The 137,820-nt window shown below is 39.6% G+C and overlaps 3 protein-coding genes across 5 annotated transcripts; 1 reads left to right on the top strand and 2 right to left on the bottom strand.

Annotated features, from left to right (window-relative positions):
* Positions 1–3,547: 3,547 nt before the first annotated feature.
* SNCG (synuclein gamma) lies at positions 3,548–18,052 on the bottom strand. The gene is made up of 5 exons (XM_082052714.1): positions 17,707–18,052; positions 12,571–12,612; positions 11,809–11,936; positions 4,475–4,561; positions 3,548–3,889 (listed from the first exon to the last, which is right to left on the bottom strand). Exons 1-5 carry the CDS (start codon positions 17,825–17,827, stop codon positions 3,869–3,871), a joined length of 399 nt encoding a protein of 132 aa, XP_081908840.1. The 5' UTR covers positions 17,828–18,052; the 3' UTR covers positions 3,548–3,868.
* A 7,166-nt stretch (positions 18,053–25,218) lies between these two features.
* MMRN2 (multimerin 2) lies at positions 25,219–48,403 on the top strand. 3 transcript variants are annotated; one of them, XM_082052709.1, is made up of 8 exons: positions 25,219–26,029; positions 37,064–37,186; positions 38,290–38,396; positions 38,758–38,883; positions 39,598–39,666; positions 40,870–41,043; positions 42,140–44,050; positions 44,906–48,403. In XM_082052709.1, exons 1-8 carry the CDS (start codon positions 25,752–25,754, stop codon positions 45,292–45,294), a joined length of 3,177 nt encoding a protein of 1,058 aa, XP_081908835.1. In that variant the 5' UTR covers positions 25,219–25,751; the 3' UTR covers positions 45,295–48,403. The 3 variants fall into 3 exon arrangements, with proteins under 3 accessions (XP_081908835.1, XP_081908836.1, XP_081908837.1); XM_082052710.1 differs by lacking the exon at positions 38,758–38,883 and having other exon boundaries at positions 25,221–26,029; XM_082052711.1 differs by lacking the exons at positions 38,758–38,883; positions 39,598–39,666; positions 40,870–41,043 and having other exon boundaries at positions 25,222–26,029.
* A 3,135-nt stretch (positions 48,404–51,538) lies between these two features.
* Positions 51,539–132,233, bottom strand: BMPR1A (bone morphogenetic protein receptor type 1A). The gene is made up of 13 exons (XM_082052712.1): positions 132,099–132,233; positions 96,418–96,539; positions 75,974–76,181; positions 65,676–65,841; positions 63,724–63,826; positions 62,147–62,246; positions 60,912–61,011; positions 59,862–60,006; positions 58,989–59,181; positions 58,295–58,592; positions 57,359–57,534; positions 56,475–56,605; positions 51,539–55,438 (listed from the first exon to the last, which is right to left on the bottom strand). The coding sequence occupies exons 3-13, from the start codon at positions 76,038–76,040 to the stop codon at positions 55,313–55,315; spliced, it is 1,605 nt and encodes a 534-aa protein (XP_081908838.1). The 5' UTR covers positions 76,041–76,181; positions 96,418–96,539; positions 132,099–132,233; the 3' UTR covers positions 51,539–55,312.
* Between the last annotated feature and the right edge of the window lie 5,587 nt (positions 132,234–137,820).

Genomic DNA, 137,820 nt, shown 5'->3' with positions numbered 1-137,820 from the left:
AGAACCCAGATGTGAAGAAGTGTCACCGCCTGCGCAGCTCCATCTACTCGCCTCCAGCGGGGAAATTCTCTCACCAACACACTCACCACCGAATCCTTGGGCTTTTTCTCCATGTTCTGCACATTCTCAGTCTGTTGTCTGTGATGAGCAGTCATTTGTGTTCGGGGGAAAAAACTCCCAAACTGATTCCTTAAGCGCTAGGAGGGCTCCAGGACCCATGGCCCTGGAACTAGTTGGCAACTCCAAACATGCAGCCCAAATAGCTGTGAGTTAAATCAAAGGCACTGCAGGGAAATTAGAAATTCTTCTGGTTTCCTTTCCTTTCACACCTCTTCTATGGCATCTCACATATCAGTAACATGAACCCTTCTGTTCTTATTACCTGATGAAGTTCAGAAGTAACTGATCAGAGCTAGAGCTCATGTTTTACACATGACAATGGGCAAACGAAGTTAATTAAATGGGAAGAGCTGAAATTTATGTCATTTTGTTCAATTATACTTTTACCAGGGTTGAGTTTTACAGATAGGTGTGGTTTCCATGAGCAAGGTAAATGCAGTGATGTGTCAAGGCTGAAAATTTTTACACAGACCATTCCTGAAGTTAATGAAGTGTGCATCTGCTAAAAAAAACAAAGACTGATATTGGTGTGAAAGTGATGTGATTTTTACATTAAGAAATAGAATTAGTCATTTAAAGGATCGAAGTAAAGCTGTTCTAATTAAGCTAGATTAGCCTTTCAGTTCAAATACAGAAATGTATTTCTGGAAGAAAAGTAGGTCTAACTGATTCTTCATTTACATGGGTGGCAACATTCTCCAGGGCTTGCTGGGAAAGGTGGAGAAGCAGAGCTAACCAAGCTTGCTTCCCTCCCGTGCTGGAATCCACCCAAAAAAGCAGTGCCAAAGCTTGACAGAGAAACTTTGCACTGCTAACAGGCCTGCGCGAGGTCATACAGACAGGGTTTTGTCTGATGTTTAGAAAGCTGAATGTTTTCTGATACACTATTAACAGTATAGAGTATCTTCTTGTGATTCGGTAGGGTTTCAATGTATTTATGAAACAGTTAAAATAAGCTATGTTTCAATATAGAAAAAAGTCTCAAAGTGGTGAGAATGTGTGATTTCATATATCTTATGAAGAACAGTATTAAAAATACCAGCCCTTCAGTTTTCGGTTGGGTGCTGTTTGAGCTCAGTTTTAGAGCATGCATGATGAAGACATGAAAATAAGACTTTCAGATGAAGTGGGATTTTAGGAAGTGTATCATTACTTGATTTGCATTTAAATTAGTGGAATGCACATTAAGATATTCTGGAGAGAGCCACTGCTTTCTCATCTGCAGACCAGATGAACACCTTTGAAAAATCCAGCCCCTGCACACCTTGGCTAAAAAGCAATTATGAGAGAGCTCTCAAACACTATAAACTGTATCAAAACAAGTCAGTTAATAAAGCATCACTGCAAATATACATGGCGGGTTTTGCTTTTACAAGGGGAAAAAAATGCTTTTCAGCATTTTGTTGGTCACTTGTATGGTAAAGTTGAGGCTACATTTGGCAGCAGCTGCTCCTGGCTCATTTAATCACCATGGAGGCCTGTGCGTGAGCACCTGGAGTCATGTCACTGGGGACGCACCTGTGGCTCTGCCGTGCTGGGTAACGAGTGCTGCCTCATCACACTGAAGTTAAATTAACAACTTCCACGAGAGAGGCAACGCACATACAAGGCCCACTTCAGTAATTCACAGGGTGAGATCTGTAAAAGAAACTTTTGACTGCCCAGACCATGACCTGTCAGCAAAAATTATTTTGCTAGTGTTTACCTCTGTCAGCTTCTACCTCGAGCAGGGGAGTCCCAGCATCCCCCTTGTGAAAGCACCTTCTGCTGCAGGATGTATTCTGACACATCTCTTCCATCCTTCCATTGTTCAGTTTCCTTCTATCGCTTCTCATTATGCTTGTCTGAACACTCATTAAAAGTACAGATTTCTTTTCCATGCAGTGAACCAAATAAACATACAACAAAATTTAATTGAATAATTAATAGACAATCTTTCGGCTCTTTTACGACAGACCCTTCTACTTCAGAAGAAACAAGTTTTCACCTTCCTTACCTTTGACAAAGGCAGCTCAGACCGGCACCTCTGTTCTCCCTGGCTGGGCAGTGCCTGGTGTGGGGCTGGCGAGGATGCTCAGCTCCTCTTCCCTCCATCTGGCAGAACATTTTTTTTGTACCCCCATAAAGCAAAGCTTTGGAGCAGAGAGGTTTCTCCCTCTCTCTCTCTCTCTAGCAAGCACTAAGAATAGGCTCCAGCCTCCTGCTGCTGGGCACGAGTATCACAGCCCCTTATGTCATCTTACCTTGGCCTCAATTTCAGCTACTCTCTAATTGGCAAGTTCCGCAGATGTTTTGCAGGTCATCAGAAAAGACTATGCACATATCGGATATACCTTCCTTTGAGGGGTCTTGTTATCTCTGTGATGGCTCTTTTGTTCCCTTCCCTTGTCGAGATCAAACATCCACTCTGGATGGAAATCCTGTGGTCTCTGCAAGGCAAAGCTTTATGTGTATTGTTATTGTGCCAGAGAGGTTGGTATCACACTTGCTAGATCCTTCCACGCTACAGCAAATCTCTCCTGTAATACCTTCCATAGCCATCATCATTATGCAGCTTATTGAAGATTAATGGTCTGATTCTGAAGCAGCTTAGATTTCTACAGCTTATACTGGCTTCTCACGGGTTCGTGGCTGTTCTGCCTGTAGGTGAATAAAAGACCCTGTTTTTAGAGCCATACTTACGTGCTTTAAACTAATTTTTCATTATTTACAGCAATGAGCTTGTAGCAACATCTTCCCATTCTCTATGTTTCTGAATGCAGACAGTCTCTGCTGTTGTACAGCTTACCTGCAGACTGACCAGCTGCTGTAACTGGTACCAGTTCTGGTGTTCGTGTCGCACCAGAAATTCTCCTTTGGCACCTGTTATTGGACTCACGCATTTCACGGGAATCCTGCCTGCTGCTGCCAGCAGTAATGCAGTTCTGATCTAACAGGTCAGTGCCCATCACGTTTCTTCAATTAACTTCTACCCATTCATTACACCCAGAAGATGTCAGGATGGAATTTTCAAGCTCTGGTGTAAGCAGAAAAAATACCAAAAAAGAAAAAAGCTAACTGAGGTCAACGTGACCTTCATGTTCTTTTATAAAGCCTCCTTTTTTTCCACCTTCCCCCATGCACTCTCAAACTTGTGGGAATATTTTAAAAGTGCAACCTCTATTTTTCAGTCCCGAGAGACAGAAAGATGACCTACCTACACTATTTATTCAGAAATACAATTTTTCATTGTTTCCCATCTTTTACATCATGATCTAAGGTCCTTACAGGCCTGAGATCCTTGTATTTTAATACCACACTTTTACAGGAACGGTTCATAGATTTGGAAGGATCAACATCTAAAATGTGCAAATAAAACTGAGAAAACAAATAACTTGTTCAAATACTTTTTTTTATTAGTTAAAAAAAAATATTTCCACAATGCCTAGAGATCCCAAGTGCCAGTGCAGATGGACACGAGACACAGATCAGTGAGCCCGACCAAAACACGCAAAGCGAGCGGGTCGGGAAGCCACGAGGGAAGTGGGGAGGGAGACACACAACACCCTGGTACACGGCTGCGCTTTACTTACAATCAGAGGAGTCTGGCTTACATATATTGTACAATTTGCTTATGAGGGAGGTGAAAGACTACAGAGCTGAATGTAGTTAGTCTATGGAGAGTGGGGTTTTCCTGTTGTAGTGTCAGCTAATGTTTCCATGTATGCTCTTGGAATGCTTTCTTTTGAGCTACAAGTCACTAAGTTAATTAATTGCCTTCATTTTCACCCTGTGAGAGAAGACAGACAGGAAAACAGTTAAATATTTCCAGTGAAAAACATATATAAATAAAATTAAGAGAAAAATCAATGTTGGTAGTCACCATATAAAAACCCACTCAGGGCTTTAAAAGGACATTGCAGGTCAAAAATTAAAAGAGCTAATTTAAGTATAGAAAAATCTACAGAAAAATCTAGCTTGTTATCTAAGCATCTATAGAAAAAGCTAACTTGTTTCCTGTAGCTCTTCTAAAGTATGGCTGCAACCAGGGAAAAGCTATTCCATATGATGACAAAAACACACGATAACATATACGTGCATTTACACACCCAAATCAAGCAGCAGTTTAATCTGTCACTCATGACAAATTCTTGGTCCGAAAAAAGGAAGAGGTAAAAGTGAGAACCCACAGCTTGGGTTTTGTCAAATAAGTCCTGAAAACGGGAATACCGATGGGCTCCACATGCAGTAGATGTATGATCACAGATAGCAAGGGGGAGATTGTCCTGGAGAAAACCAGTAACACAGATAAAGCCCACGCATGGTCTCGAGAGACCGGGGACACGGGGAAGCCACGGCCATGGCATCACCTCACCTGTCCGCCGCTGTCTGTGCTCGCCACGGGGGCCCCCTCTCCCGCCACCCCCGGCTGCTCGGGCGGCTCCGGCCCAGCCAGGTCCTCCTGCCAAGTCACAAGAGAGATGTTTGTCCTCACCCGCACACATGAAGTCCTGCCCGAATCTCAGACTATTTGAGCAGACTGCGCGGCATGGGTTTGAGCATTGCACACACTAATAAAATACCAGGTTTAATAGACGGCAAATATTGCTCAAAATCCATTTTAGTGTGGGTTGTTAGAGCAAATGTCTACAAAATAACAATTCAATTTCTTACAGCCTCATTTAGGGTCTTTTTCATACAGAAAATCAGTTATTTTTCTGAAGTTTTCCTTCGTGTCACCAAGACCAGAGTTTTGACTTCTTCTGTGTGAAGAAATTTGGTAGGAACAAATAAACTTACGTGGAGTGCTCTGAAGCACCTGCAGTTGCAGCTATTGTCACCAGTTTGCATTGTAGGTTTCTTTTCTTTCCACTTAACAGTCTAAAAAACTGCTTGTAAACCTTTAAAATACAATTTGAGGCAGGTGAAAGTGAAACAAAGGCAACAGCCTGGGGTGCTGAGCTGCCTCAGGAAAACTGGGGGACGGCCCATATGAACACCAGTGCAGTGCACCCCTTCTTTTTAAAGGGAATGAGCACCTATTGCTCTTGCAAGAGGGGAGTTCAGCTCTGGCAAATGTGGGAATAGTCATGGAAAAGGGGATCCCTTCCTCAGGATGCTGCATCTGAGAGCGATGGATAGGCTAAAGAATCCCTGCTCAGCTATTGTGCTGCTTATTATATCCCTTAAATGGTGCTCCCTGCCAGGAACCTGCTCCAGAAGGATAGCAGTGACGCATCCATCTGTTTTTAGAAAGGGAAACAACCATGTTTCTGGAGAGTGTTTCTAAACAGTGGTGGAGGAACCAGCACAATGGCAGGATGAAGAGGTGTCAGGCTGTGTTAGGCATGGCTTCTCACAGCCTTTTTCTCACGCACTTCCCAGCCTGCTCAGAGCAGCGAGCACGAGATGAGGAAGGGCTGCATTCCTCGGCTGGGCGTTAGCTGCCGGGGATCTCAGGGAGTGGTCAGCAAAACAATATACAGAGGAGGACAGTGTGGTGCAAGGGTCTTCACTTTGGGCCCCTCAGTTCAAGAAGGACAGGGAACTGCTGGAGAGGGTCCAGCGTAGGGCAACCAAGATGATTAAGGGAGTGGAGCACCTCCCTTATGAAGAAAGGCTGAGGGAGCTGGGTCTCTTTAGTTTGGAGAAGAGGAGACTAAGGGGGGACCTTATTAATGTTTATAAATATATAAAGGGTGAGTGCCATGGGGATGGAGCCAGGCTCTTCTCGGTGGCAAACAATGATAGAACAAGGGGTAATGGGATCAAGCTGGAACACAAGAGGTTCCACTTAAATTTGAGAAGAAACTTCTTCTCAGTAAGGGTGACAGAGCACTGGAACAGGCTGCCCAGGGAAGTGGTGGAGTCTCCTTCTCTGGAGACATTCAAAACCCGCCTGGACATGTTCCTGTGCGACCTCACCCAGGCGTTCCTGCTCCAGCAGGGGGATTGGACTAGATGATCTTTTGAGGTCCCTTCCAATCCCAAACATACTGTGATACTGTGATACTGTGAAGTTCCTGGGTACCAGCCGCAGCTCTAACACTGACTCATAGAGTGATGCTGGGCAAGAAAGCAAGAGTGAAAATCCAGCTTCTCTGGAGGACACCAAGAACTCTGCCACTGTTTGAGTGTGCATCTCCTCATTAAATGGGATAAAATATTCTGAGAGAGAGGCATGTTGCAACCCAAAGTAATTAGTAATGCTCCTCCTGCTCTTGAACAGCAAGCAGATTTTATTTTTTCTCTCAGAAATTATATATTGCCTTAGAAAAAGTGTTTTAAATGAAAAAAAAAAAAAAAAAAACCTGTTTTAGTTTGTTTCTTGAATTTTTTTCTTGGGGGGGTTTGAATCTTTTTGGCCAGAGAAGAAAGAAAACCAAAGTAGTTTAACATAGTAGCTAAGTGAAACACAAGACCATAGAATTCATTACAGGAATACTATACAAGTTTTTAAGTATTGATATATATAAAAATATATTTTACATCAAATATATATACTATAGAAGATTTATATGTATAAAATACCGTATTTCACCAAGTTTATGAAACAGTTACATGTTCAGATATCACTAATGAAAAACTGAACAAATTAGGACCTGCCATTTATAAAATCATTCCTGCACAAAGTTAAGAGGTCTTAAATAGAGCATACTATAGGCTTCTGGGTTCAGATATTTTAATATGTTTTCTTAAAAACAGATTTTAAAAGTCCACAGGTTTTGCAAAAAAAAAAAATTAAAAATTACAATTTGATTCTTCAGATTTCTGTATTTCACAGGTTCAATCAAATTCCCTCTTTCAGCTCAATGATTGTGTTTTACATTCTGCTGGCTGAGTCCATACATTAAATGAAATTTATATTTTTATCCATATTATGTTATAGGCCAGTGCTTTTCTTTTCACCATCTCCGAAAATTCTTGAGATCAACAACCTTATCAGGACTATCTTCCTTATCTAACAAAGAAAGCATGCAGAGTCTAAATGCTGGATGCTGGAACATTACACTCATCAAAAACCCAACGAATGCAGCTGCAAGAAAAATTTCTTTTATTATTATTATTACTATTATTATTTTAAGGCACTAAAACCAGAGAGGTTCACTGACAACCTAATCTGCTGCAAATTTAACAGCCTGCAATGGGACATCAATTGCATAAGGCGGAGAAAGGTTCAGCCTCACGTTGTGCTCCTGACCTTGGGCGCTGGAGCAAAAATGATGCTACTTGGCAGCGTCCCCAAACCGCTCCCTTGTACACCCTCAGGCAACCTGTCAGCTCCTATGGACGGGCCGTCCTGGATGTGTTTCAGGGTGCATTTGCTTGGAGTGATGCTGGCAGCTCTGACTAAGAGGTCAGCTCTTGATTAAAGTGAGTGGACCCACTGACAGGATGGACAGACGGGCGTGCAGAATTCCTGTCTTAGCCTTCAAATCCAGGTGGACCTCTTGGGGTAGCTTTGGATTGATCCAACTCACAGCCAGACTCTCAGAGTTTCCTGGGGCTGCTTAGACAAATAATACATATTTAATGATGTTTACATTTTATCCTATGGGATTACTGGGGCACAGCCTTTAGCCATGAAGCACACCACACAGTCTTGTAGACTTTAGGCCTTCACCAGTGCCACCTACTCAGCCATTCTGCAGGTGAAACATGTACGTGTGGATGCAATAATGAGACCAAGAGGGAAGCACAGAAAAAATGCCTGTAGGCAGAGTACCTGACTCCACTCCCTGCCCCATAGGACACTGAAGGACACCACCAGGATGCATCACTGCATCAGTGAAGTACCAGGAAGCTTGAATACAAAGGAAGAAGTTTGAATACAAAGGGGAAGAGTTTTGACTATTTATTCTACTTAATTGTAAGGTAATTTGGCTGTTGATTTCCCTGTTCCTCTTGCTCAGTAGCTCTGACTTCCGTGGCCTCTCAGTTGCCCTTGGTTGCTCTCCCATAAGTGGCACTCACCCTGCTCAAACTAACATAAACAGAGAGGTCACTTATCAGCTTCTGCTTCTAATTCCTTCGGTGCAACTGTCTTAGCATTGGTGGTGTCGCAGGGTTTAAGGGAACAGAATTGAGGCCATGAACATTAACCATTCGTATTCAAAATATGCAGTGGTTATGAAAGCGATAAGCTGGGGTACGGTACATGTGTGCTAGATCAAGCGCAGAGAGAAAAGATGAGATCCAATGAATGTGCCTGGCGGTTGCACATAACTGACAACTGCTCAAATAATTAATGGACTGAAATAAAAAATGATCAAACCTAATTCAAAATGACAGAGCCATGAACTGACAACTAAATCATATAAAAACTGTCAGGGCAGATAGATCTAAAGGGAAAATCTAGGTGGAGGGCGTGGAGAAGCATCAGCTACTGGGGAAATTCCTCCACTCCCTGAGGGACATTTTGTGAGTATGTGTGTGTGTACGTACGTGCGCTTGTTCCCAACCACGTGGTGTCTGCAATGCAGCAAACTTTGTGCTGTGTCATGCAGACGAAGAATTAATCCTCTTCTAAGACAGGGATATTTAGGAGGTGGTTATCTCACGAAAATCCCTTAATGTCCACCCCAGGGACTGGGATGTGTGCAGAGCCACAGGCAAAACAAATTATTCCTGCGTCTCACTCCTTGGTGCATCAGAAAAATAATGTTTTAACTTACATATTTTTTACTTAATTCTTAAAACCTCCTCCAAATCAGTCAATACCTTCTCGTACTCAGCAGTGACTAGGCCAGTGCCAAAGCCCTACTAGGCAGTGCCAACACTACTCGAGGTTGCTCTCGCCTGGCGACTGGCACCCCTCCGTAGGTGTAGCGTTACTTCAGCCCCATTCCTTCTGCCTGTCTCCGAGCGCTCGCACTGAGAACAGCGAGGAGCAGTGGGCTGCCAGCTGCCCCGTGTGTGTCCATGTCTCAGTGCCTGCCATGTTCCACAAAGGGCTGGATTCTTCCCCACGGCCAAAGTCGCCACCTGATACGCCTGCAGAGCTCAGCCACCTTGCAGCTGCAGCCCCAAGCAAAACTTAATCCCAAATCCTCAGACTGTCCCACTCCTTGCTAGTACATGCCTGTCACTGATTCAAGCTATCAAATGCACAGATTAAATGTCAACAAGCTCTCTGTAACTGATATTAATAATGAGAATGCTGAGCTGGGGACATGCATCCAGGACCACTCGGCTCTCCAGATTCAAGTCATCCTGTAGCATTGCTCAGTGTTCACCATTCACACAATCCCCGCGTGCTGTGAACAACCCGTCTACAAAGTCAGCAGTGAACAACACTGGAGATCATTGTTGAAAACAGAAACATGACATTAGCAACTGCTCTTTGCAGTTAAAAAGGAAGAGGATGGGATGGAGCATAAGCAAGTCTCAGGACTGGATGCAACAGCTCTCTCAAACTTCGGGGCTGGAATGCTTGTGTATAATTTCAGGATTGCAAGATTTTAACAGTGGTATTTGTTTTTTAAAGATCTAACTGCTATACCTTCTCACTCTTCTCAGTATACCTCCAGCGGGTCCCTCAAATGCATTACAGTGCCTGGTGCTGCTCTTGGCAGCTTCTGGTTCTATTTCCATTAGCAAATTGTGGAGCACAACAGAAGCAGATCCAGAGGGAAAACAGCGGGTGTGAGGGCCCAGCACAACCCCTCTGCTCCTTTCAGGGCCCTCCCTCTGCAGCAGCTCTGGCCCCATAGCCATGAACCATCAGCAGCCGGGATGCACTTGGAGCTCCTGTCATTGCTACCCAAAAGGTATCCAGCAGATGTACCTGAGGAACAGTGAGTGAGGATGACTAGAAGATCTGCACTCCTAATTTAAGCTGATGTAAAACACTAGAGGAGATAACCCTTCGCTTTCACAGAAACAAATACTTTTCTTGAATTCTTTCTCCTGTGACTTCTTTCACCTTGCATTTCTCCTCTTATTTCCATTCTGCTGCCCACCTCTGCTATTTAACATTACACCATGATGTCATATCCAAAGCAGTTTCCTGGCTCCCTCAGTCTGCCCTTTAGCATGGGACACATGCCACATTTTTATTTCTTGCTCAATCCTCATTTTAAGTCTCAGTCACAGTTCAGATACTCTAATTCTCTGGAAAACTCAGTTTTTGTATATTGTCTGCAGTCTGCATAACCCAGAACCATTACTAGGATGAAGGGGACTACTTGCACAAGGATGGAAACAGGTAACATCAACCATTTTGGGCTGTGAAATTACCACCTGTAATGCGTAGCTCATCAGACTTTGAGGGAAGGATCTCACTAGGACAAAAGGGAAGAGGATTGCTGCTGCTCTGCCCTTGCCAGAAAGGGAGACAGTTCAGTATCTGCAGGATGGACTCCTACCATCAGCAAATTCCTAGTTCTCCTGGGTCAACCACCCCGCACCCAGCCAGTCAAAGGGTAGTAGGAGAGGGCAGTCTGGGCCCACGGAATTAGGAATGAATGTTTGCACTCCTGCAGCCTAACTGCTGTTCCCTGTGGGAACAGAGATTAACCTTATCCCAAGGGCTTAGCAGAACTTCTGTATCTGCCCTTTTCACATGCTTTCAGGAGGACATTTTGCGTCACTCGTAGCTGCTGTTCTGCTCTTTTATTAGGCTATTCTCTCAGGATTTATATGGTGTGCAGAAGTTTTGTTGCACTTCACAATGTGTTTATATGCAGGCCAGGAAATTAATCAGCCAACTGTCTGAACAATTAAAACTATTTTGGCCAGCCTCTCTTTGCTTCAGTTCTGGGTTTGGGTGTGTTGTGACTCATCTAGCTTATGTTGCTATCAACTCTATTGACCACAGCTCTCTAAAGAGGGGAAACGCAGCCGGGCCTACCAAAGAGCTGCCAAATATCAGCCTCGTGCTGTACAAAAGGATGCTGTCTGTTGCCACCTAGTGAAAGCATCTTCTCTAGTGATCAACATTGCCTTCATCCAGGGAGCCGTTCTGCTCCTTCACATGCCTCTTAATCCCCTCACTTGAAGCAACCCAGTTTCTCAAATTAGGCTGGAGGACAGAAGACACCTTGTTTGCATCAGGTTTAATCGATGCATGGTTTGGGTCACGTGGCCTTTATCAACAAGTGTTTGGTTGTTGTCAAAATCAGCACAAAGCAAAGCAAGGGGGTCAGGCTCTCTGCTGGGACCAGATGCTTCTGTACAACAGGTATGAGGCTCTGGGTGCTCACTGCAGCCTGGTTGTGTTTCTACTCAAGTCCCTGGAAAAAATGCTTTTCTACATTCATAAGAAAACAGGGAGCCGTACTCTTGCCACCAGTGCCCACTAACGGGACAAGATGCAAATCGATTAACATGTCCATCTGAACACAAGAAAATACTTCTTTCTTTCCTGTGAGGGTGGTCAAATGCTGACACAGGTTGCCCAGGGATGTTGTGGAGTCTCCATCCATGGAGGTATTCAGAACTGAATTGGACACAGTCCTGGGCAACCTGCTCTCATTCACCTTAAAGGTCTTGGACTAGGTGATCTCAAGAGGTGCCTTCCAAATGAAATGATTCTCTGATTACAGATTAAGCATTATATAATAGTATTAAACATTATATAAAAGCAGATATTGCTGAAAAGCTCTCATTTAATAGGTAAAACCATCAGATGGAAATGTTTGCAGATATTCTAAGTGTAATGTAAAGACAACTCTTCTGTATTGCACATGACTGAAGAAACAAACATACCTTTCTTACAACTCCTGTAGTAGCCACGATGTTCTCTGCTCCTTCTACAGTCTTGTTTGCCACAGTGTTCACACTGGCTACTACAGCTTCTCCCACCACATTGGCCTGTTCTTTGGTCTTCTCAGCAACTAGGATTTCAAGAAAAGCAGAAAGTCAATGATCTAGACACTGCCAAAAGGTCAATAAAACAACTGCATTAAGAGAAGAAATTTCACCTGATACAGTCCTTATTTGAATTTTTTTATGTGAGGTCATGTCTGGATTTATATCATGTACATTTAGATTATGTACATTCGTCTAACTCAAAATGCTGCTCAGAGAGCAGCACTGCAGCCTATCAGTCTTTGTGGGCAACTGGAGAATGAAAAATTCACTGTCAGATGCTACAGGACATCTGTGCAAATTAGGTATTTGGCATTGCAGACTGCGTGTGACCTCTCTCTGGGTACCTTCTGTTTGATTTGATACACCTGGGTAGGGAGGAAAGAAAAAAGTAATTTAGTAATTAAATTCTCCAGGGAAAGGATCCATTCATCCATTCATCTCTCTTCCAGGCAGTTCAGAGGGCTGCCCAGCCTTGGAGCTTGGGATACCCAGAAAGATCCCTCAGGGTCCCTGACTCTGTGGCTTCCATCAAATGGAAGGTCACGCAGATTAGTGGTGTTGCCCAGAGACCTTCCATGTGGCAGTAATGATGGCCTTATCAAGATGTCCAGCCACACAGCACAGACTTCCACATCCTTTTCAGGGCTGTGCTCTTACCTGAGGTCACACTTTGCACCACGCCTTCCTTGGTTTTGGTACCTGTGAAAGGAAACACATGGTCCATCAGTGCTACCTGGCAAAGAACCTTCTGGACATGGATGGCCGCCTGTTCTTACTAAGTGCGGTGAGGAGCTGTGGTGCTGTCAGCACCTCCTGCTAGGACACAAGCCCTTTGTGGAGGTGGCAGAAGGGACCAGCTTTCTTCCCCAGTGAAGTCAGTGAGCACCTTTGTGTTGGGAGTTGGATAACTTCAACCACAAATTGTCTGGAGATTCCTAGACCGGAAAAATCTTGATTACAGCATGCTTAAGTAGGAAAAATTCTCCCTGAAATATTTCCAAAATGAACAGTTGAGTGGACATAAATCAATGTTAAGCTAATTGTAAAAATGAATGAGTATTAAGTGACCTGATGAAATCTCACCTACTTCAGTCTTTCAAGACATGGAATCCCACCTGTGACTCTCCCTGGCCTTTCAGCAGGATCCTTGGCTGCAGTGGTCATTAAAAGCTTCAGTCTACACTTCTAATAGAGACTCTAATAAAGACTTTAGCAAAACTTGAGGCTGAATTTACAGGACAACTACCATTCTACTACATACCTACTAACTAGATTTCCAGCTCAGGCTGTGCCTGCTTTCAGCAACACACAGAATGTAGATGTTTTTATCTCAAATTATGGAAGTCCACCAGATGTATGCTTACATTGCAATTTATCTCGCTGTTGTCAAGACAGAAAAGCTAACAGGTTAGAAGGACATTCAGTTTGCAAGATGAGTTGCCTTTAAGGAATAATTAATCTCTGTGGTTTTCCTCCAAGCTTGAAGCGATCTGCTATACATCCCTTCCATTCGTATACCGCAGCACATATGTTAAATCATGGTAGATGGACAAAAATAAAGGATTAAATTTATCTCTTGGAAGTTAAATAAGCATGTGCCAAAAAGTTTCACTGGTCCCACTTTGCTGTATTTTGTAAATCAGCTCTACCTATACAGGCTCTTTTCAAGTTTCCCATACTGACACAAAAAAAGGATTTTTATGGCCAACTGTCAAAACAATAGAAATATAAAGCTGGGCAGATCTTTAAGTCCAGAGGTTCTGGAGCATCCATGGGTGTGGTGGGAGAAATGAGCTACAAACCACATTTCGTTCTCATTAACAGCCTGAAAAGCAAAACAGGTGCAGTGCCCTGATAACAACAGATCCAGCCCAGCTCTGTTCTGCCTGGTACATATTATGTATTATTGAATGTAAGTCTCAATTGTTGATTTATTTTGGTGGTTGTAATGGTTGCCTGTGGCAAAACAAAGCTGTTCTACTACAATATGCCCTCAACATTTCGCTCCACCCTCCCAAACTGTGTTAAAACTGAAGAGATGAATCTTTGAACTTTTTTCTTGTTACTATAAGCTATAAGCTCCAGTTCCTAATGATGCATGTTACGTGTGCACTGCTGTAAACTGGGTTCAACAATGATGTCTGCGATACATAAATATGTACAGATGCACAGCAGTGAACAGAGCAGATGCAAGTCTGAAGCCATGAACAGCAACTCCTGAACTGGCCAAATGCACACAGTTCAACTCAGACGCCATCCTGCTTCAGTTTCCCTCCCAGTGCCATTCCGATAAAAGACTGCCACAATATTGATTTGACATACAAGATCTTCTCACACCAGACACAGATGTTCTAGTTTATCACTTCCTTGCTGGCTTTTGGTCAAAGAGCAGTTGTCAGGTAAGCGAAGTATATAATTTGCTGTACTAGCCTTGCATAAGTTCAGTTTTGCAATAAACATGCTTAGTGAGACAAGAGCTGTACTTCTGTATATTTTTTTTGCTAGGCTTTCGATTTAAGATGACTATCTGGGCTCAGTTCTTTTGCAAGGGGAGGATACTAGGTGGGTGCTGTATTTTCTGGTGAAAAATAATTCCAGAAAGGAGGGATGCAGGTAGAAGAAAAATACCTGAATCCATTTTGTGACAGAAGCAATGGCAGTGGGATGTGGCACCGCCAGGGCGAGCCTGCCTCATCTTCCCAGCCCAGTCTCCTGACCACACCCAATGACTCAGGCTCAGCTTCCATCCATGATGCACCACATGAAATCGGACCTTCTGGCAGATATCCCTCCCAGCAACCCGCAGTCTGTTGAATCAGAAAGTGATCACCTGATGCTCAATCTCATTTCACCCATTAGTCCTTGCCTGCAGCTTATGTACACAGAATTAAAAGTTCATGTATCCTGTCTCCTCTGAGTGCTGTGAGTCATCCTGAAGAGCTTTGGGATGGCAAGGGTGCAACTGAGGTGGTGAAGTGCTGCGCGGTGTGAAAAGAGTTGTAGCAGAAAAAGATATTATGAAGTGCTGTAACTCCTGCAGGAGTTCATGCTGGAGTCATTTTGTTTAAGTACAGCTTGGTGCATTGAGGCTTTCTGCAACATGCATGATTGAACACTGTTCTGGAAAAATGGAAGTGCATTCTTTGTCAAGACTTCCTGAATTATAGTATTAAACAGTACTAACAGCCTTACATTCAACACTCTGATGTAGCTTTGCATTAACTTAATTAATGAACTTCACCATCACATTTCTCCCTATTTAAACCAAACACAAAAGATAACCCACTGAATCAACTTCTGTACCCACAATAACCGTGCAAGAAGCCACAGCCAAATCAGCATACCCAGAGGCTGTTACAGTTTGGAGAGCAGACTGTGACTTTACTAAGTGCAAAGGTGGCCCATGCTACAGGATTTCTCTCTCTTTTCATGCACCCTCTTCCCTTTCCGTGGCAGGGCAGGAGCACCCCAGGCTCCTCGTGACCCCACAGCGATGGCAGCATCTTTACCCAGCCCTGCTGGGAACTGCAATGCGGTGCCAGCAAAGGAGGGAGGCACCTCGGGCTCTGCCACAGGTTCTAGCAACTGAACCTGCATGGCTTGGAGAGGAGGGACGAGGTGACCACAGAACCGCAATGACACTATCTGCTCCAGGAGGATGCTTCTGAATGAGCTTTTTTCCTTTTCTTGAGGCAGCAGCAAGTGACTCATCAGATGTGGTGGTTGTGTCCAGACATCTGGAATCTTCCTTGGAGGGTCAGTGATGAGTTAACACAAACCTGAATAAAAGTCAAGGCTCCACTTAATCCACCCCAGGCTCTGGGGTTCTCCCCTCCCTTTCCTAACTTTCTGAAAAGACCCTCAAGCTTCTATACAAGTATTATTTTCTCCTAGCATCCAAAGATTTAGGTTGCGTCATGTGACACTCCAGACCATGCTGCTAGGATGGGGCTCTGCAAGGGAAGGAGCAAGGAAGGAACAGTTCAGGTCTCTGATTAACCCTTCATGTGTCACAGACTGAGGAGATGTGGCACAGACAGCATACTAATCACTCCAACTTTAATCAATAATACCTGGCCTCCACCTTCTCTATTTAAAAAAATCAATTCTCTCAGCTAATCAGCGTCTGACCTTTACTTTTCCTGCTTGTGAAAGACTGAATATCCCCAAAGGGCTGAGCAGACCTGAGCATGCAACAGGAACTGAGTCAGCCCCAAGGCAAAGGACCAGCCAGTACATGACAGGGCAGGAATTGGAGGTATACCAAACCTCCCAACAAACCAAAACAAAAAAAGGAGAAAGCACTTCATCTTCACCTTGATCCATATTTGATCCTCATTCAGAGATTTAGGTTTTAGGAAGGCTTTTAGAAAATGTTTTTTGAAAAAGTTAGAATCTCATGAGCAGACTCTGTACCTCATGGCTGTGTGGGAATGAAAAACAGGTCACAGTGTGGAGAGATAGGACATGGCTGAACAGAGATGTGAGGAGTTATGTATAAAAATTTGGAAGAGTCCTTTCTGACATTCACTCAAATCAGGAAGCAGCCAGAGCAGCAGGGGTGCCACAATCTGACACCTAGATGTGACATTTCACAGGCTGGGGTTTCAGTTACTGTGTTTAGTTTAAATATTTACAAGGATGCTGTTTACCTTTTTTCTTGTGAGTCAGTTTCAAACTGAAATGTGAACTGTTACATACATTCATTCTCAGTATAACAATAGCTGAGTGTTTAAAATTTTGGGATGAAGACATTACCAGATCTGCTACACATACAGTTTGCAATTCCTTTGTAGCTTACAAACATAAGTTTTTGTAATTTTTGTAATTTACAAAATCAGTAGCTATTATCAATATAACTGTTTTAAATATAGTAGCTATGTACAGCTGCGGATGTTGCAGCGTGATAGCAGGAAGATCCTGCGTGTAAACTTCCTTACTAAAAAAAACCCAACTCACTCCTACATCTAGCAAACATAAAAAGCTGTGTCAGGTGCAGCAATCAGCACCGCGGCAATCAGTCTTGGGAACCTAAGACTTCACAGATTTTTATAGTATCTGGAATATCTGACCATCCAGCCATATAATTGCATGCGCTAGATAATGGAGATAGCAGGTTTCAAGGGTGACCTTGAAGAGGAGGTTTCCGAAACAGCACATTAATTGTGAGAGAGGTCTCCAGCAGGACACCAGGCATGCTGTTTTCCAGATTCTATCCTTCAGGCAAAATTAATTTGGGTGTCCCTTGTAAAGCAAGATTTCATTCCCCATGTGTGCATGGGGAATGAAACAGATCAGTGAACAAGAGAAGGATTTCAGGACAAAATGGTACGTTTGTGGGGAAACAGATGCATCCTGCAATCCCCACTTAATAATGCTGCAGGGTCCTCTCAGGGACCTCCTCAGCGTGTGTCTCACAGTGCAGAGGCGAGGTGGAGTTCAGCAGCGCTTGGGTGCCTGGAGAGTGAGTGACTCACCCTGCAAACAATCAGTGAACAGTCATAACAGAAACCTTCCACCTGGGCATATGCTCCTTAACATTGCATTAGTTCTGCCTCCCCTGAAGTAGTGGTCTTTTCTATTTCTAATTTGCAGCTGGGGAAACTGAGGCACAGGGAGGATGTGGCACCCCAGGCTTACACAGCCACTCCGTGACAGAGCTGGGGATGCTATCCAGACCTCCTGCCATTCCCTTCCAAGTTTTAGACACAATATGATTTCCCCAGACTTTCTCAAAGACAGTCTATGCAGCAGTTCATGCTCAAATGTAGACTGAAAATAGTTCTCTCTTACCTACATACATCACCCCTTCTTTAGTCTTCTCTGCAGCCTCTGTCACTCCCTGCTTGGTCTTTTCTGCAGCAGCCACCACACCTTCTTTAGCGATGGAGAAACCTTTCTTAAAGACATCCATTCTTGTTGCTTGCTTGGGTATTACCCAGACGATCTGAGGGACAGCAGCAAAAAGCACCTCCAGACAACGACTGCAATGTGCAGCCTTACCCTCAGTGGATACTTGGTTTCTCTGCTGGGCTCTGTCTTTGCTCTTACTCCTCGGCTGGATGAAGGCAGTGTGGCAAACCTCAGAGCCTCTGCCGGCTCTTATTGATGAAGTGCACTGCACTGTAGCCAATGTCTGTGAACAGCTGATACTGAAATATTAATGATATGGATCTGCTTGGGAAGATTTAAGGAGGGCGGGAGAGAAGAGAAGAAGGAGGACATCAGTAGGTAAGGGACTGCCTGGAAAATTTCCAGACAGATAAAGCTTTTAAAATATGCTGCAATGCTCTCCCTCAAGGATGCTCTCATGTGAAGAGGGAGACTTTTTATCTGAAGAGCTGAGTTCCTGAGAGGGCATCTCCCCAAGGCCGCAGCAGGAGGCAAACACAAGCTCTCCTGGGTTCCCAGAAGCTGGAGAGCATGTAAAGCTGGTAGCGTTTGTAGCAAACAAAACAAACAGAGTCAGGTTTCTTGGTCTGGCAGTTACCAGAATCCATCCTGCACAAAACAATAACAAGAACATGATTTCTAGTAAATACAGAGAGAAAAAGGGAACCAGCTAGAGCTTGGTGCCAAATGAAGGGAGCTGGGAGTCCCACTTGCCATGTTTGTCAAGTCTGAAGTTGGCCCCTCAAGGCATTTAGTATAAATTACAGTTCCTCCTCAGCTGCACGTCCCATTACAATGGTTCATTTCTGAAAAATCAGATGCCTGTTGGGGGAAATCCTGTTTCCTATTTGTTTCTCTGAGTCGCTGTATACAGAGCTCTGCCACTGCAGAGTGAGACGACATTTTCCACCAACGTCATTGCCTATGTCAGAGGCCTATGCCACAGAGCACGGCAGGGCAAGAAAGTCTTCCAGCCGAGAAGTGATTGGGGAAATCTTGCAGTTTGCATAGAGGATCCATCCAGCCTCAAGGCCCCCCTAAGAAAAAATTGCCAAAATGTAGGATCATTAATCACAGTTGGATATCCTGATGTGCTTAAAGTTAAACTCAAGCTAAATTGTTTACTGAAGTAGATTCAGAGTGGTCTAAATCAGCTATTGTCCCGCTAGCACAAACTGATACTCAGCACAGGGACCTGTGAAAGTGATTGCTGGTGCAACATGGTGATTATTTATGTTTATTATTATTTAATGGTGCCTTATCTGAAACTACAGAAGCCATGGAGCACTGGCCTCTGAGCACAAACCCTGACTGGCTTTGGTTGCTTTTCCTTATGAGGCAAACAGAACACGAAATGCAGAGGTTTAACTGTATGATGGGAGGGTAGCACGCTGTAACACCTTGGAGTGCAGTGGTCCACAAGCCACTGCCGCCACGAGTTATCAGCCTGGAAGGGTCAGATGGGGCATGACTACAGAGAAAAAACAAAAGTCTGAATAAAAAAAATGACACGTCTGTACATACACGGAAACACGTACACAAATATAGTTCTTACCATGGAAGTAAGCTCAATTCTTTAGTTTTGGGGAGTGTTTTTTTACTCCATACTGAAACAATTGAAAGACTGTTGATCTGGAAAATAACATACAGATTTCTTAATCTTTTTCTCACAAATGGGTCTACTTACTTAGAAATGAAGAACAAGAGTTCAATTTGAATGCAGAGGAGCCATATATCTGACAGATTAATGTATCAATTTATTAATTGTTAATTAAAAAGAGTGCAAGATTCAGAGGAATGCCATCACAACATACCAATTATTGTAAGAGCTCTCATTGTTCCAGATTGGCAGCAAGGAGTGAAAAAAGATTTTTCTTACCATCTTTCAAAATTTCCCTTAGGTGGCTGGTTGACCACTATCCAAGGTGTATGGCTGGTGCCCATTTTTGCTCCCAGTGTATTCTTAAATTGGAGATGCATGTCTCTTCTTGTATCACACAACCACTGGTTTAAGCTAGCTGCTCTCAGAGTCACTCACATGACTTCCATTGATTTCATTAGGCACAGGGCAAGAGTCTTGGTTCTACTACATTTGATAAAAAGTGAATTTACCATCTTTGGGAATTGCTACTGGCCCCACTTAGTTTTTCACTAGGCTTCTAAAAGCATTAAAGCAGAGCAGAGCACTTCCAGGGTTATGGGTTTTACTGGTATCTTCAAGAGAATAACCAGCCTGATAAGGGTGAAGGAGAAGTGTATTTTGATTTTGTTAAGCTCTTGCTCTGTCATTGCCATTTGTACAATCAAATTCTGTATATTTTGCATTGCTACTAAAGGTAACAAATACATGAAATATCAACCCATCCTGGGACGTAAAACATGGATCATCACCAGACTGGATTAGCCAATACTTGCGTGGGATACTCCTTTCCTGCCTTCTCCTCTCCCAGTGACCTTCAGAAATTGCTCACAGGAGGCATTTAAATGCCTTGGATCGTTCCCAAGGCAGCAGGCAGTTTGCACCGGCGTTGTTTTACCTTGAAACCCTCTTAGGAAAGCTCTGGACTCAGGACAATGCTGTAGGTGATCTATATAGGGCATCAATAATGGCTCCTGAACATTTGCCACCCCACGGCAACTGTGGTGCCTATTTCTGTTCTATGCAGGGGATCCAGTTCTGATTTGTTGCCAATCCTGCATCTGGTAGACCCAAAAATAGGAGTTAATGTAAGCAACCTTGGCTTTCAGATTTTGCAAAGATCTCAACTTTGTGACTGAAAAACAATTTTCCCCTTGTATGAGATAACATAAACAGCAGCTTAAGAGAAGCTCCTCCATTCGGAGAACCCCAATTCCCATCTCACCTGACAGCAACCTCTCTTTTTCTGTTACCTACCTTGGAACACTGAAGAGAGGTCTGTTATGCTAGGCATTAAGTTGCCAGTTTTTCCTATTGAGTTTCATTCATGTTACTTTCTAAACAAAGCTGTGTCTCACAAACACCTAGCTGATCTGCCTAATACCAAAAGAAAGTCTCCTCTTGATTTGTGCAGTGACCAACCAACTGTTGCTCATTTAAAGGCTGAATTCCATCTGCTCAGTCTCATTCATAGCGTCTCTTGCTGCAGAACTCCAAAGTTTCTGGAGAGTGTCTGAAAGTTGCAGTTCCCCACCTCCTACACGCTCAAACCTCTCTCTGGGTGTTGGTGGATAATCTCTGGAAGCCCAATGCAATGCCTGCCAGTAATTCTGGAATACGGGCAAGACAAGTCTAACGCAAGTCTACCTATTCCCAAAGCACAGATGCAAGGGAAAGAAAAAAATGCAAAGCAGAAATCAAGGTTCCTTGTCCTCTACCACCTGACGTTTCTCTGTGTCTGCAACAGATTAAACCAGGATTTTACTTAATTTGTGTTTCTTCCCTCTTCAATTTTCCCAATTGCAACAAAACCTTAAACACGTCCTTTAGTGATGAACTTATGCTGGAGTCTCTCAGTTGACAAAGGCATCTTGCTGGATGAAAGGAGTGGGATTTGGTCATATTCTATTGAAGTATTTAAATAGTGCATGATGTTTGACAGACAGGTAAGGAAAGGAAAGACAGACTGCTTTGGTGGCTGGTAAATATCCTTTGTTCAGGAAGTTTTTGTATGGAGAATAATATTAACATTAGCAGGATCAAGCCTTGCTCTATATAAACAGAAATCCTCCCTCCTTCTCTCTCCGTCCATTTATGAAAACTTCAAAATGCCGAAAGGAGAACTGTCTCCAATCATTCATTTTCATGCCATAACAAAAACAAGCAGTTCTGTCTGACATCCTCTTGGCAAACAGTTTAGGACTTGAATCCCCGCATGTACGTTTGCATAGCTAATGAGTAATTTCCTCTGCCAGGGAACAAGCAGTGTGAAGGCTGATGGACGAGCCATCTTTAAGGCACACACAGTGAGTAGAGCGCTGCCAGTACAGCACTCAGCAGTCTTCCCTGACTGATCTTTGCTGTTGAATTCCATTGATAGCTTTTGAACAAACTAAATAAAAATATAGTCAACAAGAATTCATCTTCGTCCTCGGAAGGACAGACCACTGAAAGGAATCCTCCCCAGCCCAGCAGCCCCTCCTGACCCCCCTGTCCCCTTGCTCCCCTTCCCCGGAGCTGCTGCACAGACACGTGTGTGCATCAGCAGCGGGCAGGGGATGAGACAGCGTTTTCCAGGTCTGAAAGGCAATGCCTAATGATAAGTTACTCCCTTGCTGTGCAGCTATGATCAAAACTGTCCTATTCATCTTCCCAGACATAAAATCCTTTCAGTTATTCAGTCTGCTTCAGAGATTTGGAGCTGGGATAATGAATCTAAAGTAACACATACTTAATAAAATAATTCCATCTTTTCAAACCTCTTTTTTTTTTTTCTTTTAATTACTCAAATTCTGAATTTAAGGCTATAATATAGATCTAAGAGCATTCTGGAGCAGGCAGTGGATCTGGGAAGATAGAAACCAACCAATCAAAAACCAGAATCTATTCACTGAAAATTCAATTCCTAAGGGCTCTTTCTCTGGAGAGAAGCCGTCCGGAATAGCCAGTTCACTTTCCAAGTACGTACAAGTCATTTATCAAGCATATGGCTTGGCCCTGCTTACTGTGTGGCCACCCATCTCCTCTTGAACTGTAGCTGCAGGGCTCTGACTCTAAACAAACAGAAAGGGGCCAAGATGAGATTTTTACATTTTATGCAGATTATCTAGAAGACAGTGGTGATATTTGACATCTTGATTATGGAATTGCAAATGAGACACTGAATTCTCAGGGTGGGCAACATCAGAGTGGGTTAATAACTGTGCTTAATGTAAGGGGTTATAATTACCAGACAAGGCGAAAGTAGTCCTGACAGTTGTCTGCAAGATCCCAGGGCACACTGAAGAGTCTGGTGTAACTGGCAATATCAACTCTTTAAAGAGTGAAAACAGTTTGAAGAAGCATTTCTTAGAAATACTTGGGGGAAAGGGATTTTCATGAATAAGGACACAGGAAAGAAAGCCACTAATGACTGGGGACCAAGAGTGGAGGAACAATATCTGTCACCTGTCAAATTTAGTTGCCGAAGTAGAGAACTAGTGGGTTGATTTTTTTTTTTTTTTGGCTAGATGTTCTGAGAACTGCTAGAAACTTCTGAGATGTATCAGGGCAGCTCCAAACACCTCCATGATGCTACTACCACCTCACTTACTGATAAGGTTTCAAGCATATGTTTGAAGTAACACCAATTTCCACATAATTTTCCAAACTGTGTTTTAAATTTGGTTTGTCTCAGCCATTTGTTCCATCCCAGCAGTAGTGCCCAGCTCCGTAAGGTACATCGGGGCTAAATTAGGCATCTGAACGGTGAATAGATAACTGTTTGTATTAGCTGGTGCACAGTTGCCTTTCTCATCCAGTAGGTACCTCCTAGAAGAGACTGACCTCAGACAGCAATGAGCAAATCATCACAGCAAATGAGCTCATGTCTGTTTTCCCTGGTTCCACACTGAGGCACCAGCTCAAAAAGAGAGGCAAAGTTGGGCTGCATCGTGTACCTTAATGGGTTCTCCTCATACCTGTTCCCCTACAGATGTTAAGCAAGAAAACTTACAGCTCAGTCTGCCAATATATCAAATATTATGAACCAACAGTACAACCTCAATATGTTATTCAGACACACCAAATCCAACCAGTTATTAGACAAGAAATCTTAATTAGTGTTGTTTAGTAAGGAGAGTCCTTTGAATAATTAATATCTTGCGTGTGTTCATGGCATCATCCTATGCTACGTCCACCATAAAGAAAGATACGTCAGTCCTTGAGACACTCAATATTTTAACATCTTTCGTAACTGCTGCCAAAAATTCATGCTGAATTATTAACTTGCAAACGGCTGAGCAATCTGTGCCTCCTGATTGCTGCACTCATAGGCAGCACCGTTACAAAGGCACACAGAATGGGTTCTTGCACCTGAAGGAACGGATGTTCTGAGACAGGAGGATGCATGAAAAACATTGCCCTGCAGTTTAGGAGGTATCATATCCATGAAGAAGAAAGATGTAATGGCTGAGTTAAGACTAAGTGGAAAGGTATCTATTGAAAGACAAGTCCAAAGGCTCACAAGTGGGGAAGCTTCAATATCTGTAGCACAAAAATAACTTTCCTGCAAACCACGATAACACAGCAGGTCAGGTTATAAGCCTGTTGTTTGTTTTGTCTCATGTTTGTTTCAGTTCCTTCCCAATAAAAGGTCTCATTAAGTAAATATATATAACACTTAGGTCACATCCAGTATGTGAAACGCAGCACACAAAATATTCACACATTACCATGCATTACAGCAGGATGTACACAATTCTGAAATAAAGGCAGCAGGAAGAAACAGAGGGAAGTTACTTATTACTTTCAGTCTTCAGTCCAGAACTTGTGATTTAACCTCCCTGGAGACGTGACTACAACAGCAAGAACAGATTTTGCCCTTAAAATGATCAAAATCTCTCTCTGCTTTACCCCATGTGCTACTGTCACTGCCCTAGGGCTTAATTCCTCTTACCCAGCAATGTCTGTCACAGGTCAGTAAGGGCCGTTCTGTGGTTTCCTAGGTTCTTACATTAAGCATTACAGAGAGGCATTCAGAAGGAGTTCAGATCTAACCAGCGATAAGGAGATGAAAATCCATAGCCTCTAATAACAAGGCCTTCCAAAATCCTAGAAAGATTTTATCCTCTATTTTTCAGCTGGCATTGGAACGACCCCAGAAAAGCTTTACGTTTAATGCTCTGCAGGACGTGCTGAACTTTGGGCTGCGTATCTCATCATTCAAACTGAGTCATGATCTAGCAGTCCTGCACCAGAATTCCCACCTGTTCTGTCAGTGAAGCATCATTCTCGCTCATTTTATTCTTAACAATGCCAGGGTGCATCACCCTGCAAGATAGTGAGAAAAGAAAAACAGCTTATGACAGCAACAAAACTAAAAGTAGCACCATCAAGTAAAGCAAAACCCATAAAAAAACTACCTCTAGCCTCCAATGCCTTTTGTTTTGTTTTTTCAGTTGTTAGGATGTGGTGATGAAGGAAGCTCTTTACAGCAGCTCTTGGCAAGTGCTTTTTTGTCACACTAATTAAAAATGCACAAAAACCCCCAGGTGTGAGATCCAAAGATAACAACCTGAATGGAAACTCTTAAAAATGTTCAGTAATTCTGACCTCTCTGAAAGACTACTTTATGAAAATCTTCACTTTGATAGGAACAAATCATGTTTCACAGAGCTACTTTGCAAAGGCCACACAAAAATGGATGTTTGTAAACTTTTTTTTCCTGTGCATTTACTTCTGAATCCATTAATGCCCATAATTTGTTGTACATACCTTAAATATTCTGCTGCTAACGCCAGGATACTTAAGACTTTAAATTGCAGTAAAAAAACACATGTGCAGACACTGGAGCAGGCAGGTCTGTGACATTTTCTGGCACTGTAAGGAGAGTCTGTTACACCACTCAGTATTTTCTTTCCTTTCTTTTCTCTTCCTTTCCTTTAAGCTAACATCCTTTTCCTGTGCTGAGGGAGAAGGCAGTTGATAAAAGCCGAGTTCCTGTTCACAGATAAGTTTAGAAGGCAGCCAAGCTCAGAAGTTCCTTGAATAAGCTATATTCCTACCACCTCTCTTTTCCCCCCTGTCAGAGACGTTTGAGCCCCACACAGGAACTAGACTCACATTGTTCAATAGCCACGGACATTTCCACAGTAGCTGGGAGGGTCGAGAGCTTTTTCCGCTCTTTGTTACACTTTTTTTTTTTTTCCCCTTCCTTCTTCCAACTTTCCAGTTAAAGAATATTGCTGGGACATTCCTGAATTAATCCAGGCTGCGCTTCAGAGAAGAGAACAACAGACAGGTGCAACCGAGTGGGAAAAAACCCACAATGCTAGTGAAGCTTCTGCTCATCTGTAATACAATAGGGTTGGCAACACTGGTCAAACACTCAGACCATCATGGATATCATGATGGTTCAGTGCACAAGCCACGAATTTATGAGACCTCTGCATACCACCAGAGGACTCGTCCGTCACAGGAGGAAGAAAGATATTGGGAGGCAGAAGGGCTCAGGGAGGATACTCAGGATTACCCTTCAAGTATGATCTCCTCACATCAGGAAGAGAGAGAAGATTTTGAAGCTGCAGGCCCACAGTCCCGAAATGGGTAAGTACCCCCATGTGTCTGTCTTACATGTAACGGTACTGCAATCCTGTGTGATACCTTTATATCCTGTTGAAAAATTACTATTTTCAATAGAAGTTTCTCATTAGAATATATACGATTTTAGGGATCAGTCTATATCCAAACAGGAGGGGTTTAAATGTTTTAACTACAGAAACAGAAATCTGAATCGCTTGTAGAAGATGAAACCACAGATGGGACCTTCTTTTAGTCTAGTCCAAGTCAGCAGAATGGGGCTAGGTCTCTGGACACACCTGGCAAATATGAAGCTTTCCAGTTCAGCTGTAGCACCATAAAACAAAACACTATTTCTGGCAAAGCAAAACTAGATGAAATTAATTTACTGACTTTTTCTGATCACAAACCGATGCTGATTATTTTTGCTGATCATGACAACCTTTGCCCATTATCAGAAAGTGCCTGGCTGCAGACTTAGGCCTTGTAAATGGAGAGGAAAAAAATGGAAGGCTGTCAGCAAAATAAAAACAGTGAAGAGTAAATGTAACAAAGCAAGTTATAATAAATAAGCATGATGATGACTACAAATTCAAGCCCCCCAAAAGGTTTTCATGACAGTGAAATGCTTCTCGTGGTAATCTATAGCAGAAGAGCAGCCATCCTGGGTAGAAAAGGCATGTACTTTCACTAGAAAGATTTCCAAACACTATGATTTCTGCAAGTTTTACAGGGCACGTAAGTAGGTCTCCAAATGTTTAAAATAGATGAAAACCAAGCAGGACAGTGAATGAATCTTTCATAGCCCTGATGGATGGGTACTGCAGAGCCCTGCTTGGGAGAGCTGAAACAGCAGCACAGTGAGTGCTGTTCCCAGCTCAGCACTTTAGCATGCCCTGGAATTCTTCCCTCTTGAGGAAAGGAAAAAAGGAAGATGGAAACAGACTACAAAACCTTGTTCATGTCATGCTTCCCTTTCATGCAAACTGAAGTATGCAATCTTGTTTCTAATCTCATCTACATGTAAAATTAAGGCCTCCCTCCTCTGTGTAGCATGGTGAGTGCATTAAAACCCTGTTGTCCTTCATACTACATCTTCCCACAAATCTGTACCTCCAACCATTGACCTTAAGTCATTTTCTAAGGCCTGTAAGTGTTGACTTCCAGTTTCCTGATGGGTAGTGTTCAATAATGACATGCACTGTTAATTCATCAACTCCTGGTTAATGCATTTCAGACACTGTCAGAGGAAGGAAAACAAAGTCTAAGTGGTACTCAGGACTTCCATGTTATACTGCAAGGTGGTAATCATTCGATTGCCTGTTAAAATGCCAAAGCATTCTGAAAATTAACAACCAATGGTAGGACAAGGGGTAATGGGTTCAAACTGGAACACAAGAGGTTCCACTTAAATTTGAGAAGAAACTTCTTCTCAGTGAGGGTGACAGACACTGGAACAGGCTGCCCAGGGAGGTTGTGGAGTCTCCGTCTCTGCAGACATTCAAAACCCGCCTGGACATGTTCCTGTGTAACCTCATCTGGGTGTTCCTGCTCTGGCAGGGGGATTGGACAGGATGATCTTTGAGGTCCCTTCCAATCCCTGACATCCTGTGAACACTATAAGTACTATGAGAATTGAATGGTGGAAAAAGTTGCATGTATAGGTTAGCAAGATGCTGCGATATACTGTCCTAACAGGGTTTTCTTCCCTTGCTCTGTAACTTTGTTCAGCACTAGCTTGTGTTCAGTACCAGCTATTACTCATCCTAATTTCCTCCCAAAATACTTCCTCCTTTTATCGAGATAGTTGCATAATGAGTCAAATCATCACATTCTTCCCAATTATAAAGCTGTTTTGATGACTACAGACAATCAAAATTTAGCCCGGTAGTAACTTTAAGTTATTTGTTCTTTTGCTAGACAGTGCACACAAATCCAGGAAGCCAGCACATCTTATGAAAGAAATTTGAGACTTTAAGAGAAATTATGTCCAAAAGTGAGGGTAGAGAGTACGAGTAAGGGGGGTCAGCATAGATCGCCTTGTAACTGCACTCCAGATTCTAAAAGTCATTGCAAACAGTTGAGGCAATGTACCTTCAGAGCCTGAAGTCCTCAAGGGTGCATCAGGTGCCCATGGCTGGAATACTCTCCTATGCACAGACAAGCAGTTGTAATGGATCTGGTATTTCCTCCTTACAAGTGTGACACATGCCCCGGAAAAAAACGTTTAGGAACCGGGCTTTTATTTCTAAAGTAGAGAGCAAGAAAAAAAAGCATCAGGAGTTAATCAGGAATTAAGAGATAAAGGAACATAAAGACATGCCACAAAGAAGAGCCTGGCTGCTGGAAAATAATTTTCTACCCAAACTAAGTCCCTCTTCTAGTTTGCTTTTAAAATAAGATAATACTTTGTTTTCAGAACTAGGAAAGAAACAAATGAAATGTATAGAACCTTTGTCTTCAAGACAAAGTTTTGACTCTCATCATTTTCTAACAAAAATGATGTGTTTTTTCCAACCTGTTGCTATTTTCCCCATGTATTAGGAATAGCAGTTGTTACAAAATATTCTCAGATTAAAAAAAAAAAAAAATATATATATATATTATATTTTCTTATTGTAGTTATTTGAATAATTAAGACTATGACAACTAGTAACTAGTCAGACAGAATCCTCCGGTTTCTATTTCAGCATGTAAGGTGAAATGACTCATTAGATCCCAGTCAAATGCTTGGATATATTTCATTTAAAAAAAAACCCAAAAGATAAATGAAGCATCTAAAAGGTGCAATTCCACCACACGCTATCTCTGACAGCAAAGCCTAAAGCTGCCTGTATGCTCAGTTGGCCTGACCTATCAGTCAAGTAACACTGTAAACAAGATCACTTCAGTGTTCCAGGTTAAAAATAAACTTAGGAAAAAAAGCAGAGGTTATTCTTAACTTTCTCTCACAGTAAACACACTGACAGAGTTGGTCCCCAAATGGTTGACTCACCCAGTAAGGGAGCAATTAAAGCTGGTTTCCCCAGCTATGAAAAAGTCTCATAGGTCCTCTCCTCTGTCTTTCCAACATGTAATCGCTGCCAAGTAGCCCCTGTTTTGGATTTGCTCTCTCATTGGGCAGGTGGTTTGGTTCTCTGTCTTTCCCTTTAATCTGCAGCAACATGCACCTATTGGGACTTTTCTTACAATGTGTTGGCAGAAAATGAAAACAAACAATCAAACAAACCAAACCCCACCCCCTGCATTACAAATAGCAAAGGCAGAAGTCACCCTTGATTACAGGAAGGCTTTCTGATGTCACCCAGGTACATTGCTATCTCACTGAAACACACGCCTCTTCCTTTAATTTGGCACTGACACAGCCACAAAAAAGTAGGCCTCTTTTTCTGACTGTACAGGGTGTCAAAATACAGAACAAGTATCTTCTGAAGTAAAGATAAAGCAGGGAAAATCCAAATCAGTCTTATTCTAGGGGAAATCAGAACAATGCTCAGTCTTAATAGCTTATTTTCTTTGTCTGCTTTTACAGGAAAATATCCATTGATTTAATTAAGACCAGTTTCACACTGACTCATCCAATTCTTCCAAATTAGTCAGGGGCTTTCTTAGGAAGCTGATGGGATACTGAAGTTCACCAACAAAGGCACATAGAATATATGCTTAAAATAAAACGTGTTTGGATGAAATGCAGCCAAACGCAATCTTCAGCCCCTGACATCCTGCAAACCAGTGGAATGGCCGCTGAGCACTCAACAATAGCCTTCGTGGTGCCAAGTTCATTAACAGAAGCAATGGTTTCCTATCAAAGTAAGGCACTTGGCTCCTTTCAGGACTTCAGGAAATTCTCCAGTTAAGCTTTTGCCTCAGACAGTGACTGCTGACCAAACCCATCACTCACTGTGATGTCCCTCCTGCTGAGCTGCAGGGGGAATGGCTCCCCGTTAGTGTATTTGATGCAAATGGCACAGCTTCACTGCACACAATATAGGAGTTATCGAACTCTCTGTGCCCAAAGCATCATTTCATTTCCTTTGTTACAAAATGCACTAGTGCAAGCTGCAGCAATTCATTCTTTCAGCAGATAGCAAGAGATCTCGTTTCTGCACAGCCACAGAACCACTATCAGCACTATTACCACATGGATCTGATGCCTTCGTACTCCCGAGGGTCAATGTGCCTTGAACCCATCAGTGGCCAACCCGGAACCAAACTACACTCATGCCCAAAACATGATCAGGGCAAACCCTGGTGCACATTGCACCCAGAGTGCACCCTGTCTGGGAAGCTTGTCTGCCTGCACATTCTTCACTCGCTGGCATCAGCACTGCTGTGCTAGCAGGTGGTCAGTGGCTGCGGTTCCTGCTTGAAGACAAGGTCTGACAAGGAGTGAGTGCTATACTAGGGGTGAAATTAAGTCAGTAGGAATCAAAGGATGAAATCCAAGTGCAAGCTGCCCTCTGAGAAGGCCGCTGGGTTCATATTGTGGGGAGGATAATAAAATGAGGCAATGGCTGTGATGCTCTGTGAAGAGGAAAAACCTCTTGCGTTTACATCTCTGAGGTAGCTTGTACAACAGCCTCCTTTCTCCGGAGCTGCTGCTCCCAGTGAGGCTCCAGGTTCAGGACCAGATTTGCTCAGAAAGCCTTTACTACACTAAGTCTTTAGGACATTCTGCAGGACAAGTCCCAGCTGGTAACAGACCAACTGGGTCTACTGTTGGAATAAAAGTGGCATTCAAGCAGCATTGCTCAGGGCTCTGGAAGACTTCCAGCACTGTATGGAAATCCATATGTTTGAAATTACCACTGCCACTCTTTTCAGACCAGCTCATTAAGGAAAACCAGAAATCAATTAGTCTACTTAAACTCCAGTGAAAACCAGGGTGGTTTGTGGGATAAGTCACAGGAAGATCCCAGATCCTGCCTGAGACAGAGCTCTGCTCCTCCCAAGGGAAAGACAGAGAAATATGAGTTTCTGCTGTCTGATTGTAATACACGGCTGCTGGCTGCTTGGAAGGAGATGGAGAATTCGCTGCTAGACTATCAGCAATTAGTTCCTGTCTGCTAATTAAAAAACCAGCGGCACACCATGTTCCCTTGGAGAGCCAGCACCTTTTTCAATGCCTGAATACCTTCTGCATTCCATAACCAATAAAAAGATAAGTCTGTCCTAAAACTGACATGCATAGTTGTAGTTTAGTTTAATTTAAATGTGATATTTTACCTCTGTTTTATTGAGGCTACTTTTGCTTGCCAGTAAGAACTTTGATGGAAAAACAGAAAATAGATTATTCCATAGCTAATTCTGCTTCAACTGGTATAAACGTGGAGTCATTCTGTGTAAGTTAGTGCGAAATCACTTGATTAAATTAGAAGAACACGGTCCTCTGTTGTCATCCTGTAGCACATTTAAGCACCAATTATTGCATATCTGGTGCCTTTTGCACAGTATAGAAAAGGAAAGTGTCATGGCCCGGAAAGTTTTGCCCTTCGTCAGTTGTAGACACAGGAATGGCTGGACAGGAGTTTTCCAAATAATTATATACACTGGCTTCCTTGAGAATAGAAAGCTGAGGAAACCGATGTGAAGGACAACTTGGTTGTACAGCCAAAGGAACAACAAAACTTACGGAAAAACAACAGCCTGAAGTCATGAAGCTTCTGTTCAGGCAAAAATTCCACTGACCTTGGAAGTGTCTAAAATTATGCATTGCAGAGCCAATCACGAGAACATGTAACCAAGGAAAATAAAGCATGTAGGTACCTAGCTGATCTGGGGATGTAACTCACACTCACTATCATGCTGTGATTGTTGCTGTAGCAGTGTATGAAGAAAGAGACGACCCTGTGTTCATTTGAGCAGAGTGATAATTACTGCAGACCAGCCATCTCACTTTATCCCCTGGTTCTGGGGGTTTTATTTTCTTATAAGGTGGTCCAACCAAGTGCTAGAAGCAGAGATAGAACTACATGCATTATGAAATATTTCTGTAAAAGCAGAAGTAGTCTCCAACCTAAGAAAAAAATCATTGTAAGATCAGTTTTTAGTTTAAAGACCTTAAAGGTTCAAATAAAAGGAGCTTAAGCTAAAACAAATTCACTGAATCTTATTTAATAGAAAAAGCTTTGTCATGAGATGTATTTAATCTCAGACAAAAGAATACACTTGCCTCAAAAAAAAGGCAAAAGTGGACAGATGCATGTAAAGACACTGTTTTATAACCAGATTAGAAGAAAGCTTAGGGAAAAAAAAGCACCTAGTCTAGCAAAGAAAATTATTCAGATACCTTTTTTCCCTGGATGAAAAAAAAAATTAAAATATTATTTTGTTTGGAATGTAAAAAAAGGAAAAGCAAATGAACAAATTAAACATCAGTAGCCCTGGATTTACTAGGCTTCCCTGACATGTTGCTCTAACTCACAGTATTGTGATAAACATTACCGTTCACCAGAGTGGAGAGAAAGCTCTTCTGCTCTCCTCACATGAGCAACTCCTTTCTACTCCTCACTCTCCTTGGCAGCAGAAGCTTGAATCAAAAGGAAATCATTAAAGAGAATAAAAGCAGAGGGTGTTAAGTTGGTTATATATTCAGTGAATGAAGTGACATAATTACAAAGCAGGGAAAAAAAAATACAGAAGCAGAACACAAAGCTGCTGTGTTCCAGAAATCAGCTGAATAAAGAAAGCGCTATTTGTGCAAGAGCAGCTCTTTGAAACTTCATAGACTGAGTCAGAGCTCACTGGAGCCAGCGGAACAACTGCTCACCTCATTGAACTTTAGATCAAGCCTTTCTAAGTCTTCCCATTGTTCCACATTACATTAAAGAATGACATATTTTCTCTCAAGTTTAATACAGTTAAGTATTTTTAGTTACAGATAGCAAAGTTTCCTTAAAGGAAGCATTTGACAAGATGTGCAAAAAATACTGCAATAAAAGCTTCATCTTTGGGCACATGTATCATCTATATTGCAGCTCATTACAGACGGGAAAGACAGGCCTTATTCACTTATATGATGAAAGAATAAATTTTGATAAGCTTCGTGGAACTCAAAACCCCTAAAAGCTTTTGTGATCAAAACATGATATTATGTAGCCATCCAGCTCCACAAATAAGCTTCTAAGATCAAGTGAGAAAGAACTAGTGAGCAGACACTAAAGAAAAATGGACATAAGAAAATGTGACCACCATTAACAGAAGCTTTTCTTGAGAGTATATCAAACTCCCTTTTCTTCATGGTATTCATTCTGCATAATGCTAATAACTGTCCAAAGCAGGCGTCGAATTGGGATCAGCTGTTAATTCAATTTCTGATATAATGTCGCTCCCTCCTACAAATGGGAAGCCCAACATATACCTCCAACACATTAACAGGTTTTGAAAAGTAATCCTCATCTTTTCTATTAAACGTGAGTGCACATTTACATGTGCAATAGAGCAAAAGTACTCACAGTCACACAACACCACAACCTTGCTCGCACACGAGCTGATGCATGTAAACATTTGGCTTAAATTTGTGTGGCTTACATGACTCAAAGGACTTGTTTGGGAGCTGTGTATGGTGGGAAAAACAAATCAGCCCAGATGGTGATTCATGGGGCGTGGATTATTTTCATTAGGAAAGAACAAAACACTAAAGCCAAAGAATTCTATTTTAAAGGAGGTTTCCACGCTGAATGCCTGGGTCTGGCAGGCATCCCATGGGCAGGTCCAAGATACTGCACCTAGCGCTGATGCCAGCGAGCTCCAGCCACAGCACTCGGTCACTGTATTCCCCAGAAAAACAGCAGAGAGGATCTGAGGGGAGAAAAGCCACTCCCCAGCTCTGGCTTGCTGGGCACGTGAGAGAGGGCAGCCTAAAGACAAGCACAAATCAGGTCTCTGTTTGAGAGTTATTCCTCTCCTGCTGACCACTGACAAGCAATGGAGGCTGATTTAGAAAGCCTGGCAGACACAGGCACATCTCAGAGGCAGGCATCAGCCAGAGCATGTGTGTCAGTCTGCTGGCTTCAACTCAACTGCTTGGTGACACAAGCAGAGTGTTTGGCTCTCCAAGAGTAATGAGTTAATAAACTTGAGGATTTGTCCTCTGGTTCAGTCCCATAGGAAACAAGACTCCCATTGATAACAGGCACAAAAATTCACCCAGTCACTTGCAAAGGCCTTAAAACTACAGCTCACCAAAAGAGCTGTTTTGGCTTGCAGTCCCAGCCCAGGCTGCAGACAACTGCTTTCCTGTTCAGCTTTCCCAGCGCTGCAGGCTTTGCCAGACTCCTCCCCCTGCTTCTAAGAGATGAAGAGTTTTGCTTGCACGGGTGCTCGCTGAAATCAGAATCGTGTTTTCCTTAAGAAGCAGGGAAGCAAAAAGGCTGTCTGTGTCCCAGCAAGCCCAGTGAAATGTTCCCAGCCAGCCCGGGCTGCGTGCCCTTTCCTCCCGTGCTTTCCAGCTTCCCCCCATTCTCCCAACTGCCCGGTCATGGCAGCCACAGCTTCTGCTTTTGTGTTGGACTCAGTTCCCCATTGTTCCTGCAACTCCCTCAGAGAGGCAAACTTTTTCCATATATGTTGACTATCAGAGATTTGGTTCCTGTCTTCCCATTTAAAAATATACTCCTTCGAGTTCAGCTGTTCTTCACCAGACACAGCTCTCTCCCCCACACACAATGCTCCACTCCATTTTAACACAAGCTGAGACAAACTCATTGAGTACAAGGGCCCCATGATCTCTCCAAATACCCCAAATAACATGATCAGTACTGCGTAAGGCCTGATACTACTTTTGTTCTGAGAAACTTGATTTCTTAAGGGAAAGGAATTCAATAGTATGCATGACAGCATATAATAGGATTTCTGATTTTTCTCCAGGCTTCTTTAAAGCAGATATGCTGCATATGTTGATACCAGCAAGCTCTAAGGCTCATAGTAATGGCTGCGACTATACCGCATGCTGTTTTACTGGAGGTAGAACAGCAGAGCCCTAGAGCTGTCAGAGAGAAAAATGCAAATCACAGGAAAATAGCACCTTCTCATTTATCAGGTTTACTCTTGGCTATTTAAACTGTACAGTGACAAACTTTTGGGTACTGAATTGCCAGCAGCAGTATAGGAAGAACAATGCTTAAAAAAAAAAAATTAAAACCAAAACACCATAACAACCAGTTCCTGTCATTGCTAATATACCTGTCACACGGACATCTAACATAAAGGTAGTTCAGTTTTTAAGGTTCAAGTGGTCTTCAACCAGGACAGCTAATTTCAGGACAATTAGAGAACTGTTTCCTCTACAGGTGTTTTACTGTGAGGTCTCAAACCCCTTCGGAACTGAATTCATGCCAGTCTTCCCATCTGGAAAACAAGACTGCGACTGAAACTGTGGAGTCGGGTATTTCAGTTCGGAATAGCCAGCAAGCATCAAGGGATGTTTGAAGGAGCCGCAGGTTCTGCTGCAAAGGGCAGAGCTGGATTTCATGGGCCACTGGGGAAGATGGAGCCCTTTGCACCCTGTCTGAAGCTGGCACAGGCTGTGGAAGGTCACCAGTTCCGAGCCTAAACCACAGAGGCTGAGCTGCCAGAGTCAGTGTAAGACCCTTATCCCTCAAAAACTGCACCTTCATTTGAAAAGAGGAACTAAATCAAATCCCTGCTTCCATTTCGCACGACAGGAACCAGCCAGGTTACCTCCCAACCTGGCAGCCTGTTTGGACCTGTCTGTATAGAGACACTCTGGAAAGTTAAGTTACATTGGCTAAAACAGTGCAAGTGGTATATATTTTTTCATTACTCTCTCTGAACTGCTCAAACCCACCTTTTCCCTAAGGACGAGGATTAGCACATTTTAACATCTGTATGTTGTTAATGGTATGTGGCAACTTCCTAGTGGCTCTGCATGCACACACAGTACTGGAAATAACCATGGCAGGTGCTCTCCTACTACAGGCAGGACATGGAGCCAAACTTGTGTGAAACACAAGGCCCTAGACTGTCTTTAAGACAAGTTGTCTGTAAAATGCAATTGCTGGTTCAGTGACTCTTCCTCTGAAGGTTTCGTGGCCAGAGTTAAACAGTGAGATGGCAGAGACTACTTGTCTCCCTATAGCTTCTTTGTCCATAGCTGTCACATCCCTTCTCTACAGGATCCTACTCGTAGAGTCCTTTGGTGTTTAACTGGTGAACTTCTGTAAACACACTTTCTGAAACAATCTGTTGAATACGCACATAGTTGCTGAACAATAATTGCAATTACTAATTAATCAGATGCTATTTTTTCCATTTCCCATTATAGTCGTTATTACTTACTTCCTGTCACTTGTGATCTTGGATTTTAACCATCAAACTTCAACCAACAACACACTTCCATTTCTTGACTTGGAACTTTTGAAAAGGAAGAGGCTCATCTACACTCTGGGATAAACAGATGCCTATACATTTCTGAACTGGAAAATTTACCAGACTAGTAAGACTCATGTGTCCTTGCTATAAGCATAAAATTAAAACTCAAGAAAACCACCCTCATTTTTCCAATATTATTTTCCTGCAGGTGATGGGAGAAATTATTTCAAAGCCAGTCCAATGAATAAAGTTCAATCAGTCACTACATTATCTTGAAGAAGTAATACTTAGGAAGGCACTGATTATTAATGGCGTTTATGTAGGATTAAGTTTTCAGAAGCAGTCTGCCTCAACCTGATGAGTCAGTCATTAGGCATCTGAAATGGCAACATGCCAAGAAAGGCAATTTGACATTTAAAATGACATTAACCTGCAGGTTATCGTGAGATGGAAATTTCTCTTGCTAAATGAAAGAACTGGAAATGGAACTAATGCATCAAAGTTCAGACAATCAACCCTTCTGTAACAAACCCCGATAAACATCCCAAATGAAAACAAAAGAACTGGGAGTGGAGGGAGAAGCTAGCAAGCATTTTCTACTTTCCTCATCATCCAGCTGAAAAAAAAATATAATAGAAGACCTTTCTGCATTTCTTCCTTGGCACTGTTACAAGCAGATACTTCAAAAGACCTACTTCAAATTCCTTTCCCATGTCTTTCTTCCACTAGGAACTGGTGTTCCTTCACGCAGTCCCGCCTGGTAACATACATAGAAGCCTGCATGAAAGAGAAGTACATAGTCAACTCCCAACAGCCCTGTCTAAATGGAGCACCAGACTGCCAGAAGATCATGTAAGTATCCTAAATAAAAACAGCGAATGCAACAGAATTTTCTCTGAAGCATCTGCATGACATTCAAATTATTTAATGACAGATTTTAAAAAGAATTAAAGCATCTACTCAATTTAATACCAAAGTGATATAGGATCTGATTCACATACCTAATGTAAGAGGCATTTAAGTAACCTGTGCAAATACCTGCCTTTCCAAGCCATAAAGTACAGGGGTACATGGTGATTAAGTGATTTTCCAAATCTACCCACACTTATGCAGAAAAAAACAGATAACATACCTCTCCTATTATTTTCAGGTCATAATATACACATATAACTTTAAAAAGTTCTGCCTGTGGCCATCTGTGAGACCACCTCATGGCAGGCATTGGAGATGTGCGGTTGCCCAATTGCTCACTCTTGCAGAAGGACTGGCTGCCCAAAGAGTACTGGGGAAAGCCAACAGTGTCCCTTAAGGCACCAGGACTGATCCGTGTTTAAAGCTGGGAGTCGTTGAATCACAATACCCTTTTGAAGTGAAATAATATTTAATACTCACCTACATGTTTTCACGTCTGTGTAGTCAAGCTGATGACAACAATGCTTTTGTTATTTGTTAATACAAATTCTCTTTCTCTGGACATAAAAGTTTCACGAGTATTTATAGTGGAGTTTTTCACAAATTTTTAATCTTCCTTGGTGCCAGTGACATTTTGGAGTATTTGTTAAAAACAACACTTTCTCTACAACTCATTGGAATATTACAGAAGTAAAAGCTCACTCTACACTTGATTGCCAAAGAATCTATTACAATAAATATTACAGGTGCATTTCTGAGAGTTACATAAATTTGCCATCTGTGACATTTCTCAGACTCGAGTCAGATCAGTGCCTGCATGTTTGGAAAATCTCTCTCCTGGAGAGCAGCAAAATTGCTGTGGATGGCCTCAATGTTTTACTAAGCAGCAGTGACACAGTTTACGATGCATTTCTTAACTGTATTCTGCGTTAGTCATCTAGGAGACACTTGGCACCAGACTGCTGCTAGAGTCAGTGAATTTACCCCGAGTGACGCCAGCTGACTAAAAGTTGCTATCTAATGGCCAGACTCTTACTCCCCAGGTACAGGACCGCTCTGAAGCCAGTCTATCAAGTGAAACAGAAGGTTTTGAAGTCTTTGCAGTGGAAATGCTGCCCTGGATTTATTGGCAAAGACTGTGAACAGCATGGTAAGGAAAGCTAGAGAACATGTGTGAGAATTAATAACTAAATGCTAGTCACAGTGGCAAGAAATGATTGCCTGTTTGGTTTTCCTTTTTTTTTTGAGAATGGCTGCCTTACTTTCTTTGGTCTGCTATGCCCCAAATCACTAATACCTTGAAACAAGGAGTAGTTGTACTTAGCTGCAATTAGTAGCTAACAGCATTAGCTACTTCTTCTGTTAGTAGCACCTTTGTGATCTTTACACATGGATAAAGGTATTTGTTTCCCTGGGCCTGTCAGATGTACAAGTCCATCCAGGAATGCCTAATTCCAGGTAGAAACTGGTGTCACCAGAAAGCAACACCAGTATGTGAAATGTCTCTACAGCCAGTTTACAAGATGAAGTTACCTGGCTAGGGAAATTACGACATATCCAAGCCCAAGCAAGCCAGACAGCACTTGCTCTCCAGCCTGCAGCGCTGCCTCTTCCCAGAGAATTTAAATGGATAAAAGGTAATTCCCTGTAGTGATTAAGGCAACCATGACAAAAACGTCAGTCGTGTGAGAATTTTCACACAGTCTTCATCTAACTCACCTACCCAAAGAGACTCCCTGGATAAAAAGGGAGTTTCTGTTTTTATCTCTGTAGGTTTAGCTTTTCTTCACAGATTTGCCTTTTAGGTGGTGCCCAAGCCTGACCTTCATTTATAACGTTGGAAGGATATTACCAAATACAGTGCTTTTAGTTTAGTCTCTTCCTTCGTTACACTTGTTGACCAAAACCAGCTCTCTCCATCTTCATCTACTCATTTGTACAGCATCACTCACTGGAGCTGGTGCCATTAGAAAGTTCAGGTAACTGCGGAACAAGGAAGAGGAATTTTCAGAGCTTTTGACAGGATCCCCCAGGAAAAAAACAAAACAAACAAGCAAACAACACACATATTTGCAATAGACTCATTTATTAGGAGAAATAACTCAGTGTAAGTTAAAAAAAACACCCCTACTACATAACATTATCATTTATCCAATGTTGTATGCTAGTGCCATACCGTTAGCAAAGTAATTTCTCCAGACAAGATGTTCTTTCCCTAAGAAACCTGCAATGCAGAAGCCTGGCTCCACCTCAGTTACGCTACACGTGAAATTGCCCTGCATTGTTTTGCTAAACTGTAGTAGTTTCTGCATCTAAAACATCATCACAGATGTATTATATCTTAATTGCAGATCCTAATTTTATTCTGGTGCCAGAAAATCAAAATGAAGGCCAAGAAGAAGAGGAGTTCTCAAACCACAGTATGTGATTGAAGTTATTTTGCTTGCCATTCTTTTACTTCTCAGTCACTGATCAGAAAAAGAGACCTATTTTTTAGCTGCAATTTTAACATGCTAAGCTATGGACAGTATCTCTAGTGAAAGCATTCTTTGGGAAAGTTTTTTCACAGCTACATTTATGGGCATAAATGATGGCTTTTGGTATAACAGCACATGAATGCTCTAGACAAAACATTCTAATGTTTCAAAGTCGTATGCTGGCTGGTCACGAGCGATACCCAGTGAGAATGCCAGCCGGGACAGTGGCATGGATGTTTAACCCCTTGCTCTGCACAACACGCTCACAAGTCTTACCTGAAAAACAATCTATTAAAAATGCTATTTCTGAGCAGCTACCCAGTAGCTTTGAGTTTATTATTATGAGGTACCTAGATTCAAATCTCAGGCACTCTGTCCTACCAATCTAAGTGTCCAAAAAGGACTTCTTACCCTCTGGGAAATGGTGTGGCCTGCAGTACTATCAAGTATCTTCTAGCAGTTGGCTTCAGGGTAGTACTGCAGCCCTGAAAGAGAGTCTTCTTTACATTATACTCTCAGCACTGAATGAATAAGCAGTTGCTTAAGTCTATAAAACATTAGATTTATATGTCAAAGGTAATTCTGAAGGGTAAGAGATCCCCAGGACGACACAGTTGGGATATACCAGTTTCTGCAACTCTTAGTGTACACTTTGAAATCTACAGCTCAAAATAGCAGGTATTTATTTAGAATAACATCAGTTAAAGGGCCCCTCAGCAAGAGTCAGATATGACACACTCTATGCTCCTGATTCCTTACTGAAGCACCACAATTGCTCTTCCCTGCTGTCCTGTTATTCTAGGTTGTTAAACTTTTCAGTCAATTGGCTTGAAAGGAGTTATTATTCCAGAACATTTTGATGGTGTGGGGAGATTTTAAGTGAAGAGCATTTTAATGACCTCATGGCTAGCACAGCTGATGCCCTTCTGTTAATGTTTAAATATATTAGGTTTTCATCACTGTTGAAAAAAACCTTTGCAAAGAAATAATGAATTTAGGTGCTATAAATCAACAAACAACCTAAACGTCAGTGCAAAATTTTCAGAGCAAAAGGTACACAGGTGTTCTCAGAGGTCTTGTAGGAATACCTGTCGCCTGGTCGCTGCACTCTATTGCATTACTTTGTTTTTTTAATCTTGTGATTAGTGTCAACACCTGTGGATTCAAGAGAAATGTTGGAAGTCATTCAAAATCATGAGGCATTACTGGATGATCTTCAAAGTGATATTCATCAAGCAGTCAGCAACTTAGGTGACTTACAGAGAATATTTGAGAACAACGGTACAAGCATGGTGTTAGAAGTGAACCAGAGCAATTCAGGTGAGAGGTCTGATGCAGAATTATCGGCCTGACAAAAGGCCCTGTAAAACCACGCAGACCAGAGAGAAAAACTGGAAAACAGAAAAGCCCTGATACTCCTTGGTCTGCTGGTTATTTCTAAAGAGAGTAAAAATTGATGCAATTTCAAGACAAATTAATGAACCAAATTATAGAGTAACTTGAAATGGGAAATGAGATGAAAGGTGGATTCCTTTGTGCTTCCCTGGAATTTCAGAATATGACTTAACCATAGAATAAAGAGGTTGCTTTTACTTCAAATTTGTTAGCTTACTGTTCTGCTTCTACAGCTGCTTCTTTTCTATGGGGATGCAGAGTTTAGGTTTGGTTTTTGTTCTTTTTCCATATTCATGCTATATACTCTGATGTGCAGAGTATCAGACTTATTTATGTAAAAAAAATGTAATATCCAGCCCTTCTCTGGAACATTATTCCTGCTGTGGGAAAACAAAAAGAGATAATGCATTTGACCTACAAATATATTTTCTAATGATACAGACTATTTTCCTCAGTGAACTTCAAGGCATTTGAGGTTTGAACATTAAAGTTAGAAGTCAAGCCTTAGTATAATTCATATCTAGTACAGATACTCCACAGATTTTTCAAGTTATTTAGTTGTGGCCTGGAATATTCAGCTGCTAAGATGCTGTATAACTTTGTGAAGTAGAAGGTGCATTGTAGAAAGCATCAGAAAAAGAACAACATTATGAGACAGTTAAACAAGCAAGAGCCCACCAGCTAAGGATTGTTGTGAGAATGGGCAGTTACAGCCACTTACAAAACTATTTGTCCAGGGTCTTCAAAACGCAGTATTTTCATGACTTAAATGTGGCAGTCGATACCTATCTAAGTTATTGTCTGCAAACTCAAAGACACAATGTGCTTCACAATAACCTCAATTTAAAATCAGGCTTTTTTTTGCAATTGTCAAAATTTATCACATGGTCAGAATTTGGGGTGTAAGATGGCAGTTACTATAGAAAAAATACACACTTGAATTACCCTGGCCAGATTAAGAAGCATTCCAAAAGCAGAATTTAAATTTAATGAGTTATTTTTTTCTAAACTGTGTTAACAGATCTACAGGAAAGGCTTCTGCAGCAAGTTTTGTTTCCTCACGTGGAGAATTTTCTAAGGAAACATTTTAACCCAATGTGGGCAAGCTTCAACAGAAGCTTACAGAACCTCTCGAATATGGTAAGAAACCTGTCCCATGACGTGGAAGCCAACAAGAGAAGCATAGAAAGATTCCAAGAGAACATTGTGCCCAAGAAGGAATTCCAGGAGCTGGGAACTAAGTTTGAATCAAAAGTCCAAGAAAACCTAGTGAAAGTTGATCAGGTGAAAAGAGATATAGAGAACCAATTGCAAATGCAGCAGGTGAGTATTCACCATAATCTCACCATGATCAAGGCAGATACTGACACAAAGCTCAAGAAGTTTCACAAGATACAGCAGTTCCATTTCTTAGCTATGAACAACAGCATAGCAAACATGAAACAAGAGCAAAACAATCTTGAAAATAAATTGGAGACTTTGAAAAATAATTTAACAGAACTCTCCTCACATCATGGCCCCAAAGATGAAAATACCCAGTTAACCATCAGACAAATAAATGACATTCTGGCAGGGCATGCAAAGCAGCTTAAAGAACTTTACATGGAGTCAGATGTGGCCTTTCAGAATATTGCAGTTTTAGAGAGGTGGTTTAAGGAGTTAAAAAAAAATATCTCAAAGTATAGGCCAGAAGATCTTACAATAACTTTAATGGAGAAATCTCTTATTATGGAAGAAAACAAAGCAGCAATGGAAAGGCAGATATCAGAGCTCAACGATACTCTCTCAAATCTTCGGGAAAACTATTCAGATCTGTTGAGGTACATGGAGGAATGTAATTGCCAGAGGATATCTTCTGACACCGATGTACTGGAGGAAGATTTAAAGAATACCACGTACTCCCTTGAAGGCACCCAAAGAACCTTAAAGGAGATGAAGCACTTAGAGTCAGTTTTCAGAGATCTCTTGAGGAATGAAATTGAAGAGCTCTCCTCAGCTTTTCCATCTATCCACCAGTCCCTTAATCTCCGTCAAGAAGAAAACAGACAGCTTCAGTTGCAAGTTACGGCCTTTTCAGAAGACATAGGTTTATTGAAAAAGAAAGATGAAGAAATTCATCGACACATCAAGTATCTCAACAGTTCTTTTGGCTCTCTTTTGGAAGACGCCATGCGTCATGAAGCAGCACTGGAAGCTTTACTAGGAGAAGAATTTATGGAAATCTTGTTTGAAGATGATCCTAATATCCTAATATTATCAGTATCTCAGGTGCAAGAATCTCTCAGACATATCTCAGATAAACTCCAAGAACAAAACGTGACTTTAGAAACCCTTATGAAGAGATTTCATCTCTTGGAGAGACACCAACAGAATAGTCACCATGCTCGTACATCTCCTAAGCATCACAAAGAAGAAACACAAACATCCTCTACTCTAGATGAAGTTAGCAGTCAGCGCAGCATCGTAGAACATATGGAACCTAACTATGAGGCTGCAAAAGATGATTCCTTGGATAGCTCAACTTATAATGATATAATGACTCTGAAGAATGATATCAAACACCTGAGCCTGGCAATCAAGATGCATGAATCCAGAAGCAACATGAATCTCTGCTGCAATCATACAATAGCAAATGTAATTGAGCCACTCAACATTTCTGTGGAAATTCTCTCAGCAGATTTAGCAACCCTCAAGTGGAAGCTGGAGGAACATCTGCTGATTTTTAAAAAGCTATTTGGAAGCAATGAAGAACTAGTTGCCTCAAATATAAGTCTGGATGTTACAAAGATTCAGTCAATGATGACCAGAAAAGTGAGAGGGCAACAGAAAGGTCAAGGCAAGCAAAGAGACAAGAAAAAGCCTGAGAAGCACAGAGAAAATATGCAAATGATAAATGGAAGAAATGCAGTGCAGACAGAACTTTTGGAAAAAGGTGAGTTCTTTTCTTTTACGTGCTCACGTGTGGGTAGCTTCTTTCTGGGCCCTGCTCTAAGTGCTACACACATGGCATATTAATTGTGAGACCTTTCAGTATATTGTGGGATGCTGGAAGGAGAAATTCTTCCATTATTTACATCTTTTGTTTGTAGATGCCCATGTTAATGTAGCAGCAGTTTTCTCTTTTAAAGCTGACGGGGAGTGCTAGGCTTCCTGGTCATGTTTCTTTTTCCTCTGCTATTTGAGTCTGGAAGGAGTATACTCAAAGCACCATATGCTGCCTAATGTGCAGATACATGAAGTGAACTGCTAGAATTCACACAAGCGGAACAGGGAGGACTGACCAGACAGCACACTCTAACAGCTGAGCTTCGGGGACGAGTTTTCAGTTTACACTTGACTGTGTCCATCCAGTTGCCTTTCCCCGGGCACATGTGGTCATAAGCACCTGGTAATTACAACCACCACAGATTAAGCCCTGGCTTTTATGACTGTAGCCCTTGTTATGGGCATATAACATAGAGCAAAAATCAGCCCTTTTAGGCACATCTGTGCTGCAAAACTGTTGTTAAAACTGAAAAAGCAGAGAATGTATTTCAAACTAATTATTTTTAGGACAGCATTTTTTTTTCCTGGATAGTCTCAGCCTTTTACTTTTTTAAGAGTAGTGGTTCAGATATTTCCAGGGAACTATCTGACCTAATCCCAGACACATACTCATTTCAAGCATTTAGCTCTATAAAGAGGCATACAGAAATGAGACTGAGAGGGTTTCATCCTCCCTCCCACTCTGATGATCCTGGGGAGACAACAGTGCTCACTGCTAAAACCCTGTTTCTTTCTTTTTCAGACTCATTGGTGGCATTCCATGTGGGATTCTCAGAAGGAAAGGATAAAGAAAAAACTCTGAGGTTTAATGAAACTTACCTCAATTATGGAAACAGCTATTTCCCTGAACATGGGTACTTTAAAGCACCACATAAAGGTGTCTACCTGTTTGTCATCTCTGTGGAGTTTAGTTCAGGACCAGCATTAGGACAACTCTCCTTTAGCCGTGGGTACAAAAGAACCCTCTCGAGCAGTCAGAGGAAAACACCAAATGGAAACACCATGACTACTTTTGCTATGGCAGAAATGGAGAAGGGGGAGAAAGTGTCCTTTGAATTGCTGCAGGGCTCTATAGTGAAACGGAGTCCACCTGGGACAACAATGGCTGGATTCCTAATATTCAAAACTTGAATAGTGACATTTTGTTTGATTGGTATCTTTCCATAGATGCAATGGATCAATTTACTATTGCTTCATCTGTGATGTATTCAATCCTACTGCATGTGTTTAAACATAGCACTACCCCAGATTTGTCTTCATGCTTCTTTTCTGGAAGTGTTTGGCTTTTGATTAGTTGCTTATGAGCAGCAATGGGATTTTCTTTCAAGTGATAACTGTTTGGACTCCAAATGTATCAGCACACACATTCCCAAATCCTTCCACTGTGAGAATTGCACCTAATTAGATAAATAGGTTGGGTGGGACTTTCTTCTGTAACACAAATAATTTCTCTTTTCCCCTGGCAAGAGTATTCTCCCATGGCAAACACCCCTACCACTGGCAAGGAAAATATTTTAGGAAGGACTGTATATATCAACTCTCCTATTTCGTGAACAGTAGCTTAAAACCAAGAAGCCAGGACAATTTCACTTTTTAGCTCTCTGTGGATCACAGGCAGCCACAGACTGTCTTGGAAACTTCTGCAACTCATTCCTATTCAATGTTCCAGTCTGTGCACAACATGAACACTAGAAGAGATAGATCAAACCCACTAAGATGGGTTTGAAACCCACTATGCTACTACTTGTAAGCAAAGATCTTAGAAATAGCACGATCTTTTTGCTTCTGGGTCTGTGTTGTATTTCAGCTACACTGCAGAAGTTTGATAGTAATATACCACTGTTAAGATGAATGACATCTACATTTAGATATAAGGAAATAAAAAAATACTGGTGAAAATGCGATCCTGAAGAATATAATTAATTCAGCCCAGAGTTCAGCATTTAGTAAATAGTTTAAAACCAACCAAGAAAACAACAGCAAAAAGGCAAGTTCATTGATCTACTGTCATTGTTGAATATCAGTAAAACAAATAGCAGATTTTCTGACTGTAGAGTTTTTTGAATTTCCAGAATCTCAAGATGACCATATCTGGTCATGTCCTAAACTTTTCTTCTGTAAAATAAAATATCCCAAAAGCTTTCATTTTAAACAAGTTCAATTGTTGTGGGATTTTTCCTTGGTTATCCTGCTATCTTACAAAACAATATTAAAACAATTACATTTGCCAAAATGAAATGCATTTAGAAATTTCCAATATATTTGATGAAAGAAATACATTCTTCTTATGTATTTTATACCTCTATAAGGTAGCATTTTTTTAACAGAAATCTATCCTGCTCTTAAGGGGTTTTCTCCCCACTTGCTTGTATTCTAAGCAACACTAAACTACAAAATTATTAAAAACCACATTGTTACCAATACACATTGCACTTCAGAGAATAGTTTCACAAGCAGTCAGTATGTATCTTTTGAAATAAAGCTACAAAGCAGTTTCAGCTACTGATTTGCTGAGAAGATTCTCCCACTCTGAAAAATACAACAAAAGAAATGATTAAAAATGATCTCCCATCTGCTCCTCGCCAGTGCTGATTTTCACACAAGATTAGCAGTGAAGTCTCACCATTTACCTGGAGATGCAGAGCCACATCTCGCACTGCTCTGTGGCAGGCAGCACAAAATGCCTGCAAGCTCAGTCTCGTCTTCTGTCCCACAGATTTCTCAAATATCTGAGGGAAGGAAGAAAAAACGTTCCAGAGGTGAAGTGTCAAAAAGGAAGAAAAGCATCAAATTGTAAGATTGGGTTCATCCAGTACAAAGCTACAACACTGGAGTGACCCAGACATTTTTACCAGTGGTTCCCCAATTCCAGGCTTTTGTGGGGGCAAGGTTCTGCAGTGCCCAGCCAAGCATGCTGTCTGGGTCAGGGCAGCTCGAGGAATCTCACCTTCATTCAGTGCACACCAATTCTGCAGCTACCAGCTCCGTTCCACATTAAATAAAGACCACGCGTATAGACATTTAGAAACACCTGAGTTAGTTTTAAAGCTGTGACAGAAAGCTTCAACTGGAATGAAAACCATCCAGGTACTTAGAAAAGGACACGGTAGGTAGGAGATAGAACACCAGTTCATCCAGACAGGATTTTCAAAGGTTTGGCATCCTTGTGCTTACCAGGGTTTACTTTTGTTGAAGAATAAGCCAGACAAGTTCAGAGATCGTCGACTCCAGAGTGAACAAAACATTAACAAAGACGTTTTCATATATGAATTCTTCCAATATGATCTTAAGTTAGCCACCTGCATATACAGAGAGGACATACTTGACTGGAACACCCTCACTTCTAGACTGTGAAGGAAAAAAAATTAATGAAAGATAATGAGTTAAAATATTCTATTGGCTGTATAAGCCTTTTTTTTTTTTTAAATGAATACAGCAGCTTTTCTGTAAAATTCCATCTAAATGAACTCTCAAATACAAGCAAACTATTTGACTACTGATACGAATTTCTTTAAAGCCCCCCACAAACACTTGTTTTCTTGTTTGTGGCTTTTTGGGAGGTTGGTTTGTTGGTTATTTTTTAAGATTAACACAGCCACATCACCATGACCTGTATTTTCAGGCAACAGACTAGAGGAAACCATTTTAATGAAGAGATGGGAGACTCCAGTTTAGGACCTAAAAAATTTGCCACAAAATCTGCAAGAGGACAAGGATGATTAACTGACAATTGAAAGAAAAAACATCTGATTGGCTCAGTGGAATAAGAATACGGGATTTTCAAACATGAAAAACAAATAGAGGCTGACCATAGGTATTAGGAAAAGAGAACTGTCTGTAGGAATAGACAAGTTGCTTCAGTTTATCTCATAGGGGACCATCTAGACTAGCACACCTGACTGAGGCATCAGCCAAGCATGAGTAGGCACAGAAACATGTATGCTCACTCCACAATACAGACATATATACCATCAACCCAAGCTTCACATTTTTTTTTAAAAAAAGCTTCCAACTTCTCTCAGTACTTCCCAAAAATCCTACAACTGCCACAAAATGTTGCTGATAGCTCAGGTTTCTGGATTTCTAGATGAAATCATTAACCTTTATAAAAAGATTTTTTAAAAGCTGTGCATCTTAATGCCTTTGCAAAATTATTTTGTTACTGAAACTTTTACTGCCTTATGAATGTCAGTATTTTATAGTGCTTAACATTTTGAAATTAAAGTCTCCTTACATTTTTTTCTCTTCTGTTACTAAGATGATCTCCTTACTTTACTCAAAATGCAAGTAACTATCATATATAATCAATTTTACATCCATCAGTGCCTGAATTCTGCAAGCAGATTCATCTGAACCCATTTTTGGTCCCCACAGCAAGCCAGTCTCTGAAGTCTGTGGCGGTCGCCCCTCATGAACCAGATTCCTGAGCTGGTCAGGTCACAGTACTGGTCCTCTCATGACTCAGGCTCACAGCTGCTATTCACTTACCGCATTAACATCAGTGAGAAAGACTGAAGTGGTATTTCGGGGAGAGGCGAAGATAAAGAATGGATTAGCGAATTAATGGAATTAAATCTGATCCTTTATGAAATTAGTGATACTTCAGCAATTTATTTTTTAGTCATTCAATTCACCAACTACTCAGTATACTTCTTGGCTTGCACACAAAATATACATGTGGTGTTCTTAAAAGTATCGCTGGATATGGCTGTTTCAATTCTTAAATACTGATGCAAACTCATCAGTAGCACATTTTTATACAGAGGTCAAAAACAGTCGCCACAAATAATAACATTGTGATGTTTATTATTAGCAGGCAGTAGAATTTATTTTCATGTATCAAAAACTCCTCATTTTTTCAAAAGTATCCTCTTGTCTTTAGGATATAGCACCACCCTGTGGCCATATCAAGAAGCAACATTAGAGGTGGGGAAAAGTAAGTACTCATCAAAACAAAGACTGGTGCAAAAAGTTTGTTACCCACAGTATTTTCATTACATGCTCCTGTAATGCTAACATAGAAATCACAATTTTCAATCCAATTATGATCAGTGTAATCAGTGAAGATATCCCACAAAGTAAACGATAGCCACAATCATAAGAAAAATGTTTACTTTGCCAAGATACTGATGGTAAGGAGATCAAATCTTCGTACAGTATCATTTCCTGGCACTACGTATTCAGGAAAAAAAAAAGGTTTTAAACTACATACAGTCAAGCCTTCCACTGTACTTGCCAGAATTCTAATACAAGAATGCAACACTTGACTTTATGGGTTGGGATGGGGGAAGTGTTATGATTATCTTTAAAATATACTGATAACAGTTTGATTATGTATGATGCTCAGCTATCAAAACTTTCTAGCTATTGTAAAAAATGACCTTTAAAGCCAAGATGATTCCTGATCAAAGGCAAAAAGAGAACAGAAAAGTGAACTCACAGTCAGTACATTGCCGCAATAAGAAAATAAATTTGGAGATTTTATAGAATTGAGTACTCACAGATGACAGATCCCCTTGATTTGTCTTCATTTGCTTGAATAATAAAAAACAGAGTGAATTTAGCAGGCTACCCAGAAGCACCTGCACAGTTTCATAACCAACAGCCCACATTAGCTCAAATCTCTTAATCTGGATATCACTACACAAAAAGAAGAATGTTGTACACAGAGGGAACAAAAAACATTACAGAGGAAGCAAAAAAGTTAGAGAGTCCCTTACCCTTTTATTTTCTCTCTTTTTACTTAAAGAGATTGAGGCAAATTTATATGGATAGAACCAACATGTAGTGAATTTGCATATGCTCAAATACAAGAATTATTCCATGTTGATTTGCCTCTGACTTTGCTGTAAGACAGGGTTAAAAATCAGGAGAAGAAAGCATTGGTTTTACTCTTGTGCCCAAATTTAGTCCAAGCAATACAGAGCCCGAACTTACAGAGCACCAAATAATACTGAACAACACTGAACAATAAATGTGATCATTAACAACGTATTCAAAGACGGTTGGGGGAAGAATTAAAAAAAAAAAAGCCCCCAAACCCATAAACGAGGTATTAAAAAGTAGGGATTATTTAGTTACAGTATTATGATTTCCAAGTCATTACATTTTCAAGGCAAAATTTTATAGTAACAAAACACATAACTAATGTGTACTAAAATAAGGTTATTTACTTAAAAATGATACATTGGACATAATCTGTGTACAGAACAAGCAATTCAAGGTAAACTCAATAAGGCACCTTCTAAAGCAGATGCTGTACAAAATACATTAGTGTGTTACATTTTTAAAAGAGTATTCTACACTTCTGGCATATAACACACACAAGAGTGTGACCATTTGTCTTGTTCCACTCTTCTTCCATAATTTATTTACAGCTTCTCTAGGTTAACTACAATGTTATTTATTCTTCTTGTATACAATATAGTACATTTCATTTTGGGCATGGCATGTCAGAGCACAAATGTCACTACACGATGTGGGCTTCTGTAATTGCATTCCAAGGTAACATATTACAAAGCAACAATTACATAAGATTTGTTCCAAAATTAGAAGTAACGTGCACTCCACTTCTGCTCTACCAACCAAGGCTAATTCACCATGGCCCCATAAAGCACCGTATCGTGCACCATTGCCAGCCATTGAGACACCACCCCTATTTGGAATAAAGATTATGGGCACAGGATAAAGACTTTTGACTTCAGAGGCACTGTCAGAAGAATGAGGAAGTGCTAAATCATTTTTATATTTGACAGAAGATGCGTACATAACTTCCCTTTAAAAATATCTGCAATAGCCAAAGAATGCTTTTTCACTTAATACCTTTGCTTTTCAAACATTTTAGACCATTAAAATACAGTCTGTGAATACAGAGTAGGCGAAATGTATCCAAATTATTCATTTTATAAACACATTCAAATTGTCATTTAGATCAAGGTCTAAAATTTGATTCTAGACTACTATGGAGATAACGTAAAATATTGATTTTACCTTTTAATCGATACCTCAAAATAGACTAATTGAGAAAATAATTTGAGAAAAGTGATGTACATTGGGAAAACTGTCGATTTCTTGAGTAAAACTCAGGAAAAATTATATATTGAGTAAAACTTGGAATAAACTCAAAATGTAAACCTACATTTTTCTGTAGTAATATCATGTTTCTTGGGGAACTTACAAGTTAATCAGGAACACAGAATTGGTTCTTTCAGTTGCTCTAACAGTAAGATTTCTGTAAGTGACTCAAATTATTTTCCACCTAACTGAAACCACATAAATACAAAAACTCCCCTCCATATATGAGTGTTTAAGAACTTCCAAGGCACAATCTTGATATTCCTCAAGGTTTTTTCCACACTTCTGACTTTTATATTAAAAAAAAAAGAAGACAAAAGAAGAATGAAAACAAATTTGCCAGTTTTGACCAACAACATGAGATTAATCACACGCCAACAGAAGAATCCTATTATCCTCCCTGACCTTAAAGGCTTCTGAACTCTACAGTTTTGCATAAAGCAACAGGTGTGCTTTAGAATCTGCACTAAGTAGGTTTAACGATGTAAAAATTAATGGGCTAGCTTTGAGAGAAGCTGGGTTTTTTGGTGTGTGTTTGTGGTTTATGTTTGTTTTGTTTTCTGCAAATGATTGCTAAACAGTCCGTATAGACATATTTAGGCTCCAAACAGAGAATGACTTTGCATGGAATGTAAATATGTGCTCAAGTGCTTTATGTAACCAGGTACTTCAGCAATCACATTTTTTGGAGTATCAGGGAATCAAGAAATACTAAAGACTTAACAGCTCCTCTTCAGGACAATGACTACTGCATATGCATTGATACGTATGAGTGTGAACTGAGTAACTGAAGAGCTGATAAATTAAGGTTAAGCTTAAGGCAAGAAATTTTTTTTTTCTCTCAAAGATGATCTTTGCAGCGGCCAGCTTACTTCTGGGTCCAAGTGATGTGTAAATCAATCCAGGTCTTAACATGTCTACCAAAGATCACCACCCTATTGCCTTGCAAATGCCTAAATGGAGAAGAGAAGACTGAGGGGTGACCTCATTAATGTTTACAGATATATAAAGGGTGGGTGTCACAAGGATGGAGCCAGGCTCTTCTCGGTGACAACCAATGATAGGACAAGGGGTAATGGGTTCAAATTGGAACACAAGAGGTTCGACTTAAATTTGAGAAGAAATTTCTTCTCAGTGAGGGTGACAGACACTGGAACAGGCTGCCCAGGGAGGTTGTGGAGTCTCCGTCTCTGCAGACATTCAAAACCTGCCTGGACACCTTCCTGTGTAACCTGGGTGTTCCTGCTCGGGCAGGGGGATTGGACAGGATGATCTTTCGAGGTCCCTTCCAATCCCTGACATTCTGTGATTCTGTAAATAATAGAGGAGAAAACTATCGAAGTTCACACTTCTGGCAATGGCTTCCTGAAGACTTAAGAAAAAGGAATTAAAAAAAAAAGAAAAAAAAAATCACAAAACAAGTTTACAGCTAATAATGCTGTGGCAACTTCCAAAAGAACCAAAAAAAATAATCTAAATGGGAATGGGTTAATTTAAATAGACCTCCATGCTCTGAAAGTTTAAGCTAGCAGGGTACCTATATAAACATTTTTCCTTCTCATTAATAAAAACCCTAGAGAAGGAAAAAATAAAAAGCTTATCCCTTACTTTTTTTGGCTCATACCAAATATTTATCAACTATCTGTGCAAAAATTATGCGTGAAGACATGATTAACAATTTCGAATTCATCTTCTATTTCTTGGCAATGGACGGAGAAATGCTCTTTTAAAAAGCCCTTTATCATGAGGATTGTGGCACAATATCATATATCTCTCGCTGTTTTCAAATAAGTTAAAATCATAGTTGACACACCTGTTAACTTTTCAGCCAGAATACATATTAATACTTAAAGGCATTACTGAACAAAAGTAATTACTTTATTTTTTTAAAAAAAGAAACGTCCCTCGAAATAGCTAGATTTCTATAAAATATGTAGAACTGTTAAATAAAGTCTGTACATCACAATAGTAAATAAAAATACTGCAATCTTTTGCCTGACCATTTACATTATGTGAACTACAGAATTAGAACAAAAAATAACATGTTAGAAGGCTGTAATTGTTCACAAATCACATTAGTTCTGCATTACATTGTTTTCTACTAGTTGTACTTTCAAGGGAAATTTAAACATGTATCAAAACAATCTCCATGTACATATTCTAAGACAACAAATAATCTGGCATAAATCAATCTGAAGTTTTAACCTTTTTTCCTCAATTTTGGTAGTATTCATAACTTTTTCTTCAAATCTTGACTATGGCATGTGTGTATGTGTGCATGTATCTAATTGAACACATGTACCTAGGACTAGGCTTTTTTAGTTACTAAAGCACAAAACACACTGTATAAATAACTTCCCTTTTTAAAGTCATCTAGAACAAGATTTACAGTACAAAGTTATAGGCACTTAAATTATCAGATAGGTTCAATTGTTCCAATATTGTGTGTTCATTCTTCTGATGATTTATGCATTTGAAGCTTCAACTTGAGTTATGGTACTATTTTCTAACTTCAAAGTAGAAGTGCCAAAGTTATAAATCAGTAATCCTGCCTTACAGTAACCCCATGGAGGGCTTCTGGTTTTTAACCAACTTGTCTGGATCAGTGAAGAAAAGGAGGGAACTGTAGCTTCCTGTGCATGCCAAATAGTTGGCATCATAGGATCAAATTTTGCAAGTAGATTAACTTAGTTTATCTTCACAAATTATTTTTCAACACCATTCCTTTTAAATGTGCCTAACTAGAACTTAAAACACCCACTGATTTACCTTGTCTCATGTCTTCAATTTCATAATCGTCCACTAGATGGCCCACAGATGTGGCCTCCTGCATTTACATCAGGGCAACCCAGCTAAAAATTTTGTGCACATTCTGGGTCTTATCTTCAACGGTTCACATCAGTTCTTCTGGTCTTGACCTTTACTGTATTCTCTAATCTTCTGAGTGCCTGGCCTGCACTTCCTGCCTTCCTTCTTTTGTGTCTGTAAATGAGACTTGTTCTCAAGCCTTTCAAAACTATCTTCTGCCTAGTTTGGTCAAATGGTGAAAAAGCATGCTCCTACAGTCGACCGATTCCCTCCTGTACAGAGAAAAGGTTCAGAGCACGACAGACACCTGCCCGTGACTCTCACTAAAATAGGAAGGCAAAACCTATCATCAATGGTCTTTCTGTTAAGATGTGAAGTATTCTACAGCAAAAACGCTGGTTGCATGTGGCGTTGTTAAGATATGCCCAATTTCATAGTCATCCAATTACAGAGCCCACTAGACCACAAGTGTGGTGACCAAAGCAGTTTATACCTCTAAGAGAGGCTGTTTCAAGCTCTCTGCAGACTCAGGTAGGCATTCCTTAACTTATTAATGGTTCACATTTTTGCAGTTCTCCTTGTGACCAAAATAAAAATAGAAATAAAATTAAAACTGAGATTCTGGAAGATAACTTAATGGCAAAGAGTAAGTTCTGTAGCAAATCTCTGATTGTGGAGCCACAAAATGCACAGAGCCCTGACCATAAAACTTTGTTCATTTAAATGGTTTCTTATCTATTCCAAATGACAGCAAAATAATCCTGGCACACACATAAAGGCATAAGGAACCGTTAAACTGAGCAGTATCACAAACAGACTCATAAACTACAGGCTGTTTCACAAAAACTTAGTATGGATTGACAAGGTTTTATCAGGTAGAAGGCAAAAAAAAAAGCTTATATTCTCCATCTCTGTTGCATCCATATAGCTTGTTAGGCTTTCACAGAAAGCACTGTAATCTGAACATTCAATTCAGTACCCAGAGTTTTACTGGAGACTCACTAAGTATGACTGAAGTGTCAATGCAGCTCAAACAAAACCAAAATGTGTATTTTACCAAGGCTGTCCATATCCGTAGCATGTACTGTATAGAGGCTCTCAGTATCACAGTCTATGAAGTACTGAAAGATTTGATTAGCAGCCTGTAGAAGTGTGCTGAGAAAATACACTGAATCTCAGTTATTTTCTCTTTCCACATAGGTCTCACCCATGTCTGAGTGAAAAGATCTAGGAGTCCAGCTTTGCTCTCCAATGTCAATTTACTATGTCAAATCTTTACATCTTGTGATTCCACCATCTTGGCAAGTGTCTTCTTGATCCTCAAGGCCGTGAGCCTTGAGGCAGGATTATGAGCCCAGCATTCAGACATCAATTTCAATATTGCTCTTAAACACTGTAAAATAAAAAACAAAGGAACAATATTGTTACAACTGACAGACCTGAGCTATATAACTTTGGTTTGCTGTCAAGCCCAAATTATAGAACACTCAAGTCCAAATGTGCAACTTCTACATATTCTGCAAAATTGCTGATAGAGAACTATTATAAACAGATCAACTAAAAAAAACCACAACCACCACATCCCAATCCTTCTTCTTCCTCCTCCTCACTGCCTAATGTTACAGTAGCTAGAGCAAGCGGAAGTATTTCTTTACTTTTGCAAGGATGCATTACCAGAACTTATCACTACAACTCAAGAGTAGCAGTACAAAAAATGGTAGCAATAAGCAGAAAAATGTATCTATATATGGCAGAAAACCTGTAGAGAACTTCTTCACTGAAAATGAAGATGTGACAAAAGTTCTTTCAACAGGTGAAAAATAAGATGGAAAATCTGGAAATTCCAAAAAGAAATCAAGGATTTAGGCAAGAAAGGATATGGCATCTCCAGCTTGCTATGTGAAATAGTTACATCTTAATTACTGTGTTCAAGCTGTGGCCCTTCAGAAACACATTTAAATTTAATATTTCAGTTGCATCATGGTTTGCCCTGGAATATACCAGGAAAAAACAAAAAAAAGTGAGGAAATCTACAAACACAAAGAAATTGCCTCATATTCCTTATGCCACAAACCAATATGCTATAGACATTAAGACTAATAAAAGAAATACAAAACTTTAAGTTTTAGCTCCAATCAAAACTCTAAAAAATATTCCACTATCTGAAAAGAAGACCTCAGAGTAGCATTCAAACACTTTGATGCTGCTTAAGGGTATCTTTCCCTCAAATCACTGAAAAGTTATATAAAAATATGAGTATTTGGAGACTATTTCAAACATATCTTTCTCCTATTGTTGCTGTGAGGTTTTCAGAATATCATATCTGAATGTAGTCCCCTTTTTTTACTCTGTTTTAATACTTACTAAGCTAAAATACACTTCCATATTAATGAACAAACTGGACTCATTTTGCCTTTCAACATACTTACTTCATCACTGTTCCATCTATTTGATACTACTGGGCGTAGGCGCTTGACACACACCACTTCTCTCATGTCCTCATAGGATGGATCACTTGGCACCATGTCATAATATGGCAGCTGATACTCTTCAACAATACCTGAAGATAATTGTGAGACATCAAGAACCATTAAAAAAAACTTAAATCTATACATCTACTCTCAGACTGCCTTAGCTAGAAGCAAAAACTAACTCAATTTTGTGCCAAGGTAAACCCACCACACTGTTACACTGTGATAAATATCTGAAAATTTCACTATAACAATCAGACATTTACTAGAAAAGCTCCAATATGACGAATATTAAGTTTAATAGCTACAGTAATTCCTTGCAGTCCCTTAGATACTCAGTGTAGAATTTGACATCATCTAATCCACTAGAAGCTACAAAGAAACAGGGAGAAAACAAGGTGGAAGAAGAGAACACAAGTAAAGATTTATAAGGTCACAAAAGAAGAGTGAGGGAAAAGGAATGATGAGTCCCAAAAATATGTACAAGGAGAAAACTGAATTACACAAGAAATGCAAGAAAGTATAACAAAATATCTTATCAATTACATTTTTAAAATTGTATTAAAGCACGGGTGAAGAAATACATCTGCATCCCACTCTCATTTCCAAACTAGGCATTCTGCTTTTTGAGCAAGGCAAAAAAGCCTGAGATGCTTAATTGCAACAATCAAAAAGGTTTAGTTGAGTGATTTTCAAGCTGTACTCTGAACAGACTATTACTACTGCTTATAAAGAGTGCAAGCTTGTTGATATAGCAGGCTTGTTTTATTACTTCCTGAAGAAGTACTGTTAAAGTGAGACAAAGGCCTGGTAGATTTTATGAAGAATATTGAAAAGTTTACCTCCTGTGACACAACGTCGAGCCATTTCCCAAATGATAAGCCCAAAACTGTAGATGTCAGCCATGATGTATGGTTGGAAATGGTTTTTATTCAGGCTTTCATCTAGGACCTCTGGAGCCATGTAACGTTTTGTTCCCACTCTAGTATTCAAGGGAACATCAACTTCGTTTGTGTCACTATATGAAAATATTAAAAAGTTAGTGAATTGTGGACTGTAACAAGACACGGTACGAAATCTTGTATGATGCAACTGGCTACACTGCAAAGCTCCCATTTATAAATTAAATTCTTTCTTTTGTTTCCCTCTCAATATTACACTTTAAATACATTGTACCTCCCTGAAAAAGATCATCTAGACAAATGATAGTGAGTATGGAAGTTGACAGTTTACAGCTTCTTTTACAAGACATTGAAAACGCATATAAAAACTGAATTAAAAACTACTATAAATACTTGTATATTTCGTAACAACTCAGAAAATTATTTGTAAAGGCTTATGCTTTATTTCAGGTTCTATTGTAGCAGAAGACAGTTCTCTTGCTCCATTGAACTTTAAAAAGTGAAGTATTCAGTAATACTATCATAGTATTATTTTTTCAATTAAGTTTCAACTCACTTTACACTGTCCAAATTTTCTATGAGATAATTTATAATGATACTACATGACAGCAATTACTATGAGAGGCCAGTTTTGAATAATGGATGAATTCACATCTTCTCCCTTTCCTCTACATAACTACTTCTATTTTCCACAAGTCTTCTCATTGTTCATTCAGCAACATATTTTCACCTCGACATTTACCAGCATTCAAATGAAGATCAGCATTTTACTCTCAAAACTGAAAGCACGAAACCACATGACTCCATCTTCCTTTTAAGTATGACATCTGGTACATTGAAAAAAGTTTTTGCATTCCAGAGGATTTGTTCATCTACCTGTTAAACTTGACTGCAAGACCCAAGTCAGCAATGCAGCAAGTTCCATTTTTCTTTATCAAGATGTTTTTACTCTTCAGGTCCCTGTGTGCAATAGCAGGCTTGCCTTGTGTCCCATAAATTTCTGTGTGTAGATGGCACAGACCACACGCAGCAGAATACGCCAGTTTGAGCAGAGCCCTGTTGTCTAGCGTAGTGCATTTCAGAAAATCGTACAACGATCCATTTTCATGATAATCTGTGATCAAGTAAAGCTGTGTCCAGGAGCCAGTGCCTTTTATATCTGCAGCTATGAAACCTATGAAATATATAAACAAGGTCACAATTTATTTGTACATAAGTTTTTTTTGTGCAACAGTTTTAGTAAGAATTCCTAAAGCTGTATTATCTCAGACTGTATCAGAAGATATCCAAAGACTCCCCTTATGAAAACTAATAATGTAAAAGCTCAGATTTCAACTACACACGAGGTTACCACTCCAGTCTTTCAGTAAAGAGATTGCAAACACGTTTCCAAGCAAGAACAGCAAGATTCTACCCTTTCATTAACATTTTCTTAGCATACATGAAGGGACGCCTATCTGGTTATTCCGCAGAAGCTGCCATATACCCCTCAAGCCACCCATTAAGAACTCTTCTTTCCTTCACTCTCACACAAACCCTCCAGTAGCCAAATCATGTACTGCTTCCTTACCAAGGATGTTTTCATGACGCATCAAAACAGTTTGGTAAATCTCTGTTTCTCTGAACCAACTGGCTTCTTCTGTGGTGAAAAACACTTTCACTGCGACTTTCTCACCCCTCCATTTGCCCATCCACACTTCACCATACCGCCCTTTTCCAACTTGCCTCACCATCTGAATTTGTTTGGCAATAGTGCGCTGAACCTAGGGAAGAAAGAAAAAATAATAAAAAATTAGGGGAAAGTGGAGGAGCAAAACCAGTGATTAAATAAAGTACCTGGACAAGCTTCTTCTCAAGCTTGGACTCCTTTGAACTATGATCCAACTGTAAAATCTGTTCTATATTATTTTCCAGTATTCCCAAAACAATTAGATCAGCTCAACTTCTTATTTAATTCAGATGCATTCTCCTGCACTCTGTTTCTATTTTATAGTCATCTCTATCACTGGCCAATGTTTATGCAAATACATAGGATGGCAAAACAAAAATTGTGAACAACTATCAGCCAATAAAAAACAAACCTCTTATCAGACAGCAGACACAAAGAAAAAAAAAACCTTTGAGTTAGCTCAATTTGATACTTGTATTATCCATTCGTTGCATTGTTACTTTAATGTCTGTAGGTTCTAATTTTTCTTTAAATTTTGCTGATGCCAAAAGGTTTCCTAACATAAAATCTAATTTTGCACTTCATTTTAGTTAATTATGTGATGATGGGCTTTCACACATCTTTAGTTTGTACTGTACCTTTTATAGTAATTGCATTTAAAATTATTAACATACTGCATGGATAAACTGCTTTGTTCTAGGTATTAGGTAAACACCAAACTTCATATTTGATGGAGAGAGGTTTAGTGAAGAAAAAACTTAGTTTATGAATTACCAACAACGGTAGACCTGATCCACTCCCAGAACTCTGTGACTGGTCAATAAGGTCTTTTAATGACTCCCCAGCTGGAATAAATGCTTCATCTTGTTCCAGGTCACGATTATAACAGTGCCTCTTTGCCATTGACTTACAGTAATGCCTGCAAAAGTAACAGGATAAGTTAAGCTGAACTCCAAAACATGTAGTAAACTGAGCAAGAAAATAAGTTATTTAAATTTGCAAGTTTCCTTAAAAGAAAAAAAATAAGATTTTACTGTACCATTTTTTTCAGAAACGTAACTTACATAGGTTTTTAATATTAAGAAGTAGTTGTAATGCATGTAGAGGCACGTCAGTTTATTATGAGTCAGATGGAAAACCAGTATTTTTAACACTCAGCTCACAGGCTGTGTTACTAGCATAACACTGCTGGTTTTGGTTTAAACTAAGACTGAACCTTGAATCATAGCAAATGAGACTGACACAGGCTCATTTCTGCTGAGACTGGTAGAACAACAATCACCTCCAGCACAAGACTGGAGCTGACAGAAGGCGGCACGGTCTCTTAAACTACACCCACACGAATTGCCGCAGCTCAGCTGGTCAATTACTTTGTTTTGAAACACAACAGAAAGGAAAAGCTATAAAACACATCCTTGCTGCTTTAGGGTCACAAAAGCACTTTAAAAAGGTAAATCTCAGAAGCAGATGGAATGTAACTACTAAAAGTGACTGAAGATGCAAAACCTTAAAAAGCATGAAGACATTCTTGTTTACTGGATGCTATAGCATCGAAGTTCTATGTAGCTTAGAAAACTGTAAATACCTTGTAGCCAGAGGAAAGGATCAAATTCACTTAAGGTCTATGCTTTAAACATTTAATTTTACCTAACAGTGCAAACTGCTAGCCACAGAAATGGGAAATTAAATTAGAACAGTTTCACTTCCAATCTATTTTTGTCAGAAATACAAATGATTAAATGAGTACATTTACAAAATAACTGTTCTGTTTACACTCATTTGGGAAATTAAAACTGTTGCCAAAAAAGAAAGTGCTCTCCTTACTTGTAACAAAAGCAGCTAAATAAGATGATCATGACAATTATGCAGACTGCCATAGAAATCAACACTGCCATCCAACGAATGCTGCCATCAAAAAGTCCATCTATTAAAAAAAAAAAAAGAGGAAAGTTTCCCAAGTCTATTAATTAAACATTTATTGTAAACAGTTTATTTAGGTACGATATTTTCATATATTGTGTAGATGAATGTGCACAAACTGAAACACAGGAGGTTTTGTCTGAACATCAGGAAATACTTCTTCATTATGAGGGTGATCAAGCACCGGCTCAAGTTGCCCAAGGAGGTTGTGGAGTCTCCCTCCTTGGAGATATTCAAATGCACCTGGACATGGTCCTGCGCAACCAGCCCCTGCTTGAGCAGTGGGGTTGGACCAGATGAGATCCAGAAGTCCTGTCCAACCCTCAACCAGTCTGTGATTCTGTGGCAGTGCATGGCACCACTTGCAAAACATAAGAAAGGAACAAGACAGCTGATGCATTTATCAGTTCATGTGAAGTTACACAAATTTATAGGGTTTTTTTTAGTATCAAAGTAAGTATTTACAACAGAAAAGCAGAGATTGTTTCATTTGGATGACAACAAAAAAAAGAGGATTTAACTTGAGATTCTGGAGTAGTTGTTTTTGGTTGACCCTTCTCAGTTTCTACTTAGAAACAGAAATGAAGGATTTATAGCAGTAGGATTCTGAGAAATTAAGCAACAGTTAAAACAGTATGACTTGTCTAGCGATAAATGAGTAAGTGCATGAAAATATCCAGTATTTTCATTGGGAATAACAGAAAGAGAATGAATCTACAGTACATAATAGTTAATAATGCCAGAATATTTTTTTAATGATACATTCATCATGACAAATGCACAGCAGAGATTAAGAAAACCATTTTTAAAAGAAAAGAGAACAGGCTGTAGAAACAGAATAAAAACAGATCAAAAGATCACATGCAGATTAAGATATGAGCAAATTGAGAAAGAGAATGAAAATACCATGAGTGACTGAGAGGAAAAGATTAACTCAGAAGTGGCGGAAAAGGAAAACTGGAAATAAAGAGTATGAAGCATAGTACAGAGCTTCACATCAAAATTACTTAGAAAGGAAAAAAAACAGATCTGTGCAATACTGCAGTCACAATTTGTGCTTATTTTTATCTGTTGATCAGGAAGAACAGAATCCACATAGCATTTGTTAGTAGCAGTGTGAACATCTAGGAGCTATTTACCTGTACTATCAAGCGGTGGTAATGTTGGTTGTAAATCCTGATTGCAGAAATCAGTACGACAGCACTCAATTGTTCGCCGTAATTGTGCTTTCGGTGAGTCCTGTTGAAACACAATTGAATAAACGTTCAGATTTTGAAGTGATCAGTTAGGATGGGCACAAGCAATGCTACTGATACAACCCACCACAGACAAAAGTTTAAGCTACTTTTTTTTAAAAATGAAGTTCAACCTCACCATTTAATGTATGAGACAACTTCCCAGGGGCACACAACCCCCAGGTAATCTCTTTGGGTGCACACATTCTATGTTCACTTTTTAAAATTTTTTTGTGGAACTTTTTTACCTGGTGCACAGAAATAGATGATTCCTACTTTTTTATTTCATGTATTGCAAATTTTTTAAGCTTCGTCAAAAGCACTTAATCTTATGTTAAAGAAATACTGCTCTTAAGACAAAAACCCCCAGTCCTTTTAGGAGTTTTTCTCTTGCGCTCATCACAGCAGCACTGCTTACTTCAAAAACATTTTCAGAACACCATATAAAAGATGGAGAGGCATGAAAACTAATCTGAAGATAAGGTGCTAATATAAACACAAGAACAACTTCAAGAGGTCATTGTGACACCTCAGGTCTGATTTGCAGTAACTCTAAATATTCACAGCTGTAACTGAAGCAAACAGTGCATCCAAGAGACAGTACTACTGACAGCTACATTATATAGGAACTTAAGTCCCAGATTTACATCTGGGTATTCGAAACAGTGATAGCATTTCAGGGGGGTGGGGAGAGCAACCCAGCTGGTGACCACCTCTGCAAGCTCTGTTTAATGTAAGCAATGTGACAAAAGAAAAACCAAAATCCAGTCTTCCAAGGCAATATTCACTTGCCCAGCTAGCGCTACATCCCTGTCTTCTAAACAAATCTTTGCGTTATTAACTGTGCTTTCAGTCCAAGTTCTGTAACAGATAAAAAAGTTCTAAAGGCAGCAGTCTGCTTAATTATACCCCTTTAAATCAAAAGCAAGTTATATTCATGCAGTTAATGACATATAACTACTGTAAAAAGGGAAAAAAAAGTTATGCATCAGACAGGAAAACATACATAAAGGAGCTCTTGTGTAACCTGTGAAGACAATTCCTTATGATTTTGCTTTTCTCTCAAATGAACTGAAGAAAGCAAAAAATTCCAAACTAAGTAATCAAGAAAGTCTGCATTAAAATACAAACTACTCGGATCAACTAGGTTGACTATAAAATAGTCTCTTCAACTGTGGATACAGCTGACAGAAGGAAAAGGCAGATGTCCTCTGTTCATTTTTTCAGTGGCTTACAGATAATTGCAGAGAACTCCAACAAGCCAGGATTCTATTCCAATCTTTGCTCAAACACCATTAAGTGTCCTTTCTGTCACTACTCACCCATGATTGTTCACTTCCATTGCCTTCAGTGGTAAATGACAACATGTGAAAATTCTATGATTGCAGTTGTAAGCTACAGAGGTTTAAATTGCTTATGCTTTTTCCCTTACATAACCTCCACGGAGATCTTAAATTTTAATAATATCTCATCTTTTTTACCTTGCACTGGAAGTCTGAACCTTCGTACTTCATGCAGCCAGAAGCAAGCGTGGGTTCTCCATGTTCATCTTCCTCAATGATAGCAAAGCAATGCCCATTAGTTCTGGAATAAACACATCAATTGTTCTTGAATAACATGTTTGTTGTTCAATATGCAGCATTAGTTGACCATGAATAAGAATAATAGAATGCCAATATCCAGAAAAATTCTTCTTTAACGCAGTGGTTACCATATGGTATGAGCATGGCATTTTTAAATAAAACACTGAAGGGATGTTTTCTCCCAAATATTCTGTCTTCTACTTCCTCACCCCGCTTCAAGATTTCTCACATCCAACCACGCACATGCAGTTGTTCAAAAACAACTGAGGGGGTGGAAGCACAGAGATCTGACTACAGTTTTACAGGCTGAAACAAAACCAAAGTTCACTTGTGTCTGTTCTTGAAACTGCAATGATAAACTCTCAAAGAGAAGTGCTAGTATGTGAAAGGTGGCTATTTCAAGATCAAAAGCTCAGCTACATTTTTCCCACATCAACTCTCTCAAATATTAAGCCTTTAGGGCAAAACAAACAAATCCCTAAACCTACTTTTCTGAAGTTGATAGTAACAAATAGATTACATTATTTTTTTAAAAAAATGGCACTTTGATTCCAAATTATCTTTTTATACAAATGCTTTGATTTCTGTACTACGTGAAAACGACAATTTGTGCAAGGAATCTCAAACCAATTCGTAATGGTAGGTCTGTGCTTTCAGTACATGTAAAATTAATATTTTATTAAGTAAATCAATATTTATTCATTCTCTCACCACAGATACTAAGGAAAACAAATCCAGGAATATTTTTTGTTATTTTTTTTAAAATAATGTAAAGAAATGCAGATTTGGGAAACATAATGTCACAAAACACCCCTCACATGAACACTGTGTGTTATTAATTCTCTAACAACTTTATTATCAGAGTATTGATCTCTACAGCCATTAAAGAGCCAAAAAATTAGTAAGGCCTATACTGACTGCATACACTAGAGGGCAATAACAAGCAAAAAAATAAATACTAAAGGAATTGAAAGACAAAATACTGCATCATAACTGAACATTTTCTAGGTGCAAAACTATGGTTGTAAAATACTACCTGTGTTCACATTTAAAAAGATAGTAGTGTTTATTCTACCTCCTTGGGTTCCACAAATTCTGTTTCATCTGCCAAGTTACAGATTTAGAGAGTCTTAATATTAGACTCAAATTACAGTAGCAATATTGTCTATTGTGTATCTTTACACTAATCCTTAAGGAAGAAAACATAAAGGCTTTAGAATATGGAACTGCAAAGGAAGAGAAAAAAGGAAAAACACGGATATTTCGCAACATGAAGGAAACCTCTTAAGCAAGCACATAATCAGTGCATCAGTCTATTAGGATTCTTATGCCTCTCTTAAGTTAAAACTACCTTCCTGCCTCTATATGTTGAGAGGCTTTTCTTCTCCCTCCTTCCTTTCCCTCATATTCTACAACTAATGAACATGTAGCAAGAAGAAATCTCAGTAAAAGGCTATTTTGCTAACATTACCTTTTGACTACTAGGTGGAAAAAAATATTAGACCAGGCAAGCGGGTGCTCATATCAGAAGGTTTAGATTTGGGTCATTTAATACCCAGCTACAGTTACTGAAAACCTCAGTTCTTAAAGCAGTTGCTGGGGGCAAAATGACTGGTTGCAAACGGTTCTAAGGTACAGTGAAAGCAGTATTTTTCACATACAGATGACCGTGGGTTAAAACCTCATGGGTTAAAACCCACAGTGCTCATATCTCCACAGCACCAGTGAATTTCTAATCCATTATGGTCAAGTCACCTGAGAGAACCACAGTCAGCACTCTAGTTTGCTCTCTCATGAGTGAAAACAAGCACTCTTCAAAGAGGCTCTTCTATCCTGCAGGCAATACTTACATGCATGTGTTATTAATAGCATCATCAGGACAATGTCCTGAGCAGTAGCACTTAAGAAAAGGTAAGGTGTCCTCTGGAGCGAGTGTTACTCCATTTGCTTGTTTCTTTTGGTCAGGATTTGTCTTCATTCCTGTGCCATGAAGCATGCTGTCAAGACTATTTTGACCTGGACATTAAAAAAAGAAAAAACACAAAATATTTTTGCATCTCTCTGATAACTGTTCAAGAGCTTTACAGGTTAAAAGTGACAATAACATTGTTATATTAACAAATAATTGAATTATACAAGATATAAGAACCTCCTTTCCCAAGAGTATGGCAGAAATTTCAGTTAATAATTTTATTCTAGGAATACCTAGCTCTAATATTTTGTATTTTAACAGCAGATCTTCCAACCATAATCAACATAAACAGAAAGAGGGTATTTTCCCTTTTTTGAGTTGGAGCAGAAAAGTAGTTATGTAACTGGTAAGAATTTTCTAAAGAAAGCCCTTCTCATTCATGTGTTTAGAAAACCAAAATGCTGACCGCTTGATAACCATAACAGTATAATTTTACGCATGACTGAATGTACTTAATATGCAATTTTCTAATTTTCTGAACTGGATCATTTTTTATGGATTCAGTCTCATAGAAGAGCAGTAATAACTCCAAAATCTCTTGCATTTTTTGATCTCTGTATGCATTAGTACTTCAAAACAGAGCTTAAGCACATCTTGTTTGCAAATTAAATTTCAGTAAATGACATGAACATCCACACAAATGAGCTTTCAGAGAATAAAAATAGGTCTAAATTACATTCCAAGTAGCCCTCAAATTCTCAACAGTAGGAGAGCTGAGCATCATTTGTTCTAGTTCATATTAAAGTGCTTTTGTGAATGTAGGCATTCAGAAGAAAAATTCCATCTGTTTTCTTCTTAGCAAAGAACATGCAAAAAACAATAAATCAGGAATATTATCTGCCTCATTTGGAACATGCTTTGTGACCACTATATGAGATGAAAGCATCTTCATCCTCCTCCTCCAGCTTTATCACACATAATTTTACAAACAGAAAAGCTCTGTCTGTCCATCACCTCACAGTATTCTTGGCTCTAAGTCCTCAAGGTGTGAGCCAAATAATGCTGGAGGAGTTGTGAACACACTACAGCCTGCACTGACACAATGTGCAGGCAAGTCTCTGTGCAAGGCTCAGTGGGCAAGGTAAGAGAACAGCCAGTTAGGACTGATAGAAGCTTCTACAAATCCAGTTATAATTCAAAAAGTGGAGGTACCTTGATACATCTCAAAAAATATTTTAGTCACAATAAAAATTTCAATTTATCTGAGAATAAAAAAATTACCAAGAAACTCATGGTGTCTTGTAACAGATTCTTATGGCTTCCTGCCAAACCCACCAAACACTAGCTGTAATGAGAACACTTCTCATGTACCTTGCTTGAAAGATGTGCAGAAAAATTTGATTAAAACCCTGTGCAAATACCACCGTCTGTATCAATCTCTTGTAACATCCACTATATAATTCAACTAAATGTGCAATTAACTGTTTGTGAAATTTGATCTTAGTGTTCTGAAAAAGCAGACTTGCAGATTTTGCTATCTAATTAACACAGCACAGCCAGTGCATTGTCCCAATTCAGCAATTTCACTGAAAGTAATGAAACTGTGCTTTTTTCAGATAGAATTAAGAGTACATCGTAAGAAAGTACAGCACGCCATTTACCTAAACCCTCAAATCAGTTAGCCAGGTTTTATTTGAAATGTAGCTTTCTAACAGAACTTCAGTAATGCCTGAGTTAAATATTCCTGATACATACAAACTAATAACAAGAAGGTGCTAGAATAACACATTTACCTGTGCAACAGGTATTCCAAATTTAACCAAAAAGAATTTTGCACATATGAAAGAGCAGCTCTTCCATCTGTCCTCTCTTTCTACAGATTTCTTCCCAGCATAAATTGAAAGCTCATTTTAATACTGTGCTACAGATGTTACACAAGATTCTGTATTCACATCTAAGAGATACTTACCTGCTCAGAGAACAGGTAATTCTACTTAATATTTAAAGGAAGAATGCGAGAAAAAAAAAAATCACTTCACCCTTACATTTTCACTTTCTAAAACTGTAAAGAGAGCTCTTATTAAACAGGAGCTTATCTGAGTATCTGGGGAAGGAAGAACAAGGAAAATGAGACTGTTTGAGATAACTTCAGAAGAAAGTTTAATAGTCTCTGCCTAGATATTATCCCTAACTCGATCTTTTACTGCACTGCTACAATTCAGGCTCAACATTTCGAGAAAGACTAGTGTCTATCTTAAAGATGCTAGGTATGTGGAAGGGAGTTGAATGCAGAAAATGACTTGGCTTCCATCCACCTCAGATGTTAAGACAGCAGATCAAGATACACATGGGGTCACAGGATGTTTCATTGCTGTTTTTCCTGGTTAACAGGTACTGGGTAAACGAACAAGAGTGAATGAAGCATCTGCCTACATGACATCTTGCTTCAAGAACTACCTGACCTTCCTGCACCGGGGCTCTCATTACGCGTCACACCCAGAGCTCCACCTCTCCAATATTCACACTGCTTCATCTTCCTTCTGGGAGCAGGACAGAGAAAGGGAGGATCTTCTGACACTACACTACTTGATGATGTAAATAATGGCTTATTTTCCATGACACATGCAGTTGTCAGCTCTGTGGTGCAGCTAAGAAACATCCATACACAAACCTTACACAACCCTTCAAAGGTTATCAGTGCTATGCATCAGTATGCACAGCTTCAAAAGATAAAAGTTTGCACTGAAATTCATAACCCAGAGATTTCAGACACAGCAAAGTTTCTTTTTCTATTATTTCCCACTCTCTACCTGTACACTGCACAAAACTGGTGGAGCAAAATAATATACGTTAACAGCAAATGAACTGTCACACACTGGAGGGGATTTCTTCAAGATCCTGAACCAGTTTCAGCCAGCTCGTCCAGCCTTGAGAATGATAGTATCATGTATCTTTAAACATACAAATTGCTCTATAATGTGTATTTTACCACATCCAAAAACTTGCAGCTTTCAATGAATATCAGAGTGGTGGTGAGCTGGAACATTGTCTTCTTCTCATGTAACCACAGCATAAGACAATAAAGAGAAATAAGCCGATATGACTTCACATTGCCACTTGGTCATTTGCTCTGCCCCATCACAACACTGCCTCATACATACAGAATTCGTTTTAAATTTCTAGACGTGTGAACTGCTACAGATACGACATTTAAATGGCTGTTTAAAATGAAACTTTTTTAAATATAAAAAACTAACACCTGCCAATGTATCATATCCAGCCCTTGAGATAACAAGTTATTCAGAGAACTGCTTCTTCCAATCATACGTTAGAAATGTATGAAGGCATGGCTTCAAATACTACCATTAATATGGATAATCTTTAAAAGGTACTGTGTATGGCAGTGAAGTGTTATTACCCACAGAAAACTGAGTTAACTTGGTTGCAACTCAATGCTCAACTAATTTAATTAAGTCTTCTGATCTAAGACAAAATTTATGTAACCCATAAAAAAACAGCTCTATTGAGAAATGCAGACAGCAGGAAGCGAAAGAAGACAAATACAAAAGCTAAATTAGGCACATAGTTTACTTAAGTATATCCCCTCTACCTCCACCAAAAAAAAAATGTTGCAAAGGTAGGACTAGTAGCCTACAGCATTCAAGCTGTTCAACAGCTTTCTGAAGGCATAATATAGATGTTCCACATCAAAAATTTTATTTCCGCATACATTGCCCTTAAAAGGGATTTATCTTAGCAGAACTACAGTACTCTCAGCATTTCTTTGTAGCTATTCTGATTCAAGCTTGTAAACCCCAATGAATTCAACATTTAAATAATCTTTGTCAGAACACCACCTTCACCTGCCTTCCTACATAACCTCAAGGCATCCTTGTAGTCCTCCTGACTTGCCTGTCCCTTCTTCTAAAGGTCAGAAATTCTCTTTTTGCTCTTGAGTTCCAGCCAAAGCTCTCTGTTCAGCCAGGCCAGTCTTCCCCACCAGCTCATCTTTTTGGACATGGGGACAGCCTGCTCCTGCATCTTTAAGATTTCCTTCTTAAAGAATGTCCAGCCTTCCTGGACTCCTTTGCCCTTTAGGACTGCCTCCCAAGGGATTGTGTCTCCTAAACAGGGTCTGCCCTCCAGAAATCCAAGGTAGCAGTTCTGCTGGGCCCTCTTCCCCGACAATAGAGAACTCGATCATTTCATGATCACAATGCCCAAGGTGGCCTCCAACCATTACATGGCCCACATGTCCTTCTCTGTTCACAAACAGCTCCAGTGGGGTGCCCTTCCTAGTTGGCTCACTGACCAGCTGTGTCAGGAAACTGGTGTCCACATAGTCCAGGAGCCTCCCAGACTGTTTCCTCTCTGCTGTGTTGTATTTCCAGCAGACATATGATAAGTTGAAAACCCCCACAAGAACAAGAGCTAGCAATTGTGAGACTTCTCTGAGCTCCTTATAGAATATTATTCTGCTTCTTCATGCTGGTTGGGTGGTCTATAACAGACTCCCAACAGGGTATCTGCCTTGTTGCCTTCCCCCTGGTTCTTATCCTTACACACTCGACCCTATTGTCACCATCATCAAGCTCTAGACAGTCAAACCACACGTAACATACAGGGCTACACTGCCACCTCTCCTTCCTTGCCTTCTGAAGAGTTTATGGCCTTCCATTGCAGCACTCCAGTTTTGCCAGTCATCCCACCAGTTTTCCTGCCTCACGATGGCTTCCAGCTCCTCCTGTTTGTTGCCCGTGCTGTGTAGATGGTGTAGATGAACTTCTGGGCTACTGATCCTGACAACCTTTTTGTGGGTTCTTATGTGACCATTCTCAGGTGCTTCCATGGTTTCTAACACATCAATAATCCAACAATTATGTTAGATACGCTTTCCTTATGAAAAACTCATGCCTTAAAATTTTTATGTCGTGGTTTTAAATTACTTGCTTTTGCTTTAGGATGCAGATACTGCAAAAACACCTACTCCAACAAGGACATTTTACCTTTCTGCCTATCACAAGCTTTCATGATAATTTAACATGTACTGCTATGTGAATCGAACCTCAGTACAACTGATACAGCTTAAGTAAAATACTTTTTCTTAAAACATAAAATAATTTCTAAAAATTCAGAAAAAAAAATGTATGAGTGCAAAGAAAAAATATATTAAATGCTTCCATAAACTCTGTGTCTGGCATTTTAACCATAATTCTCCCTATAGTGCTTTTTTATGCATCAAGCCTGTGATCTCCAAAGACCAGGCATGTTAGAGGTGGCTCCATCTAGCAGAACTGGTTCCTAAAAATCACAGCACATTCCCAGACTGCTTGTTTAAAAATCTTTTCTACCACCCTCCAAGCTCTCCCAGGAGCTACACCAGTGCTCACCACAGAGGCAGCTCCTGCCCCCGACCTTCCCACCCAGCAATCCCCAGCCTCTGCTCCACTGCCCTTCCCAATAAAGTCACTTCTGAAGACTACTCTGTTCTTACATATTCAAGACAAAAGAAAGAGACAAGAATATTTTACATGTATTTTACTTTTTTTTTTTAAAAAAAAAAGTACACTGCATACTAATTCAAATTAAATGGACTTTCAGTTTTAAGTATCTTTCTTCAAATGTGAAATTCTAATAAAGAAACATATAACCTTTTAATAATCCATTACAATAACTTTAGCCAGACAAATATTTAACAGTATATGTTTGCTGCCCATGTTTTAAAGACAGATGCAGCCATTAATAAGGGAAATCACTGGTAAACAGAACTACGCTGTCCTCAAGCAATAGATCAGTTTCTGACAACTCTAAGTTCCTTCTGCAGATTTTAGACTATTTTCTTTATTTCAGATTAGTTTATATCTTTAAATTCAGTAACTATTTCACCTGAAAATCAGAAAATGTGTAAAATTTTTAAAAAGTAATATCATTTTCTATACCAAATCTTCAAATAAAAGTATGACAGTGAAATCAAATCTCAACAGATCTTTTTCAGTTCACTGACAAACAATGCCAACTTTAGTGAGTCCATTTTAATATTTAATGCTAACACTGATTATTTTAAAATGTAACTTTTAATAAACATATCTTCATACATATTGAATGCTATTAATACATTTTTAGACAACTAATTTACTAATTCATTTTAGGATTAAAATACTGGTGTTCTGCGGTGTCTCTGAAGAACGCAAAGGTGTGCTGAACCACATATCTAACATATCATAGAGTAAACTGAGAGTAATGAAGTAAAAAAATTTAGGCGAACATGTTTAAGCATACATTAAGTTCTTTAACTACCCCATTACATATATTGAGTAGTTATGCTCATCAATGCATAATAAAAACAAACACAGACCTCCACTTTGAAGTAAAACTGGCTCTCTGAACTAAAAACCTGCACCAGTGGGAAGACAAAAGCACATTTGCCACAGTCCTCAACTGCAACTGAAGCTGATAAACTCTTACCTCAGATGAGCAAAAGTGGGTGGATGAAGGCACAGAGCAAGTCACAGGTCTAAATAAATTGTAAAGGCCTTCCATGGTGAGAAAGGAAATACAAAAATGTCTTTCTTGACAAGGTTGCTATTAAATGTAGCCATCTGCTATCCAGGCTTAACTTTGATCATTCCTCAATGTAAGTGAAAAAAAGTCCCGTAGGCTACAAAGACGACACGATCCAAAGGGTAACCACGTGTCCCCCTGCTCTGTAGTACCGACCTGAGGAACAGCAGCTGCTCACCAATGATTTCATGGAATTGCCTCTGTTTTCTGCTGTTGTTGTAAGAGTGTTTTCACATTAATCAACACATGCAGCCACTTGTTTTTTAAAGTTACCTACTAAGGAATCTGCTGTGTATATATACATGCACGTATACAGACACACTATTATTATTCTCTCAGGTCTTGGTAAGCCCTGAAATTCCTGCCATTTTGAAGAAGCCTCCAAAACAAGCAAGGGAGCAAACCCTTAAGCAAAAAAGTACATACGCTGGGTGTTTCTACTTTCTCTGCTTTTCCCTCCTCTTTCTGGATATTGCACAAATTCTCTTTAGTTCATCCTAATGTGACTTCTCCACCTCTATTGATTGCTTTATGATGCATTTTTTTAACATCCTGCATGTATTTTCCTCGTTGAAACTATTATTTCCACCTTCAATTTCCACTTTTTAGACTTTTCACTTTAGATTTCCTCTTTCCTATAAAAATTTCAAATATTTGATGACTATCAACCTCACTCTTCTCTCCTTCCCAAACACAACTCCTCCATTAACCTAGGGACAAGTAGAGAGGCTGGGTTGTTTTTCTACTCACCACCCCTAGAAACTGAGCGTATTTCGTGTGTTTGAAGACAAGCCCTTAGGCAACACGCATCAAAGAAACAACAACATGTCAGCAAGCTCAACTTTCCCATAGCTTTCAGAACTTGCTCAGTACTGATTTGAAAGTCCAAAATATTACTAAGACAAGGCAATTTCTTCTTTAGAGGCTGAAAACAAATTTCACAGGGTCTTTAAACTTAATTTAGCTGTATTCTTTTTTTAGAAGTAATTTATTGGAGCATTAATAATAAACTAGGAAGGAGTTAATGCAATTTAATTTTACATCACTATAAGACCTATATATTTGTATGATTATTTCTGTTTGTATCTAGAAAGAAAAAAAATCGTTCCTTCAGTTGCTATTGTATTTGAGTAAAATGCTGAATATTGACTAAAGCAAAGGGGTAATAATGACTTGAGTAAAACAAACAAAGCGTATCACTCCCACCTTCTTCAAGGGAAGAAGTTGGTGTCTTCTGCAAGAAGCAGCAAAACTGCTGTAATACTAGTAAAACAAGCACCAGTGCAAAATGCTATGTCAGAGTATTTCAGAGTGGAAGAGACCTCTAGAAGTCACCTGTTTCCATCACCTAGTCAAAGCAGGAACAGCTTCTAAGTTAAACCAGGTTGTTCAGAGTCATTCTGGTAAAGTTTTGACTATTTCTAATGACAGATACTGCACAGCTTCTCCAGGCAGCCTGTTCTAATGCTTAGCCACATTCACAGTGAAAATTTCTTTCCTCACTTCTCACCAAAATTTCCTTTATTGTGATTTGTGCCCATCTAATCACCCTAGAATTACCTGTAAATATTTGTAAATGTGTACTATAAACTTCAACTATACCAAAACCAGGCTATTTCTGTCTAAACAGATTGAGCTATTGCTTGCAAATTAAAAATCATATGTTCACAACAGAAAGAGGGACTGGGCTTGAGAATTTCCCTCTACCAAACTAACTAATGGAACAAAGATGGAAGAATCCTGGATTTTTCTTCGTTTTGTTGCTGTCAACCTTGAAATCTCTGCTGCAATAGCAAAGCTTCAAACTAAGACCCATGCTCTTCAATTAACTTGGCAATTATACAGGAACACTTGTGCAGTTTAGGAAGAAAAGTGTTTACAATTCTGTAGACTGTACTCAATGATACAGAAGCCTTCAGTGTGCCTGTGGTAGCCTCCTTGACTGAACCCCACAGAGAACCTGAATGGAATAATAGCAGCCTTAAATATCTTTAAAAAAGTGGAACTCTTCACAGATCCAGAGAGAGGACTTCTGTTTCCATAAATGCTCAGCTGTGAATGTATGTGGGGCACGGTACTTGGAAGAGCTTAAAAGATGATCCTCCTTGCACTGACACACTATTAATTTAGTTTGGATCCTAGTGTAGTTGACAGCTCATCCCTAGTCAATTCCAAGTAAATATCTTCAGTGTCATCTATATTTACTGCTTTATAAAAGTCTGGGTTATGTTTAAGGGTACAGTCCTCTGCTTTGCCTCATTGCTTCCTCCCACCCAGGTGCAGCAGTTCCCAAATCCACCTTGGCACTTGGTTACAAGAGGATAAATTCCAGCACATGGGAAGAAGCAGGATCAAGTGGCTTGGAAGTGGAAGGCCCATTACACATTTGATGCAGTCTGCTCTTAAAATCAGTTATCAAGCTATGTATCAAGCCTAGCCCTGATAGCAACAGCTCTGCTAAATCCTTTAATATTGCAGGTACACACCAGAAACTGAAAGAGCGTCATTTGCGTACTTACCAGGCTTCCTTCTCTCTCCTCTTTAATGGGTTCATTAAATTATTATTCTTGAAAGTAAATAGCCCAAAGAATATCTCAAAATCAAGCACTAAGTGGTAATTGATATAAATATGGAAAGAGAATATAAAACCTTTTCTATTCAAGTACTGAAATGCCAGTACCAAACTACTCTTGTCTGTTTCTCTGAAAACATGGGCAAAGTTCCACATACTCAGCTCCCACGTGAGAGGTGCACAGCTGGGAGAACTAGATATCTTACATAGAGACCAACTACGGATGTACATGCTTGGTGGACACACAAAGCACTACTGTTCACGTCCCAAACATGAGAATGCAATACCACTAACAGTTCAGATACCATTCTGCTATTCTGACACTCGACTACAAGCAATCACAAAATCAGATCTGGCAGGTACAGTGGCTAATAAGGAGTAGGGAAATGATAATAAAACGGGTTTTCCCCACAAACTACTTATAATCTTTATACTTAAAGCTTCAGTTCCTAGTAGAGCATGAGTCAGTCATACTGGTCAGTTCCCCACACGTTTCTTTGTAATTCAACCCATTTGACGGAGGAGTTAAAAGTCCTAATGATAACTGGATTTCCAGAAGTTTTTGATAACTGGTGGCTGGAAAGACAACAGACGTATAAACGAGTTCTTCACTAACTGAAACCCAGGCTACTGTGAATATCCCATAGCCTCATCTCAGCTCACTGAGTAGGCATAACAAGTTTATTTAGATTAGTTATGGCACACTACTTCTTGGCTGCTGGGAGCATCAGATGGCATGTGGATCTCTACACTGCGTGTCTTCAGTGGGTCATGTTTAAAGGGATCAAAGATGCACACACATAGGAAAATGAAATTCAGAAAGTCAAACCTTCAATTCTGCTGCTTATATAACTTGCTCCAAAGTGTACTGTGCATTTCTGGTATTGTCTCTATGTAAGCATTTGCTAACACAGACCTAATCTATAATCTATACTACAACATATATGATCATTATAATGTCCTTCTTTTTAGAGAATTTTCTACATGGTATGTCAGGCAGAAAAGCCACTTGCCTGCAAAAGAACAACAACAACAACCAAGCAAAGAAAAAACATGCCTCAGTTAGATTAAAAAGAAACTTATTTCAACCAGTACATATTTACCTTGAACATGGAGAATAATAAGCAGATAGGCTCCAAGCAATCGCTCACAAACTCTCAGTCGAGTCATTGTTCACTTTTAATCCTTCCTGTGCAAGGCAACCAGCCCTTCTGCTTGACAAATGTTAAGCTTAGTCTGTTTGGTGAAGTCTAATACAAGATTTGGTGCTTGACTGCAAAGATGCTTTTGTAACTTTTCCAACTTCGTTTCCTGAAAGATACAGTAGAACAAAGTGTTAAGAAATGTCTCGTGTTTTTGAAAAAAGAAAAAACCCTCAAGATTTTTCATCACATTGATCACAACGATGTGGCTGCAAAAAAATAATTAAAAATATATTAGGCATATTTACTATCCAACTGAAGAGCAGAGTTCTTCTGAAATACATATTTTTGATAACAACACACAGGAATTTTATTACTTCCTATCAAAAATACTATATACATTAACACAGCCATGTATTTTAGAATCACAGTTAACATATGTAATACTCAACAGATTAACACTTAAATCTGTTTGAAAACTACTTTCCTTACAGAAATTAAAATCTATACTTATTTTTCTTAAATGAAAATTAAAATAGTATTAAAATAGTTTAGTTACCTTATTTACTTACAATGTTACTTTTGTCTTCTAGAATAGTACTACATCTTCAAAAAAATATAAAAAGCAAAATCTCATTTCACATTTGAATGAAGAAATTGATTTCTCACTTAGCATCAACTTCTCCAGTCCCTCTTCCTGTACAGTACATTATATAGTGTTTTCTGAAGAAAAGAAAGTTAGCTCAGCTCACAACACTAATGAACATTTATTATTTATCTTTCTGAACTCCAATTCAAAATCCTGATATCCTTCTGGATTCCCAAGTTTTCTGCAAATTAATCCCCACTGAAAAATTGCGCTACTATATGCACACGCCATTTACTCCAAAAATAGAAGATAATTTTCCTCATCCAGTGGATGAACACATAGCTAAGACAGCCAAATTGAATAAGAAGTTACTTTTTCAGACTGCAGTAGTTGTGGTCACGTTCTGCTTAAAGAACTTTCTACAGCAATTCACAAGGGAAGCATAATTGGGCCTCAAAGGACTAAAAAGCAGCTCAAACACCTAAATAGTTAATCACAACAAAAGCGACGTTGCACAAAGACGAACAGAGGCCTGATTTTGCCTTTCCTCGGCCTCTTGTTTTGGTGGGCTTGACCCGCCTGACCCCTGTCAGCCTGGCGCTGCTCATGAATGCCCAAACTGGCGTTCGCTCAGGGATGGGCTGCAATTACTGTTGGTGGCCGCTTCCACCATCAATAACTCAATCTGTCTGTCGGTGAGAGCCAAGAACTTTTCATTTTAATTAGTGCTTTGGAGGCATTTAACATGGAGGCAAATTAGCGGCCGAGCCGGGAGGTGTCGGGGGGCCGGGGCAGGCCGCCCCGACCCCTGGCCTACTTTTCACACGTCTCTGACTTCTCCCTAACGAAGCGACAAAGGCCCCTGCGCCAGAGGCCTCCGCGCCAGGGGCTGCCAGGGGCCGGCTCCTTCCCCGATTACTGCCAGGTTACGGCGGGATGCACTCGGAACGACACGCTCTGCTGACGTCTGAAGCACTGGCAACTTCAAAATAAAGCTCCTGGAGAGGCAGAGGTATGAGCCGTCTGGTAACAAAGATATTCACTCTCTTGAGTGCTTCCTAAGCACAAGAACAGGACCGATTCTGACAGGGAACATCCTCTGAGCTATAAAAACATCAGGCCAGCAACCCAAGTCTGGAAGTATTATTGCTTTATTCCTGTGTTTCAACTGCAATTAACTTCAATCCTCAATAAAACATGTGGAAGACTAACACTGCGAACAGCTTGTATGTAGTAAAACAACAAAGGCTTTATTTACAGTATTATTTTTGCACTCCATCAAGAAAAAAAAAACCACACTAATAGTCTGTTTATATTTAAAAATCATTTGTCTGTCCCTTGCAAGTTTCAGGAAGGACTACATAGTCTCACTCTACCACATTTCAAGAGCAGGAGTGTTTTAAACGTTCAGAAAATTGGTGGCCTCACGCCCCAGTTCAATAAGATAGGAGAGCGCAGTGGCACAGGAATTTAACATGCGATGTGTATTTACCACTGTACTACACAGCATGCTATCAAAAAATCAAGAAATGGGAAAAATCCAACACTTTAATGTAACCCACTTCCAATTTTCACGGTGATTTTTGTTCAGCGACACAGAAATGTAAGGCAGTTCTCAAAAGTGTTGTCCAAGCCTATTCAAAAATAAAATGGTTGCTGCTCAGAACCAGTATTTTGTACCTGAATTTTCCTTTCATTAATATTTTGCTCTTCACCGATATGTATACGTAAATACGTATAAAAATGTACAGAAAAACATGCAATAAAATGACACTGAGAACAAGTTCTAACTCCCCATTTTATAAATCATTCTAATTTGAGAATGCTTATCAGCATTTAAATGAATACCTCAAAAACGGAAAGCAAAACCCAGCAGGGGTGCAATTCCCAACTCTTCCCCTGAAATGCACGTATGATGCCTCAATGCAGTTACTTGAGTTACCTTCTGTTGCCGCTACTGTCAGTGTCAAGTTCGCCCTGAGCCAGGAAAGCCCCGCAGCAGACTTGAGGAGCCTCACTGCACCCCCAGCACCCAAGTTCATGTTTCACTGCTGGGCACGGGAGCTTAAGCCACTGACGGAAAACTAGTGCTTCACAACAAAAGGTCCCAATATGAACCATACGAACTGCAGTGTGGACACAAGTTCTATTCTACTGCCTACACTACAGAAGGAACAAAGCTGCGTCAAATAATGATGTGGACAGGGTGAGGTAGTTTTTTTTCGGTCAACACAGTAAAATTCAGCAGAGCTTTCCTGCCACAACTATCTGAAGAGATTTCAAGCATTTTTTACCCATCATTCAAACTGTTCTTCCTCTTTCCCATGTAAATTTCTGAGCTAAACAAAGACAATTAGTTCTCTTAATAGTCTATATTGCTTCTTCATAGAAACAAACTGTTTGAAAACATTTTGTTCTTAAAATCACCTGGCACTTCAATACAGCTATGTAGTTTAACAGGTGGGGAAAAAAAAGTTTTAAATAACAGGCTAGCTGTTCTAGTGCTTCTAACAAATGCCACACCTCAAAATGATGTAGTTATGACCTTCACATGAGAATATCTTTCACTAAAAACAAAACAAACCACAACAAAAACCACATTTAACAAAACTGAAGAGGCTGCAGTGACACCTTTTCAGAGCTGTTTCTGGATTCCCATTGAAGACTAGCAGCCCCACTAAGGGACACTACCTAAAGTAAGCAACAGCTGGAATTTCTCCAAAACCTTCCTGATATTAACAGCATAGAAGGACACAACTAAATGACTAATTCAAATGTGTTAAAGCACCAATTAACACCTGGAATGCTACTCTGCCAGAGTGATGCTGAAGAAATTCAAGCCCATAAGCCAATCAGTTGATTTCAAAGTCCTCAATCTCTCTCTTTTTCCATTGTAGCCATGAAGAAACATCCAACCACAATCCGTTCAAAACTAATTTATTCATCAATCATAACACCCAATTTGTCTACATTGCATTTTATTATGCTTCCTAAAAATAGCTTATTGAAGAAAATGCTTTTGTTATTAAAACTGTGTGGGTTTTTTTCTGCACTGGAACCGAGCTGTGAATTCATGGCACTATCACAGCAGTCTAGCCCTACACTCTGTATGACTCCGAATATACAAAGCTGAAGTGTGCAAGATTTGTCATATGGTCCAAAGTGATTCTGAAGGCAGAGAGTTCAGTGGTAACTGTTCTTCAGATGTGGTTCTGTAATATTTTTAACAGCATGATCCCCAAACCAAATGATCTGCGCTGTCCCAAATTTCAATAAAGAATGATAGTGCTGAGTGTAACAACAAAGACGGTATTGTAAAAGGAGAACATATGAAAAAAGAAACTTCAATCTCAAACTTCGCAAGAATTAGAACATTAAATCCATTTCAACAGATGTCTCAAAACATTTGCAGCACTACATACAATACCAAATAAACGTATTTGCCAAAGCAAAACTGACAAATATTAAATTCCTCATACGCATAATGAGAGCAAGAAGTGACTTAGGTAACTGTAAGAATATTACCTCAATCACATACAGAGTTTTGAACACAATTTTGAGGTGGAACAGAATGCCAGAGATAAATTGGACTGTCAGTCTAAGCCAGTATGCGACAACAACTTTGTATCAGAGCTTAAAAAAACTGTTATGGTGTCACAAAAAATTATTAAATTGGATGAAGAAAAGAGAGATTGTAAGAACAGTAAAGAATTCACTACAGGGCAGATGACAAGTAGTTTCAACAACAGAGATTCCCAGTGTAGTACAAACGAGATTCAAGTACCTTGATTCTCGCATCAGCTTGATTCAAGAGTACTTATCCTTTTTGTTAATGAAGTAGGCACAAAAAGTAGAACTTTGATAAACCTTGCTGACAAACAAGAATTGACAATTCAGCTGAGTGTTGTTTTTATGTGGGAAGATTTGGATCACATAAAAAAAAAAAAAAAAAAAGAGAAATGGAATTAAATACAGCACGATAAAATTGGGAAAGTTATTTTGCTTATTGGGTACTCTGAAGTATTTGTGCTTCACATAGACCAGGAGTTCATGAAGGGGAGATGCTGCATCCAAGGACTGCAGTACACTAACCGAATACAGAACATCAGACACATCCATGGGATGTTGCTGGGAGAAAGAGACAAACAACTCCAGGATTTCCTAGGGAAATTTCCAAGGGGAAATGGTAAAACATGAACAGCACAGAGATAATATGATTGATAAATTCAACATATGCCTGGAAGGATTGATAATACTATCTGGAGAACAGGAAAGCCCTATGAATGGAGACAAAGAGAAAAGAAAAAGATTAATACAGTGAAAGTTGGCAGGGAAATAATTACTCTTTGAAAACATAACACAGGAATAAACACAAGGAAAGGAAGACAGCTATTCAACCTAAAGAAAATTACTGGTTCAACAACAACTAGGTATAGATTAGCCATTAAAATTTATTTAGATCAGAAATTAGAAGACAATTCCTAACCACTGGTTAGAAGGTTCTAGGGCGGATTTTCAAAATAAATAGAGTCCAAAAACTTAATTAGTCTTCAGTTTACAAAGGCAACCACCTCATGTAGCTGCAGGTGACTGGACAGGAACAGATTCTGATCCAGGAAACAATGACAACTCCACTTTGTTATTCATGATACAAACTATAGTTAACTTCAGCTTATTCAAAATCAAATAGTCAAATTTCACCGATTTCGTAACAAGAAAAAGGTTTAAATAAAAGTTTCAGATTCTCTGCAGTGTAATTCTTACGAATATTGCTACAAGCCTGCTTTTTAAACGTTTCTGTTATTTTATTCCAAGGTATACCTATACAAATTGTAGAAAATTGTCATACTACAACAGCCAAGCCAGCTATGCTTAAGTGTTACCAAATACATTAAGTTAGAAATGCAGGTAAATCCACCACTAAAATCTATGAAGAAATCATACAGCTGATGGAGAGGACTGCTGGCTGCACAGCCATCAATAAAAACTATTTCAAATAAGGCCCTATTTGTTTAGGCACTAATCTGTGCAAGTCCACAAAATTATTTCCAAGAAACTGTGGATTGTATTAGAATTCTTTAAAGCTACTAGTGACTGCATACATTTAAAAGCCAAAACATTGTGTAAATTATTTCAATGCTCTTTCTCCCTCTACAAACTGTTACAAAATCTGAAATGCTAAATGAAGTACACGTGTGTGTGTGTGCGTTATACACTTCTCCAAAGACTGAAAGGAAAAAAAAAATATATCTCAGTTCTATTTGTAGGACATTTCTAGCCACGTATTTATAATACACATACTGCAACAGTGCGTTTGTTCACTCACAAAACACAGACCCCTAACAACTGCTTTCTGCAGCAAGAGAGCTCAGTCTTTGAAAATGATTTCTTATTTTTGAGCAGCTGTAAGAAAGTCACCAACATCCACTTTGGATACTTTTAACAAAAATCTTGAGATGAAGATTCCATACTGCTCGCAAATACCAAATGTGTGTACATTAGGGCAGAATTTGGAAACACAGCTACTAAGTTATTATGTAGCTGTCTGTTTCATAAACAAAGTTGTTAACCATGAAGAAATTAAAGCCTAGCTGCATCTTACCATGCCCAGCACAATTAGGTAATTGGGGACGCCACTCACTGGACTCCTGAATGGCAATCTTACTGTTACTCTGGTTTCCAATTAATTAACTGCTAAAAATTTTCTGCCATTAAACTAACAGTAATGAAATTCAGTAAAATTGTCTTCCCAGTGTCATCAGGTATTCAGACATATTCCCAGTTAGTTACAAACATGACACATTTCTACTTAAGCACATTGAAACGTTATTTCACTACACAATTTTTATTCGTCTTGACCTATTTCCCCTCTTTCAGCTCCATCACTTTGGTGATTAGCTGGCTGAGATTTTCTGCCCTTAAGACAACTGGCAAGCAGACAGCCATGTTCCTTATACTGTAAATGACATCAACTTCTGTTATTTTTACTAGAAGCTGTCATTCTAAAATGTTTTTATTATCTATTTATCTTTTTGCTAGTTTCTTGCCGTCATACCAGTCAATGTAAATGAGGAGAAATGTCTCCACATGTAATGCATTCCATCTCTAAACCTAACAAATCCAAACTGGGAACGTAACTTTAACCGTTTAAATTTCATTCGCCAAAACAACACAAAAACCAAAAACCAAACCACCATTACATAAAGAATACCTTTGGTTCAGGAAACATAAGAAGCACAAATGATTAAATTGTTACAAATATCACACTATTTCATATTATGGTCATAGTGTACTGCCCACAAGACCTATCACATATTTTGGCTCTGAATTACAGTTTTACACATACAATATACCTAGGCTGAGGAAGGGAAAAAGCTGGGCCTCAATCTTGAATATATATTTGGCCACTTTTTGGGGGTTTTTTTAAGTGAACAATGGACCCTACAATCAAAGCCAGAGAATTTAAAAGTACAAATGCGTTCCAAGGAAGGGTTTCTAAAGTGCAACATCCTTTTCAGCACTATAAAGAAGACTAATGAATGTTTTCACAACCTTGCAGTAATTTTTTTCGTAATTTGAGGACAATTGTTCATTAATCTATGTCAAAAAAAATCTCCAGAACAAAAAACTGACAGGGTAAGCTTTTATTATACTTAGATCCCATGGCCTTAGCTTGTTTCTGTTACACGTATAATCTTTGTCCAATCTAGAAAAAGAAATTCACAACTACTTTTTGTCTCCTAAACCAAGGAGATTATGCAAATTCTGGGACACATGAAGAGTTCTCCAGAAACTGGGGTTTTGTTTGGTGGTTACAGAGCATATTTTTCATTTCATGGTGCCCAAGTAAAACAGCCTGTCTTCTTTTGGATACTTAATTTAATCAATAACTGTACAAAAAAAAAACCTATAGCAAAGCTATACAAAAACAAAACAGCTATACAAAACCACGCTTGTCCCCCGGTGTCACTGACATTGGTTTCTCCTACAAGAGGAGGAGCAAGGAACAGAAAACCCAGATCCCCCCTGTGCTCAGGCCAGCCCGCAGCTCCAGCTCCCAGCGCACCTTCCCACCCATCACTTTGCCCACAGGAGGGGAGCTTAAGCTAATTGCCGAGGGGCGCGTTGCTAAAATCCGCATCTCTTAGGCCAGAACAACGCTTAGAAAAAGCGGTTGCTGTTTGAAAAACGCATCACTTGAATTTAAATTTTGGTACAAAGAAGACAACAGCAGCAACAAAGCTGAGACAATTCGATGGGGGGTGGGGGGCTGTTTTTTAGACTGTAACTTCTTGTGCCCCGGTGTCCCTGCCGTCCCCCCAGCTCTGGCAGCGCCGGCAGTGGGGTTCCCGTGGCTGGCCCGCCGCCAGCCCCCAGCCGCGCTGCCCCCCGGCCCGCAGGGCCGCTCGGCTGCCGAGCCCAGCAGACTCTCTGGCTCCACTGCCATTGTCTGCGCCGCCGCCTTGCTCCTTATCCACGGCCTGGATTAGCATAAGAATACCGCCTGCCCCCTCTGCGAGCCAGCTCCCCTCTACCAGACCTCTACCCCTTAAGAATAAACACGGGCTTGGGTTTCTTTATTTTTCAGATTTTCTCTTTAAGTCCTCTTTTCCTATTCAAGAGTTGTAAGAAACAACTAAATAAATAAAATGCTAAATGAGCAAAGCTGACAAGGCTCAGGAATACTGGTTGCATAGATTAGTAAGTACCAAGGTCAAAAGAGTCAATTTGATAATGCTATTCACAGAGGCCTCACTCTTCACACTCATGTCGTGGGCATGATTTTAGTTATTACAGGATACACATTTCAAACAGAGCAGAGAATAAACAAACTCTAGAAAAGAGTAACAGAAAGGAACCTTAAACACCCCTTCGTTTTTTTGTTTTTTTTGTTTTTTAATTTACTCCCAGAATACGGAGTTTCAAATTAGTGAGGACAAATAGCATTACTTACCAACACAACCCTCAGCCAAAAATACACACACACTCCCTCCAAACTGCTAGTAGCAATGCCTTCAATGCGGGAATCACTGCTGCCCACTTAAACAACTGCAAACCCTTTCCCTCTGGTAATTTACCAGGACACTACGGTGCCCCTTGTAAAGCAAGTGACATGACCTAGTATTAAAAAAGGCCAAAAGAAAACAATTTCACAAGAAGCAAACTGCTTGCTCTCAAAAGGCTTAAAACTGTCAATGCGGACATGTTTTTTGTTCTGCTATCTATAAGATGACCGCTGTCCACATTAATTCATACATAATTTTGTGAGCAAGATAAAAACACACTTGCAAGTGGTATTTCATAAGCAAGCTGCGTAATTTTTAAATCATCAAATTCAGCAATGGGCAAGAGAAAGGCTCTCTTCAACCCTATTTGCTCAATAGATACAAACAGCAGAGACAAGACTGGCAAGTTCAACATCATCATGATTTGCTAATGCAAAGTGCTGCTTGGCAAGGTAAACCTTAATCCTCATTTTCCTCACCTGCTTGCCATGCCCATAGAGACACTGTACTCTGCTGATAAGAGAAACTCTGTGTCTAGCTCTTCTCACAAATCACTGTCAATAACGCATGTATCTTCTCAATGGGCCAGGCTCCATCAGTCTTCCAAAGAGGCCTTTTAAGAGCTGGATAGGGCAAATAAACGTGTAGATGCTGCTCTTCTACACTCCTCTAAAACACCAATGTGGCAGGGGGAAATTAGTGTTCTTACTACAGAAACAAAATTTTAGATACGTCCTTTGCAAATTAAATTTAACTGTTACGTTTATTCTTCATGTTAGTTATATTGCCCTTCTAACTTTAAATTGCTGAAACTTGCCCTTTCAACCTCTCTTATAATTCTTTTGAATTATATCAATAGTCAGCTAACGGCTCTTCTGTCATCCATGAGCCTCCACACTCACCTGAGAAACTCATGTTGCGATATTTTTACAAGGTTACAAGCTCCAGACACAAAACACAGGAGGTTACCACCTCCACAGCAAGGGCAAGGGAAGTGAGCAAGTATTGTCGGTGGCAAGTCTAGCATAGGCTAAACCAGAATCAGCAGCAGTTTAAATTAATATGCCAGGCTCTGAACAGCTGTGGCTGCTAGCTGCTGCTTGCTTGATACTGCCAGGGAGGCGCTGACCTCCAGCAAAAGAGCAGGGTGGACAGCTGGGGGTTGTAACCTCACCAGCCCTCTCACTAGTAACCTCCAGAGCTTGCACAGAGAATCCTGAGTGCAAAGCTCCAGTAGGCCCATGCAGGGGAAAAAAAGCACAAACAAAAAAACACAACCACCACACACACCACACAAACCCACCCGAAAGCAAATATCTTATAACTGCAACATTCATTATCTTACATAGAACCTGCAAACTATTCAGTTATTCTCAGTATCATAGTGTGATAAACACTTGCATATAAAGCATGACATGCTCATGCACAGAGTTATTTCACAAGTACTGGAGATACTAAATTAGTCTACACTAAGAAAGTGCAAATAATCTAAAAATGAATTATACGCTGCAATCGGTTTCTACTTTCATCTGCAATACTGAAGTTTTAAATTGTGAAGTATGTAAGAAAACAGTATTGCTCCAAGAAAAATCTCCAGGACTCTGGATGTATGTGTTTGAGCCTCTCTCACCCCATTAGTATTCTGCAACTTTTGCTGAGATGAAAATACATTTTAATACAAACCAAAGTTAAACTCTAAATGCACGGTAGATCCGCTTGGTTAAATAACTACAGAAAAAACATGGCACGCACATGCACACAAACTACTCCTCTTAAGTTTAAACAATGTACTTTCATCAAATATAGCTTCAAAGACATTTCTAAATCCAAACACAGTAATCTTTCAATAAGTAGAGTTCAAAGGTAATGTTTATACTTCAACAGTTATAGTTGCCTATTTCCCTTCACCGAAGTGCTAAAGCAATACTGTTTTTTTCACACAAAATTTAAAAACAAACATACACACAAGAAGCACGACTAGTAAGCTCAATGGAGTTAAAATAGCTAAATTTAGAGTTTAGTAGTTTTATTAGCAGTATCTGTCTCACATTAGTATTCAAGCAATTACACCTCTTTTTAGTGCAAAAAGGTTATTTTAAACACACTAAGAAATAGAAGTTTTTCAACAACTGTTGCACAATAGAGCTAAGAATAGCAAACATCAACATGTAAAGTAGCAGCTTGCTTGGTTTTGTTTTGGTTCTAGATTAAATGAAAGTTCACATTCCACTAATACTTTTTTTTTTTGCTCCATTCAAATCTTTGCTTTTCTTTCCATATTGTAAGAAAGCAACCAGACTAAGACCTAAGGGAACTAAGAAGTTACAGAGATTATATGATAGATTCCTTCTCCTATCAATTTCACTTGCTTACCTACTTTTTCTCTTTGACCCTTGTGGTGTGTGACTTAAAATTGTCCAAACTCATGACTACAGGAATGATTTGGAGACTATTTTTATTGCAAACATTTCCCCCATTCCCCTATCACCCTTAAACTTAATGGTATTTCCTCTGATGTCTCAACAGTTCCTTAAGCTAAAACTCTTAAAAAGTAAATCCATCTGCCTCCTGAGTCACCTCTTCATTAACTTTGGCAATTCAATTATTCCCCAATTATTCAAGATCACATTCTTATAAACATCTCATTCTGCCTTTTCTTACATTACCTGTCAGGCCCATTATGGCATCTAAAAGTCATTTATTCCTTCCACATCTCCACTATTAAAACCTTATTTCTTTTGTGATTCTCTAGCCTACACTATCACCTCCAATAGGACAGAATTAAGGCTGATTCAAATCTGTGAAGCAAAAATTGAATGTTACAGGAAAACCACAGATTCCGTAAAAGGAAGAAATTTTTTGTTATGAGTAGAAGAAAACTAATTATTTTTGGCAGAAGAAAAAAGGGACAAAAAAGGTATTGTTATTGAACTTTCTCTGTCAAATGCTGTACAGTATCTTGTAATGATCAATCATCTGTCACTTCCTGAGTATTTTTTTCAATTTCCCTTTTTTCACACATTTGAATTAAGAACTGTACTGAAACAAAACAAGCAAATGAAATACTGTAGTATAAGTAACACTTCTACTAAAGAGGCAGGTCAGTTCATTGCTCCTATGTCCTGACGTTAAGAGCAGTCAAAAGGAAATGTTTAGAGCAAGAGTATAAAACCCAGAGAACAACTAGGATGCTCATTCTCCACATTTCCCACTACATTAATTTCTTCTGCTGCAAAATTTATCCATATCACCAATCCCCACAAAGGGATTTACTCACCATAAATGTACCCTTTGAATTGATTTGAAATAATGGTCTCTACGATAGTTTGCAATAACTGAATATCACTGTGTAGCTCTGCCCTATGCTAAAAAAAAAAAACCCTCACAGACCTGGAATGAATACATTAACACTGGGAATGCTTGCAAGAACTTTGTTGATAAGCTACCAGTTGGCTGTCACAAGGCACATGAACACGCTTTATCCAAATCCCAGTTTTACAATAAAACTGTAAAACTTCTTTCCTGATCCTTAGAAGCATTTTGCTACTCACATCGCCAAGAACATTGTTAGACACACAGTAAGCTGTTTTTGTTTATCTGCTCTACCTTAGGCACAGTTTTGATATTGTTGATATTCTGGCACAGAGAACTGGTATAGCAGACTGTAGAGAATATACTTCTCCTGGATCACAAATCTATACATGCATGACATGTTCAGTGGCAACTGCTCCCCTTGTAGTCACAGCAGCTCAAATCTCAAGCATTTCTACATAAGCACGCATGAGTATTTAAAACAACAACAACAAAAAAACAAGAAACAACATTTCAGTCATGAATTTTTTCCTCTTCCTTCAGTTACAACATGAGTTACATAATTAGTATTTTCTTTTTGGGGGGAGTGAATGGTCAATTGCAATATGTGTTTGCCATAGAAATGAATGTTTTAGTTTTTTGAGAAACAGATTTCAGCTTATCAATTTACCAGCTGTAAAATTTGCAGATGCATTAACACATTTAAAAGTAACATTGACAAGGCCACGGAATTAAGAGACTTACTTGCTATCAAGTGTGCAGTACACTTTGTACTGGATTTTGAATTACTACGAAACCCAATCGACAAAGAACAGCAAGAGTAACCACTCCCACTGGTTCAAGAGTTCCAAAAGACCTTTTCAAATGCTTTTTTAATTTTTCTACCCAGTCACAGGAACGGTGACAGTGACAGTATGCCTTCTTTTCATGGGACTGTATGTCCACCTAAGGATTGAGCTGCTGCTCAGGCTCTGGCAGAGTAATAGGTGGGGGAGAGAGAAAGGTTCCTTCTCCTGATGTATGGAGACAGGAACAGCAATAGAACTGCTGATGCTTGTTTTAGAAGATGGATAAAGACATTCCCACCCACCCCACCACCCTCGAGTGAAAAAAAAGTCTTGATAATTCAGAGATCAGGGGTGTCACCAAACAACAGATTTAATGAGGGGAAAAAAAACTTTAGTAGATTACAAGTGTGTATTTTCAATCTCTATGATAATTTAAAGCACACAGAACTTCAGGACACCTGTATAAACATTCCTCTTCTCATACACTGCCACCTCACAGACTTCAGGGAGCCTCTTCTGTTCAGGCAGACCCCTCATCACTGTCACTCCACTGAAAGTCTGGGACCAATCTTTTTCTGTAGAAAATTTTCATATTCTTTACCTGACAACTGATACAAATCATTGTTTTTCAAAAAGCAGCAACTTGAAGCAACATGTTTGAATGAGAACAGGCATTTTTAGATTCTAGAAGAACAACAACAAAATCTGTTTGAAGCACAGTCAAGTGTAGCAATTTGGGGACATTTCTGCATATCCTCACTATGGAAATTTTCCTAAGGGATGGGACTACTTACTCCTTTAGTGTTACCCTAACAGATTCAAATTTTCCATCACTAACTGCAAAGCATCATCAACTGCAAACATTTAAAGCCTGAGTGCAAGATGCTCTGTCTATATCTAAACATGGAATAATCAGTGCACGGAAACTTCCTCATTACTGTAAGCAAGCCACAGCTTCTAGGAAATTCAAGTTAAAAATCAGGAACATGAGGCTGCTGTTTTCTTCAAAAGTTCATATACGACAAACACAAATATAGGCATATGCATAATATTTTCCCATGCAACTTATGCATTTGATGATCCACATGATTATACTTTTTAATACATATTAAACACTATTCCAGACAAGTTTTCACCGAGAGGCAAGAACTCGGAGGACTATGTAAACCAAGTACTTAGTCCTAAGTGTCTTGGCTTTCTAATTTGTGCATTCACAGAGTTGCAGCAGATAGGGATGCCCATGTCCCTACCTGTATGCATGTACTGGAGGTGCTCTTAACTAGGTTCACAAGAACAGATGGGTCACACTCCAGTTCTAGCAGGTCTCTGTTTACTGAAGATGACACAATCTCTTACCGCTTTCCAGATACAGGTTTGCCATCATGTTTCTAAAACTTCACAGTAATGTCTACTTCTCTATTTCTTATCAATGGTAATATCTTAATATTTTACAACTATCTGCCTTACTACTTAAACAAAATAAAGACCTGTCTACTGAGACGACACCACAATCCTTGTTCTGGTGGACATAGCAGCAAGGGTCCCCTTTCCTCCCCCAAAGCAAATATGTGACCACAGCTCATCCTACCTAAACAGTTACATTTTCCTTACCCTAAGTTCATACTAATGTACTACTAAAGTAACTTTTACATTCATCATCCTTGCTTCATCAGTTATTCTAGAGCTGTGTACTTACTTTATTTTTCATCAAGCTATGTTACCTTTCCTAATTTTCTGTAAGCTTGCTCTTCAGATTATTAGTAAATACAACTAAAGTACTACTAGTATTTGGCATATAGCCACCTCACCTGTCTTCTTTTTTTTTCCCCAAACCATTCCGTTCTGAAACCAGATTATTGTTACTCTGCTTTCTTACTGATTTTTGAAGCAACTCCTAATTATTTCTAACTATAACTAGCAAACTTACTAGCATTCTAAGACTTTATATTGTACATACACTTTCAGACTTTGTGCACTTGCCCACAGTAGCTGAACCAGTGGTTTACATCTGTTTTCCCCATACATATAAAGGACACCATCCTAGTATTCAGATTACATTATTAGAAATAACTAAAACCATTATCACATCAAGTCAGTTCATGACAAAGCACATGGAAGAAAAAAAACACACCTGTGGTTTGGTTTTTTTTTTTAATTAACCTGCACCATCAAGAAGTTCTCTTCCATTCTATAGTATTAACACATCTCCCTGTTTTCCAAAAATGGCAAAATATTTCCATTAACTGTCATATGACTAACCAATTCATGAATTTTTACTACCTAATTATTCAGATTCTTTTTTCAGCATAGGTATTTTTAAAAATCAAAGTTTCAGAACAGAATATTTACATTTTAAAATATTCAAATTATTACTCAAGATCCTGAAATTCCTGTACTGTGTTGTAAAGGCAAAACATACACATTTTAAGGACATGGAAAAGTATGCCTTCTTTACGTAGACTTGGCAATGGTACATGTTTAATTTTTTTAAATAATATAACATACCTGGATTAGAAATAAGAAAACTGGCAAGTTTCTATCATGCTGGTTTTTATTAAGTTTAAGGATATTATACAAGGACCTTTATCTAAATCCATCTTAGATTTCGGTAGGTTAATAAGTAGCTGTTTATTTTAAAATACATGTTAACTGGACCCCTAGATTTATTTCTGTGCAATTCCATATCAACTACAACACTTGAGAAACATCTCATCTAACATTCCATGAAAGTTATCATAACATCAAAACCTTGGTACCGCTGGAGGACTTTTAAACCTATCTCAGAAGAACCTAGTCCATAACTGACTTCTTTGGACTGCTTCAAAATAGCACCATCAGAAAGAAACGTTCATCTGCTCGGTTTTGCCTCAAGAAAATAAAAAAAAGGAAAAGCAATTCTTGAAAACAAAAACAATCTCTGTATTAATGTTCAGTACATAACCACATTTTACCTTTCTTAATCTAAACATTCAGCAAGCAAATAAACCAAAAAGAAAATCTGGTATGTTTCTAATTACATATTCATGTTACAGTAATCTGATTGTAAGATACACTTCTGTCAATATAAACATCTTCAGACTGTACTGTGAATGCAGATCTGTGTACTTTTATCACTGTAAATTTTTCATTTGTTTCTTTATCCTACCCCATAAAATTCCCATCCTCAGATATGGAAATAAGATAGAAAATTTATCCTCTTCTTACTACATAGGAACTTGCCTGGATTTCTTTCAGATCTGTTACCCACTACACTTTTAACCAGAGCTTCTGAGCCAAACAGAGCCAATAAAACAAACTGTGAAATGAAGGGATTTTTGGACAGCTTAACTCAGCCTTCCTGAACCTGACACAGCCTCAGCCTAGCAATAGGGAAGGCTCTTTTTTTATGCTGAGATTGAGACAGTCACATTACTGGAACAACCTGGGCTAAGGCAGGCCAAATGGAAGCGAGGAAAACACTGTTAGATAGATACTGGTCAAAGGACCAGCAGAATGTGTGACAGCATGTCACAGAACAGAGCGGCTCTGGAGGGGAATCACTGGCACGTCCTGTTTTCATCAACTAATTGACAAGACGACACGGAATCCTGGTTACTCCACTCTGGAAAATGCTTTGAGCACACAGACCTGCATTTCCCATGTGTGGTTTGAGCCTGAAGTGGCTCAGCGTGTTTGTTATGGAATTAACTCCTAGTAAATAGTTTGCCACCAAGGAAATTTAGTGGCAGCTAACCCAACCTTACAGAACGACTGCTTCCTAAATGATGGGAGGATGTTTTATGTAGTCGTGATGATTCATAAGAAAACCACTGCAGGAACACCATCTCATCACTGGCAGATTTCACTCTGAAACACTGCACGTGTTGCTGGCTACTGAACAAACAAGCTCCATTCACATAAGAAAAGATGGTTCTATCACCACTGGTCTGGGAGGAGACAGAAAGATGACATCTCCGTGGACACTCAAAGCTGAAAAGTAGGAAATTACTCCTAAACAGTCAACTAAAGTTACTGGTTCAGTAACTGCACACGAGAGATCTTTAATCTCCTGGTTGATACCTTGCTGCAGGCAAGTCAAACTAAGGGAGTATTTTACATTTTAATGTAAAAGGGCAAGTCATCCCAGGCCAGTTTTGAGTACCCCAAAGAAAACAAAGTAATAATACAATCAAAATCTTTAATATTAAATAAAGATACAGGAGACCAGTTGCAGAAGGTAATTAAGCATACAGAGCCCTACTGATTAGGTGTAATAACACGATGCCGTATTTCTTCAGTTACATCGCACTAGAAATGCCAAAGACTTGCACAAATTCAGAGCTGCAATTAAAAGACAGACAACCTACTAAGTAAGATGTAAGAAAATTTTACACTGTCTTAAAAAATAAGAGCAGAACTAGCATAAGTACAATGAAGGGTTGCATTACAGAGATATTCCATTTCAAGAAAGATTAAAATAAACCATCTTGAGAACTGTCAGAGAGATGGATGATACTCTTCATTGAACCTTAACAGGGAGGAGATAACCAGAGAGATTTAACCAAAATTTCTCCTGTACACCAACTAGGAACTAAGAAATAAATTATCAGGCAGCAGTTTTAGATGCAAACAAAATGCACTTTCTGTATATGACAAACATTTGACACTAAAGCACTCACTTTCACAGAGTTTTGTGGGTGTCAGAAGTCATAAATGGTCTAAAAAACTACATCTGCAAGCAGGTCAGGCTATGAAATACAATACCACACAGCTCTCACTCAGGAAGTACAGAAAATGTTTGATCAACACCTGGGACAATGTACTCTGTCCACATCTGCTATTTATAGTTTTTCCCTCTTGGGCCCTGGTAACCTTATTTTTTGTCTTTGTCACCTTGCTATTGAAATTCAAGTATAAAGGTACCAGGAGATAGAACATACACAGGAACATAAATTATTAACAAAAGGACTATTTTTAGTTTGGTTCTGATAAGTTCCCTTCTTGCCTTTTGTGGGCTTGTTGATTTACAAGCCCATAATCCTTAGTAAAAACAGGACAGGCTGTGTCAAGATAGGGAAATTTTGTGGTAGAGTGGTGTTGCCATTTCATATTTTGCTGGATCAGCTATTTACATACAGGGAAAGCATAAAACCACCTCCCTCCACTGTTGCTAATCCTGTCGCTATTTTAAAATACAGTCGACAAGAGGGGAAACAAACTTGTGAAGGTGGTTTGGCAGGGGGGTGTGAGGGGTGGTTTTGTTTTGGTTTTCCCTTTTTAAAATAATATTTCATCCCATTCATAATAAATATTTCATTCATATTTAACCCAACTGTATAGATTTATGCCCTGCTGCTTAACACCAGAAAGCTTTTGCTCAGCCATATCAGCACAATAATAAGTATCAGCAAAAAAAAGCCCTTTTCTCTTTCTCTCTGTGTAACAGAAGGGCATCCACCCATTTTTCAGTTCACTTCAGTTCAGGATAGCATCTGAAAGATACTTAGAGGGAAATACAGATGGTATCTTGACATACTAATTAGCATTTACTCTTTATGTAGAGACCTCATTTATACATGGCATTTCCTCTAAGCATTACCCTTCCCTCAAATCCCTTGTATGAAAGGAGTGAGATTTTTCATTAATAAAGTTTACAGCACTACTTGTCCTAATACTGCATCAGCTCTAAATGCGTTGGGAGTGGGATCATTGAGAACAGAGGGCAGAGTGATGAAAGAACTGTTTTATGATGACCCGTTCTGTACCCTCTATCACTGCCGTATCCTGTAAACCCCTGAATTTTACCCAAAGAAAGATCATCCTTTCACTTTAGCACATGAATCACTCTTTTAAATGGCTGATGTGGTTCTAGTGTCCACTGCAGACCATCTCAGTTAATGAAGCTATATAGTGATACAAATAGCTCTTAAAGTACACAGTCTTGTATTAGTATGCACATGTTCCACAAACAATCTCAATTTTGCAATTTGCTTCTAGTTACAAGCCTGATAATAGAAACTGTTCTTTCTGGTAGAGTGATCTTTGAAGACAGTGTCTCAACTGTAGTCTTCTATTGATAATTTGAGAACTGTTATTTATTATTCAACTGTGTCTCTCATTGGAGCAGAAATTATCTGCTCCCCTCTTCAGGGAGAAAAACAGAGGAAAGTGGTTCTTGATTTTGTGTTAGTGCCAAGTCCATAATTTTCAGCACTGATTCCAAGTCCTTTACTTTCCACATACACAAGTATGTGAAACCTGCTAGCTGCTGGTTTGTTTGCAAGGTGCGTAAGACAACTGGCCTTTGAATTATCCAACATATTTTTAGGAATATATGACTGAATGAGAAGAAATAGTACCTGCCTGTCTTCTTGTCAGGCATACAATAACTTGAGTAAAATAGGAAGGTGAAAGAAGCTAACATACATCCTTAAGACATGCATTCAGCATGTAGATCAGATTATTATCTTCCTCATCTGAAGCGCTGTAGATTGACTACAAATATTGCACTTGTCAGCACAATTTCCAACTTTATACTTTTGTGAATTTGCTTACGGTGTGCAGAAAGTTACATGTTTTGAGCAATAAATCAGCTAAGGATAAAATGTGGGTTAGCTGGATTCACTGCTGATCTTTCTCTAAGCACTGTTTCTCTACAATTTGGCCTCCAAAAGGGGATACGTGCTTTTCTCTGTCAGTCAAATGTGTGTTAAGATTCCTTGGCTGATCTCCGTAAGTAAAAAAAGGCACAGTCCTACTGTAAGAAAAAACTGTTTTCTTGAAAAGGGATTCAACATCTGTTTCTACCAGTGGCCAAAATCTGCAAGATAAAATAATCTGAGATGAAAACTTACTCTGAGAACAAGCAGATGATGACTGGTGAAACCTGTTAGCCCAAGTCTCTGAAGCTGTCCCACCTGTTATAGAGACCCCATTTCTACCCAGATGGGAAAAAGTGAGAAGGGCCAACAGCATCACAGCTGAAAAACAACTGTATGTGGGCTCTGCTTCAGCTCCAGTTAAGCAAAATGAGAACCATGAGAAGCTAGATGTAGGATGGCAGGTGCTTTATTTAAACAGATTTAATTTTGCAGAAGAGAATTATGAAATATGTGATAAATCTGACATTTCAGAATTACTCTACTTAGTCTCTTAGTAACATAAAGGAAAAAAGCTTCAGACACCACAAAGCAGCAAACTATGAACCAAACACACCCATCACTCATAATCAATCACAGGAATGCCTTTATGTAAGAAGCAGTGGAATTTAATTTGAAAACAAACAAACAAAACCCATAAAACATAATGTTTTATTAAGACCAGTAATAATAAAGCCCAGTGTAATAACATTTTGTACCAGTCTAACACTGTGAAAGAGGACAAGATGCCCAACAAGTACATCACTTAGTTGTGTACCAGTCCTTTATTTCAACTAAAGCATTAGTAATAACCATGACCAGACAGATTGTACCAAACACAATTTGTATGATATAGTAATTTTTTTGTCAATGTATATTTCTACAATAGATGTCTCTGTGGTTTTGCTGTCTGTTTCATAACTGAAACATGGACAGAGTGGATAAAACAGCTGTTTCAGTAGGGTATTAAAGACTGTCACTAGCATAAAAAAGAAGGCTCAGAAATGTTTGTAAGAAAATATGGTAGCTGCTTTATCATACGCTTTTTATCACTGAAATTCTTGAAATAGAATTTTGCATGCATTAACCTTACCTCAGAATTAGGAAACTGAATGAAACGGTATTGTACTTCAAGTTTCCTCCAGACTGTTTTCATCTGTACTTCCACTTCATTAGTTCAAAGGTGGTATTATGGAAATGCATATTTCTATTAATCTGTAAAACAGTAGGAAAATTTGTCTTAAGAGATACCCAAAGAAATGGTATTGACAGTTTATAGTACATAATGTGAACTGCACATTGTAGATACTGGTATCTGAAATTACAGAAGCCATCTGCTATTATGAACTGCCCCTAGCTAGAACAAACTTCTTAGGCTCCTGCATTTCTAACAGTTGCATGGCTGCAGTATATTTATAAAATACTGTTGCTAAAAAGCACTTACAATTATTTTTTTAATATCATTAAATAATTCACTCATACACTTAAAAAAAAAAGTCTATCCTTCATTTAAATACAGGTTTGTCTTACATAAATGGTGATGCAAGGGAAGAAGGGTGTTAAAAATCTCAGCAGATAGTTTTCCTATGAAAAGGAGCCTTTCTGATCTCTCCCAGTAAATCTTGGATTAACCTGGTCTATACCAGCCAGATTTGCAAGCCCCTAGATACTGGGTTTCTCAATTTTTTAAATCAGCAGACTAGAAGAAGGATACATTGTTGGTGACAAGGGAAAAAACAACCACCACACTAGTCAATCTTTATTAAACACTGTAGAATCTGTAAGACTGCAGCTTCACAACAAAAGTCTACTGGTGTCACCCCATTAGTTCCAGTATACAAGGAACTGCAATATACTGAGAAACAATCAATAGGTTTATTGTAGCTGGACACAGGCATGATTACTCCTGGGAAGAAAAAGCAAGCCAAGAATTTGAAAAAAAGTACTGGCAATAGGGCTGGTTTGATTTTGTGCTTGTGTTTTTGAAGCGTTGTGCATCCAGGCCTTACAGGAAAGCACAGCACAGGCTCTTACCTGGCACTCCAACAATTGTGAGCAAGCATGGCTCGTGGCAAGTCCTAAAGTTTTCAAATGCATTATAGCCAGCTAAGTTGGGCTTATGAGCTTTACTACATAGATTCCATTTTGAGCATATGCCACCTCTTGCCTACTCTTCCTATTTTGTCACAGCATCACAATTTTTGAATGTTTCCATCATCCAAAGCTTTCAAAAAGATCATAAAAGAATGTTATCATTTGCAAGTCCCAGTCTTGTGACTGCAAACGTAACCTTGAAAATAACACAAAGGCTTAAACACCAGTAATCCATCTATACTGTTAAAAAGCATACAAGCAATCTTACAGTGTAGAGATAATGCCTTATTTTTGAATACCAAAGACAACAGTACTGGGAATAGGGGTAGACAAACCATGTGCCTGCAGGATTTCCAGCAGAGGAAGAGTTTCAACATCCGCTTTCCTTCACTTTTCCTTTCTAAGCACCATGAAGACCTTAACCATTACAAGGTCAGAATACTTCAGTCTCCATGACCATTTATAAGCAGTGTTCCTCACACACTGAGGTTTAATAGTCGTGGTAATAAATAATAAATTTGTGTAAAATGGTAACCCAAAACCATCCTGAATATCGGATAGCGCCAGTTCTTAAAGACAACTGTCTGCACTGAGCAGACAGGCTGACACTTGACTGTTATTTCTTCCATGGTAAAACTGAAAAAACACTCGAGCCATGCAAAAGTGTTGTGGAGACTGTTTTCGCCCTTTTAAAGTAAATAAAGAATCTGCAAAATATATCCATCTCTACAACCAAGGAACTTGAGTTCATCTTCTGTTGGATTCCAAAAGAAACAACTATAAACAGAAAAAAGTTGGTGTGCTTTCTGTTTTTACAACACTGCTACTCCTCCTGTATCTAGTATCTGATTTATACAAAAGCCACTTTTTATTATTTAAATAGGCTGATTTACAAGGGTAAAGACATTTCTGAGCAATGCTGGTCATTTTTTTGTTTGTTTTTAAAATTATGCCGTCCTGATATTTTTTCCAAATGCCCAAATCTATTAAATTCTTAGTAACTGGTAATTTCTGTAAGCGTTCATTGCATTTCCTGATCCCACTCCCATGTATCAGGTATCCAAGCTCTCTTACCAGACAGAATTATTTTAGTGAACTTCCTGATCTGCATGACCCTAGGTATGTCTACATCAGCATTTTAATTCAAATCAGGACTGTACTTCTGAAGTCAGCCTCCCAAGCAACTCCATTTTCCCTGCTTTGCTTTACATTGCAAAGCAGTCTCCAAGTACATGAACCAGATTTCTTTTGAATAAAACCAGATCAGAGAATAAGCTTCAGGTGTGCACTGTACATGCTCCAACCACTAACAGGTATTCAGCCACAGAATCAGACGAGGACCAGCTTGAAATAAAACCCTCACAATCTGTATAGCATGGATGCCAGGTTCTCAGCACCTGACAGATCTGATCCTGTTACACCACATTGCTCAGTAACGCGGACACAGCCTCTTTTATGACTTACTGAATATTTGTGTCAGTTCCAGATTCATCTCTCCCATTTTCAAAGGAGCAACTACAAGACCTCTGTCAGAGATGGGACTGGAATTAATGATACTATTAATTTACGGAAGTGTCCTCACTGTGTTAATATTTCTCCCATTTCTTCATTGGCATAAGATGTTACTTAAGAACATACAGGATTGTATAAAAGTCAATTGTCTTAAATATTTATTTTATACAGTTACCCAAAATGGTTCATTATTAATGGACTACTTTTTAAAAATGTTAAGTGCCATTGTTGATGGCATCTTCTTCCAGAGAAATGCTATCAAGAACAAAATAAAACTATTGAATAAACTATTTGCACAACTTCACCTTTGCTTTATTAGGCCTTGATCTACTACAATGAATACAAGAAGCACAAATTCAAAAGTACAGAGCTTTACAGTGCTTGTCACTATTTACACATTAAATCCAGATTTGTGTGGAAATTTTTCTAAGTGTTAAGACTAAATTAGGGATCTTCATATACGATTAACTCAGAAATAACAGCAACCAATCTGGGAAAAGTCTGAATTACATGAATACACTAGCTACCTAGCAAACCCAGAGAACTGTAGGTTTTCTGCCATTGGCAGGTCCCAGGGAACAGTGAGTATATCTAAGATAAGCTGATCTAAACCTCATTTAGTGTGTGTGGGGGAAAGGGCTACCCTGCTAGTGCAGGACAGGGCAGGAACTGACCAACCAGCCATGAGCAGGACAAACCGACAGGAGAGACTTGCAGTGGCAAAGCTCAAATCAGACTAACTCACCATACTTAGGCTGTGGATTCCTTTTTGTCTTCCCACTCATCTCTAGATACTGCTTCCCTTCTCAGTAGCTTCAGTTCCTCCTGCTCCAGGGCCACATCCAACTCAGTCCCCCACCTGTCTCTTCTTTTGATGCTGAGAAGTTTCCTGGGACTTGACTCTCCCTGCACTCTGTGCCTCCAGTTCATTCCCCCTTTGTTCCAACTGCCCCACCAGTTTTTAGCTGAATTACTTGATTCATCTTAAATTATCTCTTCCTCCTCAGAGGACCTTGCTACTTGTTACAGTTGGGGAAATATGCTAAAATTTGAGAACTGCCCTTTATTTGGGGCAGGTGGGTGGGATATATAACTTTCATTCCTTCAGTATGAATTAGAAATTTCACAGCAGAGGTAGATGAAGGGCCTTTCTGATGTGGCTATAAGCATCCAGTACCCTGACAAACCTATAGCTGAATAAGCACAGCAGGAAAGGATGGCAGGTGGGAAATCTGCAATTGCAGGAAGACAGGATGCTTGTACAGACTTTACCTTTAAATAAAAACTGACCTACCATCGTTTTTAGAAACAGATACATGCAAATGGCAAAATCTTTGTGCTATTAGGCATCTCTAACTCAGGTGTTCATTTTAAAGGCAAAATTATATGTATTTAAGTAAAATAATTTTGTAAAGTAACTAATTAACATAACAGTTGAAGTAATTCAATTGCAAGTAAGTACACAATCATACAAGGACTCATTTGTGCAGACTATGGGTTAAATACTTCTCCATTCACTCTAGCTTCCAGTCTCTTCTTTCCTACTCTTTTACTTCCTCCAGCCACCAGCGCTTCACTTCTGCGGGGACAGCTGCTCAGCTAATCCTACCTTTATCCCAATTTATGAAATAGAACTTGTTTTAAAGCTCCTGCAAATTCAGATCGTATCACAGACATGGGCTAGGTTGATATCAGACAAACAATTACGTCAGAAAAAATAAAATGAGGGGCGATAACCTTCAGCATCTCAGATTTGGGGTAGGAGCAAAGGGGAGAAAGAGAAAAGCAAGTGGTGCTACCCGTGTGCCTCTGTGTGTAGTGTCAGAGTTCACAGCCAGCTGAGGGCTCTGTTAACCACAGACAGGACAGGTTTCAGAAGCAGAATTACTCATTTTCAGGTAAACTGAAGTCCTAAACAAAAGGCTTTTTGTTAGAAATCTATGCACAAAGAAAATAGACTGCAGGCCCAGATGGCAGCCTAGAATATGCTTCAGTTAACAGCCTCATGAGTGCCACTAGAAATTTTACCCAGAGTTGCCGTAAGCTAGAAAGAGTTCGAAAAATAGTGAGTATACTGTTTTTAGAAGCTGTGAAATTTGAGTGGAATTTTAAAGGGAAAACAGCCATAACAAATTTCCAAATTCTACCTCAAAGTTCATGTCCAAGGATACGAATTTCTTAAGGAAAACTTTTTCAACAAATTTACATGTGAGAAAAATCTCATAGCATACCGGTAATAGAAAACATCACGCTGCCTGTGGCACATTCGGGAGTTGGTGGTCTTGTCTGTGCAACAGAAAATGTATATGAGCAAGAACAACCCTTCCAAATTCAATGGGACTGTTATACACAATAAAATGAACTGGCTGAAAAAGCATATAGCTTTCCAGCCTTTGGACAACAAGTTTTTCAAGTAGCAAGATGGGAAATAAGAACCTGAAATATGGTTCAAGCAGATTTATCTAATTCTTGAGGCAAGCTAGTTCAAAATAATTAAAAAATCAGTTCAGTAAAAATCTACCTACATGAAAGCTAATTTTTAAAATTAATTCTATTCCTGTATTCCCTTGAGTTTTAATAAACAATAACCAAGTTATTCTTGCAAGCTATTAAAAATGCAAGGAATAATACAACAGTCCAGCAGTTCATGTCATACTGTTCTTCACATCTGTGCTACAGTAGTTCAGCCTTTCTGTATATCCCGTCAAGACTCTCAAATTAGTTCAGGATACCACTAATCTTTCCAGCACTTCTAGGCTGTTCTTAGAAAGCCTCTTTTTGTTGTTTTTATTACTACATGGATCCTTTACTGAAGAAAAAAACAATAATCATTTGTGTGGAGGTTTACAGAACTTCAGAAATACTGCCCTGGAATAGTTTGATGAAAATAAGGTATCATATATAAATAATACAGACTTAAACATTAACTGGTCGATTTAAGTACTAATGTAACCTGGCTGGTTGGTTGTGCAGGCAGGTAGAATAATGAGTGCTGCTACCACTAACGCAAAATCTCTTAACTGACTTTTAATCTCCAGCCTGACACCATATATAGGGCAAATCTGTAAAATTAAAAAGAATACAACTTTTCTTCAATTCAGGTCTCCCTCTTTTTAGGAAAAAAAAAAAAATCTTCTCTATCGGAGGCATGCAGCTTTCTTCTTACTGGGACAGAATTTTTATTTATTTCATTAACATTATTAGTCAGAAGTTAAATCCATTAACTAGATCTAGCACATTGACATAATTCTTTTTGCAGAACAGATACAGCTTCTCTCGACATGTTTAAAGAACTTCTCTACCCAGGAGGTGTCAGGAGGCTCTTCACAGGTCACATCATTTGGTCCTTTTACATAGGAGGAAAGAATCTGTGCCCTAGAACCTGAGCTTTTCTTCTGCAAGCTCATACAGACAGAAGATGCCCTGAACAGGCAGTATCTGAAGGACTGACACACTGCTTCACAGCTCAGCGCTCTCCCTGCCCTTGTTACTCCTTTCTGTCTTCATCATCTGAGTTTCCAGCCGAGATTAAATGTTCTACACAATCAGGCTCCTGAAACATCATTGCCCCAGGGCATATCTAGAAGTATTAGAACACAAATACATTCCTGAGTAAGGCAGGACTGCGCATTACCAGACAAATAGACAGGATGCACTTTTCAGAGTTACATGAATCTGCATAAATTACAATGCACTGCACTGTCCACAACATCTTGTGACACAAGGAATTAATTACTGGGGCCATGAGACTTCACACACAAACCTCCTTAGAGCCATCATGAAAGTCTGCCTCAGCTTTCACTTTGTCCTGGCAGATGTAATTCCTATAGTAGAAGGAGTTTAAAAGGCATTTAAACAAGGTTCTTAGGGACATGGTTTAGTGCTAGAGATAGGTTATGGTTGGACTTGATGATCCTGAGGGTCTCTTCCAACCAAAATGATTCTGTGAGTTTAAGCCTCTTGATTTCTTAGAGGATATATTGAATATTTTATTTTGGCATACATCATCTGGAGTTATCTGAAGGACTCCACAGCCTGTCGTGCTGTGAGAGCAGGCTCTGCAATCCCAGTGAAGCTGCAGTATTCCTCCCGGTTTTCTTAGATGTTCTTTGTCCAGTGAGCCAGGAGAAGCCAAAAGAAAAATCAGTTGACTCTCTATACTTCAGGGCTAAAAGATAACTGCCAACAGCTCGCTGTTAATACTGAAGTGGTTATATAGCAGGCCATCCTCAAAAGCAATTCCATCAGTCTGCAGCACTCGTGATGCAACAAAGCCAGACAGTTAATTCAGTGTGGAGAGGTCGAGTCAGAATCTGACTTGCCAAGCTTTGTCAAAAAACAACTGGGCTAAAGCTTTCGCTGTGCAACTCTTTTCATCATATTCCACAGCTCTCCAAGTATCCGGAACAGTTCGCTAACAAGTACTTTTGCTTTTTGAGAGAGATCTAAAACTCAGCTGTTTTACCTCAGCTTTGGAGGCACCAAACCCAAAGCTCCTCTATCCACAATCTGAACCTCCTTTCAGGATACTGAACACAGATTGGCCCCATGGTTAGCAGTTTCCTGCTGCATCTATCATTCCTAAAAACATGAGGCTAGTTGTGAGACCATGGACTTCACAAGCCTTCCAGAGTTTCAAAACTTCATCAAAAAACACCCAGGCTCCATGCTGTTTAGGCATCAGGCAATTTCGCAGTCAACTTCCCCAGTGTGCTCTGGATCCTCGCTGGGCCCTACTCACCACCTGGCTGATAGGTTGCCTTGCATGGATGGAAGCAACAATAAAATTTGATCACTTGGCACACAGACCCAGCGGCGGGCATTCTTATCACAATACTGATTCCTGGGAATGCTGCCCAGACTGCAGTTTCTCTCTGACAAAAGCACCAATGAAATCTAGCTTCTGCCTGTGCCACGGGACATATTAGACCACGTTTTGATAGGTGATCCTTTTCTCCCTCCCCCTAAGATTCCTGCAAAAGGTCAAGTATTTCTTCAATTTGTCTTTTTATAGAGTAATTCAAACAGTGAAAAACATTTTCAGGAACGCCTGATTTCTTTTAATTTTTGCTTTAGAGTTCTGCCACAGCTTTAAAATCCCATGGTCCTGGGCACTATCAAATCACCACAGAGCAAACGAGACCCCAAAAGTGCATTAATGTTCTATTGCATCGACCCTCTGCATGTGTGTGTAGGATTAATGTTTTGTTTCTTTCATTTTTAAATTGAACCACAGCCACATAGAATCATATTAAACACAGCTTGCGCTATTTGTAATTCCTGACAAAGAACACAAGTGACAGGAACACATAGCTGGGAATGAGAAAACCTTTCCAAGAAGGTCACTGACTTCTCTAACACAGTGAGTCTGAGCCATCATCTCGACAGCTCTGAACACATGTAAGCATGACAGCATCTTTAAGGAAATCAGGAGACACCCCAATGGTTATAGCCCTTCACCATGAGCAGACTTATCAGGTACGTAAGCTTTCCTAGAGAAAATGACATGGACTACACTCTAACATTCAAGACAGTAAAATAATGCTCTTGGGGGAACCATTGCAACATGTGCTGGTGCTCAAAAACTACTACTTTTTCACTCAGATATGAGAATAGAAACATATCTTGATATTTTTGGCAGTTTAAACAGATTTAAATATTAAGAGCCCTTGCAATTAATGTTCTTCTAGAAATCATAAAAATACTTCTGTATTAGCTCAAAAGTATTCCTCCTGAAAAGCAAAATAAAAACCTATGTCTCTATCATAACTCAGCCTTTCACAACAGAACACTGAAAGCATGAATGCTTTCCCCTGTCAGATCTGACACACAGAGAACCGTTGAAGGTCAGTCATCATGCATTTTAGTTGTCAGGGATGCTAACTATTTTAAAAGAATATGGAAACCTTAAGGTTCCAGAATTTAGCAGCTGGCACACATTGCTGAACATTCAGGCTTTTTTCCCCTGGAGCTATAAAAATGCACATATTCTATTAAATGGCCTGTACTGAAACCAAAATCCTATTGGCATTTGGGGCACAAAAACACAGAATTCTCACCTCACTCAGTAAAATCTGTTTAAGTTCTGCTAAAACATATAAACCTTAAAATTTGCATTTGTTTTCACCATGGTAAAGTAAAATGAAACAACCAGTCAGCTATCATTAAATCTTAAAATTGGCAGTGACTACAAAAACAAGGTAAGTACATTTAGCTGAAGTCCATGCAGTGCGCATCATATCAAGACCATAGAGAAGAGGGTTTGTATTTATACACCAAACTCTAAATTAGTCTCCTGTTGATGTAATCCCTAGCAATAAAAAACACAATGCATACTTTATTTTCTATTATATAACTGATTGGTCATACTTTAATCAACATTAGATTTTTAATAAAACGTATTGCCCAGTGTTTTCCTTCAGACTAGTTATCAATACTGCTTTGGGGAAACTGATTACAATAAGGACGCTCAAATAAGAAGCAGATGAGGTGGCTTAGAATGCTGCAAGAGATCTGTGCATTCTTTGGAGAGTCCAGCTGTTGACAATCATCTATGTAAGGATATATAAATATAAATAAAGTTTGGTTCCCAGTAGGCCCATATGGTCCATGTGCAGCATCTAAAATTTAGCTATTTTCATGGTCTATATGTGAGATCCATTTAGATAAAACTTCAGAAAGTCATAATTCAATATTCTTCTAATGCACAATGTTCCACATGGTTACCTAAAGGGATGTCCTGGCTTTCCACAATTAACTGATATTACATAAACAACTTTAAGTCTTCAGCAGAGAAGGTAGAGAACTAGAAGTTTTACCATTTTTCATAATTCATTGGTACAAAAAAAACCACCTTTACATATTACCTTGGTAGTGTTTGATTGTATCTGATCTCAAGTGGTCTGAACTTTCCTTGATCTGTTTAAAAAACCCAGGCTGTTACTCTTCCTGATACAGTAAGACCAATTTGTCATTCAGACAACCATTAATCCCATCCCAGAAAACACAAGTAGTCTTTTATTGGCAAAGAGAATACACATTAAGAAATATACAACTCAAAAGAAAGCTATAGTTATGGAATCAGCAGTCTTTGATTAAGAAGTTTGAAGTAGGGACTCATTCTTGCACACTTGGTCCCTGAAATTTCTTCAAACATTGTTATTTCAGAAAAAAAAAAAATCATTAAGGAAATTAGAAGTAAAATCTCAAGTAATAATACAAACTGGATCCTGCTAAAGTATCCATTTACTTATTAGGATCTTAGAAGATATGACCATAAAAAGAAATTCCATCCTTACCACTTGCATGATGGCCACCGTGGCCTCAACTTCTGCTATAGCTGAGCTGAACAGGTTAAGACTAAGGCAATGCTACATCACGTATGAAGTAATACACAAGGGTAATTCAGTGTAATACACAAGGGTAATTCAGTGTAGACGCTAAGCTGCTCAAAAATCCTCAGCTGTTTCAGCTACTAAATCTAACAACTAAACATTCAGAATGCTGGAAGGTTATAGTACCTTAAGCCACCAAATCATGGTCCCATTCAACTTGACCTAAGATTTCTAATGATATGTTTGTGAAAAAAGTAACTACATATGGAATAGACCTGAAGGGCACAGACAAACACAGGGCAGGACAACTCAACACAAGGTTTTTTAGATATTTAGATAACTATACAGCATGTCCAACCTGGCCTCTCACATTTCCTGCTGATTTATATATTCAGAAGTAAAGGTAAAGAATTTCAGTTAATTACATCTCAAATTCTTTGCCCCAAATGCACAGGACTACTGCTGCCCAGGGCAAGGATCTGAAAGAAAATTAAACCTGGGGGTGTTTTTGTGAGTTTTTTTTGTAGGGTGGGGGGGGAGGTGGGTCAGTTTTGTTGTTTGGTGTTTGGGATTTCTTTGGGGGGGGTGGTTTTTTTGTGGGTTTTGTTGTGTTTCTTTGGAGGGAGGCAGTTGCCACGTGGGGGGGGGGTCTGTTTTTTTGTTGTTGGTGGTTGGTTTTTTGTTGTGGGGTTGGTTGGGTTTTTGTTGTTATTTGGTTGAGTTTTTTGTTTGTTTGTTTTTTCCATTTCGGAAAACCCACAGTGAAAAAAATGTGGTAAATACTGATGACATGTCATTTACAGAGAACAATACGGATCTCTTCTGGTTAACTGCCTGGGAACAGTTTCATTTCATATAGCAAAACCACCTTCCATGAACAAATACTGTAGAAGAAGGGCTGTATCCTGAAAAAAAGGACTTTAAAAAGAACAGCTAAATTAAATCCATAGCTTCTTGAGCCCCAGAGAGGCTAACATAGAAGCTCACCTCAGCTACTAACATGGAAGTTGAAGCATCATCCTACAAGCTGCAGATGAACAGGATGCTCCAAGATAGACCTGACGGGTACAAGTGACCTTTCTCTGCTGCACTTGCTGAAGACATGTCACTTCACAGACATAAGCATAGGACTCATGGAAGAAGAGACAAAGGGGATAAAACAGGCATGAATTATTTTTCAGGCAATTAAGCATACTTGGGGAGGGAAAAGACACCTGAAATATGACCACACATTTTAATACATGCTTTATAGCACAATACACTCCAAACAAGAAGTTATTTTATTTTTGGGAAGCAGAGAGAGTAGGTTAGACTTCACTGTCTCTGCTCCAGAGTTGCATAGAGAATAATATAGAAGTTTTTCCACCAACACTGAGAGAGACCATCAGGAAAATATTTACATTTGTGATAGCTACATTTTCCAATAACATTTTTTAAAATTTCATGTTTATTTTAGTTCTGGAAACCTTGACCTGCTACAAAAAACTTAAAGATACTCGACATCATTGCCTCAATAAGACTTCTAACAAAAAAAAGAAAACAAAACCAAAAATAATAATTAAAGACACACACAAAAACCCTCTGACACCAGCAGCTTTTTCTGTTTACTGAAGGCACAAGAGCCAGCAGCTGACATTTGAATTTCGTCTAAATTCAAATGCAATATACACTATAAAGAGTTATCAATTATAGACTGATTTACCCATAAGTGCAGTGGATTCTCCATTGCAAGAAGACTACTAAAGGCATTTACGGCACAATGGGGTAAGCATTTATGTAGGTTTCCTTTTGCCCTGAAGTCCATGAATAGAGAACAATCTCAAGTAACAATTGCTCAGACCTGGTAACAACACACACACCTCTGTTCAGGCTAAGCAAGCAGAGCTTCCCATGTACAGGACCATGAATTTAGTGGAGACAAAGCTGCATTACATGGAAAATGAACCATCACAGGAAGATCTTTTACCTTTACACTACTGTCCCATTTGTTGCTAATTAACATTAAACTTGAAAAACATTTGTAAAAGCATATAAGTAGGCCTATTTCAGATGTATACATTATTACACCCTGTAACATATGTCTTTTAACAAACAAAATAAATCTTACAAATACACTTTAAATTATTAATTACCTTAAGTAATTGCTGCTCCATTATTATTTTCTGGGATATTCAAGAGAAAGGAAAACTAAGCATCTTTGCATGCTCCTTTAGCTGAGGTATTTCATTTCCCATCCAAATAAGTGAAAAAAATTCTTATTTCAACAAAGACAAAATGCAAAAAGGAGTTCTATTAAAGTGGTAACCTCTGTCCCTCTCTACACTGAGAATCATCTGGATTATATTAAACTGTCAAGCAAATACCAGGGTTAATAGAAAGATAAATAAAAGAACCTGTAAAATGGTAGGTTCTTTATAGTTTATGCTAAAGCTCAGTATGAAGCTCAGCTGATTTAACACTTCAAATGCATGACATCTCTTTTATACAATTACACAGGCAAAACTGCAGGCAAATATTTTTACCTATTATCCTAGTGTACAGAGAGGCTGCCTCCTCCTCCTCAGCATCTTATAGAACTACTTATAAAATAGCTATTAATACTGTGAAATTTAGGGGAAAGCAACAAAGACTTCCATACAAGGTTGTCAGATTATCTTATCTCTTACATTTCTGTTATTTAATCTTCTATAACACAGAGTCCAGGCTACACTCAGTGGGAAAACAGCCCAAGTGCAGGCAAATATCTCCTGGGCTCTGAAGAAATTCAGCCTCATCTAGGCGTATGCTCAAGTGACAAATTTGAATACGGCTTACAAACCTTGAGCATTCCTTGAAATACGTTCATACTTTAGATAGTAACAATGCAACTGAATTGTCAGTCTTCAGGGAGGCCTTTTCAGCATAACATCATTCCCACGGAACCAGAAAGCCACCAAATTTCCTTACTCCTTGCAGAAACAACTTTCAGCCAACTAACAACTTACTGGAACTTCAGCACTCCCTGTTCGACAAGAATGCAAGACACTTCCAAGTGATGATAGATTTCGAGGGTGGATAGTTTCCAAGACTATCCATTGAAAAACAAAAAGAATCCCAGTTCAGAGAAGTAGCTTCCTTATCCAGGTGAAGAAAGGCAAAAGGCTGCCCAAGAGTAAATTGGAAGTAAAGAACAGAAAAAATCAGTTTTTCCTGAAGTGTTTTATAAATGATTGATTATTTACATTTTGCCTCTGTTTTCTTTTTACAGCAGGGTACATCAGTTAAAATTCCCATCTGTATACCATATAGTTCAACAAGAGCATAAAAGGAAGAGATAGAGACACACTATCATAACCACTTTTGCATATTAAAATGTGAAATGCAATTGTTGGAATAAACAACTTTGGGGGAAAATGTACCCGTTATGGATTTAAAATGTATAAGATTATATGTCTTAGAAAGTCAAGAAGGAGTAAGTTTGATATTCCAAAGTTTTTTTTTAAATATAACATAAATGTTATTTCCATAGCCTCTTCCTTATAAACCACAGAATGTTAAGGATGAAACAACCTTTCACCTCTAAGCAACTTTGAAAATTACTAAAATTGACACAGAATGACATAACCACTCAGCAGCAGACTCCATTTATAGGAGTATCTTTCACATTGCACCATAGAACTACATAGGTTTGCTATCAGTTCCACCAACTCAGCACAGGGTCAAAACCAGGTTACTTTCTTGGCATTGCATTAACAGTGGAAGATTCTGCAAAAGAAAGTATGTACCACATGTACGTCCCTGCATTTACTTCAAGACATTAACTGAAGTATACAGGACTGCAAGTCAGGAAAGGGCTTTCAAGCACATGAGAAAGATTAGAAAGTCTGACTTGGTTGTGCTGGCTCTAAAAAAGTAACAAGATAAAGCTATAAAAGTTACTAAAGTGAGCAGAAATAAATGAATATGTTTAAATAGGAGTTCTGCTGAATAGAAGCAGTACGCTTGCACATTCCTTCTCACGTTAGTATATTCTCAAAACTAAAATAGAACGAATATTTGAGTATATTTAAACAGAACCACACAACAACGCAATAACAAGCTTACAGCTCTTCATATTTAAAAAGAAAACAGAACTCGAAAGATCTAAGCAATGCAACTAAATCTTGATCAAAGAAACATGCAATCATATTCTGGCAGTCACCAGAGCAGATGCCTGCCATTAATGTAATATAAGCATCTGCATAAGCTCACTCATCCTTATTTAGAAAGAAAAAGAATATCTGAGGTAAGAACAAAAAAAAAAAGTTTGAAGTTACAGAAAACCTAGGAAAGGGTGAGCTCAAGATGCTGTAACATATTTTGCTTGTCCAAGTATGCCTGGAAGTCAGGTGAGACCTAAAACTCCACAGTTCTTTACAATACAGGATGTCTGTCTCTAATAAACCAGAATGTTATAGGATAATTCAGTGATCTGATTAAAGGAGTTTTAGACTGTCAAACTGCCAAAACCCCATGTAGATCAGACTACGTAGGTCTTGGCCTTTCCTAAGATTGGAGAAGGGAGCAGGGAACATAAGGAGCAAACAATGATGACATGGGACACAGATATTCATGACCCAAACCAGAAACTCCTAAGAGTGTACTTGAACAGGACTGCTCACTCTTGTCAAGGCACGCAGAGGCATAAAACAGCCGTGGGTTATTTTGTGTTTCCTGAACCAACTTGCGAGGCAGAGGGGACAACCCCCCCCAGTACATATTCTTCCAGATACAGCTCAGAAAGCTTAAAGATTCAAGCATTCATCTGATGATTGAAGAGTTTGTGGGCTTTCCTGTCTACATGCTCATTCAGGGCTACAGTTTATCTCTTTGTCAACAGAGCATTTTGTGCTGCAATTTGTACAAGGACAACATCAGTTCTATGCACAGTCCAGCAAACTGGTTTGCAGGAGGTGGGGTCTTCTTGGCTGGTTGTGGGGGGCGGAGGTGTTTTCTTTTGTTAAATAAGCTGAGACCTGCCCGTAGTTCCGCCCTATTAAAGGTAGCAAAATATTTATAATTATCTCAAGAGGAACATTCTTAGATACTGAAAAATAGGAGTAGTTTGGATATGTAATTCTTATCACACTACTTGTAACTTGATCCTAGAATTAACAAACTGAAAAGCAGCTTCAGAACCCTATTACCTGCCTCTGGGGGGGGGGGGGGAAACAAAAAACAAAACACCTAAAGACACCTGATCATTTGAAACGTCCATGATCAAGATGTTCTTAAAGATACATAATATGTTAAGTCAAATACAGGAAAAACATTAGCAGGATGAAGTGATACCCTTCTGCTCAGGTTGATAGATGACACTTTCAAAGGTATATCAATAGGAGGAGGAAGGACAAGATTACACCCTTCATCAGCTTCAAAAGTCTTAACAAAGACAAATTTATCAGCAATGTATTTAGGAAGATGTCTTAAATAAATGAATAACTGAAAATGTTTATACTTTGAGTGGTATGAAGAGGAGGGAGAATGTTTAGGATAACAAAAGAGATAACAAAAAGATGTGGCAAGAGAACAGCTTTGTTTTAGCTGTTGCTTCTCTTCGGACAGAAGTTAAAATACTGCAGAATTCAACCTAGCAGTGAGGGAAGGAATCGCCCCAAAGTTCCTCAGCCCTGTCACGCTACTTCACGTGCAGACCTATACAGCACCATCCGAAAAAGAAATTTGTTTGCTGCCCACGAAATAAAAACAAACAACTATTCTATTATTGCACACTAATAGTACATTATTTTTCTACAGGTCTTTCAGCACCTGGATTATTTTTTTAAATATTTTCTACATTTGTAAAAAATAATAATTTTAGACTTCTATAATTCTTAGACTTTTTAGTCTAAGTCCTGCAATAGGACTTTTAACATTTGCAGAAAAATCATGGCACTCACGAGAAGTACATTAAGAGTTACTCCTTTCCTGGCAAATTGTTTCTTATGCTTGTGAACAGCTGCCAAATCTAACACTGACAGAAGAAACACTTCAGAACTTCAACATTTTTTAAAGTCTTTCCATTGTTTCAAATATGCTCTTAGAAACAAACAACATTTAACAACCATCATATTGTGTTCTCTTTCCCAGGTCACAAACACCCACAATTAAAAAAAAAAAAAAAGTGAGCAGTAACTGCTGTAGCACAAGACTATGTACAATTACTTTTGCTAATACAAATGCTAAGATTTAAAATAAAATAGGAGCCTAAATCCCAAATCTACTGAAAAAAAAAAGGAGACTAAATCCCAAATCTACTGACCAAAAAAAAAAAAAAAAAAAAGCTAGGCATCCACCCAATAGCTCCCACTGACAAAATATTCAGATGGAGATTTTCAGACAGCCTGTAGCATTTCATTTGGCAGCCCTCCTGCCTCAGTTCTCTGTATAAAGACAGAATAGAAGACTACCACAAACAGGGGATAAACAGAAAAAATAGTCTACATAGTTTTTCATGCCCCAATGTAGACGGTTAGAAAGCTAGAACTCGGGCCACCTGAAAGAAACAAATCTTAATTACAAGTAACAAATTTTAGAAGTGAATTGGAAAAAAAAAAATATGTGAATCTGCTTTCTAAAGAAAGATCTACTAGAAAAGCACACCGATCTGACTCTAAAAAAAAGAGCCATCACTCAGTGCCACATCTGTTGGCTGAGTTCTTCCCTCCACTGTGAAACTAAAGAAGATGGCGGTATACTTGCGAGCTATACACTGAAGTTCCAGATTTGATTTTAACTCTGATACATAATACAAATCATATTTAACCACTGCAGCCAGGTAAACTAAAGCGGCCAATGTTGAACAAGGTCAAGCAATTTTTGCTCCTATCCTCCATTCACTCACTTAGTTGAGTAAAATGATGCCAATTAAAAAGGACCAAACAAGCAACCCATTTGACTGGATTAGAAATCAGATGCGAGACAACCTGTTAGAGCTACATAGGAAGACAAGGTGACCATGTCACATGAACTGGCAACCCCACACATCCCAGTTGCTGTTAGAACATCAACTCAGACATCGAAACACACCTCTAGAAGTCACTTAGTTCAGCCTCCTGCGCAACACAAAGAGCAGCAGTTCTGCAGCCTCTCTCAGCAACATGCCCCAATACCTCACCATTCTTATTATTTTTTTAATCCAGCAAGAAATTACCTTGCTGTAACTTGTAGCCACTCATTTATCATCCTTTCAACATGCACTTCTGGGAAGACTCTAGCTCCGCCTTCTCTAAAACACTCATTGGGTAGCCGAAGACAAGAAATGGATCATTCCTCAGGCTTCTGCAGGCTGAACAGACGTACCTGGCAGCTCCTCTGCTGCAGGGCAAGCCATTGCATTGGTGTCTCTCATGTGCTGGAGGACCGAGACCTGGCAGACCAAGCCTGCAGCCTGCTGGCTGTGACTGCTGTTCTAACTCAGCGAAACTGTGAACCAAAACCAAAAGGTTTAAGTCTTGACCCCACTACTCTACCTCCAGTTGCAGACCAGAGCTAGTACCCCATGTGACCAAAGGATGAGGTTCCTCAAATAACTAATGCGATTGATTTGGTGTTGGGTTTTTTGTTTGGTTTTGTTTTTTTGATAGGTTGGATTTCTGACAGATCAGGACAATGAAATGACTTAACCTGGTCACCACAATTGCTAGATAGACTATAACAAAAGAAGTGAAAGGTGCAGAACCACCCATTATCTCACTGCCCTATCAAACATGTGAACAAATATCTGAGATGGTTTTACAGTGAAAGGAATGCTAGAAACATACAGCATATTCTCCTTTTGCAAGGTTTTTAGCTCAAATACCATGTTATTTTAGTGCCAAAATAGTTTTGTTGCTTGCCACAGCAGATTAAGGGAAGTGGTTTTATGAAGATCTATGCAAACATTTTGCAAGGTAAGCACGCGTGGGCAGAACCGACAGAATTCAGATATGTTCGCTGCAAACTTACAGCATGACTACAGCAGCTACACTCTTCTTTTAGCTAAAGCAGAACCATACGCTGGTGATAAAATCTTACCTGGAGCTCTGCATGTATTCATTTACCCTGAATCTCGGCACAGGGGCTTCACCACCACAGTTAGACTGCTTGAAGTTTCTGAATGGGCTCAAGTACTTAAGTAAAATATATGTGCATTTATAGTCCTTTTCTCACTTCTAGGCATTATATACACTGAGATCTCAGCTTGAAAATGATGAAACTATCTGAACTGCACTGAAACCTGTTATAAATGTACATATTGGAAAATAAACAAAAGGTGGTTTGCATTTTTTTTTTTTTTAATATTAGTTACCTTTATCTAGTCTCAATAGCAGCTGCATCCACTCCATACTGCTTTTTGGGAATTAACATATTTTTTTTAACCAAGACCACACACATTTTTAAATAAAGCACGGGACACAATGAGTTGAGAAAACACTGAGAATAATTTGGCTAAAGAGTAGATAAGGTGTCCATGACATTTATTTTTACTATATATAGTCTTACTAAGAAAATGAGATGGAGTCCATTTCCATTTTTGCTCTTACAGTCAAATTTTATTGACCTGAGGGTAAACTCAACCTTCCCAAAAAGTTTATGTTCAGATTTTAAACTTGTGGATTGGACAGTAACCAGTTGAGACTAGCTTTCTCATGTTCAGGCTGAGGAGAAGAAAAACTCTCCAACCTGTACCAGAGACACTTCTGCTGGGAGAGGTGAAAGACATAATAGACTCCCGGCAGCGAAACAGAAATAATCAGTTTGATCCCTTTGGTTTGGGGGAGCTCAGGGATAAAGCAGAAGCAACTCTTAGAAAGAATTTTCATCAGAAGAAGGTACTCTCTGTGATTGCTTTGTGCTAACTAAAACAACTGCAGAATTTTGACACAGGACTCCCCCTTTCAGTGGGTGCTTGTTTTATTTGTGGGTGGAGGGAGGAGAATAAAAGGAATTCCTTTGAGAGCTGCATTGCTAACCACAACCAGGATCATTTTACCTCTTTTGCTACAAAGAGGTTATATGCCATGAAGAAAAATCCCATGACCTAACAGTTTCATATTATTTTACAAATAATATAACTCCAACCAGTTGCTAGAAGATATTTTTGTAGTTGGTTTGCTTTGCACATTTCACAGCACTTGATTCACAGTATTCATCATTTAGGCTCAAGTGTGGTAGCCCATGCCCTTGCCGAGTCTTCCCATAAACAAAGCTGTACTCAGCTCTTGAAGGAAATTGAGAGTTATTATTTACCTCATTTTTGTGATACCATACAGATGGTAGAGAAAAAAGTCAACCGTTGTTGACATCTGATTGGCAGGATGATTTACAACCTGAATTAAAAATGCCGGGGGGGAGGGCAGAGGAGGAACACACCAAAAACGAACATGGTTGGTATTTCAACTTAAGATCTCCTTAGTTTCTTTTTTCTGAAAATATTTATGGAGCCTCAGAGAACTACACAAGATGTGTTAGTGACCCTATGCAAAGAGTAGATATAAATTGATGCTGCTGTATAGTAGCCAGTTCTATTATAAAAAGCCTTAATGATACACTCCTGCAGCTTTTTTTCTAGTGGTGAAGGCTTTAAAAAGTGTGCACTAAGTACACAACCATTGTTTCACCAATGAACTGAGTACGGTTGCAATGCAAACATTAAATGGAAATTATATGATCCTTAAAACACATTACTTCAAATTGGTATTTTGTATCCATGGGAAGAGATGGGAAAACAAGCAAAATACACAAACCTACATCTCCATTAAAAAGGTTTAATATTAACCTAAAATTTACATAATACTGTAAATACAGGTAGCAACTTGAAAAATGAAAAGGAAATAAACGCATCAGATAATTAACTTTCTAGCTCTCAGAAAAATATTTTAAACACAATAATCCGTTTCCAGAAAATCCTTATAAACACTATCACAGCTAAGCAAAATTTAACAGAGCCACAAGGATCTCTGGTATATAAAAATACTTCAGAACCAAGTTTTTCCCTAATAAGTTCTTATGCTCACTCGGAGCCAAGCCCAAACCCCGAACTCTTCGAGAAACCAAAGACATTAGACCAGACGGTGCCTTTCTCTCCGGAGTGTCTGTCACGGTGAGAACGGCCCCGAAAGGGGCTGGAGGAGAAGCGTTGCGCTCCCTTTGCCAGGCCCCTTCGGAGCAGCTCCCGGGGCCGGCCGAGCGGGGCAGGGGCAGGGCCGGCGGGGACGGGGCCGGGCCCAGCGCTGGAATGCGGAGCCAGTAACCCGATCGCCTCCCGCCCCTGCGCCCGCCCCGCAGCAGCTCCAAAATCATTTAACCTCTTAAAATGGCATCTCGGCGCTGCCTGGCAGCGAACAGAGCTGCCCGTGTCCTCTGCTGAAACTGGAAAGAGAACGGTTTTTGTTCTGCTCGCCACCCCTCCCGCCACACGCTGCCGCTGTCGGTCCCGGCCGCCGGGCACCATCGCTCCCCGCCCAGCGGCCGCTGCCGCCCGCCAGCGATCGGCCCCCGACAACCGCGGCTCAGTTCAGCCCTGAACGGCCCGTTTGTTCAGTTCGTCTCTGCCCTGACCCAAAATTCACCTGACTCTCACTAACCTTAGAAGCCAACAGATCTTACTCAGAAACAAGCGGCTTGTAAGAACAGCTCATTTTCATTGAAAAAGCCTCGTATCTCAGAGCCAAAACATTACTGTGCATCAAATCAGAGAGAATTTCATTCTGAACACCACTTCATAAACCCAAACAAAATGGACAATTTTGTTATGAATTCACTTGATTTTTCAAACTATACACATAAGTTTCTTTAGAATACAATGACACTACAACATTTAAGTTTTCAGGTTAATTACATACATGCACAGAAATAACAACACAATAAAGTTACTCCTCAATATATGAGCTGATCTTATAAATACATAAACTGTCTCCATTTTCTCTGAAAGACAATATTCCTGTAGCATGAAAAGGCTGTTGCAATTCGGAATAACTAAGTACTTTGCTGTAAACAAAATAGCCAAGATTTTTACCATTCTGAACATACTGAAATTACTAAGATGCCATTATCTTAATAGATAAGAATCAAAGATTTTGGAAAACAAATTTTAAAAAGTTATCAACCATTCTAGTGATGGGACAGTGTAAGGAGAGAGAAAGAATAACTTAAAAAAAAAAAACAAAAAAACATTTTTCCAGCAGTAGTAATTTTACTTATTAAACACACTAGCAAAGCTCTTCTATCAGGAACACAAAAAAACCCCTCAAGGTATCTCGGGAGAGTACAAGCCCAGGGCATCAGTGTGGCCATGAGGAGCTCACACTGACTTTCTCTTGCTTTATTTCCATAGGTTTATACTTCTGTTGCCTTAACTAAATATGACACAGCAAAACACTGGTAAGGTTGGCAATTTTTCTAGAACTCTACCAAGAGAACTTTGGCCGGTGTACACTGTACATGTAGAATCACTCAGTATAAAAAAACATCTCACCAGCAACAACAGCTGCCAGAAACTCTAAATGTCATCAGGTTTTGGGCCTAGATTTTTAAAATATATTTAAGACAGACATTCAGAGCCGAGTAATCTTTAGATATAGGATCCTTCACTCACATGGTTTCTCCGGTATTGGTTCCCAACCACAAAACAGAAACAAATTCTAAATGTTGAATTGATGTTGAATTGAAGCAGTCTTTTATTGCCAAAACCCCACAACACAGTGAGGAAGGTCAAATAACGCTATGACAGGGGCTTCCATAAGACTTTAAATCTGAAGAACAACACCACCACCACCACACTAGAGTGAAAAGAAAAAAAACACACACACAAAAACCCAAAACAAACAAACAACACCAGAAAAACCCCACTATGTACATGTCTTAATGTTGGCTATTGCAGGTCAAGGATCAGAAGGCACTAACAGCTGGCTACTTTACCCTTATATGCTACTCAAAGTAAGTGCAGAGTTAGTTTTTTGTTACGTGTCAGAACAAAAATCTTACTCAGATGCCTTAGTTACTTACAGAATATGAGCACTTTAAAAAAAATGTTTTTGTTTTCTGCAGATATTGAGTTATATTTGCAAGAGCTCTTGTTATTTTACAGAAGGCAAAATACAGTCATTTGGCTTGTACGCATCATATACGATACATTTCGGGATTCAGATTATGCTGAACTCTAAATCTGTTAAATCTTTCCCTGAAGGAACCTCTCTTATCTGTTGCTCATCTACAGAATTTATTTCTGGATCATTTATTACCAATTTATAAATTATATCATATAACCAACATTCAAAATAGAATCACAATCACAAGCTGGCAATATTTTCTATTTTACACAAAATTTCTAAATTAACCTCAAGGTAACAGAAAATGCTCCAAATATTTTAACAAATCATCAGTTATTTTTCTTTAAAAATATATATATTTAATAGCACTTACCTGGTTGGAACAAAATTTTTCTAATTGTTGGTTAAAAGTGGAAGAGCAAGTATATTTACACATTAAAACTGAAGCTCAGAACACCATAACATGATTACCTGACAGCTATTAAATGGCTTTTGAGAAGTTATTAGTGTTGATTCTCTTTCAGAAGGCACATGTAACAGTTCTACCTTTAGCATCCTCCCTGTAGTTGTAACTTTGTTGGGTTTTAGTTTTCTTTTATTGCTGCTGCTATTGTTTGTTTAAAGTGTAAACTTCCCCTCACTCCCACAGGTTGTGTTTTGGTCTCAAGACCTATTATTGGGATATTTCACACAAGCAGTATATATAAAGCAAATTAAGACAGCCCTAAAAATACGAAGTAATCCCAAAAGTTTTAACAGAGGTCAAACCCACTGTGCTAAAAATAGAAGACTGTATGCATATTTTACTGAGAATTCTCTGCTAACACTATTTTCCAAAAGAGCAGATAGAAAACATGACTATGATGTTTTATGAGGACATTCACAAATACCTTCAGTGCTTAAATTCACCACAAGTTTCATGCCAGCAAAGACTACAACCAGTCCCTGGAAAGGGGTCAAAAAAAACCCAACAAGAAAAAAAAAAACCTAAACCAAACCCAACCAAAAAACCCAAGAACCCTAAACTCAACATCACCAATGGAAATTAATTGTAACAAATGAAAAGTAGTGTCAGGAAATATACCCACTTATAACAATTTTTATGTTTTCACAGTCATGATCACCTTTGAAAGCTACAGACCACCTATCAGAGAAAAATACACACACGATGAAGCAATCATTACCTGCAGAAAAGACATGAAATAGATTACATAAAGTACCATTAGAAGGAGTATTGGAAATGGAAAATCTCTTCTAATTTCTTCTAAATGTACTACTCTTGAGTTCATAAGCAATACAGAGCCTTACAGGTATCATTTTAAACAAACTGTCCTTTGGAATACACTTCATTTCTTACAAGAAATGTGACTGTGAACATCTGTTTTAGCAAGTGTCACTTTAGACACTGATCTCTCACATCACTGTGCACAAGGAGTCCCACTGAGCCCTAACTGAACTGTGTGAGTCTAGCCAAATGAAGCTCTGCCTATGTGTTACTGCTTTCAAGAGCAGAGAAACAATCTTCAGAAAGATGTAACAAAGTTAGTTTAAAATAGAGCTATTTTTCAAGTATACTTTTAGAAACTTGCATTCTATCTAAATCAAAAGCTCAACAGTATTGGTAAGGTTGTTTGCAAGAGGATAAAGTATTTCCTAACACACCTTCCAAATGCACAAGTTCTGGATGACAATGCTTCCCGGTGAAAAAAAAAAAAAAATCAGTGCAAAAAGTAGCATTCAGCAAATCCAGCATTTTCAAAACCAACTAAATTTGCAATAAGTAGTTTATACAAAATCTGTTTTCTATTACAGTATAATAGGATCAGTAGGTGGAGGAGTGTGGACTGCATACATACTAATACATAGACATGTGGCTGCACTGGTACTCCTATGACCTTGTCAGACATTTCAACACTGTATTTTTAGATTATTCTCTCATACCAACTGCACTGTTAAGGCAGCATTTAATTCCATTATGTCCATTGTCAAAAAGCTAGTCTTCTGCTTCAACTGCAGCAGTTCTTTGAAAAAAACATTTAAAAAACTATTTAATTTTCAAATGTGTATCCCCATTCATAGCTATAAGACAAGTTTGTGTAGTAGAAAGGAGCATCCACATTTCACTTGCTAGATGCTATGTCACTTTAAGCTGCTTTTGACCAACTCTAAAACTCCTTGGACCTGGGAAGAGCATACCCATTTGTTTTATCTGTCCCTGCTATATAAAGATTTCATTGTGCCTTCTCTGTGTTCTACTAAAGCCTAGGTTACATGAGGAAAACAGAAGAAAAAACTTAGCTGAATTGATCCCTCCTGCCCTGGCAGTGATGCCAAACACACACCTATGGTATTTCTGGTTCTTATACCCTAACTGATTCTTTCATCTCAAATTTTTTTCTTCATTCATGTCAAAAAAAAAAAAGTCATCACACATCAAACAAATTGCACTACAAGCAACAGACCTATGAAGGCCTGATTTCCTACAGATTTATGTTCTGTTTTGGCATATATCTTTTCCCAACTGAAGTGCCCCAGCTCTCTCCCTATATCCTGTATGTTTTCACTCTCCCTGTCCCTTGCAATGCATCCATTTCCCCACTCACACGCATATTCATCTAACCACAGTTCTCTCTCCCTTTCGCTCCCATGTCCTCTGGTGCCAAACAACATGTCTCACTGGCTGGACAGTATGTGCATATTGACTTCCCCTTATCAGTCATAACAAGTTTACTGAGCACTTCTGATCATAACACTCTTCACCTCTGGGGACATTAACACAGCTCAAGACCTTTGAAACAAAAACAACGCAACATTCACTCCATAATCTTACCAAACATCTAATCTTCAAGCCTGTTGATACATGCAGCTTGTCTTTGAAGTTTTAGGAATTTACCAAAATCCAAAACTTCACATACTACATGAGACAGAAACACTTAACAAAACTACCAAACAAAGGACACAACTGCAAAAGGAGAAGAGCAAAAAGGAATGCAGGGATGGGAAAGTAAAGCTTCTCCTAAATCCATTTTTACTTTGGGGAACGGAGATATACTAAACATACACTAAGAAGTTACATGGGATCGCTATTATGCAAGCTAATGTATAATAAAAAAAGCATTCCAAAATGGGTAACACTCCCAAACAGCAGCCTTACCCACAGGCACACTACACTACAGCTGAGTCTCGAAGGGGCACTCTTGTTCTGCACACCAACACTGGGCACTTGATCTGCCCTCACAACTGCAGCTACAGTAGCAAAAAATGAAGCCTATTAAACAAAAACAAAACGAAACAAAAAAGTAATATGCTTTAAGCCAGTTTAAATTCCTACAGCATCAGGGGAGTGACAGTGCTGCTGTAAAGGAAAAGGCAAGGATGCGTATGGGTGGCGTCAAGAGGGAGTAGAACTGGCCCTTCGAGTGTACCTGGCTGCTAGGCTTGCTTATCTGTAGCACAGAACTGCCCTCTTCATCTGCTAGCTAGTTATTCATCTAGCAGATTTTCATTGCAAACATCAATGGAAGTCTACCTGGCTGCACCACTCCAGTCCTCAGGAAACTATATTATCAGTCTTTCCACACTAAGTAAAATAAAGTACCTGAACAGAAAATGTTCAAGATAATGCAGACACTAAAAACGTGTTACTTCATGTTTAATGGCAATAGCATTAAACCAAACCCAAAGGATGTGTCAATGAAGGCAACTAGATGCCAGTATGATATAAAAAAAGTTGTAGGCGTTACAGACACTACTGCATGTAAGAGCAGAGGAAGTGACGTGCCTGGGTGCGCGTGGGTGTGATAAAAGGCACATGAATTAGTCTCCTGTGCTGGAGCAGATGTCTGGATGAGCACTGTGTTTGTGACACTGCCTGCTATCAGACCAGTCAGGAAAGAAGGAAGAACAGAGTCCTCCCTTTCTCCATCCAGAAGCCTGTGTAGTTCCTGGTGTACAACTGGACACAAGTCACTGCGCTAATTGCCATCAAGAGACGTATCCTTCAAAAAAAAAATCTGTGTGATCATAAACCTGCACAATACTCTAATCCCCAGCCACATATTCTGGAAGCAACTCTTCAACTAAAGTATTCACTGTGAGGAGGGAAACACACACTGCATTTTACTGTGCTTGTAACCTGCCATTCCATTGTACCGTGAAGGAAAAAAAAATAACGGTGAAAAATTCTCTGTCAGTTTCTTAATTTCATTTAAGGGTTGATAGCTTACCATCACATTTCCCTCTCCACTGTTTTTCTTTCCCTGACTAAAGAAGCCTGAGTCTATTTAGTACTGCAGCCCATTTGTACTGCTGGAGAAGAAAACAAAACAACAAATTACCTTCTAATTTTAATGGGACTCTTGAAATCGTGTTACCAGAACTGTGTGACATGCATGTCCATATATAATGAATGTATACAGCTACATAATCACATTTTTTAAAAACTTATAATTACCCTATAGAATGCTGCTTCAAAATTGGCTTAAACTTATTTAAGACTGTGTTGATTATAAGGAGGGAGGCGCTGTCCCTCCTCTCCCTGTACTCTCCATATGGTCTTCATGGTGAGCTGGAGCTGCTGAAAACCCAGGGGTTTTGATATGGTTATTTTTCAGCCAGACTAGCAAACAAATCCAACCTTCCACCTGGGCACAATTACACAAATACAAAAGTGACAGTGGAAACATACAGCCAAAGGGAAGAAAGAGGAGGAAAAAAAAAAAAAGCACGCTTTACATACCATAAGCAGAGAGGTGCGATCTAAAGTTGGATCTTCACAGCAAAGAGCTATTTGAAAACTACCCAAGATCTCCCAAAGTGCTAATACTTAATTTAGAGCCTATTACTGTTTTTCCTCTGTCTGAATTAAATTACATTGCACTTACTGTACCTCATCTGATATTTTATCATCCATTCAGTACTGCTACAGCCAGTTTACAAACCTGTATCAGCTACAAGTTTCACCACCTCACCATCCACTCCCCTTTCCACACCATTTCCAAACATACAGAGAACAGGCCTTGACACTTGTTTCCAGCAAGGCTGTTAGCACGTACCTCCCAGTTTCTTCCCAGGAGCCCAGAACTGGCCAGGGCCTTGCAGATGTGTCTCACCAGTTCTGAGATGAATGGCATCATCACTTCCCCCAGTCTGACCACAAGACTCTCCCTAACACAGCCCAGGAGGCTGCTGGCTGCCTTTGCTGCACAGGCATGTTTGCTGCCTCACATTCAATTTGTCCAGTATGATCCCCAGGTCTTTTCCTGCAAAGCTGCTTTCCAGGAAGTCAGTTCCCAGGCTGTATCAGTATAGGGGTTTATTCCTCTCGAGGCACAGGGTTTTGCACTTCTTTTTGTTGAGCTTCATGAGGTTCCTCTCTGCTCACTTCTCCAGTCATCCAGGTCCCGCTGGGCAGCTGCCCAACCACCTGGCCTATCAAACACTCTTCCCAGCTCTGTATCGCTTACAAACTTGCTGAGGGTGTGCTCTGTCCCATCGTCCAGATAATTTATGAAGACGTTGCACTGCACTGGAACGCAGCATTGACCTCTGGGGCATACTGGTAGTGACTGGTCTCCATCTGGACTTCATGCTGCTTATCACAACTCTTTGAACCTGGTAGCTCATCCAGTTTTCAATCTCACTGTCCATAGCAACTGAAACTCCATCAGTTTGTTGATGAGGATGTTAGAAGAGACACTGTCAAAAGCCTTACAGAAGTCAAAATAAACAACATCCACTGCTCTCCAATCATTCACCAAGCTAGTCATTTCATGACAGAAAGCTATTAGACACCTACCAACATCACCCGTGCTGACCTGCCTCTAATCCTGACCCATAAGCTCTCAACTGCCTCCTCATCCACCCAAAAGGCAGAGCTTCATGCATTCTCACAGCTCTCTCGCAAAAAAAAAACAACTCCACAACAGCCCTTGCCACGTCCTTCCTGGAGAGCCTATAGCCCGTCCTTGCAGCACTCCAGCCATGACAGCTGTCCCACCGCATCTCTGATCTCAGCAAGACTGCAGCCATGCGGCTGCGCACAGACCTATGATTTCTCCCATTTGTGCCCGATCTTTTCTACAATGTATGGCAAATAGAGTAAAATCCAAATAATAAAGTATTAAACTCAGCCTGTGCAGAGGGAACCTTTGTATTGGCTACCCTTTAATAGCAGGAAACCTCATTTGACACAAAGTCACAGATCACTTGAAGGAAAAATCAGAAGTGACAACGGAACGATAACTATTTGCAGAAACGAAACGTATGGATAGATCTGTAAAGAGGTGCTACACAGTTAGATACAGAGAAAGGAGATAAACAGTTCTGTAGCTCCTGCCTCCAGGCAAGAAACCCTGTTAGAGGATGGCTCTGGTGAAGGAGGAGTGTCACCTCTGCCCACCTAACCTTCCCGGCTGCAGTCTAGGGCTCAAACCCAGCCTTCCCCACCACACGGCTGCTCCTCTCCCATGTTCCTGTCACCTGAGCCCACCCGCTACCCTGCCCCAAGCCTCACTTCCGCTCTTTCAAATCCTCAGGAGACCCACCATCTGTATTTGCAAGACATCCCCAGCTTCTCTTCTCACTGAAAGTAACCTGAAGGGGAATTGTTTTACCCTCAGTTGTTCCAAATACACATAGTAAAAAGTATCTTCCTGTTAACAATTGCTTATTTAAAAACAGATCCACTTTGAAAACTATATTCACCATTTCTGAAAAACACATTTATCTCGCATAACCTCAAACTTCAAAATTTTGGCTCACATTCTTTGAAGCAAGAGTCACCTTTGTTGATATCTTTTTACAGAGTAAAAATCACAGGCTCTTACGCTAAATAAATCACCATTTACATCAGCACTCAAACCAACTCCTGCTCAAAGACCTGCTCTAATACATGTAAATCTCAGTACCAACAGGTTACTCTGATGAACACCAACATCATCAAAACAGTAAAAAGGAAAAAAAAAATAACATGAAGGAAAACGTAAAATTACACATTTTTGTAACTTGCTTATTAGCTTATAGAGACCTTTTCTAACTAAAACGGTTTAACTTTTTAAGATACTGTACAAAAACACACTGTGAATATATAGTTAAGTGTATTTAATGTGCCTTACAGTCTCAACCAGCTCCTGGTTTTTGGGCTGTAGGAAGAAGCTTCCACAAGTGGTGTAATTCCACAGTTGTGTGCTGCAGACTGTCTTGCCCTTTCCTCTGGAGTAATTCTGCTGGCCATTTTTAGGAGCAAAACACTTAAGGCTGGTTTCTTTATTTGCAACATCCTTTTCTCACTAGTGCACCCTCATTCCATAAATTTTTACTTGGTTATTTTTCCTATACCCAACCTCACCTCTGAAATTAAGTCAGCAGAAATTAAATGAACCACCAAGAAAGAAAATCACAGAATTTCACTGGAGTGCACAGCCATATGCTGCAGATGCTTAAGCATGAAGAAGGAAATTCTTACATCAGCTTAGCAGCTTTCCCTCCACCTCTATTCTCCCACCCATCCCAGGTTCCTAAGATTATTACTGAAAGCATTACAGAGAGATGTAAATATTATAGAACAGCATTTGAAACTTTGAGAAAAAGTTGACTGCCATTTCTGCAGCAGAACCTCTGGCTGAGGAATGCACAGCTGCCGAGCAGATGTATAATTTCAGCATTTAGATTCCATTATTTCAAGGGTGATTTTTTTTTTCTACTAGTTGTTTTCAGATTTTCTATTTCCATCTGTTTTTCGACCTCCCTCAGTTTAGTCCCCTCCTTTCTGTTTTAGCTAATAATGCCAAAATAATTTTCTAAATTAGAAACATCTCTACATTTAAAAAGTTGTGAATTTGAAGAGAGGTGGGGGAGTGAAGCAGGGCCAGGGGCAGAACAAAAACAGACAGTTCAACAGAGGCTTGGGTTTGAATAAAAACTGTCCTGTCTGGGTCGGGTTATATTTCGCAGTTCCTGGTTTAACCCAAATTGGCGAGTCTCTAACTGCATTCCTTCCATGAAATTTTAAGAGCAGGAAACTGAAGAATGTCAGCTATATGGGAATGTTCCTACACTTCACCAGAGCCCTCTGCCCTAACTTCTGAGTATGACAGCATTCCAGGTTTTGATTCTTTCTTTCTTTTTAGAGTCACATTAAATTGATTATAGTTGCAAGCTTAAAAAATTAACTCATCATGTACCAAAAGAGTTTTACAAAACATATTAAGATTAGCATTCCATTCAATTCCATACAGAATCAATTAATGCAAAAGTAGTAAAAAAAAAAAAAAAAAAAAGAGTTAGCATTGTTAAATTCCATTCATCTAACCAAAGTAGAAGACTAGGTCATATTGATACAATACTGTCTGTCTCTTAACTTCAGTCCACACTATGACTTTTAAAGAATCATCACTAGTAATTCCTAATATCATTTGCACAACAAATCTTTCATGAACAGATTATTAATTCTCTGCAGAAGTGAAACCTCTGATGACTTCAGTCCTCCAGAAGTCATTTGGGCTCTGCCCACTGATTTCCAGTCCAGGCTCTCACAGAGGAAGTGTGAAGGCCTATGAATGGTTTTAGGGTTTTTTTCAAATCAAGAAAAAGTTGTTAATAATTAACACTATAAAGACAGGAGACTTAAGGAAAAGCAAATTTAGACCATTTCAACAGCTGCAGGAGTGAAAAGGAAATTGCTTCCATGAACCTGGCCTGCATCCTGGTAAGTATCTTCTGAGACTTTCTTTGATATTTCTCCAAGTTATTCCTGCTACATCTGCTTGTATTTTATCAGCCAAAACATGGCAAGATTGACAGTCTTCTCTTTAAGATGGTGAACTGAGGGAATACAGACACAAAGAATTGCTAGTTGTTTCCACATTTTACGCTAATAAAGTTGACTGAAGCCATCACGTAAATTATGACAATGAGAAAATTTGAGTTATTTCAAATTTTTGTGAAAAGCATTGCTGCTGCTATATGATGCAAATCAAGCTACACTACATAGCTATGCTAGTAATACTGATTTTTTTCCCCTTTTGATGCATGGAAAACTCATCACATATTAAAATTACATTTAAACGTACAATATTTTCCTCTGTATTTTGGGAAATTCTATTTTGGGAAAAAATAAGCATCAAAGCATTCAGCCACACGCTGCGGGTATGTACCCTATGAACTACTACTTCACAGATTTTGTCCTATCAGAACTTTTAAAAAACATTTAAACACAGTTCAGACCCTTCGTGCTGCTCAGAACACTTTGGTACAGGTGGCAGATTCAGCTGACAGCTCGCAGGAAGAGCTCCATCAATCCAGTCACTTTCACTGTAACAACAGATGTCACTGCAGAAATTCTGAGGTGGTAACACACTGGACCTTAAGTAATGCTTCGCTGTTGCTTCATCTTTCATCATGCATACACAACCTATGAATATTATCACAATAATGACCTAGAGCTTATTTGCCTACTTTAATACTTATTTTGAATTTTATTAACCAGAACATCTTAAAACAGTAAACCTAACTTAAACACACAGAATTTATAGAAAACTAGAAGGCAACTATAAGACACTCATTGGAAAACGGTAAGGAACAAAACTATCTGTATTATAAATCTGAAACAAGAATTACCATAGAGTGGGCATAAAATACACCTAATGTGCACTGTAAATGCACCCGGTGAGCTGCTTAGAAGTCAATACACAATGAATACCATCCTGGCAACTTGGCGGTTTGTCCCCTAGCTGACTGCCTGGTCAGCAGTGGGTGAGCTATTGCTATTTGTTTGTATCAGACTAAACCTCTTGAGAATTATGCACCCAAAGTACTGAGCAGATGTTTCTGGACTGAATCCATAAAAAAATCGCTATTCCATACATCTTCTCAATAAGACCGTTCAGAATGCTAAAATGATGCTTTCTGTACAATGAAGACAAATGAGGTGACTTTTTCATTTTTTTTGTCTGATTAGCAAGGATCACCTATTCCAGTCTCCACATTATTTTTAAAGGACGCAATATAGCAGGTTGTTTTCGGTTTTAAACATTTTTCAGAATAAGTAAAACTACTTTAAGCCTGAGAGTATCAAATCCCCAAGAGATTTCGCAGCAACTTTTAAGGGATTGTAAGAAAGCCAGGCAGAAAGAAATTCCTTGCTTTTCCTTTAAAGCACTGACCATCGTGGAAGGCACAGAAGACATTGTCACGACTGGGGACAGCATGAGTGTAGTGTCACAACTGCAGAGGGTTCTGCAGATCTTGTCCAAGAAAGGAAAAAATTGAACAATTAAATCAGCAGCAGTAAAGGGAAAAGTTTGCTGTCAGGCCACCAAGCATGTGCACTCTGTGCCCACCCCCACATCCTACATTTTGGGAATATTAACAAGTGAAACTTGGCCCTATGTTGTCCACATACAACAACTCTGACAAGATATATCTCTAAATTACTGAGATGCTTCTGTCATTTACAGATGACCATAGGTTAAGTGATGAAAATCCCAGGCACTGAAGATGATGCCCTCTTTTTAGTGAGAAACCAAGAAATACCAGACACTTTCAAAATATCAATATAGAAAGGACAGATCTTCCACCGATGGCTGACATAAGCAAGGCAGAAACATACACATTTGTAACACATTCCCTGCCACATAATGTCTGGTCTCTTTCATCCATCTACCCTCTTCAGCAATTTACCAAAGAAGTTACTGCAGGTCCATGTGTCAGATCTTTACCTGCTCTTGGAAAGATACTGTCCTCATCATAAAAGTTACCAGTCACAACAACGAACAAAAAAAAGAAAAGAAAGGGTGTTTGTGGGGTTTGTGTGCATTTGTTTTTTGTTGTTGTGTTTTGGTTTGTTGTTTTTGTTGGGGTTTGTTGTTGTTTTTCTGTATTTGTGTGTGGGGGGGGGTTGTTGTTTTGCTTTGTTTTGTTGTTTTGTTTTTCTCTTTGGTTGGTTTTCTTTTAGGGGCTTTGGAGAAGGCAGGTTTGTTTCTCTTGGAAAGCCTGGCTATACCAGAATTAGTGCAAGCACCACTATCTGTTCTTTGATCCCTTCTGTGAAGGGGATGTACTCAAATCCTCCTGTCTACACATTTGTGCCCCAATATGCCTTGGAAATCTGGAGTTCTTAGTCGCACTAACTGTTAGTGTTGCACACAATTGTGTCAGTTGCATATAATTTAAGAGAACAACTCTTGTGTTAGTTGCACACAATTTAAGACAAATTCCATTAATTCAGAGTTATTTAATATCACTGTTTTCAAAACACTTTTTTCTTTTAAATTATGAATATAGCCTGCACTGATTTGTCATTATAAAAATTTATTTTAGGAAATATTTAGCAAATCCTTCCCTACGTTTTTTTACTATTGCATATCTACAGAAACTGTATACTGATTCTTAGAGAACAAATAAAACATTACCATCGTTCCTAATTTTAAAACCAAGAAAAAATAATAATAAGATGATCAATAAATTTTTAAAAATCAATTTATCCAATTATTTGCCTTTCAGGACCCTGAGAAGTAGACAAAGATATCTATTGCTTTTTTCAAAATCCTTTTCTCTTTGCAATGCAATACTCCATGACATTTCATACAACAGTAACGCTCATCTATAGCAAACACATGTCCATTTTGAAAGAAGTTGGCAGAGGTTTTCTGCACATCGAAAACTACCATAGTCAATCCCAAACATGATCAAAATGTTGTTAGACCTGACTTGAAGTAGATCAATAAATACACCAACTACTATAAAGAATAAAGTACATTACTTTGGTTATACCACTTACATCTTAGAGCCTCAATTCCTGAATGTTAGTATCCAGAAAAAGCCTATATACCATGTACACACTCTATTCAGTGTTTTTAATTCTCGTAACAAAGCACACAATTCTTACCACAAGGATCTTGCAGAGCAGTGTCAACAACATTAGGATTTGGGTCCCATACATAGACTTTAAGAAACTCTTATGTGCTAGCTACATACTGTTTCAGCAAACATGTATTTGATCAGTGAATTCCAAGTAATATGCTATTTCAAGCTTGCAATTTACCAACAGCTTTCTTCTCTGATTGGAACAGAGGTTGGACCAGAAAACATCCAGAGCTCCCTTTCAAATCTAAATTACTTCACAATTTAAAAAAGAAAAAAAAAAAATCAAGTCCAGCCACATATGTTCATTATCCTGGGAACACAGCAGCCAGTGGGACATACTAAGGACTAAAGCAGCTGAATCTTGCAGCTGTGTGAGAAGATCCTCCATAAAATTTCAGAGTAGAGCTCAAAGCCTACCAAGTTGCCTATCTCTATGTAAGTACATATAAAAATACACACACACACATAACAAATGAAATGTGGTGAAAAACCTAAGAAAAAGTCACAAAAGGAACAAAAGTACAAGAACAAAGGACAAATACATTGCCAGCAAGAATTTTATCCACGCTGCTACAAATACCACAACATGGGGTATTTCTGGCTACAGACTTGATACAAGTATCTGAATATAAATTGCTCTCACGTAACTTTTTATTCCAGGACCAGGTTCTACTACAAATCAGGCAACTTTAAGAATTGAGCAGAGTCTTCCTTGTCGACTAAAGAAGCTTCTCTACTCCTACAGATAACAGGCCTGAACAATCCTTAGCACACTAACTTGATAAAAGAGCTCAAAATTAATTACCTGTCCACAGAGAACAAAAAATGTAAATTAGAACCACAATCAGTTTACACTGGGAAGAATCATCATACAACCTTCGACACAAAGTGACAGGCGACTGCTGAATGAAAATACCACAACTTACTACCGTTTCCTGCTGCTTAATTCACTCTTAATTTTACAGAAAGAAAAAAAAAATCAGAGGGTGGTTGATTGAAGGGTGGTAAAAAGCCATCCATGTTTCTAACCCCTCTTCAATAGATTTTGTAATCAGTTATGAAAACATCGTACTTAATCGGTACTTAACAGTACAATCTTTTACTACTAAGGTACGTGCGATGATTTGGGTTTATTGTTTCTTCAGACAAGAGTTTTTCTTTCACACCGCTAAACGACACCAGATTGGGAAAGGCGGCGCACAGCTTTGTTTAAAGCTCGCACAAAAGGAAGACGAAGCACCTTATTCCTCGCACCCTTCCCACAGCCGCTCCGGCTGGGGCTGCTCGGCACCGAACCCGGGATTACAACACCAGGGGCGCAGACGCGGGGGGAGGGAGCGCACGGCGAGAGAACGCGAGGCGGGCGGCCCAGCGCCGTGCCGGCGGCCCCCGTGCCCACGCACCAAACCGCCGGCCCCGAGGAGCCCCTGCGCCGGCGCGCCGGCCACCCGGCCTCCCGCGGGCCGCGGCCCGACCCCCACCAGCGGCGCCGGGTCGGGCCGAGGAGCGGCGGGGCAGCGCCCCCAGCGCCGCGGCGGGGCAGGGCGGCGCGGGGGGCCGCGGCGGGCGGGCGGTGGGCGCTCCCCGGCACCCGGAGGAAAAAGACCGGGGCGAGAGAACCGCCGCCAGCCGGGGAAGCCGCAGCGGGTGTACGCGTCCGACGGCGCTGCCCGGGGCCGGGCCGCGGAGAGCGAGCCCGGGGGCGGGAGGGGGCGCAGACCCCGGCGGGCAGCACCGCGGGTGGGAGGCCCGACGGCGGGGAGAGACAGCGCCAAGGAGCGTCCCGCGCCCACCCGGCCGGGCGAGGGAGGGGTGCGGCGGCGCCGCGCGGCTCTGCCCGGGGCGCCCCGACGCTCCTCAGCCGCACGCACGGCCGACCGGGGCCTCCGCGGCGCAGCCCGGCCCGGCCCCGCACTCACCGGCGGTGGGGGCTCCTCATCCTCCGCGGCGGGAGGGAAGGCGAAGGGGGAGGGGGCCCGCTCCCCGCCGCGCTCCGCAGGCCGGTCCCGGGGCCCCGACGGCTCCGGTGAGACGGGGGCGAAGGCGGGTGCGTGTCGGGCGGGGGAGGGCGAGGGCGGGACGGCGCGGCCCGGGCTCGGCGCAGGCTCCGTCCCGGCAGGCGCTCCTGGCGCGGCCCGTCCCTGCGGCGCGCGGGCGGGGCGGGAAGGAGCCGGATTCCAATCACTGCAGCCGGCGGCTCCGGCCGCGCGCACGGCGGGGGCTGAGGGGAGGCGGGAGCGCGCGCACAGCGGCAGCGGCCGCCGGTGGGCGTCCTCGCGCGAAGCTCTCCGGCGCGCGGCGGCCCCTCAGGGGTGCAGCGCGCGCTCCCCCCGCGCGGCGGTCGTTGGCTCCGGGGCCGTTGGCGCAGCGAATCTGCCCCTCAGAGCGGCCGGGCGGGGGCCGCACCCCGGGGCATCGGCGGCGACTGCCTCCTTCGCCCTTCCATCAACACGTGCCGTGGGCGGGAGGGCTGGCGGGGCACCCCGGGAAAAAGTTGGCCGGGAGGAACTAGCCGGGCCTGCTTTTCCTCCCCCGTAGTCCCTCTTCGGGTGGGAGCGCAGGCCGCAGCCGGCTGCCGCCTGAGCGAGCTTGTCGCTAGGCTCACTGCCCTGCTCGGGCACCCGCCCACCGCCCCCACTCCTGGCAGTGAGACGTTACCTTAACGCCCCGCCCAAAAGGGCTTTCCCAGTGAAGAGGGTGCTGGAGCTTCTCTGGGAAAGGCCAGGCAGGTGTGAGGGCAAAAAGTGGCCAAGTAGGTGTCATGGAGGCACTGCGGGCTAAGAAGAGAGATCGAGATGTGAGAAGCGGCTAAGGCTGGATATGGCTGCAGGGCCGGGAAGCTCTGTCCAGATGCTCTTGGAGTTGGTGCCATGGAAAATGGACAAACTGCCAGGATTCACAGAGTAGGTGGGGTGGAGGGTTGCTGTAGCAGCCTTGATGTGAATTAAAGGGGGCCTCTGTACGAGCTGTGGTGGGCAACGAGCAGGCAATGGTGGCAGCAGTGTAGGGAAAAATGAGGGCCTCAAGTGAGCCTTTTAGCCTTGTGGAAAAATAGCTCTGCAAAGGCCGACATTGCAGTGCTGCATGAGGGAGAGAGTTCCAATGCAAGGCACAGAATTGTTTGTTAGCTTTTTTCCATTTCCTGTATCTCTAAATAAGCAAGCCCAGTTAGTTAGATTAGAATACATTATAACTTCTGCAATGAGCTGCATTGCTCACCGATAAGGTCGCTGAAGGCCATGATTTGCATTGCATTTCCAAGCTCCTCATCATTAGGACAAATTACAAAAGTAGTAATTTGTCTGTCTGTCTTCAAGTGAGGTCTCCCAGCAGCAATGCAGGAGGAACTTTAATGACAGTACGTCATATGACAAGGAGACCGCACAGTTCCCACCTGGGCTGCTGGTTTTAATCCTTCACTCAACAAAGTGGTGGCAGTTGTGTTGTTGGTACGTTCTTGCCTTTCACTTGTCCTGTCACTTGGTTATTCTGCATCAAGAACTTCGTACACAAAGCCAGCTATAGGGAGAAATGAAGATCATACAGATCATAGAAACCTTCTCAGTTTCCCTTTGCTGCAGACGGAAACACCCTTTAGACTTTCAGGACACAACAGCAATTGCTAGTGTCAAGGTGCCTGCTCAGATAAACTGTTTCTAGAGAATAACCAATTGGGAAGCAATCTTGCTTATCAGTGCCAAATAGCCACATGTGCTTATATTGTGGGAAACACATATATTGTGGGAAACATGGGCTTGCTTATTTTGTTGACTTGTCCACTGTCTACCTCCATTTTTGTGTGGTAGTATCAGATAGGACTTGTAAATGTGTGTGCCAGAGTTATCAGCTCTGAATGTACAATGGGAGCATTGGCTCTGCAATATTGTTCACATGCATTATGCCCACAGATCCTTTGGCAAATGCTTAGCTTGCGTACTATCCTATATAGGAAAAATTAAAAAGAGAAAGTATAATCTCAAACCTATCAGCTTCACAGACTCCTTTAAAATATAGGCAGTTAAAGGCACACCTAGTAAGTGTAGGTGGCTGCATACTGGAATGATAGATATTTAAAAAGACAGGTCTTGTCTTCCTAGACTTTTAAAACATTTTTTCCGATGACCATCATCCAGAAAAATCTGTCAGTGTCCAAAAGAAAGACAAAATCACAACTTTCGTGCCAAGCAATACAGAACTTGTATGCTTATGTTTATAATTTCAAAGGAAAATATGAGTCTACTGTTCTTCCACTCTGTCTACTATCAGATTATAGCAACAGAATAGACACTCAATATGGAAGAAGAATGCAACATGTGTGTGTGTGCTCCCAACCAGAACCAAAGCTGTTAGAGCTAGCATCTCTTTAAGTAATAATCTCTGTGGTAATACAGTCCTGTGCTTTTCAGATGTTGGGTATTGATTTAAATCCAGCATGCATTAATTTAACAGAAGCCACTAAGAAATAGTGCTGCTGAGGATGAAGTTTGTGTTGCCATGGCCAATATGCTTATTCTCTGCATAAATGAGCACTGTGTAAATACTTTTCTTAATCACAGAATACAGTCAGTAAGAGTAAACTACATAATAATAATATTAGGGCTGCAGGAGACAGAACTGAATCTTGATCTGAAATGATGAATCACAACAACCTTAAAAAGTATTTAGCTTGTGATGGATGTCTGGTGAAACACTACATGGAAAGTACCTGTGCCTTTCAAAACAGTGCAGTACTTACAAATGTTTCCAATTTCATGCAGGTATAAACCGTCATTTTTGAAACATATAGATTTACAACAAAAATATGAAAACAATGTGAGCAGACTAAAATTCCTTATTTATTATCATACAGCAGTCTGCTTGAGAAGGGGATTGTTGGCCAGTCCTGACATGTGAGATGTTTGACCTGGTGATGGAAGAGTTTTCTTTATGTTTCACCTGAAAAACCCAAATGTATTTCCCCAAATGAAAGTTACTGGAAATTTAACCTAAGATTTTTGCTAAATAAACCACGAAGAATCAAACCTAATTTGTTTTGCTTTGCTTACCTTGCAGGCTAGTTAGAGATACCTATTTAAACCAGAAGATTAAAAATTTAGGTGATAGGCACTCAGAAAGACACAGGATTCAAATTAGCTAGTTATCTGTAACAGATATCTCACCTGGTAAAGATTTTAGGAACCTCCAAAAACTCAGACACATCGGGGTTTGGTAACATGAAGTATTTATTTTGTTAATTGAGCAACCCTCAAAGACACTGTAGTCTGAAAATATAAAAATAAACACATTTGACATTTGACCAGGATGGGATATGGAAGCCTAACATGAAATATAGAAGCGGTTCAAGACTGACTGTCACAATGAAGAGAGCCGTATTTAAAAAAATAATCCAATCATGAATTGGATGGTCTTCCAGTTCCTTTCTTCATCATTTCCTCTCCAGGAATTTCTTATTAGTTCTTGGAACCACTTAGGAACTGCAAACCTTAAATATCAAAAGATCTTGTTGAACGAAGAGATGTGAATAGGGAGAAGGTCATCCATGTGATAAGAGTTTATCTTTGTAGATCCTTCTTCCCTTCAGTCTCTGGAATTCATGTCTTAAATCTGTGGTCCAAATCTGGTTTTGAAAACTGTTTGCAATTAGATGAGTACTTCTCCATTACTGTTACCAAAATAAACATTTCATGCTACATATTAAAAGAATATTACCCTGCAGGCCAGGGACAGAAATTTTTCACTTAAAATGACGTAAATTTGGCTTTGTCTTTTTTTCAGAATTATTTTACTTGAATGTGCATTCTTCTGATTATGAATTTATTCAGCTGTCTGTTACTTATGTAGGTCATGGATTTTATTGTTTTAAATGTAAGCATAATTAATACAATAATACAGAATAAATTCTGTGAAGAATGGTGTTTTTTAAAAAATTTCTGTGAGTGAAGCACTGATAGTAAAAAGGCAAAAGTATTCAGTGGCACTCCAAGCCCTGGCCAGCCTTCAGTCCAATAAGTGTGATGTGGAATTGAGCACAGTGTAGCACAGGAGAGCACTGTGGATATACTCCAAAGAGTAACAGCTCCATGTGCAGAGCACAGGCAGAAGGAAATAGGAAACTGTTCCCACAGCTTAGTGTATTTGGGGGTTACTTATGGGCTTCTGCAGACTGGATTCTTTAGCTTTGTGCAGGTGGGCAGGGAGGAAGGAGGACATAATGGCTATACCTGCCGTGTGCCTTAGGCAGCTGCTGCAGGCTGTGAACCGATTCCTTCCTGAGCTGTGGAGTAGGGAACTCAGCTGTGTCTTGCAAAGGGCTGTAGTAATGGGAGCACTTTGCCTGATGTTGCAAGTGCTCTAGGAGACATTTTGCCAGTCGAGAATCAAATTTCATGTTGCTTTTTGTGTTTCCTCTTCCTATGTCTAGTTGAGCTGTATGTTTCTGTTTTTATGGATTACCAGGTACAAAAACCGTATTGCAGTCTTTTCACCAGGCCATAACAGACCCTGAGACATCTCTCCTTATAAATACAAAGAAACATTTCAAATTATTTTGTTTTTCTTAAAACTAAAGTTGAGTAGTAAGAACATTAAATGTCTTACACAGAAAAAGAAAATATTTGTAGGCTCAGCAGAGGCTTCACAGGGGTGCTTCACTCACATCAGTTTGTTTGGAGAATTAGTAATATATTTTTTCCCCTAGATGTATGCAAATAAAATCCTTAAAGTCTTCATTTGCTCTGAGAAGATTAAGTATTTAGAGTTAGAGTCTAATGCTGATTTAAAAATTAACTATCCGTCTGCACCTGAATTAACTATCTGTCTGCATTGCCAAATGATCTACAAGGATTTTTTAATTATTAGCTTCTCTCTGAGAATTAGTATATCTATTGTAAGGTATATTAGTGTCTGTCCACCTTTTATAAGAGGTATTTGTTAGTTCCTTTTACAAGTTTGAACAATCCTTAGATCCAAAACCACATTGTATTAACAGTTCTACTGATGCTGAGGCTTCACCCCCTTAAGCCTTTGTAATACAAAATTCACTTCTTGATAAGGATCCTTTTCAGCAACTGAACTAATGCTGAAAGAAGAAAAGTTTTTTAAACCTGCTGTTAAACACGGAGGATTCTTTTCAATACAGAAAATTTCTGTCTTGGTGTGTATGCCAGCTTTGTCCTCAAGAGGCCTGGATTCAACTGAATGTGTTTCTGGCAGCTATAGTGGTTAGTGTAAAAATTTACAAAGATGGACATTTATGAGGCTGAAAATGTTATGTTCTTCCAAGCTTGTTAGAATGAAATACATCTGAATCCTATGCAAAACAAGTGAATCAGATAATTTCAATTAGTCAAATCTTTAATTTTTTTCTCAGTCTAAACATTTCTTTAACTATAAGCGCATTGCTGTTAAATAAGAACAAATAGAATAAAATACTCTCATTCTCCTCTTTTTTTTCATATTCTAGCACAAACAAAATAATATAGGTCTACTAAATTAATAATAAGAAAATGATATGGTCATATTTCAATCACAGCAGTCATTTGTCTGAAAATATGTAATGAAGTTAAAAGCATAGCAATAAAGCTTTCCTTCTTTAGTCTGTAAGACACTTGAATATGTACTGGAACTGCAACTTGAACAAGT

Source organism: Streptopelia decaocto (genome assembly GCF_964273445.1).
Source record: "Streptopelia decaocto genome assembly, chromosome: 5".
In the NCBI taxonomy this organism is placed as follows: domain Eukaryota; kingdom Metazoa; phylum Chordata; class Aves; order Columbiformes; family Columbidae; genus Streptopelia; species Streptopelia decaocto.
This window is presented reverse-complemented; position numbering and strand designations above follow the sequence as displayed.

Excerpts from the sequence above, each read along its gene's own strand:
- SNCG (XM_082052714.1), bottom strand. The coding sequence starts at position 17,827 with ATGGATGTCTTTAAGAAAGGTTTCTCCATCGCTAAAGAAGGTGTGGTG. Across the intron at positions 11,937-12,570 it reads GGTGCAAAGTGTGACCTCAG|TTGCTGAGAAGACCAAAGAA; the intron begins GTAAGAGCACAG and ends TTGAAATCCTAG. Across the intron at positions 4,562-11,808 it reads CTACAGGAGTTGTAAGAAAG|GAGGACCTGGCTGGGCCGGA; the intron begins GTATGTTTGTTT and ends GTGACTTGGCAG.
- MMRN2 (XM_082052709.1), top strand. The coding sequence starts at position 25,752 with ATGCTAGTGAAGCTTCTGCTCATCTGTAATACAATAGGGTTGGCAACA. Across the intron at positions 41,044-42,139 it reads AGTGAACCAGAGCAATTCAG|ATCTACAGGAAAGGCTTCTG; the intron begins GTGAGAGGTCTG and ends CTGTGTTAACAG. Across the intron at positions 44,051-44,905 it reads GACAGAACTTTTGGAAAAAG|ACTCATTGGTGGCATTCCAT; the intron begins GTGAGTTCTTTT and ends TTTCTTTTTCAG.
- BMPR1A (XM_082052712.1), bottom strand. The coding sequence starts at position 76,040 with ATGACTCGACTGAGAGTTTGTGAGCGATTGCTTGGAGCCTATCTGCTT. Across the intron at positions 65,842-75,973 it reads TATTATTCTCCATGTTCAAG|GTCAAAATAGTCTTGACAGC; the intron begins GTAAATATGTAC and ends TTTAATGTCCAG. Across the intron at positions 59,182-59,861 it reads GATCAGGTCTACCGTTGTTG|GTTCAGCGCACTATTGCCAA; the intron begins GTAATTCATAAA and ends TTTCTTCCCTAG.